This window comes from Phacochoerus africanus, chromosome 8 (genome assembly GCF_016906955.1).
Source record: "Phacochoerus africanus isolate WHEZ1 chromosome 8, ROS_Pafr_v1, whole genome shotgun sequence".
Taxonomy (NCBI): domain Eukaryota; kingdom Metazoa; phylum Chordata; class Mammalia; order Artiodactyla; family Suidae; genus Phacochoerus; species Phacochoerus africanus.
Window position 1 is genome coordinate 62,774,939 of NC_062551.1, and position 126,409 is coordinate 62,901,347.

The following is a 126,409-nucleotide window of genomic DNA, read 5'->3' on the forward strand; positions in this document are numbered from 1 at the left end:
GATTCCGGGTATTGGTTTCGTGCAGCTGAGGCTGCTGTGTGATGTTCCGAATTGAGCTCTTCCTGCTCATCTCCCTGATTCCCTGGTGGCCAGTGGGTTAAGGATCCGGTGTTGTCATTACCGTGCCGTGGGTCACTGCTGTGGCGGTGGTTCAATCCCTGGCCTGGGACCTTCTGGCTGCACTGCTGATTCCACCAACCTGAGATAGTTCCTTGTTTCCCATCTGAGCGTGTGCTCCAGATGCAGCCTGGCTATTTCCTTGAAAAAGACCTCCCGACAAGTGGGAGTGGTGAGTTTTAGGGAGTGTGGGGTGTCTGTTCTTGTTTTTTTCCTTTTCTTTCTGTCTTAACACAAATTATTTCATAGTTCTGGATCAGGAGTCGGGCACAGCCTCATGAAGCAGAAACCCAGGGGCAGCAGGTTGTGCTGGTTCTGTCGTCTTGGGCGGGGTGGGGTCTGTAGCTCAGCTTTCCAGCGCCGGTGTCTGCCTTTGCCTAGCGAGGGCGCCCCAGCCGCTAGAAGGCCTCGCTTTCCACCCTGCGGGCTGACCCAAGAGCACTGTCTCCAGGGATGCCAGGCAGGTCCTTCCCACCCTTGCCCTGGCGACACTACGCATCTGTCTCTGCCTCAGGCCATTGGGTCCCTCCCTGGCTTCCACTGTTTTCCTTAGACGGCCCGCTGTGCACGTTCCTCAGCCCGCTCAGCCTGCGGGGCAGTTCCAGAACCTACCCCAGGGCACCACCTCCCCTTTCCATTCCTGGCTGCCTCTGGCTGAGACGGGCCAAGTGTCTCCATTCCCAGGGGCCTGGCACCCTCCGTCTCAGCTGATCACCAGACCACCCCAAGAGCCTCTGCTCTCTGCCCGGGTCTCCCCTCAGGCCCTTCTCCCTCCTTGGTCACTGCATCCGAGTCAAGCCGACCTGAGGTGACCCAGCAATTGGCAGAGGCAGAATCTGATCCAGGCCTGTCTGCCTCTGGAAGCCGCGGTGGCTGTGGCGTAAAGGTGGAAGGCGAGGCCCTGTGCCACGTGCTTAACACCGGAAACCAGGAGCGCCCCGAATGGCAAGTGCCCGTCCCCTCCTTCCACAGCTCCTGTGGGAAAGCCGCAAGTCACAGCGCCCCCTCGTCGAAGCTCGTCCCTCCAAGCCTGCAGTTAGTCCACACGCATCCTGCAGCACGGGCCACCCGGCCTCCTGCTTCCCACCTGTTCCCTGGTGCCCGTCCCCCTGCAGGGCCTGCGGTGTCTCCCAGGCTGCGACTTCATCCGCCCAGGGTCACATGCTGCATGGTCAGCCCTCCCCAGAGCCCAAGGGCCGGCCGAGTAGACGATGATGAAGATGGGGCCCCGGGGTGCAGGCTGCCCAGCATGGGAGCCACAGGCCACGGGGAAGACACCCCAGAGGTTCTGAGCGAGGCTGAGGTTGGCGTGACGCTGAAGGGGTGCCGGAAACTCAGCCGTGGAGACAAATCGTAGCTTCGTGTTCCGAAACGTAGAAATGAATGCACACGTACACGGCACTGTGGAGATGGTCACGACCTGCGCGATTTGCCGCTCACGGAGCTGCGCCTCCGGCATCACGCACGGAGGGCATTTTCTCATGCCGTCCCCAAAACGCGTGTCTGGGGAGCTCCCACTGCGGCGCAGTGGCTTAGGAATCCACCTGCAGGCTTAGGTCTCTGGAGGTGCGGGTTTGATCCCTGGCCTGGTGCAGTGGGTTAAGGATGTGCTGCTGCTGCGGTGGTGGTGGACGCAGCAGCTTTCTGCCTCCGTGGGCCCATCAGAGCTGTTTTTTGCTGCTGGATGGTATTCCCTTGTCTGCAGGTGGCACGCTTTCTTATCTGTTCCTCAGTTGTCTGGACAGCTTGGACTGTCTGCACTTTTGGCCCCGGGAGCCGTGATGCCGCAGACTCGCCTGTGCAGATGTCTGTTGTGGGCGTCAGGTCACGTTATAAGGGGAATTTCTGGTCATACGCAGCGCTCCCTCTGACCGAGTGGTGACTCTTCCAAAGCAGCTGCACCCTTTGACCTTCTCACTAGGAGGCTCCCGCTGTCTCACATCCTCTGCTGTGCTTGTTGCTGTCGTAACCATGCCACAGGGTGTGAGGTGTGCTGAAGGTCCTGTAGGCTCTCCCTTTCTAAGCCTGATCACACCAGTTTAGGAGTTCCCGTTGTGACACAGCAGAAACGAATCCAACCAGGAACCAGGAGGTTGCGGGTTCCATCCCTGGCCTTGCTCAGTGGGGTTAAGGATCTGTCGTTGCCCTGAGCTGTGGTCTCAGATGAGGCTTGGATCCTGTGTGGCTGTGGCTGTGGCTGATAGCCTGGTAACTTCCAGATGCGCCAGCTGCAGCCCTAAAAAGATAAAAAAAATCAGTGTTTTTTAATTTCTAGTTTTTGCTTTTTAGGGCCACACCCACGGCACATGGAGGTTCCCAGCCTAGGGGTTTAAGCAGAGCCACAGCTTCCAGCCTACACCACAGCCACCACAATGCCAGATCCTTAACCCACTGAGCAAGGCCAGGGATCAAACCCACAACCTCATGGTTCCTAGTCAGGTCGTTTCCCCTATGCCATGATGGGAACTACAAGAAAATCACATAAACTTAGAAATAAGATGACAAAAAGTACTGACAATTAAGATATTCTCCTGAAAACTGACCTCTACATCAAAGAGAAAATGGCTGGAAGGTTCCATTGTGGTGCAGCGGAAACGAACGTGACTGGCATCCATGAGGATGCGCTGGCCTTGCTCAGTGGGTCAGGGTTGCTGGGAGCTGTGGTGTAGTCGCAGATGCAGCTCGGATCCCACGTTGCTGTGGCTGAGGTGTAGGCCAGCAGCTGAAGCTCCAATTCGACCCCTAGCTGGGGACCTTCCATATGCTTCGGGTGTGGCCCCCCCCCCCAGAAAAAATAGAAGAAGCAAATTGACTTGCTACTGAATTGGCCAGACCAAGAGTGAAATCCCGAGTCAGACTGTGTCTTGCTGTACAGTCTTTGCTGGTTTTCTGGTTCCTGATTCCAAAAGGGAAAGAGTCTTCTGGGGGCCATAGAACTGGCTTTCCTTCTGTTGTGAAATGCGTATTGGGGCCCTCAGGCCCAGGCCCGTTTTCAGATTTGGGGGACATGGTAGTGAAACAGGGGCACAGTGAAGCAGCCTGTGCCTCCTTGCCCATGTTCCCCAACAAACCCCCTGGGGTTGAGGGCTGAGGCTGGGGCAGCGTGGCCCATCCAGGTGGGGAGGCTGCCCTGGCCGTGCCAGCTCGTCACTGCACAGGTTTACACAGGCAGGGACAGTACACAGACTTAAAAACCAGTCCAAAAGCGGAGAACAAATAAGTCCAAAATCCAGCGCCCTGAAAAGATCAATAAATGAAACAGGTTAAAACACTGAGCCTGATCAAAGAAATAAGAGCCAGCGCTGCAGTGTAGAAACCTAATGTGGAGTTCACTGTGGCACAGTGGGTTAAGAACCTGGGCTTGTCACTGCTGTGGCTCGGATTGCTGGTATGGCTCGAGTTTGATCCCTGGCCTGAGAACTTCCATATGCTGCAGGGACAGCCCCCCCCACAAAATCTAATAATGAAAAAAAGTAAAATGTAACCGCTAATGAGATTTCTATCAGAGACATAAGGAAATACAAATAGCACTTATATTATGAACAACCTCATGACAGTACATTAAAATTCCAGTAGAGGAGTTCCCATCGTGGCTCAGGGGTTAATGAAACCAATTAGGAACCCTGTGGTTGCGGGTTCGATCCCTGGCCTTGCTCAGTGGGTTAAGGATCCCACGTTGCTGTGGCTCTGGTGTAGGCCAGTGGCTACAGCTCCGATTCGACCCCTAGCCTGGGAACCTCCCTAAGCCACAGGTGTGGCTCTAAAAAGACCAAAAATAAATAAATAAATAAAATTTTAACAAAGCTGTCAATCACCTTGGAAAAAAAGGGCATGTGTTCAGGGAGGTTTACTGTGACCTGTTTAGAAGCAAGAAAAGACCCAAACCTTACAGAACGCAGCCTGAATGCCAGTCCCCTAGGAGTGCTTGTTTAAGTGGGGGGACAGCCACGTAATCGAAGGCTTTGCAGCCTAGAGAAGGAGTTGGTCTAGGAGTTTCCATGTGGCTCAGAGGCTTAAGGATCTGGGTTTGTCTCTGCAACGGTTTGGGTCGCCACTGTGGCACAATCTGGACCCCCGGCCTGGGAATTTCCCTGTGCCACAGATGCAGCAAGAGAGAGGGAGGGAGGGAGGGCGAGAGAGAGAGAAAGGAAGGAATTGGTCAAATGACCCGGAGACACTTCCTTAGGTATTAGGATGGACTGCGAACCACTTTGGGGGAAAAGCGAGTCTGTGGGTGTGTGGGTGCACCTGTGTGTGCCTGGGCGCGGGGGCAAGACGTGGCAGGACACACTCCCACTGATTTGTTGAGGAAATGGTAAAAGGATCGGAACAGGTGTACAAAGATCTGTGTGCATTTTAGATGTTTGTCACGTGGGGGAGGAGAGGAGCAGCCTCGGTGTTCAGGGACGGGCGTTCCACGCAGGCGACTTCTGTGCTTCGCGTACCGTGAAGCAGCGGGCAGCCGGCAGGGTCGGCCCCGCACGTGTCACAGCAGGGAATTGTGGACGGAGCAGGCCTCCCACTCTGGAGCTGGCTGCTGTCATGGATCAGAAGATGCAGTATTACAAATATGTCAGTCTCCCCAAGTTAACCTGTAAATTAAGGGCAACTCCAATCAAGAATCCCATAGGATCATTTTAAAAATAGATAAAATATATTGGAGTTCTCGTTGTGGTGCAGTAGAAACGAATCCGACTAGTATCCATGAGGATGTGGGTTTGATCCCTGGCCTTGCTCAGTGGGTCGGGGATCGGGCATTGTTGTGAGCTGTGGTGTAAGTTGCAGACGTGGCTCGGATCCCATGTTGCTACGGCTCTGGTGTAGGCCGGCAGCTGCAGCTCCAATTGGACCCCTAGCCTGGGAACCTCCATGTGCCACAGGTGCGGCCATAAAATAAAATATGTAAAATAGGAGTTCCCATCGTGGTTCAGTTGAAACAATCTGACTAGCATCCATGAGGACCCAGGTTCGATCCTTGGCCTTGCTCAGTGGGTTAAGGATCCTGCATTGCTGTGGCTGTGGTATAGGCCAGCAGTTGCAGCTCTGATTGGACCACTAGCCTGGGAACCTCTGTATGCCACAGACATGGCCCTAAAAAGCAAAAACAAACAAACAACCAACCAAACAGATGCAAATTGAAACAATATGATGAATTGCTCAATCTGCAAAACAGCTGTCACTTTAAAAAAAAATGCACAACCTGAAAGTTGAGAGTTAAGTTTTATTTGGGGCAAAATTAGGACTTAAGCCTGGGAGACAGCATCTCAGTAGCCCTGAGAAACTGTGCCGAGGAAGGGAGAGGGGAGCTGGCGACAGAGGCAGAGACAAAAGTTTACAGAAAACTGATGCTGGAATCCGGGTTCTCGTTCACGGCAGTCGAAGAATCAACTCTGCGAACACACAGGCCACAAGCACAGGAAGAATCAACCCCTCTCTCCACTGTCCGTAGGGGCTTTGATCCCATAAAGATGTGGGGGTTCCAAGGTGGGGTCCAGAAAGATGTGGGTTTCTCCCACTGCCCTTACGCAGTTACCTGCGTCAGTCCTTGGCCAGTAGGGGTCTAGGGGTGGAAACATCCAGAAGTTTCATGGTTCCTCTGTCCTCCTCTTCCCCTGGGTCGTCCCCCTTCCTCTCGTTCCTTTTCCGTCAGTTGAGGAGGGGGCGGGAGGCGCGTCTCCCACAGTAAGCGAGGCCTGTGCGGAGTGGATCTCTGGGGCCCTCAAGGCGCACGTGTTCCCCAGTGGCCATCACTGAGAGGGCGTCGTACCCCAGGCGCCCCCGACTCCCTGAGTGTCAGAACCCGGTATCTCAAGTCAAAGAATTCGGCGTGTCGCTCTGGGAAGAGGCAGAGGTCTGGGCGCACGGGACTCACTCCTTTGACCGGCAGCGCAGCCGGGGGCCCGTCTCCTCTGTTCCCTCCTGAGTTCCCTCAGGGCTTCCCAGCTCACCCTTGGGACCGGCTGTTCTCACAGGTGACCGTGACATCTTTTTTGCTTCTTTTTAAAAGAACAGCCCAGGTAGGATCCATGAGGATGTGGGTTCGATCCCTGGCCTCACTCAGTGGGTTAAGGATCTGGCATTGCCATGAGCCATGGTGTAGGTCGCGGACACAGCTTGGATCTGGCGTGGCTGTGGCTCTGGTGTAGGCCAGCAGCTGTAGCTCCGATTAGACCCCTCCATGTGCCGCGGGTGCAGCTCTAAGAAGAGCTCCCCCTGTTCTGAATCGCGTGCACTCCTGCAGAGCACCGTGCGCCTCTGCCTCCGGGTCGGCCACTGCAGGGCAAACCCACCAGCAGCAACGCGGACACACAAACCGAGGAGGGGGGTGCCGTGCAGCTCTGAGTGCACAGCAAGGGACCGCCACGCACCCCAGCACCGCGGAATCTCAGCGCCCACGCCGTGTTCACGTGAAGGTCACATGGTCAGAGTCATGTTTCCCTGTGGGGGTGCTGGGGGGGGGCAGGGCACCTGGTCGAGGGCTGGGAGTGGGCTCTGTGCAGTTCAGGGCTGGGACCAGGGTGATGAGGTGGGGCTGCTGGGACGGGTGATGGCAGGAGGCGGCTGCTGGGACGGGAGGTATTGGGGGTGTGGATAGCCTTTGGGGAGACACTGTCCTGGCCCGAAGGGAGGGCAGACTCTGAGTCTGAGTTTGCTTCCATCTCTGTCTCTTTCTTTTTGTCTTTTTGCCTTTTTGCCATTTCTTGGGCCGCTCCCTCGGCACATGGAAGTTCCCAGGCTAGGGATTGAATCAGAGCTGTAGCCGCCGGCCTACACCACAGCCACAGCAACGCAGGATCCGAGCTGCGTCTGCAACCTACACCACAGCTCACGGCAACGCTGGATCCCCTACCCACTGGGTGAGGCCAGGATTCGAACCCGCAACCTCATGGTTCCTAGTCGGATTCATTAACTCCTGCACCACGACGGGAACTCCCTCCATCTCTGCCTCTTGATTGCTCTTGGAACAGGCGAGCCTGCCCTTTGTACGTTTATTTCTGGTAAACTAGACCTGATCCGCCCGGGGTCAGTGTGCCGTGAGCCCCAGGCACGCGGCCCACACACGTGCTGGCTTTCTGGTTGTACGGCAGCTCTCTCTACTTTCCCCTCTGCCTTTGCCTTGTGTTGCGCTTCCTACTCTGTGTCTGGATTTCCCCCGTGGTAATCTGAAAGAGTCCCCGGGGTCTCAGATGGGGAGTGGATGCTGAGGTCAGCGGGTCCCCCTGTGCCTCCAAGGCCACGCTCAGGCTGCACGGTTCGCTGGAAGGGGTCACAGGACTCAAAAGCTCTGAGACACCGAGATAGGGTTTATCACCAACACGAGGCGTACATCGGGTCAGCAGAGGGAGCGGCGTTTGGACAAGCCCTCCCCTCTGAGGGAGTCCTGCCGAGAGCCCTGGGTCCCCCAGCCCTGGAGTATGACGACCACCACGTGCTGCCAGCCGGGGAAGATGCCGGAGCCTGTTCCAGGCTCTGTCGGCGCTTGGAGCCCCACATGGCCGACCCTAGCTACTGGGTTCCAGCTCCTGTGCCCAAGAGGCCAAACCGAGGTAGCCCAAGGCCTCGGGCGCAGAAGCACTCTTAGCGGGTCACCCAGGAGAGTGGTCGGGAGGCAGGTGGGAGGAACAGCACCTGCAAAGGGTCAGAGGCAGGTGGTGGTGCTTCAATCCTGGAGCCTGGGGCACGTGCCCCAGGGTGGCCAGGTCAGTGTAGCACTTCTGTCCTTCATCCTGGGCACCCAGGAGCCCACAGAGCCCCCTGACCTGCAGGGCCAGCTGCTCAGGTCCCTCCTGGTTGGGAGATCAGGGAACAGGTGGCCGCTGCACCATCGGGTACAGAGTCTCCCCGAAGGCCTGTCAGGGAGAGGCCGCACAGACACTCACAAGAGCGGATGCTTGACCCGAGCGAGGCGGCCCTGCAGCCCCTGAGGGGGCAGGGACTTTCCACCACGAAAGGGGTCCCCCACACACAACTGGGACTCCAGCCTCACGCCACCACCCTGCAGATCTGGCAGCAAAGGCAAAGTGAGGTGGCCCTTGTGTGGAGCCCGGGGCACTGCCTGCCTTCATGACGTCAGAAAAGGAGTTTTCCTGAACAGACGGGACACGAAGCAAAAAGGGAAGGCCGACTCGAGGTAGGATCCGTCCATCAGCTTTTCTGCAAAGAGCGGGGAGAAGAGGCCAGCGCCCAGCACCCAGAATAAACCATAATTTCTACCAACCGCGAGTAAAGCAGGCCCTCGAAAGAACACTCGCAGTCACTCAAGTGAGCAGACACACACCTCGTGTGGTTGCACAGCAAACTCAACAAATGAGGCTGAACAAACAGGGAAGGTGGAGAACAAAGCGCAGTATTTATGCAAAGTTCAGAAAGAAGTAGACATGACCTACGTGATTTCTATTGCGTTTCTTTCTTTTTTTTGTCTTTTTGCCTTTTCTGGGGCTGCTTCCCGCGGCATATGGAGGGTCCCAGGCTAGGGGTCGAATCGGACTATAGCTGCTGGCCTATACCACAGCTATAGCAGCGCAGGATCCGAGCCGCATCTGCAACCTACACCACAGCTCACGGCAACGCTGGATCCTCAACCCACTGAGCGAGGCCAGTGATCGAACCAGCAACCTCATGGTTCCTAGTCAGACTCATTAACCACTGTGCCGCAGCAGGAACTCCAAGGAGAATATCACTACTGTGTGTCTGTGAGGGTGTCTCAGATGGGAGTAGTGTTTGAACTGGTGGCGTCAGCTGTGGAGCAAACTGGTGCGGGTGGCACCATCCAGTCCATGAGGCCAAATAGAACACGTCCTGGCAGGGAAGCAATGCCCTTTTCTTCCTGCCTCACTGCTGGAGCTGGCACGCCTCACTTCCTGGCCTTGGACCTGACTGCCACGGATGGCTCCCCTGGTTGTCAGGCTTTCAGGCTGGGACTGAGTTGAGCCCTTGGCGTCCAGGGCCTCCAGCTGGCCGACGGGAGGCAGGGGCACTTGTCCACCTCCACGGTCTCATGGGCAGATCGCTCAGCATAATCTCCCTTTGTATGTCCCCTGGCCGCACTGGGAAACGTCACAAGGACCTGCCGGCGCGATTCATTCCTGAGGCCAACCCCAGGCGTCATCGGTGGGGCCGCGGGTCCCCCGCAAGGAGCATCACCACTCTCTGCCAGGATCCCTGCCCCAGCCACCTGCCCCGCAGGGGCAGCGTGGGCACGCCTCCTCCTGACCCCCTGACACACCGCTAGAGCTTTGGTCTCAATGGTCGTGCCCCACCCCCACTCACATCCCCTGTGTGGTGTCTGGCGATGGGCCTTTGGGAGGCCACTAGGTCTGAGGGCCTCCCGATGAGACCGGTGGTCTAGGCGGAGGCCTGAGAGCGCCCTTTGTCTTCCCTAGCCCCCAGGGAAGGACCCAGTGCGAAGACGGCCGGCCGCCTATGAGCCTGGACGTGGGCTGTCCCCGGACAGCACATGGGCCCGCGCCTCCGTCTTGGAATCCACAGGCTCCAGAGCGGTGAGAAATAGGTTTGTGTCATTCGTAAGCCACCCGGTGGATGGTATTGGGTTAGAGGAGCCCAAACAGAAGCCAGGTGAGGATGTTTTGAAATGCAAGAGGAAGAATTCTTTATCAGATATTAAAACTTATTACGGGGCAGTGCTCATTAGAGGAGTGGAGAACAAGAAAAAGCAGAAAGATCAACTGCATGAAATAAGACAATACCTGTGATGTATTGAATAAATAATAATTCACCTAATTTCTAGTCCGGGGGATAATAAAAGTAAGCAATTATGGTTTTGGTAGTTTCCTCTGTGGTGGCATCTTGGGGCACTGGGGCGCAGGTTCGGTCCCTGGCCCGGCCCAGTGGGTTGAGGATCCGGCCTTGCAGCTGCAGCTCGGATCTGATCCCTGGGCTGGGGACTCCATGTGCCTCTGGGCAGCCAAAAAAAAAAATACCCCAAAACAATGTGGGTTTTTTTTTGTTTGGCCATTGACCTGTGGCATGTGGGGTTCCCAGTCCAGGGATCAGATCTGAGCTGCAACTTTGGCAATGCTGGATCCTTAACCTGCCAAGCGAGGGATTGAACCCTTATCCTCATGGATACTGGTCAGATTTTTTTTTTTTTTTTTGCTTTTTTAGGGCCAACACCTGTGGCATATGGAGGTTCCCAGGCTAGAGATTGAATTGGAGCTACAGCTGCCTGCCTACACCACAGCCACAGCAACTTGGTATCCGAGCCGCGTCTGTGAACTACACCGCAGCTCATGGCAACACTGGATCCCAGACCCACTGAGTGAGACCAGGGATCGAACCTGCAACCCCATGGTTCCTAGTCGGATTTGTTTCCGCTGTGCCACTACAGGAACACCCCTAGTCAGGTTCTTAACCTGCTGAGCCATGATGGGAACTCCTAAACAATTATGTTTTAATCCTCACAAAATTATTATTTTTTGTCTTCTGTCTTTTTAGAGCCACACCCGAGGCATAGGGAGGTTCCCAGGCTGGGGGTCTAATCAGAGCTGCAGCTGCCGGCCTACACCCCAGCCACAGCAACACCAGATCCGAGCCGCGTCTGCAACCTACACCACAGCTCATGGCAACACTGGATCCCAGACCCACTGAGTGAGGCCAGGGATTCATTTCTGCTGTGCCACGCCAGGAACTCCAAATCCTCACAAGGTTATAGCCAAGTGTGTGCCTGCCCAAAGCCGGCTGGGGCTTGGGGCGGGTGGAGGTGAAAACCTTTGGAGCCGCAGCGAGGTCTTTCTTCATAACATCCCCGCAGTGAGGATGCACTTGCCACCTGCGCCGACGGGGCTGGTTGAATAGCGGGGGGCCGGCGCACCCCTCTCAGCCGGGCTCCTCGACTGTGAAGGGGAAACGTTCCTGCCCACGCTGTGCCGGGAGGGGGGGTGAGAGACTCCAGTAAGACGCGCTGGCATCGCCGGGGCTTCTGGGGAGCCCTCGAGGGTCCTGAGGTAGCGTTTCATTCCTGCCGTTGCTCACCCCGGTCCCTCCCGATGCCCCTGCTGGTGACAGCCGAGCCAGGACGCCAGCCTCAGGGACAGCAGGTCCCTGCGCTTTCACCCTTTTGAACGCCCACAAACGTCTTCCGGGGTCGTCATCGTCTCCGCGGTCATCAGTCCCATTTTACAACGAAGGGAACCGGCGTGTGGGGAGCATGTGGTTCTCGGGTTGTCCGGCCACACAGCCTGCATGTGGCCCGCGCTGGGACCCACAGACCCTGGCTAGTGTCCAGCGTGTGTCCCTGGGGCCCTCTCTCCGTGCCTCCCCGCACTCGATACTGTGTTGGTCAAGTGCATCTCCTTGCCCGCAGCCTGGCTGGCAGCCCTTCCTGTTAAGGAAAGTGCAGCAACACAGCCTCACAGGTCGGGGCCCCCTGAGCTGGACGCAGAAATGCAGTATTCCTGGTCAGGGGGATGGCACCGCCTGACCCCCCACCTCATGGTTCACAGAGAAGTGGCTATATCGGCTACAGCTGGCACCAGGCACTGTGCAGCTTGGCACAGGAGCCCAGGGAAGCCTGGAGAGCGGGGCCTGCAGGTCTTAAGATCTGGTCACAAGACATGGCAGGAGCAATGGGTCCTAGTGGCTGTCCGTCCATACACCCCAGGCTCCCTTCCAGGCGGTTTCTGGTCCCAGAGAACACACAGGCCTTGGGGTAATGGAGCAGGAGGATGGGCCTCAAGGGGCCCCAGCCCAGCCTCTGCCGCTGGGTCCCAGCTGTCAAATGGTACTAGATGTCCTGTGGGCACCAGGACGAAGTAGGCCTGGGACAAAGCAGGGGCAGCCGGCCTGGGCCTCTCCTGCTATGTTCACACAGTGCCAGCTTCCTTCCTATCCAGGTAGTCCCTGGAGGGACCAGGCCTGAAAAATGAACCTGACAACCTACTGTGCAGGGAGGCAGGCTGCACCTGAGTCCAGCTGTGGGCACCAGTGCCTGGAGGGGCTCTGTTTCTGTGGGGGGCACATGGGGCTTCCTCGGCCCCAAAGGGCAGAGAAAACAGTCCGTGCCAGTGGGCACAGCCACATCCTGGAAGATAGCCACAGCGCCTGCCTGCTGCGCTCAGGCTGCACACAGGGCCCGGCCGCCACCACCAAAGAGAAGATTCTCTTAGTGGACCCCCCCCCCCGAATCCCCAGGTAGCATGGGCCGTGACACTGCCACACCTGCTGCTCACACCTCCCTGTCTACTGCTCCCACAATGCCCTGGAGGTCACTTCTGGCCCCTAGGACACTGAGGACACCACCGTCCAGAAGCCTCTGCATCTGCTCCCCCAGACCCACTCCTCTCGCAGTCATGCTCACCCTTCTTGCCTCCGTCCAGCGCCCCCTGGCCCTTGGCCGACTGCCCACCATGGCGCTTCTCCCCACATCCTGCAGAGCACACTCGCATCCGTGCGCTGGGCCTGGCCCCCACTCCACGAGAGGCCACAGATGACCCCCATATAGAATCAGTGGTCATCTGTCCTGCAGTGGCTGCAGGGTTGCCAGCTTCGCCCCCACCCCAGCCTTGGCCAGTCAGCACCACTCCTCAAAGTAAGGTGTCTGCAGCAGACTGGCCCTGCCCTCCTTGCTTGTGTCCCCATCCATGCGAACATCTGTGTGCACATCCGAGTTTATTCTCCATCTGCCGAGGGCTCAGGGTTGGCTCACACTGAGCAGCTGGGGATAAGGCCAGGCCGGGGCTCCTGGGGACCATACACGTGGGGGATGGTCCTGCCGCCTTGGGCCCAGCGCCTCTGGATGTCCTGTGGGCTGACTAGACTCTCAGAGTCGCCAGGTGCCCTCACACACCGCCTGGTATATGTCTGGTGTCAGGGGCTGGAAGGCGCGGGCCTGGTGGTCCAGCACGAACAGGGGGTCGGCAACAATGCCCACGTTGAAGCCTTCGCGCACCAGCCGGGACTTCACCAGTTTGAACGTGCTTGTGGTCTCCAAGGCGTCCTGCAGGGACAGTGACCATAGCCCCGACTGCGACTGCCCCCCCGAGGTCGCCCACCCACCCACCCACTACTGCAGCAATCCTGGGCTCACCTGGATACGAATGAAATGGGGGGCAGCATAGGCAGGGAGCCAGTTGCGCACGTGCTCGTATAGCCTTCTCCCGTCGAAGGTCTGGCCGGGGGCCAGCTGCACGGCAGCCATGCCCACCTTGCCCTCACACCCTGCAGGGCAGAGCCATCACTGGGCGACCCCCCCCCCACAACGGTGTCCGCGGCTGGCCCTCTCGCGTGGGTCCCAGCAGCTCCCTCACGGGTAAGGAAGCTCCGCCACCTCCCACAGCGCTGCTGCTGGCGGTTTAGAATGAACCGAACCCCGCACCTGGCACAGCCACACCGTAGACGTTCACCTCCTGCAGGAAGTCCAAGAGTGACAGCACGCTCTCCACCTCTCGCGTGGACACGTTCTCTCCCTTCCACCTGCGGGGTGGGAGGCAGTGCTGGGACCCCCGCGGGGGCAAGGACCCCCGCCCACCCCGCCCCAGCCCTTGACCAAGCCCCGCCTCCTGCCACAAGCCCCGCCCACCGCAGCCAAGCCACGCCCTGGAGGGCAGAGGCCCCGCCTCCCGCCCAGCAAGCCCCGCCCGGATGTCCCCAAATCCTGCCCCGAGACACCCCGCGGGACCGGAAGGTGTCGCCCAGGCGGTCGCGGAAGTAGAGAAAGCCTTCGCGGTCCATGGCCAGCACGTCCCCGGTGTTGTAGTAAACGTCGTTTGGGCGCCGCACGTTGTACACCAACTTCTTTTCCGTCTGCTCGCGGGGCCCGCGGTAGCCCACGAAAGGCTGGCGGGCCAGCACCTGGGTTAGCAGGAGCCCTGGCTCCCCTGGGGGTAGAAGCGGGCCTTAGCCGTGGACAGAACCTCCGGGACTCTCGAGAGAAGAGCCAGACACGGATCCAGAGACAGACAAAAAAGGAGAGGCCGGAGAGAGCAGGTGGCACCAGGGAGCCCACCAGAGATAGGAAGAGGCTGACAAGGATGGCGGAGGTAGAGACAGAAGGTGGTGGGGAGAGAGAGATTCAGCCCGAACCTTGCAACGCCCCAGGAGAGAAGACCCAAGAAGTTCAGGACAAGAGAATGAGGCTCGGGAGGATGGGACTTCCACCGAAAGCACGAGCGAGCAACTCAGACGGACACCCAGAGGCCCAGCCAAAGAGCTGGATGGAGCTGAGGGGCAGAGGGTCCCAGACTGTGGTCAGACAGGCCTGGGAATCGGGGCCTGGGGAAGGGCTGCAGACACCAGCCCTGGGCACCAACCTCGAGGCTTTGGGTGGCTTGTTCCAGCCATGGAAGAGGCAGAGGGTCTCCAGCCTTCCCACACCCGGGAAGGGTTCCCCCACCTCCGTACCTGGCCCCACAGGGATGCAGAAGCCCTGCTTGTCCCTCACAGGCTCCTCCGTCTCCATGCTGAACTGCACGAGCTCGAAGGGGGACATCATCTGAGGAGAGGACGGGAGGTGTCGGCAGAGGTCCTGAGAGCTCAGCCTCAGTCAGGGCCACCGTGACCCGACGCACTCACTCGGAGGAAGCAGTTTGACTTGCCCTGGGCCCCACAGCGCCCTGGGTAGTTGACAAAGCCGACATTGCCTTCCGTGGCGCCGTAGGCTTCCCAGATCTGAATGGGGCCGAAGCGCTGCTGGAAGGTCTCCCACACTTCTGCCCGGAGCCCACTTCCAATCGCCAGGCGGACTGAATGTGACCGGTCCTCAGGCCGCTGCAGGGACATCCCGTAAAGGGGAGGGGGAGGTGCGGCGAGCATGCCCAGAAACCCTTCCCTGGGAGGGATCTTGCACCCTTTCCTGAGGAGCTGCCTGGGGGTCTCCCGAGTGCTTCCTTTAGAGTCCTTACCGGGAGTTTGTACCCGCAGAGGTACTTGTAAGGGTTGCCTGCAGAGGTTACCTGGGACCTGTCCCTGAAGCGACAAGGAGGGGTGGCTGGAGGCCTCATCTGGCGACTTACCTAGGGAAAGACCTGGGGTCTTACATAGGGGTAGTTACCTGAAACGTACCTGGAACGGGGTGGTTACCTGGAGGCCTCAGCAGGACGAGTTACCTGGGGGCCTTTACCTGAAGGTAACTTGGGGCAGTTATCCGGGGCCTTGCTTCAGGGTAGTGACCTGGAGACTCCTTGGGAGGATGTCTGGGGACCTTGGCTCAGAGGCACTTGCCTGAGGTCCGTACCTCACTAATCCTCAAGGCTGAGGCTGCCTCGCACCTCTGAGATGCCCCTGAGCCAACTCTGTGCCAGGCACTTTACATGTTGACGTCTCACGTACCCCCTTAAGGTGTTATCCCCATTTTCCAAGGGAGGACACTGAGGCTGAGGGACCGGAGGTCACGGGCCCAAGACAACACAGCTGATCAGCAGAGGAGCCAGGCCTGGCAATCTCGTGTGTGACTCATGACCACAGCTCTTGCCTGGGGGGTTTACCTGGGGGACCATGCTTGAGTCCTCTACCTGGGACAACTGCGGGTTCACCTTGGAGCCCCAATCTTAGCACCTCACCTGGGGAGTGTTGCACAGGTACCGCAGGACCTCGCCCACGTACTGGATCACAGTCACGCCGTGCTGCCGGCAGTCGTCCCAGAAGCGGGAGGCAGAGAACTTGGGGGCCAGGACACAGGTCACGCCTGGGAGAGCGGAGAGGAAGCGGTTCTGGGTGGTGCTGCCCAGCCACTGGGAGAAACCGCCTTCATCAGCGGACCATGGCCCGGAGGCCCAGCATGACATCAGCCTCATCTCAGGTAGCTGGCCGGGCCAGGGCTGCTCCCACGAGAGGAGCACAGCCAGGCCTGGCTTCGAATCTCGCCTGCAGCATGTGTGGAAAGCCGGATGCCCAGTACAAGACGGACCCTGCCAAGTAAGGCAGCGAGCGGGAACCACGCTATTGGGACTAAGGCCTTAGGTGCGTCTGGTGGGGAGATGTCTCCGCGGGGGGCGAGGCGGTGGAAGGACGGGTTGCGACGGACGGGTGGGTCGGTGGATGGACACAGGACGTTTGAAGGGAGGACCCATGGATCAGCCCCTTTCAGGGGCCACTGCCTTCACGCCAGGAAACGACGCCCTCCTTTTCTGATAACCTCCGCAGCCGCCTCTGGTCGGCGCTCTCCCACCTTCAGCCTCGATCCCCCACAAACCCTGCAAGCGAAACATCGAAGGCCAAGGGACCACTGCCCTGTGCTTGCGGAGGTGGCGGGCGTGTGTCGTCTTTTTTTTTTTTTTTTTTAAAGGCTGCAGGTGGAGTTCTCGTCGTGGTGCAGCAGAAACGAATCCGACTAGGAACCATGAGGTTTTGGGTTCGATCCTTGGCCTTGCTCAGTGGGTTAAGGATCCGGTGTTGTGTTGAGCTGAGGTGTAGGTCGCAGATGTGGCTCGGATCTGGTGTGGCTGTGGTGTAGGCAGGCAGCTGCAGCTCTGATTTGACCCCAGCCTACGCACTTCCATATGCCACAGGTGCGACTCTAAAAAGCAAAAATAAATGAATAAATAAAATGTGAGAGTAAAGAAGAGGGTGGGTAACGGGAAGGTGATAAACAGAACACAGACGATAAGCTACCGATGGTGGCTGAGACTGGGTGCTGAGTACCTGAGCATTCACACAGAAAATTTAGTTTTTGTTGTTTTTGTTCATTTCTTTTTTTGGTCACCCTGCGGCAGATGGAGTTTCCAGACCAGGGATCAGATTCAAGCTGCACTTGTGACCTGCACTAAAGCGACAGCAGCACTGGATCCTTTAACCCACTGTGCCAGGCCGGGGATCAAACCCACCTCCTGGTGCCGCAGCGATGCTGCTGATCCCATTGAGCCACAGCACAATCTCCCAGAAAAGTTTAGTTTTTATATTTCAGTATTTTCCATGTTAAAATTTTAGGGGAAAAACAGACAAGAGAGGTCCCAATCTGAATTCACGGTCAGGTGTCCAGGGAGACAAGCCAATGCATGGCTCTGGGTGGGTTTCCCCACTGGCTTCGCCTGGGATGAGAGCTGCTATATACACTCAGCTCTTGTCACCTGATGCCCATAGCACAGCCATTAGGGACTACGGGGTGTCCACGCCTCCGTCCAGGGAGCCCTGGCGCTCCCTGCTCTGCGTTCCTCGTCAAAGGTAAGAACCTGAGGTGCTGGGTAACCTGCAGGGCCTTGTCGCCCTGACCTCCAGGCTGGCAGTCCTGTGGATGGGGGGGTCCTTGGAGAAGGGCTTACCCAGTTCCAGGCAGCTAAGGACCCCAAGGACGAGTCCCATCGTGTGGTACAGAGGCAGGACCGAGTAGACCACGTCATCAGCCGTGACCCCGCACAGGGTCAGCATCCCACTTATCTGCAGCACCCGCTCGTACGTGAGGATGGCTGGCTTCGGGAGCCCTGGGGACAGAGCAGTGGGAAGAGTCGGGAGGTGCCGTGGTGGGGTCCGCACAGCCCGGGCTTTGAGGCTCTCGGAGGCGGCCAAGTTTGGGGCCTGTGGGAGGGGGTGCGGAGGACAAGCTGATTAGGATTCGGAGGCTGAACTCCAAAGCTCAGGGTTTCGGCGGCTGTTTACTGGGCTCGGCGCTCAGGCCGGTGTCACAATCAAAGGGCGAGGCGGGTCTCAGGGGTCAGGTGTGAGGCCCAGGTCAGGCTGGGGGTCGGGTCCGCAGCAGAGTTCAGAGGTTGGGGTTAGGACTGCTGGGCGCCCTCACCCGTGGTCCCTGAGGTGTAGATGAACAGGGCGGGGCTCCGCAGCTTGATCTCAGCACGCAGGTCAGCGGGCACGGGGTCTGAGGGCGCAGCATCCAGGGCAGCTCCCAGAGCCCCCACCCCCGGGGTGGGGGAGGAGTGGCCCAGGTAGAAGCAGCGGATGTTCTCTGCCTGCAGCTTGGGAAGGATCTCCTCCAGGTTCTCCTGGAGGCCTGCAGGGATGGGGCAGAGGTGGAGGTCACGGGAGGCCCACCTTGGAGGTGGGGGAGGGAGCCCCCCGCCAGCCACAGAGGAAGCCTCGGCAGAGAAGGGTGTCTGCCTCATCCGTAGAGAACCCTGCCATTAGCATTTGGGGCGAAAGATTGAAATAGCCATGGTGAAGAAAAAACAACACGCACCCCTGGAGCCCTCAGAATTGCTTTCCGGCAACTGAGTTCTGGCCCTAATTGCCCACAAGGGTGAGTAGGGTGCATGAGGCTCTTGCCCAGCCCCCACCAGGACCCTGCCCCTGTCCCCACCCGCTCCGTCCTCACTGGACTCTGAGGTCCTCACCTGGGTCCACCACCAGCACCCGAGCCCCAGAGCTCAGCACCGCGTGCACCAGGGGCGCCCCCCGGCCGTGCGGATTGATCCAGGCAACCGGACAGCCCAGCTTGGCCAGCCCCAGCCACAGGCCCAGGGCAGGAACAGTCTGCGAGGGCAGCATCAGCAGGGCAGTGGGCTCCCTCTCGTGCGGGCCCAGGGCGCCTCCCAGCTCGGCCTTCATGACCCAAGCTGCCCGGCAGGCCCTGGCGTCCAGCTCCCCGAAGGTGACCGCCTGGCTCCCCGGCCCGGTCCACACCAAGATCTGGCGCCCCGGCTGCACTCGCGCTCGCCGCTCAAAGGAATCGATGAAGGTGTCAGGCGGCCGGCGCCTCAAGCGTGCCTGGATGTTCAGGCCCAGGCGCAGGGTCCCGAAGAGGTAGCCCAGGTCAGCGGGCAGCCAGCGCAGCCCTGGGGGTGGCCGCGCAGGCAGCAGAGCCAGCGTGAGGGCCACAGCTGCCAAACTCAGCCAGTGGGGCATCCAGGGGCCCAGCCAAGGCCACGCCAGCACAGCCAGGCCCAGCAGCACACAGCAGGCGGAGTCTCCCAGGAGCCAGCGCAGTGTCAGGGCCACTGCCGCAGGCCACGCGGGCCACCCCAGGCATCGCAGCAGCAACAGCAGTAGCACCAAAAAGGCCAGTCGCCCCTGGATGCCCATGGCACCTGCTCCTGCCTCAGCTAAGTGTCCAGGAGCGCGCTCCTCTGCCCCGGCCGAAAGCCCGTCAGCCCCACCCCCTGGCGGCCACCCAGGCACTGTTGACCAGGGTGCTGGCTTCAGGACTCTGCCCCCAGGCCTTCTTAACCCCACCTGTTTGCTTCCTTCTGCCAGGTCTTCTGCTTGGCTCCAGACCCCCTGCCTGGGGTAAGAGGCAGGAAAATCCCTGCTCTCAGGGAACTAAACCTCCAGTCCGGCCAAATGCAGAATCGGCAGGACAGCAAGGCAACTCTGGCTGCGCACACTGCCTATCCACCCGCAAACCTCACCGAGAGTGTCTCCTGTGGCACCAACTTAATCTGAATCCATGGGGAGAAGGGACCGGGCCTGGATGAGCCCCCAGCCTCTTGCCAGGTACCCAGCAGGTGCTCAGTAAGCACTTGAACAAGCCCAGCTCTGATCTCCAAACCATGTGCTCCACTCTCTGCCACATTCTTGGCATCAGCGGGGACCATGCTCAGGGCTCAGGAGGCTGAACTCTGCCTGTAATGTGGGTCTGGTGGTCTGTGCACGGCTGGACCTGGAAAGCCGTAGCCCCTCAGCTCTGGGAGGCAGTCACCGGGGTAGCACAGAGAAATGTTACCGTTGGCCCCGGCACAGCAAGCTGGGTAAGGCGCTGCGGCAGCCGCCCCCTCACCGGCTCCAAATACCAGAGGACTGGGGCCACAGGCGGACTCTGTGATGGAAGCACGAAAGAGAGCCTGAAACTGACATCGCCTGGCCATCTTCAGTAGCCCAGTGGGCAACCCGAGGGCCCTGGCTGCCGCTTTCTGCCCAGCCTCCCAGCCCCAGCCATGCCTGCCATTCCAGAACTTTCCAGCTAGGGCAGGTATCCTGGAACTGAGATTCCCTAATGGCAACCTGACCGCAGAGACCCTCTGGACACCCCACCCCCACCCCCCGCCCCGCTCCAAAGGGAGGTACTCAACCCTCAACGCCCGTCAGGATGGGGACGGAAAGTCCGAAGGCCAGAGGTCTGGTTGCCATATCTGGGGGGCGGGGCCTCCCACCCCGCATCTTGGGCGGCAGCAGCTGGGACCGAGGGCAGGGACTTCCCACAGTGGCCTCCCTCTCGGAGACCCACCTCAGGCGGGCTGGCCTGTACCCCTCCCACAGGACCCAGGGCTCTGGGAGTCAAAGGCCAGTTATATGTGTGCCCCACTCCCGCTCAGAGAACAGCGGCCCGAGATGACACAGCCTACCGTCCTGGCCCAGCCCACAGGGGCGCAGGGAGCCGCAGGGGTGCTGCCCAGGGACAGGGCAATGCCCCGCAGCAACGCCACAGACAGCTTGTGAGGGCAAGGAACACGCGGGTCTGAGAGCTCACGCTTCCAGGTTTGGGCCCCACGGCCCCCAGTTCTTTATTACCAAGCAGGGCTCCCAAGACCAGGCCTCCGTCCATGATGCGTCTATATCTGAGACGCCCTAGACGCCAGAGCAGGGAGGGGTAGCTCGGGTGGGGGCCGGGGCTCCTCGGGCAGCCTGACACGGGGGCAGAGGAGCGGCCCTAGACCCCACTCCACTCAAGGGGGGGCAGGGGCGTGAACGAGAGACGGAGCCGGGGGTCCTGGGCCCCACACCAAGGGTGAGCCCAGGTCAGGCTGGATGGAGATGATCCGGTTCTCAGAGGCGGTCGGGGCCACGCCCATCCCCAGCCCGCCTCCACCTGGAGGGCCGGGTACGTGGGAGGAGGGGACGAAGGCGGCTGGAGAAAAGGGTGGAGACGGGAGGAGGGCCTTTGCTCCGGAGAGAGCGTCGTCTGGAGGCGGGAACTGGGCGAAGGCGACGCTGCAGCAGTGACCTCGGAGCCGGCTGGGGCGGGAGGGAGCCAGAGCACGGCCACCACGGGCGTGGCCAGGCCCCAGGCCCGGCTCAGGGCGCAGGGTGCGCGGCCAGGTGGCGCTCCAGCAGCGCGCGGTGCGAGAAGACCTTGCCGCAGGCCGGGCAGGGCGCGCGCTCGGGTCGGTGGGTGCGCATGTGCACGTTGAGCGAGCTCTTCTGCGTGAAGCGCTTGGCGCAGACGGCGCACTGGAAGGCGCGCACGCCCGTGTGCGTGACCATGTGCTTGAGCAGGTAGTCGCGCAGCGAGAAAGAGCGCCAGCACACGGCGCACTGGTGGGGCTTCTCCCCTGCGGGCGACAGGGAGGGCAGCACACGCAAGTCAGCTGAGAAGCCGCCCCGCGGCGCCCTTGCTGGGCAGGGACACTCCGCCCCACCTGGAGCAACCCTCAACCCGGAACCCCCCAGCCCGGCCCGGACGCCGCTCGCCCAGACCCTGAGGGTCATACCGCGATGTCGCTGCCTGTCAGCACCCACAACCCCGACAGGCAGCCTCCCAGCAGGGAATCCCGCAGGTCAGACTCCAGTTGCCCAAGGATAGATAAACCCCTCACCTTCAGGGACCTCCTTGCCCCCAAGCCGCACCGCGCCTGGCACAGGGCCGGGCTTCCTCTCCCCCTCCCCGCCACGCCCCTAGAGCATTCCGGGCCCTGGTCGCGGGCCACGGCTCTGGGGGCCGTCTGGCAAGGCCCAGCACCTTCAGTCCAGGAGAGACCCAGGCATACCTGCCCCCTCCCTCCTGGCTGCTTTCATGCCCTGGGGGTGACAGAGTAGGCTGCCCCCTCGCCCTGAATCAGAGAAGGGAAAGCAAGCCGTGTAGACCTCCAGAATCCTAAGTGCTAACACTCCATCTCCAAGGATCGGGGGACTCCGAGACCCACCCCGGCTCACCCGAGTGGATGAACATGTGCTTGGTGTAGTTTTTCCGAGAGCTGAACGTCTTGTGGCAGTGACTGCACTCGTAGGCCGGCGGGTCGGCCCCCGGGGCGCGCGCAGGAGTGGTCGAGGAGGCTGCGGTGGGAGCGGCCGGTGGGGCCGGGGCCTCCCCTAGAGGCGCGCTAGGCGCTGCATCGGGCGGGAGCCCAGAGTAGAAGGCGGGCGGGGGCGCAGGGGCGGGCCCGGAGGGAGCAGGAGGGGGTTGCGCCGGCGGCCCCGGGGCGCCCAGATGAAAGGGAAAGAGCGCGACCGGCGGCCCCGGGGTCTTCACGCCAGGTGGGCGGGGTCCGGGCAGGACGCAGTCGGGCGGGGCGACGGTCTCGGCGGGACAGCCTTCGGGGGCAGAGTGATCTCCGTCTTGCCAAGCGGAGACGTAGCTGTCGGGGAACACGTCCTCTGCGGCCGACGTCCCCCGGAGGAAGTCCCTCCCGGCGCCGCCGTAATCAGAGAGGCCAGCGGGCGCAGGCGGCTCCTCGCGCGCGCTATCGGCGGCCGCGGGGAGGAAGCCGGCGGCGCAGTCGGGGAAAGAAGGGGGCGCCTGGCCCTCGCCCGAGCCGCCGCCTTCGCCATCCTCGCCGTCGGTCTCGTCGTCGGTTTCGTCGTCGTCGTCGTCACCGCCGTCGTCTGGGGCCGCGGTCAGGGCCGGGTCGGCATCCGACCCCTCCGCCTTGGCCGGCGCGGGGGACGCCGGCAGCTGCAGGCGCGCGGGCTGGCGCTGCTTGCGGCTGTGCGCCGCACCGGGGTGGCTCGGGGGGCGCGCGGCCAGCAAGTGGCGCAGGCGGTGGCGCAGCTGCGCGGGCGCGAGCGGCGGGGGCACGGGCGTGGGCAGGGGCGCGGGCGCGGGGGTGCCCGGGGCAGGCGCGCGCGCGCGGGCGATGATCTGTGTGCACTCGTCTATGACCGTCTGGATGCGCAGCACGGACGCGGCTGTGAGCACCTGCAGCGCTTCGCCCTGCGCCACCACCAGCGAGCCGCTGTAGAGGAACTCGACCAGCTGGCGCACCGTTTGCGCGGGCACCACGGGGGGCACGCGGATCTCCGAGTGGCCGAGCAGCAACTTGTCCTGGAAGAAGGGCGAGCCGGCGGCCAACACGCAGCGGTGTGCGCGCAGTGAAGCCTCGCGGATGCGCACAGTCACGTCACAGAAGTGCCCACCCAGCCGCTGCCCGTTGAGGGTCTCAAGCAGAGAGCGAGAGAAGTTCTGCAGGTGAATGTGGTGCACTGCCTCCGCCGCCGCCATCTGCACCAGACGAGGGGGCGTGAGCAAGAGAAAGTCAGCTCGCGGACCCACCCACCCGCAGCGTACCCATCCCTTCAGGGGGACAGGGCCCAAGGGTGAACCAAACTGCTAGGCTTTATGAACCCTCTCCAACGCCTCTGTCCCTCCAAGACCTGGTGCGCAACAAACACAACACAGCAGGACTACCTGCCCCCCGCTCGAGGACTCCTGAAGCCCCCAGCACACGGATGGCAGAGGGCTGGGGACACCAAAATTTTGCCCCCCTCCTGGCTTGCTTACTGCCAGGGTGGGGAGGTCCAGGGCTTGCTTCCCCTACCTTGCCCCACCCACCCTTCCTAACTCCAATATCCAAAAACAATTCCCCTAAGGGGCAGCGCTGTGGAAGAGTCCGGGAACCCCTGTCTAGAGCAGGCTGCCCAGTCTCACCTATGCCCCACCTTGCTGGCTGTGGCTTCCCGCACTAGCGGCTTCTTTTGGATTTCCCCCACAGAGCACGGCGCTGTGCTGCCTCAGAACTGGTGACACTGACTAGTGTATACAGAGGCCTTCGCAGGGGGCGACTGGCATGCCTGCCTCTGGGACTAGGTGATTTAGGGTGTGCACAGGGTGTGCATAGAGTAGGTTGGGCATTAGCCTGACAGGCGCCCTACTGGAGGAAACGACGTGGTCTCTGGCAGACTTCAGCACAGGGGCAGGAGATGCCTCCTGTAGCCTCCTGTAGCATGCATAAGTTCCCAGGCCGAGGATCGAACCCTCATGACAGAGGCGACCGAGCCATTGCAGTGACAATGCTGGATCCTTAACCCAAGGAACCACATGCGAACTTCACTTCCTGGAATCTTGCTGGGGTTTGTGGACTGCACAGGGGTGTGTAATTGGTTGAGTGCAAGTGGAGCAGCAGAGGCCTCAAGATCAACATGGCTGAGCAATTTTTTTGTGTGTGGCTTTTTAGGGCTGCACCCTCGGCATATGGAAGTTCCCAGCTAGGGGTCGAATCAGAGCTGTAACTGCTGCTCTACACCATGGCTCATGGCAACGCCGGATCCTTAACCCACTGAGCAAGGCCAGGGATGGAACCCAAATCCTTGTGGATATTAGTTGGGTTCGTTACCACTGAGCTACAACAGGAACTCCTGGCGGAGCAATTTGGATACTTCTTGTCAAACTGTGGCCTCAAAATCCCAGCATTACCCACCCTCAGGCACTGCAAGAGGAGGGGACTCCCCCCCCCCCCGGATAATTCTGGGAATCCGAGAACCTCTGCTACTTCACCATGCTTTCTTAGCCTCAGTTTCTCCTGTCACACTAGGATGAGATACTTGGCTTACCTGAATCCAGGCCACACACACTTCCAGTCTAGGGGAGAAGGGTCAGTGGGGCACAGGATACACCCTGGGACCCGCCCACTCTGCGCCAGCCTGGCCCCAGAGTCAGGCCTCTTGTCACCCTCCGGGTCTACCGGGGTCTTGCACTCACCCCTTCTGGCTCTTTGTGCCCAAACAGCTTTCCTCCGCTGGGGGCATGCATGCTCCACAGTGACCCCTCAGACCAGCCTGCACACCTCCATTGCCCCAGTAACTGCCTTACGACCCCCCACTCCGGGTCTATTCCCCACACCACAGCCGGAGGGAACCTGTTCGGACCTAATAGGTCAGGACCCTCCTTAGCTCAGAGCTTTCCATGGCAATTCCTTAAACAAGCCTATCTTTGCGCAGGCCTCTGCCATAAGCACCCTTCACCGTCTTTATTCACCTGGCATCTAAAGACTTCAAATTTGTGCCTGGACGAGGGGGTCAGAAACCTGTGCCTCAGTCCGAAGGGACTGGACCCTTCCTCTTTCGACCCACCCCCGCCCTTCTCTTTGGAAGGGTCTGACTACAGTGCAGGTGCAGCAGAATCTTTTGGGCGCCTCGGAACAAAGGCCCACCTTGACGCGCCGCACCCAGGCATCCTGGCCACCACGCCTTGACCCATGCCATGCACTTTGCTCCGAGCACCCTGTCCTGTTCTCTGCGCCATTGCTCGCGCCTCACCCTGAGCCCAGCATCCCATCTCTGATCTGCTCTGGCTGCACCCGCTCCAACCTGGGCGAACCCGGGTTTCCCGCCTCCGCGCTCCTGCCGGCCCGGTGCCCCCGTCCTGCAGCGCCCCCTCACGTCTGCGAGGCGAGCTTCAAGCTTAGCGCGGGCGCCCCTCCCCTCACACGCCCCGACCTCCCCGCCGGCCCTGCGGCAGGGGGATGCCCGCCTGACCCCACCTCCGGCTCCTCCTCAGGCACCAGGCCGGGCGGTGGCCGCCTCAAGCTCAGCACCTCCAAGGCCGCACTTCCGGGCCGCAACGCCGGCGGAACCAAAGTCCGCAGCCGCTGCGGCGCGTGGAGACGCTAGGTCAGAGCACGTTTCCGGCGTTTCCATGGAGATCAGCCGCCGCCGCCAGGACGCACTTCCGGCCCTCCTCCGAGTCGGAACCGACGTCGCGGGAGCTGGGGCAACCGGGCAACGTCGCCTCAGAAACGGGATGGGGGCGGGGCCATCAATCTGCGAGCCACGCCCCTGCACGTGTGCTGCGGGGCCGGAGCGAGGGTGGGTGAGTGGTCTGCCCCAAGTTTTGGGCAGGTCCAGGCAGGCTTGAAGCCCAGTGCACCCCGGCTCTGTACCCATGGCAGCAGCAGTAGGACTCGTCTCTGGTGTCAATCTCCAGCCTCTCGTGGGCCGTGGAGGCTGCGAGTGGGATGTGGGCGCTGACGCCACGCCCATTTGGCCCAGAGCCTGGGTCCCAGGTAGAAGGTGAAGGTGCCCTGCACACCAGGTCCACCTGCCCCTGGGCGAGTAGGGAGCAAGTCAATGTTCACCGAATGCTTTCTGCATGCCACACTCTGGGCCGCGACTCAGAAAAGAAAGCGAGTGCGGGGATGAGATGAGTGGTACCTCTGCCAGGAGCGTGTGGAGCAGCCATACTCCCCAAACCGTAAGGCACTTTAGGGGACAAAATCTGGGAAGAGCTCCCTGGGCAGAGGAACGGCCTGGGTGCCAGGGCCTTGAGATGGGGTGGCTGTCCAAGACAACCAAGAACCAGTCCCGTTAGACGGTGAGGTTGCACGGGTGGGTTGGCTGGGTCTTATGCCCTGCTCATGGGGACTAAAGCAGGGGCAGCACGGAACCTCAGCGGACCCTATTTTTTGTGCAGCAGGGGCGGAATCCAGCGTCGAGCCAGCATAGGGACAAGGTCACAGTGCCTGTGTCTCGCGTCAGGCAGCTGCTGAACAGCTGTATTGTAGATGTGTTGAAGGGAGGGGGCATGCCAGGAGGGAAACCACTGTCCCCAGCAGCACCCTTGCCCTGAGGAACCTCATTAAAATCTGGGTCTCATGGCCTCGTTGTCCTTGTACAGAAAGCAAGTCCCTCGGGATGGCCTACCCAGGTCATTGTTTCTCCTCCATCCACCTCTCCTGCTCATTCCTCTCTGGCTTCTACAGACTCCTTACTGTGCCCACCTCCACTGTGAGGCCAGAGGTTCATCTGTGTCCTTCACCTTGACAGACAGCTGCTGCCAGTATAACCCACACAGGTGTATAGGTTCCAAAGCTGCTTTACTCTGCCCTGGGCCCAATCCTCTATGATTGTGGGCATTAAGTGACAGTCCTAAAAATGACCCAAGATTCCGTGTCCAGCTCCCCAGAACCTGAATAGTATATATATACATATGCGTGTGTGTGTGTGTGTGTGTGTGTATTTTAAGGCCCGCAGGTGCAGCATTCGGAAGTTCCCAGGCTAGGGGTTGAATCGAATCAAATCGGAGCTATGGCTGCCGGCCTGCACCACAGCCACAGCAACACCGGATCCAAACCGTGCCTGTGACCTACACCACAGTTCACGGAAACACTGGATCCTTAACCCACTGAGAGAGGCCAGGGATCGAACCTACCTCCTCATGGATGCGGGTCGGGTTCCTTACCACTGAGCCACAATGGGAACTCCCATAGTAGACATAATTAAGGTTATTACTAATCAACTGAGTTTAAGTAAGGAGAAGGCCCTGGATTGTGTGGATGGGCCCAAGGGAATCACTAGGGTCCTTAAAGGCAGAAGCAGAAAAGGACTTGAAGTAGGAGAAGGGACTCCAGGGTTTGGAAGGTGGGGGGGCCACGTGACAAGGAATATGGGGCTGGTGGTGGGGTCTAGGGTCTGAGAAGAGCCGTGGAGCTAGCCAGCAAGAAAATAAGGACCTCAGTCCTACTGAGGCACCGGGTTCTGCTAACAGACTAACTGAGCTGGGAGGAGACGCTTCCCCAGAGCTCCCAGATAGGAGCCCAGCCCTGCCCACGGCTTGATGGTGGCCTTTGTGAGACCCAAGCAGAGGATGCTACCTGGGCTTCTGATCTACAGAACAGTGAGCTAATGAATGATGTTTTAAGCCACTGGGTTTGTAGTAATATGTTAAGCAACAACAACACAAATACAACTGCCAGAGACTCAGGGCCTCCACACGGGGAGTGTCTGATAAACACCACTGTCTTTCCATCTAATGAAGACCTTCCCATTGCCTGTCTCTTGCTAAATATTTTATTTCTGCCTTACCAGCGTTTATTAGGTAGGTCTCATCCACCCATCCCACCAGCAGAGGGACTTGGTGGGCAGGGAGGGGTGAGAGGGGGAACCAACCACCCAGACACATGACGGGAACAACACTAGGGCAGGTGGAAGGGCATGTGTGAGGGCTCTGAGGAGGGAGGGTGGCCCTCCCTTGGGTGAGGGGGTTGAGACCCACTGTCGGGGGTGGGGGTAGGGGAGAGGGAGGACCACACTCCCATCTGCCTGTCTAAAGGACCCTGGGGAGGACAGTGGACTAGAGGGGCAGCAGACACTGCCAGGAGGAGACAGATTTAGAAAGGAGAGGACAGGGGTGGCTTCAGGAAAGCTCTTAGCAGATGAGGGTGAGATGACGACCTGGCCAGAAGGAACGCGGAAGGCAGGAGGAAAAACCACACTCCCCCCCTCGGGTGGCCAAGGAGGTAGGAGCTGTGGCCTCCAGCGACACAGCCTGGAGAAAATATCTATTTTGCTTTTCTCTCCAAAGACTCTCCAGAGGTTGTGGGGGCATCTCGAGGAATAAATAGCATGACTGAGGACCCAGGTTGGATAAGCCAGGGAGGGCCCTCCACCCTGGCTGACCGTCAGGGGAAGGGGCCGGGCCCACAGCGACCACAGGCACATGAAAGGGGCAGGAGGAACTGAGCCAAGGCAGGGAAGGCCCCCAACACACACAGCTTCTGGCAGGAGTCAGACTCAGCCCCCGCACCCAGCTCAACCAGGGTCCCCGGCCTCCCTCCAGCCTCCTCTGTGGCAGGCACTGTGCGAGGGTGAAGCCTGGCGCTGTCCTAGTGGGTCTGGGCTGTGCCAGGTGTGGGATGCAGGTCCCAGACCTCAGGCACACACCTCAGTCTGCCGGGAGTGTCCCCCGGCCCAGGGGATAGACATTAAACGTATGCCCAGAAGAATGCCTTCCGTGCCCGGCCGACACGGTGGGACGGAGGGAGGTCCCTGGCAAGGCAGAGACCAGCATGGAGGGTTCAGTGCTCCAGACGGTTCTGAGAGGAAGTGGGGAGCCCTTTGAAGTGGGGGAGGGGCAATGGCAGGACCTCTAATACCCAGAAAGGCCCCGGAGGGAGGGGGCTGGGGGGGAGCCGGGACCCAGGCCCCGCTGGAGTTCAGGGAGGCAGCAGGGACAACGAGTGGGACCAAGCAAGGTGCCTTCAGGACTTACTTGGACAGAAACATCCAGACAAGCTTCAAAGACGGTCGTCGAGGGGGTTGGGGTGGCACGAGGAATAATTGCGATTTTGAGTTGCTTTCGCATATAAAAGACAAAGAACCTCCTGCCAGCCTTGCGGCCTGAGGAAACTGTGGGGAGGAGGAGGGACCTGAAGTGAACGAATCATCCTAACGATACAACTGCCTCAGCTCCGGGGTCCCTGCATTAATTTGCAAAACTTAAAAAACTTAAAAAACCCAAGAAACACAGAAGACAGTATAGCATACACTGAAGCGCTCACATTCCCAAGCAGCAAATATTCTTTTTTTGGGGGTCCTGTTTTTAGTACACTTAAAAAATTAAGGGAGTTCCTGGCATGCTCAGTGGGTTCAGACCCCGACTAGGATCCATGAGGATGTGAGTTGGATCCCTGACCTCGCTCAGTGGGGTAAGGATCCGGCGTTGCCTTGAGCTATGGTACAGGTCGCGGATGCGGCTTGGATCTGGCATGGCTGTGGCTGTGGTGTCGGCTGAGAGCTGTAGCTCTGATTTGACCCCTAGGCCAGGAACTTCCATATGCAACACGTGCAGCTCTCAAAAGCCCCCCAAAAAGGTAAAGCTTGTAGGTGAAGGGGAGAGCCCTTGGGGTGGCACGCCGGGCAGTTCTGTCCTTACAGCCTCTTCTTCCCTCCCCACCTTGATGCGCTGGAGCCAGATTAACCTGTGTTTTCATCCAAGGTCCTCAATCCTTTGCTCCTGGGTGCCTCAGGGCTGGTGTTCCTGGCACCCCAGTGCAGGGCCCACTGCAGCCTTCCCTCCCTCTGACTGCCAGCTCTCTCCTGGAATTCTCTAGCTCAAGGGCACATGTGATCCAATCATTTGTAGTGAGTTTACCATTTAGGGCCACACCTGAACCTGCGGCCTATGGAAGTTCCCAGGCTAGGGTTCAAATTGGAGCTGCGAACGCAGGCCCAAGCCACAGTCACAGCAACGCCAGACCCGAGCAGCGCCCGTGGCTACACCACAGTTCACGGCAATGACGAATCCTTAACCCTTTGACTGGGGCCGGGGATTGAACTGTGTCCTCATGGATATTAGTGGGGTTTGTAACCTGGCAAGCCACACCGGGAACTCCAAGGCCAACGTCTTCAAACCTCTCTTTGTTCCAGTGGGATCAGCGGTTCCTCACAGCCACTGGGACTCAGGTTCGATCCCTGGCCTGGCACAGTGGGTTATAGATCCAGTGTTGCCACAGCTATGGGTGGCGTAGGTCCCAACTCTGGCTGGGATTTGATCCCTGGTCCTGGACCTCCACATGCTGAGGGGTGGCCAAAAAAGGGAAAAAGAAACCCCCCTCACCAGCCAAAAACAAGTCTTTGGAAGCTTCCTTACTCCCTAGCGTGTCTATTTCACATCCCCAAGTCCCAGCTGTCCACAGACAGGCCCTGCTGGCTGGTTTGTGTGCCCTGGTTTCACTCAGGATTGCTCAGGGCCTTTGCTTCCAGTTGATCTGGAAGTCTCACTTCTCCTTTTAATTAAGGTGATTCAAATAATACATAAATCAACCATTTTAGGAGTTCCCTGGAGGCCTGGCAGTTAAGGATCCAGTGTTGCCACTGCAGTGGCTCAGGTTTGATCCCTGGCCTGGGAACTTCTGTAGACCTCGGGCAAGGCAAAAAAAAAAGGGGAGTTCCCATCATGGTGAGGCCGACTAGGAACCATGAGGTTGTAGGTTCGATCTCTGGCCTTGCTCAGTGGGTTACGGATCTGGCGTTGCCATGAGCTGTGATGTAGGTTGCAGACGCGGCTCGGATCCCGAGTTGCTGTGGCTGTGGTGTAGGTCGGCAGCCGTAGCGCTGTAGCTCCGATTGGACCCCCCAGCCCGGGAACCTCCGTATGCCATGGGTGCGGCCCTAAAAAGAAAAAAAGGAATAAGGAAAAATTAACCATTTTAAAATGAACAATTCAGGGGACATTAGTATGGTCGCAATGTTGTGAAACCACCACCTTTATTTAGTCCCAAAACCTTTTCCTCACTCCCATAACTCATCTTCCCCTCCCTGCAGCCCCTAGCGACAGCTAATCTCTATGTCTTTCTGAATTTGCATATTCAATATTTCATATAAGTGGAATGATACAATATCTGGTCTTTTTGTATCTGATTTTTTTCACTTGCATAATTTTGTGGGTTTTTTTGGTCTTTTTGTCTTTCTTACGGCCACACCTGAGGCACATGGAGGTTCCCAGGCTAGGGGCTGAATCCAAGCTGCAGCTGCTGGCCTACACCAGAGCCACAGCATCGCGGAATACGTGCCTGCTGAGTCTGTGACCTACACCACAGGTCATGGCAATGCTGGATCCTTAACCCACTGAGCAAGGCCAGGGATTGAACCCGAGTCCTCGTGGATGCTAGTCGGGTTCGCCAACCGCGGAGCCAAGAATTCTGACTTGCATACTGTTTTTAAGATTCATGTATATGATAGCAAATACTAGTGGTTTGTTCCTTTTTATGGCTAAGACTGAACTGTATGGAAATATCACACGTTTTTAGCCATTCATCGATTGGTGGACATTTGGGTTGTTTCTGCCTTTGGCTGTTGTGAATAGTGTTGCTGCGAACAGTCCCGTACAAGGATCTGGCTGAACACCTTTTTTCCTTCTTTTCAGTATACACCCAGGAGTGAATTGCTGGATCAAAGAGTTAAATCTATGTTCAGCTATTTGAGCAGCTGCCAAGCTTTTTTCCCGAGTGGCTGCATTGGTTTCCATTCTCACCAGCAATGTAGGAGGTTCCCATGTCTCTGTGTCCCTGCCAACACTTGTTATTCTCATTTTTAAAAAAAGCCGTCCTAGGTGTTCCTGCTGTGATGCAGCAGGTCGGCTCCAACATGGTCTCTGGGTTCAGTCCCCTGCCATCACAGCGGTGGCTCCGATTCGATCCCTGGCCCAGGAACTTCCATATGCCATGGGTGCCGTCAGAAAAAAAAAAAAAAAAAAGCTGTCCTGGGCAGATGTGAAGCAGTATTTCGCAGTGGCTTGGTTCTCGTTTCCCTAGTGACTGACAATGCGGGCTGTCTGTTGATGTGCTTGTTGTCCATTCGTTTGCCTTCGTCGGCCCGCTCCTCCTCTTCCAACAGTTAAATTGCACTATAGTGAGCAGTATAATGCATTTTCCTTTTTTTCTTTTTTTTCGACGGCCCCCTCAGTGAGGCCTGGTGGAGGACAGGGGCCCTGGTTTCTAGCAGGACGTGCCCGCTCCAGATGGACACATGCCGGCTGCTTCTCTCCTTCCCTCCAATGCCCCTTGAGTTCCCACGGGTGGAGAATTCCTTCTAAAGACTTGTTGTGCTTCAGGCCCGATCTCGTCGGCTTGAAGCCCTCACAGGGGGTGTTTGGCACCATTGCCTCCCATGCAGGACCTCCCAGGGGAGCAGGGACCGCCTGGCTCTGCCCACTCCCAGGTGGCTCCTCTGATCCCCCCTCCATCACTGCAGAATGTGTACAACAGAATCCTGACCTGCTCAGGAATCTCAGGACAGCTTGGGAAATGTTTTCCGAACTCCAGCATTTAATTATCTCGGCAAAGACCGGGACCATGTGTTCCCCTGAAACACGGTTCCCTTTGGGAAGGCAGACTCAGTGCTGCGGTCTCTGGGTGAGGGGCTGCCTGAAAAGCGGCATCATATGGTGACAGATGGGCTTATTTTTCGGATTCTGTTCTTTTTTGAGAACTCAGCTCATGGACAGGGTGGATTCACTGCGTGTCAGTCAGTGACAATCACTGTGTTTTCTGATGCTTGAGTTGTACCGTCGGGTTTGGCTTCTGCATCCTGTTAACACTTTTCGGTCAGGCTTTGGGTCCTGACTCTGGGCGGAAGCAGGTGTTCCAGGCTCACCTGGGGCTTTTCCTACGTGGTTCTGGAATCCTTTCTCCTGAGACCCTTGGTTCCCGTCTGCAGGGCAAGGGATGAAAATCTGGACTCTGGATGTTTCCTGGCCTTTCCCTCCCTGCCTTTCCTGGGGGCCAGAGATCACGTTGGGAAGGCAGATGGAGGGTGTGAGGGTACCCCCAGCCCAGGACTGGGTTGAACTCTCTAGGGAGTAGAGAGTTTGTTACCTGTGAAATGAGGAGTGCAGTAGGCAGACAGATGGCCCCGAAGTGACAGACATCCTAACCCTGGGGACCTGGGCAAGAGGCTCTTACTCTTTCCTGATCTCTTCAGGGAAGAGGATCCCTGCAATTGTGAGTAAGGACCCGGAAATGGGGAAATTGTTCCGTGTTATCTGAGCAGGCTCTAAATGTCAATTCTCATGGAGCTTTACAGGACTGAGGCAGAGGGAAACGTGTCAACTGTCTTAGTTGGCTCTGGCTGCCCACACCGAAACTCGAGAGCCTGGGTGGCTCAAAGGGCCAAAATTTACTTCTTCCAGGCTTGGGGGCTGGCAAGTCCAAGATCGAGATGGCTGCCAGGTCGGTTTCATTCCGAGGCCCCTCCTCTTGGCTTCTAGGAGCTGCCAAGGTGCTGTGTGCTCCTGCAGCCTCTTCTTTGTGGTCACAGAAATCTCTCTGGTATCTTTTTTTTCTGTGGCTGCTCCCGTTCCTGGGTCACAGGACTGACAAAGTGGAATCCTTAACCGCCAAGCCACCAGGGAACTTTTTAATAAGACAGTCATTGCATTCTGAGAGCCCCTGCCTCACGACCCTAATTACCTCTCAAAGGCTCCATTACCGAATACTATCACATTGGCAGAGCTTCAATACAGGTATTATGAGATGGGCAAAATTCAGCCTATATAGCAAGGCGCCCAGAGGAAAAGGCAATTCAAAGGTGAGAGGTTTGAAGGTGATGGCCTTGGCGTTCTCGTTGTGGTTCAGTGGTAACAAACCTGACTAGTATCCATGAGGATGTGGGTTCGGTCCCTGCCTTGCTCAGTGAATTAAAGGATCCGGCACTGCCATGAGCTGTTGTGTAGGTCGCAGACGCAGGTCAGATCTGTTGTTGCTGCGGCTGTGGTGTAGGGAGGCAGCTGCAGCTGCAGCTGCAGCTCCGATTCAACCCCTACCCTGGGAACTTCCATATGCTGCAAGTGCAGCCCTAAAAAGTGGGGGAAAAAAAAAAAAAAAAAAGGACATGCTGCAGCCACAAGGCTAGGAAGCCCTGGAGCCATCGGCAGCTGGAAGAGGCAAGGAAGGACTCACCCCCAGAGGCATCAAAGGGAATGAAGCCCTGTCCACAGTGTGGGTTTTTGTATTGTTTTGTTTTTTTTGCCATGCCCACAGCCTGTGGGAGTTCCTGGTCATGGGACAGAACCCTCAGCACAGCAGGACCTGAGCTGCTGTAACAATAATGTTGGAGCCTTAACCTGCTCTGCCACAAGGAAACTCCCCTGCCAATATTTATATTTCAGAATTTCGGCTTTCAGAACTGTGAACTACATTTTTGTTTTAAGCTGTCAAGTTTATGGTAACGTGTTACAGTAGGCACAGGAAACTAATGGAGGAACCATGGTTATTTTATTTTTTGTCTTTTTGCCTTTTCCAGGGCCGCTCCCGCAGCATATGGAGGTTCCCAGGCTAGGGGTCTAATCGGAGCCGTAGCCGCCGGCCTACACCAGAGCCACAGCAGCGCAGGATCCAAGCCACGTCTTCAGCCTACACCACAGCTCAGGGCAACGCCGGATCCTTAACCCACCGAAGAAGGCCAGGGATCGAACCTGAAACCTCATGGTTCCTAGTTGGATTCATTTCTGCTGCACCATGACGGGAACTCCAACGCTGTGAATTTTACCACAACTAAAAAAAGGCTTAAAAAGTAATAGAACCCAGACCTCAGCTTGTTTTCTACATATACCTGTCAGAGTATTTATTTTACATGCTGCGTGCCCACTGTGGAGCAGGCCCTGGGCAAGGCATGGCAGGTGCAGCCGTGACCATAAACACTCTGGAGGTCCTGTCCTTGTGAGTCTCTCTAGCTGAAATGTGAGCGTAGAGAAGGAGCCCGGCTGAAAGAGAGGCAGGGAAGAACGTTCTGGGCAGAGGGAACACCCAGTGCAAAGGCTGTGAGGTGGGAACAGGTTGGCCTGTGTGGTAGAAGCTGAGTGGTGAGGTCAGAGATCAAAAGGGACAGACTCATCAAAATGTGATTTTTCTGTGTGTGGTAAAATACACATAAAATTGCCATTTCAGCTCTTTTCAAGTATACAATTAAGTGGCATTAGGTACATTCCTGAGGCTGTGCAGCTATCACAGTGGCCTTGTTCCCAAATGAAATCTGTGAAGATGGAGAGGTTGAAGTGATGTAGCCACAAGACTTCCCCAAGAAATGGCTTTGGGGGTGTTGCCTGAAGGTTGGGGGTAGAGTCTGCGCAAGGGTGGAGTTTGGGAAATGAAGAGAGAGTGAGAATGGCTGTCTGCAGGTGGCCGCCCAAAAGGGGCAGTGGAATGGCTGGCCCCTCCGACGTATTGTTTCACTCATTGAGTCCTGTCTGCACAACAGTGGCCGGTGGTCCAGGACTGGAAAGGGGCTATGCTGGAGAGGGTGGACAGGGAGCGCAGGGTGGGAGTACAAAGTGACACTGGGGGCGGAGCCAGATGTACCCATGTCCTTCCATGCACCTCTGGGCAGGCTGGCTCCCCAGAGAGGCCCTGTTGGGGGAGGGTTCTGGCCTGGCTTGGCCAGTCCTAGGGTGCCCCCTTGTGTTTCTCTGAGTTTGCCTGAGCCTGGTTTCCAGGTGATGCTCTCTTTGCCGGTACTGTTCTGGAACAGTGGCCAGAGTCGAGTGACGTGACCATACCAGGGAATAGGTGTCCAGCAACCTCTAGGCACCTCCCACGCCTCCTCCTGTCCGCCTCAGGGCCTCTGCCCTTGTTTCTGCAGGAACTGCTTTCCCCCAGGTGTTTGGGGGCCGCCTCTAGGGAAATGCACTCCTATACCTTATCCACGGCCGCGTATTTTAACTGTCTGGCCCCTGACCGCCGCGTGGCGGCCTGCTAGGTGGGGCCAGGGGGTGGGAAGAGGACAGGATGGGTACGGCTCCATCGCGGCCACCCAACCCGGGCATGTGGGGCCCAGCTCAGAGGGCAGGTGGGGTCGTGGAAAGTGCTCAGCAAGTACTGCTGGAGGCCTCCACGCCTCAACCTGCGCGCGGCCAGCCACCAACTTTGTTCCCCAGCTCCCGGCGGAAGGAAGCCGAGGTCCGCGGCCCCGGCGGCCCAGGCGGCCCGGGCGGCCGCGGGGGGCGTGGTTGCGGGGGGCGGGCCGGCGGGCGGGGCGGGCCTGGGGGGCGGGCCTTGGGGGGGCGGGCTGCGGCCGCGACAAAGGCGGGCGCCAGACAAAGCCCCCAGGCCCCGCCGCGAACAAAAGCCACCCCAGGCCCGGCTGCGCTGGACGCACTTCCACAGCCGCCGCCAGTGGGCGCCTGGGGAGCGGGGTGCGCGAGGCTGCCCCACGCTCCTCCTGCAGCTTTCGCGAGATCCAGCCCCGAGAGGGGCACAGTGGGGTCTCTGGGCTGGCGGTGCGGGCCCTGGGGGGTCTTTGCATCCTCTCCAAGCTGCCACCGCTGCCTCCTGGACTTGGAGCCCTCAGGACAGAGGAGCCCAGCCCAGGGGCGAAGGCCCGACCCTGGGAGCAGCTCCAAGGTCTCAAGGTGTCTCCGGGCCAGTGACACCAGACAGGATCCCCTCCCACGGGCCTGATCCCACCTCAGACAGGATCCCCTCCCACTGACCTCGCTCCCTCCTGAGACAGGATCCCCTCCCACGGGCCCTCACTTCCACCAAGATCGCCTCCCACAGACCCCACGGCCCACTTGCACACAATCCCATCCCTCTGACCTTGTTGTTCTGACTTCAGACAAGATGTCTTCCCCCTGCTCTTGCTTCCCTCATAGTCAGGACCCCTCCCTCAGCTCCGGCTTTCCCTACCTCCCAACTCAGGCAGGACTTCTCTCTCCCCCCGCAGACCCTGCCCCACCCTCAGCATTCTCACAGATCCTGTTTCTCCTGCAAGTGGGATTCCCACCAAAGGCCATGTTTCAAAGAGCATTCCTCCTCCAGGCCTAGCTTCTCCCATCTGACAGGATTCTCCCCAAACACGGTACTTCCTATCTCAGATCCTGCTCCCTACTGAGGCAGGCTTCCCTTTCCTGCAGATCCTGCTTCTGCCTTCACATGGAATTGCCACAGACCCCCGCTTCCCTCCTCAGTAGTCTGCTGTTGAAGTTCACCCACTTTTTTTGGGCGAGGCCCGCAGGTATGGCATATGCAAGTTTTCAGGCTAGGGGTCCAACCAGAGCTACAGCTGTCGGCCTACTCCACAGCCCCAGCAACTCAGGATCCAAGCCGTGTCTGAGACCTACACTGCAGCCCATGGCAACCCGGGATGCTTAACCTGCTGAGCGGGGCCAGGAATCCAACCTGGATACAACTCATGGATACTAGTCGGGTACAACAGCAATTCCCAGTGGCCCGCTTGCAGAGCAGAGTGAGCATATTGGCTGGCTGAAAGATGACAAGGGCCACCTGGGGCACCAGGCGGGATTTTAGGCTCCCTGCTCAGAGCCCCATGGGACCTATTCGATTTACTCAGGTCTCCGTGTTTCTCATGTTAAGACAATAAAAAGTGTAAAACCCACAAAGTCAGCCTCCCGGCTCAGAAACGCACTTCCTCCTTGGTCCCGGGAACCCTAGCCCCTCTCCCTTGGGCTCAGCATCTCGCCTCCGCCTCGGCCCCGCCCCCTCTCTCACGCTAGTGGACTCTCCGGGGCAAAGGGGCGGGGATTGAGGTAGAGGACCCGGCTGTCCAGGCGCGTGCGCAGTAAGCGGCCTGGCGTCAGGGCGCCCAGCTGGCGGACCTGGCTGCAGGGGGGACGAAGCAAATGCCCCGCCCCTGCCGCACAAGCGGCGCGGCGGAGGGGGAGGAGGGGATGGGAGGGGCCAGCTGAGGCGCTTGCGTACTCGCGGCCTCGCCCGCGGCCCTTCGCCCGGGCCCCGCCCCCGGGCGAGGGGCGTCCAGCGCGCGTGCGCGACGGCGTCGGCGCCAGTTATTTCTGTCCCGCCCCTCGGCCGCGGCTCTTTCTGCGAGCGGGCGCGCGGGCGAGCGGTTGTGTGCGTGCCGCGTGGCGCTGGTTTTGGCCACCGCTAAGCAGGAGGCGTGGGCTTCGGCGTCCGCAGCCGACCGGGCAGCGGCCGGCCGGGCCTCGGCAGCGCCCCGCGCGCAGCGGGCGGCGGCCCAGGCGGCGCGTGGCGGCGCTCGGCCTCGCGGCGGCGGCGGCGGCCCAGCCGTTGGCGGCGAGCGCGTCTGCGCCTGCGCGGCGGGCCCCGCGCCCCTCCTCCCCCCTGGGCGCCCCCGGCGGCGTGTGAATGGCGGCTTCGGCGGCGGCAGCCTCGGCCGCGGCGGCGGCCGCCTCCGGCAGCCCGAGCCCGGGCGAGGGCTCGGCAGGCGCCGAGAAGCGCGCCGCCGCCTCCTCGGCCGCGGCCTCGGCGTCTGCCTCGGCGTCGGCGTCAGCATCGTCGCCCGCGGGGGGCGGCGGCGAGGCGCTGGAGCTGCTGGAGCACTGCGGCGTGTGCCGGGAGCGCCTGCGGCCCGAGAGGGAACCGCGCCTGCTACCCTGCCTGCACTCTGCCTGCAGCGCCTGCCTCGGGCCCGCGGCGCCAGCCGCAGCCAACAGCTCTGGGGACGGAGGCGCGGCGGGCGACGGTGCTGGTGAGTGCGGTCGGGCCGGGGGCGGCCCCTCCCCCACCTTGCAGCCTTTGATCTGGACGCGGCTCGGAGACTGGGGGTCGGTTCCCAGCGTGACGGTGGCGGGCCTCGCCTGGGCGAGAGGATCGGGTCCCGAACGGTGTTTGGCCAGACGGGTGCGGGCGGTGCGCTGAGATGGGGCGTCTGATTCAAGTCAGAGGGTTTGGTTCGTGCTCCCAGAGGAGAAACTCGGCCTGGCATGCAATGGAGGTTGGGGCCCGGCGGGGGGATGGCGTCGCAGTTCGGATGGGAACGTGCAATAGCTTGGTTTTTTTTGTTTTTCGCAGTGGTGGACTGTCCAGTGTGTAAGCAACAATGTTTCTCCAAAGACATTGTGGAGAATTATTTTATGCGCGACAGTGGCAGCAAGGCTGCCACCGACTCCCAGGATGCTAATCAGGTATATCCTGCCCCAGCAGCCCCCTGGAGGCCTCTGGCCATGGGTAGGGATCAGCATCCCAGTAGTTGGTACTAATTCCAGGTTTTACTTTCCCCACGTTTTAAGGCTTTGAGTAGCTGTTAAGGCCAAGGAAGGGCACCACTGCAGGTTGTGTCTCTTGCTTGTAAATGCAGATCTCTCTGGTGGTTTTGCTTCTTCTGACTCTGCCTTTGCCCAGCAGTGCTGCACTAGCTGTGAGGATAATGCCCCGGCCACCAGTTACTGTGTGGAGTGCTCTGAGCCGTTATGTGAGACGTGCGTGGAGGCGCACCAGCGGGTGAAGTACACCAAGGACCACACCGTGCGCTCCACTGGTACGCGACATGGAGGAGGCTGCGGGGCTGCTCTCCTGTGTGTCTTCAGCTGCTTATGATGCTGGTTGCTTTAGGGCGGAAGGGTTTGAGAGTTTCTGAGGGGCACCAACTGAAGGGCCTGAAGGCAGAACTGGAAAAGGGAATAGCTGGTGCTCCAGTGGGCAGTCTCTGCAGGTCCAGGTGCAGGGGGAGCGGTGCTAGGCAAGGAGGGAGGGGGGTGCACAGGGAACTTCGTTATGCCACAGGGGTTGTGTACAGAGGATTTGAGGAAGCTCATCCAGGAATCCCCAGGCAGGGGGTATGCCCTCATTGGTGGAGATGAGATACAGGGTGTCTGGGGACTTTTGTGAGGGGTTTCCTGATGTTCCTTGGTACCTGGTTTATGCCTGCAGGGAAAAGTGAGGCTTCTGGGTCACAGTGTTTAAGAAGCTGTGAGGAGTTCCCGTCGTGGCGCAGTGGTTAACGAATCCGAGTAGGAATCATGAGGTGACAAGTTCGGTCCTTGCCCTTGCTCAGTGGGTTAACGATCTGGCATTGCCGGGAGCTGTGGTGTAGGTTGCAGACGCAGTTTGGATCCCACGTTGCTGTGGCTCTGGTGTAGGCCAGCGGCTACAGCTCCGATTTGACCCCTAGCCTGGGAACCTCCACATGCCGCGGGAGCGGCCCAAGAAATGGCAAAAAGACCAAAAAAAAAAAAAAAGCTGTGAGGGCCTCCAGACCGTCACTCACCAGTGAGTGCTGGGAGTGTTTCTAATCGTGGGCCATGGCTGAGTTAGGTATTTCCAGTTTTCTCTGGATGTGCTTGCAGTGGTATGAAGAGGGGCTTGGGCTTGGGCTCGGGCTCGGTTTTTGGTCCAGACTCCCCACACATGGCCTTTTGGTAGTTGGGCCATATGTCTTCCAGCCCAGAGGTCAGTTTTGATGGGAAAACATGGCTGGAGGTGGTTGTTCTGGGGCGTGAGGATCCAGGAGAAAATGGCAGGGACCCCAGGGGGTCCTGGGTTCCAGGCAAAGGTCAAGGTGCAGGAGAGGGTGGCGTTGGAGGACCTGAGCCGTGGCTGACGGATGTTATTTATGTCTCAGGCTGGGTTGGTGTGATTGGGACCCAGGAGGAGAGAGAGGATTGGATGTTCTTAAGTAGTTTTCTAATGGCAACAGGCTTTGTTGGGGGGACGGGTGCTATCACTGTGGTATATTGGTCTTTTTTCTTTTTTTTGCTCTTTTTTGAGTGCTGTTCCTGCATATAGAATCACTAAGCCAGGGATCAGATCTGAGTCCTAGTCTTGATCTACGCTATGTCAACACCACATCTTTTAACCCCCTGTGCTGGCCAGGGCTCAAACCTGAGTCCTTGTGCTGTATAGATGCACAGCAGGAACTCCTGGTGTATTAGGTACTCTGAGTACTAGGACCTTTTTCTAGGGAGGGAGCCTGACACTTTCCAGGATCTTGGTCTGACATCTCATCACTTTAGCCTGAGAAGGCATTGTTAGGCATCTTGTGGGTTGATAAGAGGGTTCCTTTTGCCAGAAAAGAGACGGGTGGTCACCAAGCATGGCTTCCAAGGAAAATGTACTTGACAGTGTGTTTAGGCCCTGATTTGCTTTTTGACTGTGCCAGAAAACAAGTATTCTGTGTGTTGCGATGCCACAATAGCCAGAATCCCTTCCTGTGCTTGACAGAACCTTGTGAGCAGAGGAGAAAAGAACCCAGTGTGAGAGGAGCTCAGAGGTGGAGGAACTCCGCCTGGAGTCAGCTGGGCTGTCGTAGCTGGGACAGTGGGAGGTCTCTGGTCAAGCCCATCATCCTTACGCTTTTTTTTTTTTAGCTTTTTTTAGGGCAGCACCCGCAATATATGGAAGTCCCCAGGCTAGGGGTCGAATCAGCTGTAGCCTGCCTACGCCACAGCCACGGCAACATGGGATCTGAGCTGCGTCTGCGACCTACACCACAGCTCATGGCAACACCGGATCCTTGACCTGTAGAGCGAGGCCAGGGATTGCATCTGCATGCTCTCGGGTACTAGTCGGGTTCATTACCACGGAGCCACAACGGGAACACTCCCGCTTTTTTTTTTGTTCTTATTGGCCACACCTGAGGCATGTGGAAGTTCCCAGGCCAGGGATCAAACCCAGGCCATGGTAGTGCCACAGCGTCATTCCAGGTTGCAGCAGTGACAACACTGGTTCCTTGATCCATTGAGCCACAGAGAATTTGTCATCCTTACACTTAAAGTCGTTACTTGCAGAGGCTGCAAGGAGGAGGGTGCAGTTCGCTCTGTCAGGCTTAGGCCGGTGGGTTTTGAGAGAGAAGATCTGGGTGGGTTTTCTGTCCACTGCCACAGGCCCTCTGGGTTTTCCCACCTGCTGGTCCAGGCTTGCAGGACAGGCAGGAGGTGGGGCCTTAAGCTCCACCTGCTGCTCGGGTTGGAGGTGGCTGAGGATGAGCTCCAGCTTGATGGTTCCCTCCCCCAGGACCAGCCAAGTCGAGGGACGGTGAGCGCACGGTATACTGCAGCGTGCACAAGCACGAGCCCCTCGTGCTGTTCTGCGAGAGCTGCGACACTCTCACCTGCCGGGACTGCCAGCTCAACGCCCACAAGGACCACCAGTGAGTCCTGAGGCGTGGTGAGGGGGTGCTGCCCGTTCCTGTGCTGGGTGCCCGGCCCACCTTTGTCTGCCCTCAGGTACCAGTTCCTGGAGGATGCAGTGAGGAACCAGCGAAAGCTCCTGGCCTCACTGGTGAAGCGCCTCGGGGACAAGCATGCGACGTTGCAGAAGAACACCAAGGAGGTTCGCAGCTCGTAAGTGTGGGTGCCAGGGCTGTGGGGCAGTCCCTGGGCGAGCACCGGCCGCACTGGGCCTGACTGACCCGCTTGGCCCCCAGGATCCGCCAGGTGTCTGATGTGCAGAAGCGCGTGCAGGTGGACGTCAAGATGGCCATCCTGCAGATCATGAAGGAGCTGAATAAGCGGGGCCGCGTGCTGGTCAACGACGCCCAGGTACAGCCTGGGTGGTCCTCCTCTGCCGCCTGCTCCCCCCGCCTGTGGTGGGAGGCTGCCGCTGCCAGTCGGTGGCGGGTGGAAGTTGTGCTCTGCTCCTTCCCCGACCCCCATTCCACCTCCACCTGCAGAAGGTGACTGAGGGCCAGCAGGAGCGCCTGGAGCGCCAGCACTGGACCATGACTAAGATCCAGAAACACCAGGAACACATCCTGCGCTTTGCCTCCTGGGCTCTGGAGAGTGACAACAACACAGCCCTGCTCCTCTCCAAAAAGCTGGTGTGTGCTGTTGTTGGGTTCCAGGTGGGGGCCTCCCAGGACCGCGGGGGCTCTCTTGACTGCCCGTGTGCTCGTGTGCCCCCACTCCAGATCTACTTCCAGCTGCACCGGGCCCTCAAGATGATTGTGGACCCTGTGGAGCCACATGGCGAGATGAAGTTCCAGTGGGATCTCAACGCCTGGACCAAGAGTGCAGAGGCCTTCGGTGAGAGGTTTTGTCTTGCCCTTGTTGCTCTTGGTCACCCCAGCCAGCGGTGTCGTCTTAGGCTTGTTGTATCTCCGTAACTGCAGGCAAGATCGTGGCAGAACGTCCTGGCACCAACTCCACTGGCCCTGCACCCATGGCCCCTCCTCGGGCTCCAGGACCTTTGAGCAAGCAGACCTCTGGCAGCAGCCAGGTGAGCAGGGGAAGGGATCGGGAGAGGAGAGGGGCGTGGGGTCCTGTGTGGCGCCTGCCCGCTGAGGTTCCCTGCTTTGCCCACAGCCCATGGAGGTGCAGGAAGGCTATGGCTTCGGATCAGGTGAGTGGGTCTGTGCCCGGTGGGAGGGTGGGCTCCGCTGTTCTGTGTCCACCCCAACTTCTCCTTTTGTGTCCAAGCAGACGACCCCTACTCGAGTGCTGAGCCCCACGTGTCCGGGGTGAAGCGGTGAGTGTGGCCATCCTTTGGTGACCAGAGGGATGGAAGGGTCACAAGCACACGTGTACTCACACCAAGCCCCACCCACAGGTCCCGCTCAGGTGACGGCGAGGTGAGCGGCCTCATGCGCAAGGTGCCACGGGTGAGCCTCGAACGCCTGGACTTGGATCTCACCGCTGACAGCCAGCCGCCAGTCTTCAAGGTCTTCCCAGGCAGCACCACGGAGGACTACAACCTCATTGTCATCGAGCGAGGCGCTGCAGCTGCTGCTGCTGGACAACCTGGGACTGCAGCCCCTGGGGCTCCTGGGGCCCCGCCCCTGCCTGGCATGGCCATCGTCAAGGTGAGCCTGCCCTCCGTGTTCTTGGCTGGGGAAGGGATGCCATCAGCTGCCCAGGCTGGCACGTCGCTGAACATCCCTCATCCTTGCAGGAGGAAGAAACAGAGGCTGCCATTGGCGCTCCGCCTGCTGCCACTGAGGGCCAGGAGACCAAGCCTGTGCTGATGGCCCTGGCGGAGGGCCCTGGTGCCGAGGGCCCCCGCCTGGCCTCACCCAGTGGCAGCACCAGCTCAGGCTTGGAGGTGGTGGCTCCAGAGGGCACCTCAGCCCCAGCGGGTGGCCCAGGTGCCCTGGATGACAGTGCCACCATCTGCCGTGTCTGCCAGAAACCAGGTGACCTGGTCATGTGCAACCAGTGCGAGTTCTGCTTCCACCTGGATTGCCACCTGCCTGCCCTGCAGGATGTGCCAGGGTGCGAGGCTACGTGGGGTCTGCAGGGTGGAGGGCTGGGCTGGGTCCTCTGCAGCCCCTCATTCTCTGTTCCCCCCAGGGAGGAGTGGAGCTGCTCGCTCTGCCATGTGCTCCCTGACCTGAAGGAGGAGGATGGCAGCTTGAACCTTGATGGTGGAGACAGCACTGGCGTGGTGGCCAAGCTCTCGCCAGCCAACCAACAGGTGAGGGCGGGGGCCCACTCCCTTGGTTGGGCCAGCAGCCCCCACTCCCCCTTGATGTTCTGGTGTCCATGTAACATCCACAGAAGTGTGAGCGCGTCCTCCTGGCCCTCTTCTGCCATGAGCCCTGCAGGCCCCTTCACCAACTGGCTACCGACTCCACGTTCTCTCTGGTGAGTTTGGGACTTCGGAGGGTGAGAGGGAGGTGTGGGGGCTGCTTGGCCTCACCTTCCCCCCCCGGGGCTTCTCCCTGCAGGATCAGCCTGGCGGCACCCTGGACTTGACCCTGATCCGAGCCCGTCTCCAGGAGAAGTTGTCACCCCCCTACAGCTCCCCCCAGGAGTTTGCCCAGGACGTGGGCCGCATGTTCAAGCAGTTCAACAAGCTGACGGAGGTGAGCCGTTGGGGCAGGGACGCGTGTGGGAGAGAGGGGGCCGACGGCAGGGCGGCGGGAGGACGAGGACCCATCCGTCCACTGTCGTCTGCCTGGCAGGATAAGGCCGACGTGCAGTCCATCATTGGCCTGCAGCGCTTCTTTGAGACTCGCATGAACGAGGCCTTTGGTGACACCAAGTTCTCTGCTGTGCTGGTGGAGCCTCCGCCACTGAGCCTGCCGGGTGCTGGCCTGAGTGCCCAGGACCTGTCCAGTGGCCCCGGTGATGGCCCCTGAGGCTGGGTAGCCCCCAAGCTGGCCCAGCCTGGTTCTGTTCTCTGTCCTGTCACCCCTCTTCTCTCTCCTGTTCGTCTTACCTCCGGTGGCCTGGTCCCACTCCTTGGTGGCCCATACCCCAGCCCTTCACAATATGGTTTTTACTTCTGTGGATTTAATAAAAACTTCACCAGTTACTTAGGTTTTGGTTGGTGGGGGCAGTGGTCCTGGGGGCCTGGTCTCTATATATCCTTTCTCCCAAAGCCCTGACAAGCCAGTTAGGGGTGGGGTTCTCATTGCCAGCCATGCCACCCCTTCTAAGGGGTGGGGAAAAACCCCCTTTCCTCCTGGGCCCTTCCCAGTGTGGGGGCTGCCTTGGTGGAGAGGATGGTCCCGGGGCAGGTAGGCAGACCCAGGCTGGCCCGTGGCCCTTGCTAGTGCTTCCTTTCTCTGTCAGTGACCTGGGCTGGCTGAGACTGCTGCTGGGCTAAGCTGAGCCAGACACTATACCTGGGGTCCGGCCAGGCTTGGGTCTTAGGGTTGTGTCAGGGTATCTGCAGCGCCTCCCACCTCAGGGTGCTAGTGTTAGGCCAGGGCTTTGGAGACAGAAGGGGTGCCGGGCCACTATTCACAGCTGACCTTTACCTCCCAAGCCTTGAAAACCTGAGAGGGCTTGGCCTGTGCAGCTCCACCCAGACCAGCGGAGAACCCAGCCCACCCCTTCCCTACCCTAGGCTGCTCTGGTGCACGTGACGACGTGCCTGCCGCCCGAGGGTTCCCACTGTGGAGGCCCACATCAGGACAGTCACAAAGGCCCAGGCCTAGAGCTCAATCTCTTTTATTACAGAAGGTACAGTGAAAATGCTGGGCCATCTGCTGGTTCCCTGGGGTGGCAGAGGGAGCAGTCAGTCCCTTCGAAGGTTCTTGAGCCGCTCCTCCAGATCTGCGTCTGCATCGACTAGGGCGGAGGCTGCGGCCTCGGCCTTCTTCCCACTGGCAGCCACACTGAGGGAGCCTCCGGTGGAGGGGAGGTCTGCAGAGAGTGGGGATTAGGAAAAGAGCCCCTGCAACGGGGCGATGCTGGCAGGCGGGCAGGCAGGGCGGCACCTGTGGCTGGGCAGCGGGGAGGGTGGGACCCAAGGTTTTGAACACTCACTTGACAGCTCATCTGTCAGGCTCAACCCCAGCTCATCTAGGACCTGAGCCACGACGGCATCGCTAGGTAGGAAAAAAGCACTCTGTGAGGGCCGGGCACCTGGAGAGCCAGGCGTCCCTCCCCACCTTGCACCTGGGGGCTCCAAACCTCTCCTCCTCGTCCTCCTCGTCCCCCATGGCGTCGTCGATGGCGTCGTTCATCATCTCCTCCTTCATGTCCATGATCTCCGCCTGCCGCTCAAACTCCATCATGATCTTCTGGATCTGGGGCAGCTTGAGCTGGAAGTGGGAGGAGGGTGAGTCTGGCCCCGGGGGTCAGTGGGGGCAGGGAGTGGGGGTTGGGAGAGCCGCACCTGTCTGTTCATGGTGCCCATGGCCTTGGTGACGCCCTTCATGGCTTGTGCCATGGAGTTGTTAGACTTGAGCGTCTGGATCTTGAGGGACACGGCCTGGATGTTGGCCCGCATCAACACGAACTTGCGCACATACCGCCGGGTGCGCACCAGGTCTTTTGCCATGATGCGCACCGCATCCTGAGCAGTGGAGAAAGGCGGCAGGCAGCAAGCCTCAGGAACACGCCACGCTCCACCGTCCCCCTGCGCCCTCATGCACGGGTCTCCACCGCCCCGCAAGCTCCTATGTATGTAAGCTTTCCACCTTCTTGATCCAGAGAGGTGGGAAGAAGGTAGGGCCCGCTCTTGAGGGCTCCTTTCCCCTGCGTGTCTGCAGTCAACCCCCACTCCTGAACTTCCCTTCTGGCCAAAGGACGTGTCTCCCCTCCGCCTCACAGAGGCCCTCAGCTCTGGTATTAGCACGCCCAAAGCTCAGCTGGTGACTTCCTCCCCACCCTCCTGGCTTTGCCCATTCTGGATAATGGCACCTCGTCAACCCAGCGGCTCAGGAACAGGCTTTGCTCCCTAGTGGTTTGGGCTGCATCTGTCTCGCCAGTGTACCTCAAGTCACTTCTCTCTCGAAGTGAATCCTTCAACTCAGTAAATCCTTAGCGCGCAGCTCCCACTGTGGTCCACAACTGCAGGTGGTCTGGCCCACACCCACTCCCGGGCTGGCCTGTGCGCCCTCTGACACCTGCAGCTCAGACACACTTGATGCCTATGTCGTCACAGGCGCACTCTCTTCATTACTTGAGGTGCAGCTCCAACACCATCTCCTCAGAGGCGGTGTTTCTGGACCCTGAAACTAAGAAGGCCCCCCTCACCCCTTCACCCCCGTTTTCCTAGAAACACCCGCCTGTGGGTGTTCTGTCTGTCCCCCTTTGCTATAGTACCAGTGTGTGACCGGGGGATAGCACCTAGCTCTGTGTCCCAGCCTGTTCCTGACCGAGCTTACCATCTGGCCCTGCTTGGCCATCTTCTTGATGTCTGCAATGATCTTCTTCTCCTGGGTCTCTAGCTTCTGTCGCTCACGGTCCAGCTCTCGCATCGCACGATTCAGGGCGCGCTGGTTCTGGCGCAGCAGCTCCTCTGGCGTCTTCCGGCGCCCAAACAACAGGTCCATGGCCGCAGGAGCCCACCGGTGGGCCTGGGGCAAGTCTCGCTGCAAGGTGGAGTGGGGCCCAGAAAGGGGGCGGGGGGGGTAGGCAAAATGGAAAGAGGTGAGCAGGGTGAAGAGCGTGACTGGAAAGCAGAGTGGAGGAGCCGCAGGGACTTGGGTTAGGTCACCATAATGTGCCTACCGCAGCCCCTCCTCCATCACAGTGCCCCCAGGGAGGCGCAAGGCTTGTCTCCTCCAGACCCTGGGATAAGGTTCTGGAGTGTCCGATGGACTGAAACTGGGGATGATAGAATGAGAACGCACAGGAAGGGGGTGGGGTGGCGAGGGGGCCAACTGGGTCGCGGGGCTCAGGGACTGGACAGAAGACGGCCGCCGACGGGAGGGGGCAGAAGAGGTGGAAGCCGCGAGGGAAGCTGAGGGCGTCAGGATGGAGTTGGGACAGGGGTTCTGAGTGCCCAGGGACTCCGGGTGTGGAGAACACGGCTGGGGGACGCCGGAGACTCCCACACAGAGGATGAGAAACCGGGTGTGGGGGTGCCTTGTTTGCTCAAGAAAGTGGGGGGGTCTGGAGGACCGAAGGCAGGAGGGCACAGGCGACCCAGGGATGGGGCAGGGGCCCGGGGAGGGGCGAGGCTCTCCACACCTCGGCCAAGGCGCCCTCGTACGCCGCCGCCCACGCGCCCACCCAGGACCGGAGCCCCGGCGGGGCCACTCACCGGAGCTGGGACGGGGGTTCGCTTCCGCTTCCGGGTCACGCTCCTCTGGCTCGGCTCCCTGGAGCGCCCACCAACCACAGCCCCTCGGTTCTGTCGCCTCTGCCGTCGCCGCCGTTTCCGGATTAAACCACTTGACGTCACACGCTTCGCCGGCACCCGGAATGCTGGGAGGGGACAACAGCGCGCGTGCGCACGTACTGGGGAACGGCCGCCGCCGCCCCCCCCCGCGCATGCGCACCACCTTCCGCGTCTCCGCAGTAGGTCCGGGGTCTCAGGTTGAAGTCTGGCTTGAGGGAGCCGAGCCATGGTCGGAGTCCTGGTCCCCGCGGGGTTGGTGCACCTTCGGCGCCTTCCGCCCGGCGACCCGGAAGTCATGCATCCCACCCTGTCATCATAGGGCCCAGCTCATCTGAGGGACCCCGAATTCTGGTTCTGAAACTCAGGCACCTGCAACGCCAGGTGGGGTTCTCCTCCACCGGCCCGGCCCACCCATAGCACGGAAGGACTTAACAGAAGGTGCGGACTTTCCCCTCTGCTGGCTTACTGGATTCTGACCCTCTCTTATCCCCGAGTGGGATTTATCCTACTCAGCCGGAGGCGGGGGTCTGGTCCCCCCACCACTCCCAGGGCTGCCTCGCATACAGGGCCGAGGTGCTGCAATGTCACCCGTGACCACAACTCCCACCATTCCTGCTGCAGGAGCCCTGGTGGTATCACCTGACCCTCCCAGCCCACAAAAGGAAGAGGCAGAGGCCATGCAGTAACATTCCCCTTTAATAGCCTGGTGGGACCTCCAGTGGTGGAGGGGTGGGGTGCCGGGTTCCCGGCCATCCAGTCCCCTTGGCTACCCACCCCAGAGCCCAGTGTAGTGGGGCTGGACAGCACCCAGCGGGGGGCTAGACAAGCCAATTCATTTCCCATCGCTGAGCTGGTCGGGGGAGGCAGCGCCGACCTTAATCACATGGTGGTTTAAAAAAAAACAAACTAGGAGCGGGTGGCAGGGAGGGGTGGCAGGCCAGGGCATGGGATTCCCCCACCGGCTCTCCCATGCCCCCCCCCACCTGTGGCCCCCAATAAATATCTTTAGGGGATGCCCGGGCTAGTGACCCCGGCAGGGGTGGGTAGGCGCCAACCCTATTTCAGGCAGCGCTCGAAGTAGGTGGAGCCGATATAGCCACCCCGCATGGAGCGCTGCACGTTCTGCTCAAACAGCCTCCGGTTGTTCTGCAGGACCTCGGCGGCCTCCTTGTTCAGTGGGTCTTCAGGGTTGGGCTCCTGTGGCCAGCAGGGGTGGGGGGTCAACAAGCCCAAGGGGCAGAGGGCCAACCTTCCCCAGTCCCAGCCCCCAACTCTACTCACCAAGAAGAGATACTGCAGGCCATAAATTATGGAGTTTATCGTAAGGACTGGCTTCCAGTCCTCTCTGTGGGCAGACAGCATCATGGTCAAGGGCTGGTGAGTGGGCAGCTGCCACAGACCCTGCTGGGACTGGACAGGTCAAGCCCAGGGCATGGGACAGTGTGAATGTGAGAAGCTAGTGGGAGGGTGCAGAGGACAGGCCAGGGAGAAAGCCAAGGTCAAGCCATGAGGAGGAGATGAAGAGACAGGGACAGAGACCACAAGGGGGAGTGAAGGGGCAGAGACAGGTGCAGTGCAAGGCCATGAAGGGGGCCTGGCGGGCAGGGCTGGAGAGCAGCGGAGGGCTAGTGCCCTCACCTGAGGATGTTGAGGCAGACGTTGCCCTCGAGGTCAATGTTGGGGTGATAAACCATCGTCTCACACTTCACCTTGGGGGGGTCATGCGGGTAACCCTGGCCCACCTGGCTCCAGGAAGAGAGAGGGGAGGTGGCTAGTGCCCCAGCAGTGTCTGGCTAGAGCCTCCGCTGCTGCCTCCTCAGCCCAAGGAGCCACCCCTGTCCACCTGGAACTCACCTTAAAACTGAACACAAACTTCCCGCTCTTGTAGAAGCCCTGTGAGGGAAGAGAAGAGGAAGTAGGACTCCATCACCCCATCCTGCAGGGCCAGGCGGGTGAACCAGGTATTCCCACTTGAGGAAACGCAGTGGAGGGTGCCCTCACCTCATCAGGACAGATAACCAGCTTGAAGTTGAGGAGGTCGTCTGGATCTGAAAAACTGATGTCACACGTCTTGGGCAGATTCAGCTCGTTTATGTCTGGGTTTACACAGCAGAGAAAGGAAATAGAAAGGAAGGTGCTCAGAAAAGGGGCTGGCGTCAGCAGAGCTCCCACTGCCTCTGCCAGGGCTCGAAGGGGCCTCTCCTGGGCGGTGGGCCACATCCCCAACCCCCTCCCTGCTCTTTCTGCTCCCCAATCCCCAGGTAGGGTCTTGTGGATCTACACTGCAAACTTGCATGTTTAATCGTGGCTGTACCTGAGCTTCTTGCCCAGAGTAAGCTCCAGCGTTTCTGAGTCCACAGCCCTAAGTCCCAGGTCCCAGCACCTGGGTCCCTCCAACCCAACTCCCAAATGCCCCATCAAGCCCCTGACTACCCCACACCCAGGATCCCTGGCCATAACCTCTACTTTCTAAAGGAGTCCCCACTCAAGGAACTTATTCCTCCCCACCCCCCAAATCACTCCCTCCACCAATCCCCAGCCCCACCGTTCATCTACATCTTGCTTGTCATCCCAAACCCAAGTACCCACCTGACCCTCAGATCCATGGGTCCCCAGCCCTCCTATCCACACCACTCTGACTATAAGATTACCTGCATCTCCAGCGTGATGGTTTAAACTCAACCTTTCTCTTTCTCTAATCTCTGGCACACACTATCCCTCTCCTCCTCGTGTCACCCCAAAGCCAAACTGCCATGTGACTGCCCCCAGACCCAGGAATGCCAGGACTCAAACCTACTTCACCACGTCTGACTCTTGATTCCTAATGGCTCCAGCATAAAACACTGTCTCTCACTCCATTCCTCAATCCCGGCCCCCGCTATCTGTATCTCCTCTGCCTGTCATCCAGGTTCCCGTCTGATCCCCAGACTCTCGAATCCCTAGTCCTCCCCCTCCACTGCGTGACCCTCAGATTCCCGGTTCCTAGTATCAAACACCTGGCATTCGGAATTCCCTAAACGCCCCATCCTAGGCCTCCCATCTCTGACCCCTCCAATGACTGTATTACCCCCCAACCCCCACTCCCAGGGCCCCGATCTCCAATCCCCACATCCGCAACCCCATTTCTGACATCTCTGACCCCCCTGGCGACCACATCACCCCCACCCAGGCCCTGACCTCCGACCTCCACCCTCATCCCCCGACCTCCTACCCTTCTGGATCCGCAACTGCGCCGCCGACGCCTTCTTGCTGCTGCCCTTGGTGCCGCCCGCCGACTCCTCCTCCTTCTTCTGCTGCTTCAGCGAGAACAGCTTGATCATCCTGCCGCCGCCGCCGCTGCCGCCGCTGCGGGGCCCGGGACCCCGGCCACCCGGCCCCCCGCCGCCGCCCGCGCCGCCTCCGCCACTCGGACCCGCCGCCGCGGCCTTCTTGGCTGCTGCCGCCACCCGCCCGGCCTGCCGCGCCGCTCCGCGCCCACCGCGCGGCCCGCGTCGGCTCCCGTAGTCGGCTCCGGCCTGGCCCGGCGCCTCGGGCTCGCTCGGCAGCGCTCGGGCCCACTCGGCTGTCCTCGGGCCCGCTCGGCCCCGCCCCACCCCGCCGCTCCCTCCTCCCCTTCGCCCACTTTGGTGCCCTGAGGCCCAGCTGCTGCCGCGGACGCCGGCTTCTCTGGCTACGCCGCTGGCGCGCTCCCTCGCTCCCTCCGCGAGGGGCGTCTGCGGCTAGAGGTGGAAGGGGGGAGGCGAGGGCCTCGGGGGAGGCGGCCGCGTACGGAAGGAGGGTCGGCTTCCGCGGCAGCGGCGGCTTCGGCGCGGAGGTCTGCAACGGCCTCGGGCGCCCCACCGCTTCGGATATTTCCGCCGCCTGCCCGCCTCGGCTCTTCCCGCCCGCCCTGCTCTGTGCGCCTGCGCAGCAGCCGTCGCCGCCGCCGCCCCTCTGCCTTGCTTCTCGGTGGGACTGGGGATCGGGCTGCTTCGGCTAGGCTCGGGCATTTCCGTCCGTGCAGACCGTCCCGCGGTCACTTCCGGGGACGCCCGCGGAGCCAGGGAGGGGGCGGTGCTGCGGACGTCTTTAAGTGGGGCAGATGCGGACCGCTTCATTTGCGGTCCAGCCATTCCCATCTGCAGTCGTGCGGACGGCAGCGAAGGTGGGTCAAACAAGGTGCTTGCCCCTGCGGGTCATAGGCTGAGGCAGGGTCAGGGCCAGAGCCTGAGCAAGGCCAGGATGTTGCCTAGAGGGTGCGGGGTCCAGCACCTTCCGTGTCCCCTTGCAAACCGAAGAACCCGCTCGCAGAGACTCCGGTTTAGGTAAACTAACGAATAAAACATGTACTGTGGCAGAGAATAGCAAGCACTGCGAAAATTTACACGGGAGACGGAACATGGGGCAGGGCCTCCCAGCGCGGGTCCCCTGTTTGGCAGAGGCGCCATACGCCCTTTCGAGGTGTGCGTGCTGTGGGCGGGGCTAGCCTCCCCTCCAATCACAGTTCAACGTGCCTCGGTGGGCGGGACGGGAGGAAGTGCCGAAGGATTCACCGACTTCCGGATGTTACCACGGGTACTGTCAGGCGGTGAGCGCCGTAGAGAGGGCTGGTCCGGGCGGGCGACCCGGCTCGTGGGCCGGCCGGGGCTCTGCGCTTCAGCCTTCTCACGTCCGAATGCGGCTCCCGTCGCCTGTTCCATTCCGTCACTGCGGCCATGTGCCGCCATTACCGAGGCATTTTGTGGGAAGTAGTCCCGGCGCGGCGCTGGGGGCCGGCAGGCGCGGTCCTTGGCCTCCTCTTGTCGGGCGATCGGGCTCCGTCCTCACCCCAGGAAGTCGCTTCCATCCCTTCGGGTCTTGGTCTGGCCTCCATCCCGGGCCCAGCCTCCTCGGAGGCCCTGCCCAGGCACCCTCGGCGTCCTTGGGCTCCGTGGACTGGATCCCAGTGTTGTCTGCGCAGCCGCTTTCCCTTTCGGTCCTTCCATTCGCCTTCCACCATCCCAGAAGCTTCTTTCGGCTTTCTAGTCCTAGCCTCACAGTCCCAGTGTGGTTGACTCCCTTGAGAGCTGAGTGTTGGAGAGGCGCCAGGGTGAGGACGAGGAACCAGAAGCCTCAAACAGCTCAGGTTTTGGGGGGTTGACAAGCTTGCAATCATCCTAGCTTCAGGCTTCGGACATGGCTGGCCCTGGGACCCGGAGGCCCCCTCTGGACTCAGTTTCCATCCTCCTCTATCCCTTCCTCCGTTCTTTTCACCCACTGTGCTCTTAACTGATTGTTTTTGTACAGGACATGAGGGTTGATGACTGTCTCGCGGTTTACCAAGTCTCGGCGTAGTTTCAATTGTCCAGGTTACTTCATGTGTCCACTAGTCAGGCCAGTTGCTGGGGCCCTTCAGCTCAGGTCCCATTTGGTGATGGGGTATTGGTTCCCTGGAGAGGTGACACTGGACTAGTCAAAGCTATGATCTTGGTCTTGTGGCTTCCCATGAAACAGTAGCTAAGACTTAACCATGGAGCAAAATGCTGGGCAAAGGGGACTGTGGTGTCTGGACCAGGGAGGAGGGGATGGCCTAACTGTGGCGGGGCACTGGGTTGGAAGTGATGGAGCTAAGCTGTATGTTCCTTGTTGCCCTTGTGGCACAGGGACACAGGTGATTTGGGTAGCACATGTGCCTGTATCCCGTGGGCCTGCAGCCTCTCAGACAGCACAAAGCTTCACCCAGGCAGGTCAGGGCCAGTGCCCTGGAGTGACTGTGCAGAACGTGGCTGGTGAGTTGTGAGGGTGGACGTGCACCCAGGGTTGTTATCATGGTTTTGAGAGTTGACACCGGGAAGAAAGGGTCTGTTTTGGGAATGAGGGAGCAGGAGCAGTCTGGAAAAGGGGGCTGAAGGGCTGTGGGCCTCCAGCCTAGACATGGATGGCTACGATCAGAATGGTGATGGGAGATGGAGAGGAGTGGATAGATTCGGGAGGCTGGGGTTTGGGTGAGAATGGATGGATGTGGCATGGAGAGGCTGGGCTTGGGAGTGAACAGTGTGGGCACAGGTACAGTCAGTCCAGGACAGGCTGGGCACTGTTGTGGGTTTCTTAGATGACCAGGGCTTGGTATCCCTCTTCTGGGTTCCTCCTATGGTTCTGGCCCAGTGGGGCCAAGGGGTCATTCTTTCCCTGCCCTCAGCCCTTGGATTCTCAGCCCGCAGCCACATGATTGGATTAGTGTCCCACCAACTGCAGAAATGGCTTTTCATGGACGGTTCTTACAAAGCCGTTTGTGTTTATTTCTTAGGGCTGGTTCGGCAGGTGGGTCTTTGGACTTCTCAGGGCTTTAGGTGTGGGGCCCTGGCTGAATGGCTCCATACTTTTCATGGTCATCGTAATTTTTCCTCTGAGGAATTTTTTTTTTTTTTCCTGTCTTTTTAAAGCTGCACCCATGGCATATGGAGGTTCCCAGGCTAGGGGTCTAATCGGAGCTGTTGCTGCCGGCCTACGCCAGAGCCACAGCAACACCAGATCCAAGCTGTGTCTGCGACCTACACCACAGCTCACGGCAACACTGGATCCTTAACCCACTGAGCAAGGCCAGGGATTGAACCTGCAACTTCATGGTTCCTAGTCAGATTTATTTCTGCTGCACCAAGACGGGAACTCCAATTTCATGTTTTTATGTAGTTGTATCGAGACAGATTTCCCTTCGTGATCAACAGGAAGATGACCAAAGATGAGAGCTTTCTTGTTCTCGTTGTGTCTGATTATAAAAGTCACATAAGCTTGTAAAAAAAAAAAATCCATGTTACCGGATTTAGAAAGTTCCGGGAGCATCTCTCCAACCTGAGACCGCTAGCTCCCTCAGTGTTCGCTCCTGTGCCCTCCCTGCTCTGATTCTCTCAGCCGCTTCACACCTTCCTCTCCCCTCTGATTCTGCAGATCCCAGACCAGAAGTCCCCTTTGTGGTCAGAGAGAACAGTGGGTGCCGTCAAAGGGCTCAGGGGCTGCCCCCCACCCCAGCGCCCACGTGCTACACAGGAGTGCTCCTGCGTCGGGGAACTGCTGACTTTGCCAGATACAGTGGATGCCAGAGTGACTGGTCTGGCTGGGCCAGAGTAGTGGGGAGTGGGGAAAGGAGAGATTTAGGGGAGGAGAGGAAGCGGGGCTGAGGCAGGGAGCAAGCGTTCTCTAGCGTTTCCTTAGGAAGCTCTGGCCTAGGCTGGCTTGTCTTTCCTGATACAGGGCCCAAGTCTTGTGGGAGTCAGAGTGACCCAGAGTGGCAGGGGAAGGTCCAGATGCACTTCTAGAAGAAGCCTGGACTCAAGCGCCTAGAGATGCTGTTTCTGGAACTGCCTCGGCCGAGGGTAGGCTGGCAGCTGCCTAGAGTGCGGTTTAGGTCCCAAGCCAGATCCTGCCTCACGAAGACCCCCCTCTTTGGAACTGCCTTTCACCCCCTTGTCTCTGGCACCCACGGGTGGGTTGGGGGGCTATGTCAAGGCCTGAGCAATGGGAGCCGTGGAAGGGGAGGACAGAGCGGAAGAAGCCATGGCCCAGGAGGAGGCGGGAGGGTTCCAGAGATATCCGCCCTCAGCTCTCAGGACACAGGACTGAACTGGCAGTGTCTGTCCTCGTGTAAGCTGCTGCCAGCTGTGTCTCCTTACCTAACACAGGCCTGGTGGAGGCCTCCCAGTTTTGGGGGAGCACTGGGGAGGTTGTACACAGGGCCTGAGAGGACTGAGGAACTGGCCCCAGGGCCTGCAGGCAACTTGTTAACCAGACCGGCAGGGGTCCTGTCTCAAGAGGACCCACCCTCTGTACCTGCCGGTGGTAAATATGCAAAAACCAGGCAACGTCCAGAAGGAATGGATTCGCAGATACAACCTTGCAGCTGTTTTACCTAAGGAATGGATTCCTAAGTTTAAAGTTTCATGAACGCATCCTCAGGCCAGCTGTGGCCTGCTGGACAGCAGCTTGCTGCTTCTACACACCTGATAATCTTGACTGGCTGGGGGGACCGTGCGTACCCCACAGACCTGGGCAGGCCCTACCAGGGCCCACATCTGTAGGGGGCGTGGCTCTTACGGGAACCAGGTCGTTGGGTAGAAAGGGGTGGCTGGGTGGGGCGGGGAGGGACCCACGCGGGCGGGGAGGCAATGAGTGGGTGCAGACCCAGACGCGGGTTCCGTGTTCTGTTTATTGAGCACGTCCTGGACACCTTGCCCCAAGAGGGCCGGCTCGCACCCATGCGACCAATGGCAGGCCTCACGACAACCCCGCGAGGCAGCCGTTCTGCACCTGCCTCCGCGCCGAGGGCCGAGGTGAAGGCGGCGGGGGCGGGGGGACGGGATGCAGCGCGCACAGGCTACTCCGCACTGTGGACGTGCTGGTGCTGGATGAGTTTCGTGCTCTGGTGGAAGCGGCGGCCGCAGTCCTGGCAGGCGAAGGGCTTCTCGCGCCGGTGGGTGCGCAGGTGCTGCGTGAGCGTGGGCCGCTGGCGGAAGGCCTTGCCGCACTCGGGGCAGGAGTAGGGCCGCTCGCCCGTGTGGATGCGCCGGTGCTGCGTGAGGTTGGCGTGCTGCCGGAAGCTCTGGCCGCACTCGGGGCAGGTGAAGGGCCGCTCGCCCGTGTGGATGCGCTGGTGCTCCGTGAGCCGCGAGACCTGCGTGAAGCCCAGGCCGCACTCCTCGCAGTGGTAAGGCTTCTCGCCCGTGTGCGTCCGCTGGTGGCGAGTGAGCTTCAGCCGCTGGCTGAAGCGCTGGCCGCACTCGGGGCAGGCGAAGGGCTTCTCGCCCGTGTGCACGCGCAGGTGCTGCGTGAGCGTGGGCCGCTGGCGGAAGGCCTTGCCGCACTCGGCGCAGGCGAAGGGCCGCTCGCCCGTGTGGATGCGCCGGTGCTGCGTCAGGTTGGAGCGTTGCCGGAAGCTCTGGCCGCACTCGGCGCAGGCAAAGGGCCGCTCGCCGCTATGCACCCGGCGGTGCTGCAGAAGCACCGAGCGCCGGCCGAAGCGCTCGCCGCACTCCACGCAGCCGAAGGACTTGTCGCTGGTGTGCACCGCCTGGTGCTCCAGCAGCACGGCACGCCGTGCGAAGCTCTCACGGCACTCGCTGCACGGGAAGGGGCCTGGGGGCTCGGGCGCGTCGGGGGGAGCGGGGGGCGCGGCGCCTGGGCCCGGGGGGTCGCCGTGGATGCGCTGGTGCTGCAGCAGGTTGGAGCGCTGCCGGAAGCGCTGGCCGCACTCGGAGCAGTGGAAGGGCTGCTCGCCCGTGTGCACGCGCCGGTGCTCCTCCAGGCGCGCGCTGCGCGCGAAGCCCTGGCCACAGTCACCGCACACGAACGGGCGCTCCTCGGTGTGCGTGAGCTGGTGGCGCAGCAGGTGCGAACTGCGGCTGAAGCTGCGGCCGCACTCCCCGCACACAAACGGTCGCTCCCCAGTGTGTATTTTCTGGTGCCTCAGCAGGTTGCTGCGTTGGCTGAATACCTTCCCACACACGTCGCAGCGGCCGCCTCGTACGGCTCCGGTGCCCGCGCTGGGGCGACCTCGGCCCCGGCCCCTGGGGGTGCACCAGCGAGCAGCGGCCAGCCCCTGGCCTGCACCCTGGCAGGGATCGTCTCTGGGGTCCTGCTCACCTCCTGGGTCGCTGCGGAGCACCACCGCCTGTGAAAGGCCACCTTCGCAGGAGGGCGACTCCAGTCGGCCGGTGAGGCTGGCCATGCCGAGGTCCCAGGGGATGTGGAGGTGGGGGCTCACTGTGCCTTGGCCAACAGAGACACTGCCCATCCGAAGTGTAAACCCTGCATTGCACAAGGGATCCGCTAATTCACGACAGAGAAGCCACTTGTGCCTGGAGCCACTCTCGTCCTAGGGTGTGAACTAGAGCTGCCTGAAATGGACCCAGGGGGCAGGCAAAAGTGACATGGGCGCGGCAAGGGTTCTATCTCGGTAGGCTTCCCTCAGGAGGTGACAGCAGGACACAATTAGCCAGGAGGGGGGGAGACCCAAAAGCTAGGGACAAGCTTTCCAGGTTTGACTTAAGTGTGTAAAAAAGTTGCCTTTCTAGAGTTCCCACTATAGCTCAATGGTAAGGAACCCGACTAGTATCCATGAGGATGCAGGTTTGATCCCTGGCCTCACTCAGTGGGTTAAGGAGCTTTTTTTGCTGCCAGCTGTGGTGTAGGTTGAAGACACGGCTCCCGTGTTGCTGTAGCTGTGGTGTGGGCCTGCAGCCACAGCTCCAGATTGACTGCTAGCTTGGGAACCTCCATATGCTGCGGGTGTGGCCTTAAAAAATTGAAAAAAAGAAAAAAGCTGCCTTTCTGGGAGAGCTGTAGGGCAAAGCTGGGGCAGGTAGCCCTTGCACTAGCCGGATGGGTCATGGGGGCTTCCACAAATGCAGAGAAGTGGGTGGGCCTGGGGAAGTGAAGCCAGCAGGCAGGGAACGCAGGCGCCAGGACTTCTGTCTGCTGTGCCCGGCTTGCGATGCTCCCAGGACCCCAGAGGGACTGGGACTAAATGCAGGCTGTGGGGCACAGGAGTCGGGCCCAGTCTGCAGGGAAGTGTGAACATGGGTGCTGAGCATATACTCGGCACATGGAGCCCTGGGCTTGCTTGTCATCAGACAGGGCTGGGTGTCTAAGGAGAAAAGGAGCAGGTCCCAGCCATGCTGTGAGCGCGCCATCCTCAGATGCTGGCTGAGCAGAGGCCGCGGAGGAGGAGGAAGCCTGGAGGAAGTTAAATCATGCAGACTGAGGGTAGCAAGGGCTTCATGGTGACATAAAACCTATATAAGCTGTCGAAGAAACTCCGATAAATTATTCTGCATCAGAGGAAGAAATCTGCACGGCAAAAACCTCAGAGTCAAAAAACGAATGACACTTTCCAGAGGCAAAGGGCTAATTGAACAAAGGGCACCAACCTATCAACCAGACCAACGACCTGACACCCACGCACAAAGGAGAGGGAAAGGAAAGGAGATCTAACTGATGCCTAAATCCCGTCAAACGGCTTGGTCCCCTCTTACTAAGAAGACTGCCATGACAGCTGTACCCATCTACCAGTTCCAAACCTTGCTCCAGGAACCCAGGCCCTGGTGTGCATTGCTGGGGAGCAGAGGCAGAAGCCAGTTCGGCAAAACATAGCAACGTAACAAATTTCCGACCCTTTGATCCAACAGTTCTTCGTCAGTTGTGTGTCCCCTCTGTGTGAGGTGACCTGTGTAGGTTTTTCAGTTCTCAGTGAAAAATGACCCAAAGGGATGTCAGGAGGATCCGGGACGGATAAAGAGTGTGTCCGCGGTGAGCCCCACGGGGCTTGCAGATGTCCAAGGGGAGGAGGCCTGCTGTTGCGTGTTGAAGTGGGAAGAGGCACAGAACATGTCGGGGTGGAATGGGGGTGAAGGTTAAGCATCCACGTGTGTTTTAAAGACAGGCACTGAGCATGCGTCTGAATTTGTTTGCTCTCCTGTGCACAGAATCCTTCTGGAAGGACACGCAGAGAGCTAGTCGTACTGTGCTTTTCGAATTTTCTAACACAAGAAGGTAGCAGCTGTTCAGTATGTTCTCATGATTAGAACATGGGTGCACAGACATGGTTCAGCTGAGGGCAAGGGGAGCAGCCAGGAGCCCTGTGGGGGGAGACCAAGCTGGGTGGGAGCTGTGCTTGTCTGGGAGGGCAGCCTGGGGAAAGGATGGGGCTGCAGAGGAAGAACCTGCCCAGGAGCCCGAGATGGAACTGCCTGGAGAGTGGTCGGCCACACAGCAGGAGCCAAGCCTGCCAGCCGGCTGAAGACTGAAACGGCAGGAGGGGCCCGTCCCAGCTCCTCCTCCTTCAGCTTCAACACGGGGGAATGACAGAACACAAGAAAAGGACTTTAGAAATACCTTGGGCAGCTGCAAAGAAAGAAAGAAAGGGATTAGGTTCTGGAATCCAGAGGCTGGGACCCTGTGCTCCAACCCTCTTTGGCTGTGGAGACTGGGGGCTAAAGCCAGGCTCCGTCCCACAGGGGACGGCGGAGAACACGAGCTGGGGGCACCCACCCCACCTGCAGACGGTTTAGTCTTGGCGAGGCTGCAGAGGTCTCTCCATTGAGTGGCTGGGGGCCCAGCGAATCCTTCCACTCCAGAGCTGTGGGGGACCCTGAAGCAGCCCCCTCGCCCAGGAGGACGCTCAGGGCAGCGACAGACAAGAAGTTCCCAGAGCCGTGAAGGGCAGGCTGTCAAGAGTGCAGCCGTGGGAGCTCGCACACCCAGGGAAACCAAGCTAACGAACAAATCTGGAAAGAACATACACAATTTCCACATTCTCAAAGGATGGAGCAGCATCCACAAAATGAGGACATTATGACAAAAGGATGAGTTCAGACCCTTAGAGAGAAAGAACAGCAAATCGGTGCTTCTGGGTAACAGTCCATCGGTTTAAATTTGCTTCCTCTTGGAACAGCATTAAAGACAGCAGTGAGGTTTGTTTTGTTTTGTTTGTTTTTCTCAAGGCATAACATCTACAAAGATGAAAAGAAGAGGGAAGGAAACAGAGTCCTGGTGTTTCCCACTGTGGGAAGCAGTACAGACGGCCCATGGGGACAGGGCAGGAGCCCAGAGAAGGTGGACAGCAAGCCAGCCATGGGGAAAGATGAAAAAAGTTAACCTGTTTCACCCCAAAGCCTTGAAAAGTCCAGAGTTGGAGGTACTAGGTGCCTCTGGCTGGGCAGGGGCACCGAGCAGGCTGGGGAAGCTGTTTCAGACGCTGAAGCCGGAACAGCCCTGGGCTCTGCTGCAGAGAAGTCTAAGGAAACGTGGGCACTGCTGCAGCTCTGCCTTCTGGATCTCTTCTGCCATCCGGGCACCGGGCTGGGCTGAAGGTGGGACACGATGCCAAGGGCGTAACTGAAGTCCCAGTGGGCTGAGCTGCCAGCCTCTCTCCTGGGATGCGGGCAAGAGGCCAGAAGTGCCTTCGCGGAGCACTCAGAAGAAAGAACTGAAGACACAGCAAAAGTGGCTCCAGGCAGCCCAGCCAGACCGCCCTAGGGAGCCTTCAGGGGCAGCACTCAGGCGCCGTCCACCAGCGCATGTCCCTCCAGAAGTGGGGCTCCTTGGGAAGTGACCCCTCACACCCCCCCGGCCCTGGTTTGTGGTCCTGGCCCAAGAGGCCCTCACACATCTGCTCGGAGCCGCCAGGTTTGTGGTCCCCTGTCTTTACACATAAGCAGACAACTTGGAGGGATCCGAGACCACATGGAGAGGAAAGCTTAAAAAACAAGCTGTTATCCTCAGAGAAAAAAGGAAGGATGTTACAACGGAGAACGGAAAGTGGTTTAGACACTGAACACTCAGGGAATGAAAACACGCTTGGAAATGAGACCTGTGTTGGCAGATACCAAAATCTCAAAGAAGGGTCTGGAGAATGTAATTGGAGAAAATTTCTGGAAATAGAGAAGAAAAGGACGGGAAATCACAGTGAAGAGAACCTTGGAGGATCTGTCCTAGAGGCCAGGAAGCAAGTAACAGGCATTCCAGAAAGAAGAGAACAGAGCATGGAGGGGACGGCCACTCGGTGTGGCTGGCTGCGCAATCCAGGTTCCCGCAGTGGAGACATGAGAACTGCAGACGAAAGGGCTCACCGAGCGGGAGGTGACAAAGGTCCGAGACTGAGTTCACGGCAAGAATTCCTCAGCCAGCAGAACCCCGTGAAACGTGGTGCGTTAGACAAGTGTGTTTCAGGTGGGTGACGCATCTCAGAACGTCACCTTGCTCGCCGGGGTCACAGCAAGGTCCCCCAGAACGAAGGAGTGAGCCAGGGCAGCTGAGGGTCCAGGGGACAGGGAGCCTGGGGCTGGTCACCTGGCCTGAGCTGCTTGGACAACTGGGCAGGATGCGGCTTTGTCTTGTCCAGTCCCCACCCCTGCCAAGGTCCCTTCTGCCCCCCAACTCTGTCTACTAACCTGCTGTCCTCGCTAGACCCTCCCTCCCTGCTCTGCCACCCAATCAGTGGGGTGCAAGCCTAAAACCTGGGGACCACCCAGGACGTGAGGGCTGGGAAGGGCTCGGGTGCGGGGAACAGAAGTCCAGCTTTCAGTGGGGAGCAGCAGCTGGAGGGGCCGTGAGGTTTGTGGAAAGTCTGGCTTTTTTTTTTTTTTTTTTTTTTGTCTCTTTAGGGCTGCACTCGGGGCATGTGGAGGCTCCCAGGGCAGGAGTCCAATCAGAGCTGTAGCTGCTGACCTACACCAGAGCCACAGCAACGCCAGATCTGAGCCCCGTCTGTGAGCTACACCACAGCTCATGGCAACACCGGATCCTTAACCCACTGAGCGAGGCCAGGGATCAAACCTGCGTCCTCATGGATGCTAGTCGGCTTTGTTAACCACTGAGCCACAACGGGAACTCCGAGAGGGTGGGAGATGCTAAAGCAGGCTGAACAGGACAGGGGACGCCCAGGGATGGAGAAGTGTAGGGGGGACTTGAGCAGGGCCAGGAGTGGGATGGGCAGATGTGGTGCTGCCCGTGCACAGGGCCTGGTATGACTCACCTGGGGAGAAGATGCGTCCGGCTTCCTCCTGCCACAGGGCCCTGGGGTGCTCCCTCCATGAGGGCCCCTCAGGCCCAGTCTCACTTTGGGGAGAAGCCTGGTCCGGTGCCATGTCATGGCCCTGAAACCACAGTGGTCCCTGCTCTTCCATGTCTGGCCAGGCCCGGGGAGGGACTTACCCAGCCCCCACCCACTGAGGCTCCTGGAGCAGGGGCTCACCTGGGCCTCCTCGGGTAGGAACGTGGAGGTGGCCTCCTGGGGCTTGGCTAGAGTCCCAGAATCCAGAAGCTCTGGAGAGGAAGGGTGAGGTCAGACAGCCCCAGGGCACCCTGGCCGGCTGCCTTCCTCAGTAGTGTGCCGGGTGCTGGGATCCACGTAGGGCGGCGAGACCTTGGCTGAGACTTGGGGCCGGGTGTGGCCGGGTGGCCCTCTAAGGAGCCACGAAGGCATGGCAGTGTGGGGTCAGGTCTGGCACCAGCCTGGGAGGTGCACAGGAGGGGCCGTGCCCCCAGCACTTCGGGGTCCTCCCTCAGCTCTACCCACCCACACTCCAGCCTGCCGTCTGCTCCCCAGGACTAGCCTGTTGTCCCCCAACAGATCTCCTCGGGAGTGAACCTTACACGCCTCCCACACGTGAACCCCCATCAGCCACCTCCGTGCCGTAGAGCAAGGGAAAGGAACCACTGCTGTGATGAGCTTGGCGTGCAAGGGGTACGGATGGCCACGGGCTGGGCAGGACATAGGGGCTACCAGTGCGTGGGAGGAGTGCCACTGCGCAGGTGACTGGCCCCTTGGGCCTCAGCCAGGCCCCCCAGGCCCTCCAATCAGACCTTGGGCCCTCCCCACCGTGCCTGCCCTTACCTGGGTCCTCTGTGACCTCAGGCTCCTCCTTCACCCGAAGGCCCAGCAGTGACTCCGGTGTGGCCCTAGGGGGCATCTCAAGCCCAGGGTCTGGAGTTGGAGGCGTGGTCTGAGGGAGGGGCTGGAAGTCGGAGGGCTCCACCTTCTCCGATAGCACCTCCTGGCCTTGCACCTGGACTGTGACCTGGGGAGGTGCCCCCACCATCAGGGCTCGGGGGGTGGGGGGGGAGTTGGGCCAAGCGTGAGCCTCGGGCTCGTGGGCATCCGCCCTGTCTTGGGGCCTCAGCTGTCCTGGCTGCCTAGTCTCCAAAGGACCCACGCCCACCAGGGGCTGAGCAAGCAGGGAAGGGTCCACCTGCCATTGCTGTCCTGCTGGCGACACCCAAGGCTGCCCGGTGCTCTCCCTCTGTCCCCATCCTGCATCCCTCCCACATCCATGACTGGGTGATGCAGGGATGGGCCCGTGAGGCTGGCCCTGGAAGCCTGTCCACTCTCGGGCAGGGTCTGCAGCAGGTTAGCACTTTAAAGCCACGGGGGACCAGTGTCTGGCTGAGCCTGGCACCCGCAGGATGAGGAAGAGATGGATACTCTTCCAGCCCCGACCCCAGGGCCACTGACTCACCCATCTCCGGGGCCCTCCTGGCTCCCGGCGCAGCCCCTCCACCAGGGCAGCGGCCTCCTCAGGGCTGCCTGGCTGCTGTCTCTGCACGCGGGCCTGGATCTCAGGTGGCAGCGCGCCCAGGAACTGCTCCAGCACCAGCAGCTCCAGCATCTGCTCCTTGGAGTGCACCTCGGGCCGTAGCCACCGGCGGCACAGCTCCCGCAGCCGGGCCAGGGCCTCGCAGGGCCCCACTGCCTCCTCGTAGCGGAAGTGCCGGAAGTGCCGTCGTGCAGCCTCTGGGCCGGGATCCCATGGAGCGGCCTCGCCCTCCTCCTCAGAGTCCTCCAGCTTCACTGTGACAGGTCCCTCATCCTCTGGGGACACGTGGCCTGGGGAGCCCAGGGCTGCGGGCCTCATCGCAGAGTCCAGGCTGGGGCTCTGAGGCCGGTGTCTACCCTGCAGGAGGAATGGGATGAGGCTGCTGTGACTGTAAGAGAGCAGCCGGGAGTGAGCAAGCTTAGCGGTCCTGCTCAGCCACCGGCCAGCCCTGTCCTGAGCTAGTGAGTAACCGTCGGCCCCTCCCTCCCCCTTTCTCTGTATAAAAGGAGCCTGAGTTCTGATGATGGAAGATGGCTTTTTGAGACACTAGTCTGCCACCTTCTCGGTCTGCTGGCTTTCCGATTAAAGCCGTCATTCCTTGCCTCAACAACTTGTTTCCGAATTTACTGGCCTCTTGTGCAGTCGGCAAAGCGAATTTGGGTTTGGTATCACGATGAGGACAAACGGTGGTGGTGGATATGCTTATGGAGAGCCTCCCACGCGCTGTGCTGTTCCTGTGGTGGCAGGCGGGTGAGGAAACTGAGGCACAGGGAGGCGGTCACAGGCCAAGGACCCGCGGGGCTGGGGAGCCCTCTGTGAGTCCCAGTGTGGCCTCTCTAGCTGGGCTTGGGCAGTCTCTAGCAGCTTCTTGCTCCAAACACAGGCTGCTGCTTAGGCCTAGACAGCACCTCCTCTCTCCCTAAATCCCACCCTTCCACATACACCAGCTAACCCCTGCCCTGCCGCCCTCTCGCTGGCAGGTGAATGACACCTCCAGCACCCACTGCCTGGGCATCTGCACCACTACTACCCCTCCCAAAGTAGTGCCAAAGAGCAGCCTCCCTCCACCTGTCCCAGCCGTATCTGTGCAAGGTCACCTGCATGGCCCAGCCCCCAGAAAGCATCCCCCCCATTCATCCCCATTCTCACAACTTACCACAACACTAAATGCCCCATTATCTCCTCAGTTTCCCTATTTAGGCGGGGCTAAGAGGTAATGGGGGTTTGTGCGTGGGTGGGGGTTGGCTACAAAGGCTTAGAGACTCCTGGACTCATAGCCTGCAAGCAAAGTCGGAGAGTCCTAACCTTGGCACGTCGCTGTGTCTCTGGGAACCTCAGTTTCCCCATCTGCAAAGGGGGACGGTCCCCCAACTCCCCCTCCACTCGCGCTGCTCCTTCTGCAGCAGGAGGTAAAGTGCAAGATTTGTGAAGAAATCTGAGTTTATTGATGGTGTGAATTCGGGTTCGAAGGCCGTCTGATCCTGGGAGTCTATCCTTCACTCCTCAAGATTCCAAGTCAACCGAAACCCCAGGAGAAAGCTGGGCCTTAGCGATCGAGCCGGCCCTTCGGAGCTCGATAAACTACATTTACCAGAAGTCTTGGCGGGCCATGTCTGCTTTAGGAAGCCAGGGCAGGTCCGGGTGCCGCCATGGCAACTGGGGGCGGGGTTTCCAGATTCCGTCGCCGTGGCAACGGCCAGGGATTGGCGAGCCTCGCACCACAGCACTGAGCCGGTCCACAGGGAGCTCCCAGGCCCCTGCTCCGCGCTCCTGGTCCCGCTGGGCCGGCCGCCGCCCGGGTCCCTGTCCGCACCTTCCCGGTCGAGGGGCGCCCGCCCTCACCTCCGCACTCAGCGAGCCGCTCCGTGCTCCTGAGCATGCGCGCTCCCGACTTCCCCCGCCCCGACGGACTTTGTCTCCCAGAATGCTCCACGCACCAGCCCGGGCGCCGCCTCGCCCTTCCCGCAAGCTCGTCTCAGTTTCCGCCCTCCTCCCGCTGTCCCCCGGGGCAGCGTCGTTCGCCACGATCGGATCACACTCCGGGCCGCGCCTTCCTGCGCTCCCAGCCTCACATCCAGGCGTCAGGGGCCCGTCGACGCGCGCAAGCTTCCCAGGGGGCAACAGGAGGCAGCACCGCCTGCCCAACAGCGCATGCCCTCCACAACGTCTTCCTCCATTCTCTACGCGGCTCCTAGGGATTAGCAGGACCCTGCACCAATCACGGCCCTCGCTTGGATTCCGTCAGCCCCTTTCTCCATGGCAACCCCTTGCAGAGACTGGGCCACTCGTGCAGTCGCCCACAGGACCGCAAGCGAGCCTCTCGCGCTTTCGCCCCGGAGAAGGGCTTAGCCCAGCCGTTTCTGGGAGGCGTGGCGGCCGGCCCTCTGCGCGCGTGCGCGCAACGCGACGATGCTCTTTTGTGCCAGCGGACCGTAGGCGGCCTTGGCGTCTCCATGGTAACCGCGCGGGTGGTGCCGGCGCTTTCCAGGGCAACCATGGGTACCCGCAGGCGTCTGCAGGAGGATGGGAGAGATGGGAGGAGGTGATGCCGAGCGAGAGAGACTGCGAGGACTGACAGACAGACACTGAGGAGCGGGGGCGGGGCAGGCTGTGACTAGAGACAGTGAACAGCCCCTGGGACAGAGACACGGGCAGGACAGAAAGAACGAAGATTTCTGCTCTCAGAGTCCTAAACTGTGCGATAAGAAGACAGGGAGGCAGGGCTGGGTAGACTTGTGTCAGGACCGTTAACAAGAGGGAGAGAGATCGGGGCGGGATGGAGAGGAAAGGAGAGACAGGAGAGGGAGAATACGTTTACGGCGACAAGACGTGCAGATCGAGTTTCAAGGGATAGAGATCAGGAGTACAGAAGCAAGAGGCGAGAAAGGGACAGAAATTAGAGGTACAGTAAAATAGATCGAGAGTTTCAAAGACTCGGGGAAAGGTGACAGCAAGAAGAGAGACGGAGCGGGAGGGACGCTTGTGAAGAAAACTTACACGAAACTTGACAATAAGACAAGAAAGATGTCTGGAAGCCTTCGCACCATCTCTGCCAAGTCTCCTTCAGGTCATCTGATTTCCTAACCAGAGCAACGACTTCTCACTTCACTGCTTTTGATCAGAGTCCAGATACTGTGAAGTTAGATGCTAACTTGTAGAAGGTTGATAGACTGTAGTGCTTTCTGTTCAGTAGAAAAGGGTACCCCAAGTTTTTTGTTTTTATCACACTGTAGGACACTAAGCACGATACTAAGTGCCGGGCCTCTCCACTGCCTTGTGAAGCGCTACTAATCCCACTTTGCGCTTTTCTTTCTTTGCTTTTTAGAGCCGCACCCGCGGCAACATGGAGGTTCCCAGGCTAGGGGTGGAATCAGAGCTTCAGCCGCTGGCCTACACCACAGCTCACGGCAACGCGGGATCTTTAACCCGCTGAGCAAGGCCAGGGATCGAACCCGCATCCTCATGGGTCCTAGTCGGGTTCGTTAACCGCTGAGCCACGAAGGGAGCTCCCACACTTTTATTTCATTATTCCTTCTTTCTTCTTTCACCCCCTCTGCTGTTCCTTCTCTCTCGTATTCCCAGAACCACCTGTGTCACCTTGCTAGTTCCCACCGAGGTAGATAAGTCTTTGACGCGTATGTTTTTTGCTGTTTCGAAATTATGTTTTGACAGTCTGAAAGGACACAGTTCCCCGGAATGAGGAAACAGTGAGACACCGCCGGGAAGGGAGGGAGATTAGGGAGGACGATGGAGAGAGAGAGAGACTGAAAGTAGAACTCGGGGAAGAGGAGAGGTCTTAATGGGCGAGAAAGCCAGCCTTGGGCAGAGGTGGCCTCCGGCGCCCCAGCCTGGACCCCGCGCTCGGCCACCTCGTCGCCGAACTACGTTTCCCATATCCCGGCGGGCCCGGGGGACCGCGCAGCGCCGGAGCGCCGTCGGGCGGGCCCCAAGCGGCCCCCTCCAATCCCGGCCGTCGCCTGGCAACCTCCGCTTCCGCCGACAAGATGGAGGCTGGGATCGGCGGCCACCGGGAAGCGGTGCCTGGGGCAGGAGATGGGTTGGGGCCGCAGCCCCGCCGGCCTAGTTGAGGCAGCCGGCCCGCGTCGTGGTCCGGAGATGAGGGCGGTCGGCCGCGGGGGACCCGGGGGCTCGGGCCAAGGGGCTTAGGCGCCGGTACTCTCGGTTCCGGTGGGGGGAAGGGAACGGAGGCCTCGAGCCGGCCAATCGGAGCCTTCGGCGGCCCCGCGGCCTTCTGGGAAATGTAGTCTCACGCCTCCCCTGGAGGCGGGCTTGGGGACTTTATAGAGTGGGAGGGAGAGGATGAAGGATCGAGTGAATTTAACTGAAGTTTTGGGGAGTTCCTGCTGTGGTGCAGCGGGTTGCCGCAGCCACGGCTTGGATTCGATTCCTGGCCCGGGAACTTCATATGCCACGGGTGCGTCCAAGAAAGAAAGAAAAGGAGTTCCCTTCGTGGCTCAGCGGTCAACCTACCCGACTACGATCCATGAGGCTGCGGGTTCGATCCCGGCCTCGCTCAGCGGCTTAAGGACACGGCGTTGCCGTGACCTGTGGTGTGGGTCGCAGTCGCGGCTCAGATCTGGCGTGGCTGTGGCTGTGGTGTAGGCCGGCAGTTGTAGCTCTGTTTTGACCCCTAGCCTGGGAATCTCCATATGCCACAGATGCTGCAGCCCTAAAAAGCAAACAAAGGAAAAAAAAAAAAAGAAAATTGGAAAATTAGAAAATCATGGGCGAGCAAGCGAAGGCATGAATGTGGAGATGGCGGAATGGGAGCGTGAGCGGTTTGGAATTCAGGGCCCCCACTCGGGGCAGGAAGCCTTTTCTAGACCTGCTTAGACTTTAAGCAAGGCGCAGCCTGTTTCCCTGAAGGTACTCCCCCATACCATAGCCATTCCCCAAATACAGATTTGTGAGGCATTTGTCCCTGTTTTTCACCCACATTCCTTCAAGAAATTTTCACTGTTTTTATCAAATACTACTTTCACATGATTTGCAGTGCAGAAGGGACAAAGTGAGAAGCCTGCCTCCCACCACTATTTTTTTTTTTTGTCTTTTTGCCTTCTTCTCGGGCCACACCCGTGGCATATGAAGGTTCCCAGGCTAGGGGTCTACTCAGAGCTGTAGCCGCCGGCCTACGCCAGAGCCATAGCACACGGCAACACCAGATCCTTAACCCTGAGCAAGGCCAGGGATCGAACCCGCAACCTCATGGTTCCTAGTTGGATTCATCAACAACTGAGCCACGACAGGAACTCCTCCACTATTTTTGATTTAGTGACTTAGTCGGCAAATGACTACTGGATGCCTCCAAAGTGCCAGGCTCTCTTCCTGGGCCTGGGGACCCAACAGAGTGCTCAGCAGGTACAAGTCCTGCCTTCAAGGTGTGACACAATGCACAATAAAATATAAGTGAAGAGGCTGTTTTGGTCAGGTTACCTCTTTTTTTTCCTTTTTAGGGCCGTACCCGCAGCATATGGAGGTTCCCAGGCTAGGGGTCAAATCAGAGCTACAGCCATTGGCCCACTCCACAGCAATGCAGGATCTGAGTCGCGTCTTTGAGCTACACCACAGCTCGTGGCAATGCTGGATCCTTAACCCACCTAGCAAGGCCTGGGATCAAACCCTCAACCTCATGGTTCCTAGTTGGATTTGTTTCCCGCTGTGCCACGATGGGAACTTTTTTTTTTGGGGGGGAGGCTGTGTTTGCAGCATGTAGAAGATCTCAGGCCAGGGATCAAACCTGTGTTACAGCAGCAACCCAAGCTGCTGCAGTGACAAAACGCTGGATCCTTAATCCACTGCGCCGCAAGGGAACTCCTGATTGGGTTACATTTGAGCAGAGACCTGCAAAAGAGGGAATAAGCCATGCAGGTTACGGGGAAAGGCCCCCGACTATGCACCTGAGCAGCCAGAAAGCAAAGGTCCTGGGTTGGGAGAGCCTTTAGTCTGGCCGAAGATGTGTTCGGGGGTAAGCAGGTGAGGACGGTGGCTTTTACTCAGAGAGAGGTGGAGGCCTGAGAGGGTTCTAAGCAGAGGAGACTGGATCTGGTTTGGTTCTTCCTGAATCATTCTGGCTGCTGTGAAGAGAGCCACCTCCCCCCGCCCCCCGGTATTCCACGGGACTGGCATGAAATAAGGAGGTTCCTTTCTGTGTTAGCTTCCTGTGACTGCTGTAATGTATCACTACAGACTTAGAGCGCTAAAACCACACAAACTTATCGTCTTAGAGTCTTGGAGGTCAGAAATCTGAAATGGGCCTTCCGAGCTTAAAATCAAGGTATTGGCAGGGCTGGTTCCTTCTGGAGGTTCTAGGCTTCATTGGTGACGTTGCCTTCTGAGTGAAATCTTTTCCTTCCTCTTACAGGGACCTCTCTGATTCCGTTTAGGGCCTTCCCAGACGAGCTCTGCTTCTCATGAGCGTTACCACAGTCACGGCTGCAGTGTCCCTTTGCTGTGTAAGGTGATTGATTCATAAGCTCCTGGGATTAGGATGCGGATGTGATTGGGAGCCATTATTCAGTCTCTGACACTGATACTTGATGTCTCTGAGTGAGAAGCATGGTGATGCTTCTGTTCATCCGTGTCTGGGATGGGTCAGGATTTCTAGAGGCTCTTGGCGTCCCCTTGTGGTTGCGAGAACTTTGCTGGGGGAGGAGCAGTCTCCCAGAAGACTTTCTTTTGATCGCATGAGCTAAAACTAAGCGAAATGCTCCTCTAGATGCAAAGAATGCTCGGAAGTGTGCACGCAGAATTTCAGTCTAGGGGGAGAAGGGACTGGGCATGCCTCTGAGCAGTGGTCGGCAGGGCCGGGTGCTTGAGGTCAGAGCCTGGCAAGGCCAGGCGTTGGTCCAGACTCCCATGTACTCCCACAGTAATGCCCATGTGTTCCCCTTTTCAGGCAGAGGCGGGCATGACAGGAGAGGCCAAGAGGCTGCCAGTGTGGGCACAGCGGTAGCTCCTGGGGCCGGGCAGTGGGGAGAGAGCTTCTTGAGGGGCATGGCTCGGCGCGTCGGCATGAAGACAACCCCCCACCGGGAGGCGTTGGGGAAGGCGCCCCTCGGGCTTGGCCTTCGCCCCGGTGCCAAGCGGGACCGGAAGTCTATCACCCTGCACGTGAAGCTGGAGGTGCTTCGGAGGTTTGAGGAGGGCGAGAAGCTGACCCAGATTGCCCGCGCCCTGGGGCTGGCGACCTCCACTGTCGCCTCGATCCGTGTCAACAAGGACAAGATCCGGGCCAGTTCCCAGGCAGCCACGCCGGTGAGCGCCACGCAGCTGACCCGCTGCCGGGGTGTGTTGATGGGCCACATGGAACGCCTGCTGAGCCTGTGGATAGAGGAGCAGAGGCGGCAGAACCTGCCGGTCAGCACGCTGCGCATCCAGGACAAGGCGCACCGGCTCTTTGCGCAGCTGCAGCACGAGCAGGGCGGCGGCACCCGGGCTGCGAGCTTCGGGGCCAGCAACGGCTGGTTTGCCCGGTTCAAGGCGCGCCACAACGTGCTGTTGACGGCGGAGCCCGCGGTGGCGGACGCTCCGGCAGCCGCCCGCTACACCCCCGTGCTGCGCGCCCTCCTGGAGGCGGGCCGCTACTCCGCACGCCAGGTCTTCAACGTGGATGAGACGGGCCTGTTCTGGAAGCGGCTGCCGGAGCGCATGCTCCTGGCGCTGGAGGGCACAGCGGGGCCTGGGCCCAAGGCCTCCAAGGACCACCTGACGCTGCTGCTCGGAGGCAATGCCGCTGGGGACTTTAAGCTGAAACCTCTGCTGGTCTACCCCTCGGAGAACCCACGCGCCCTCAGGGGCTGCTGCGAGGCCAGCCTGCCTGTGGTCTGGCGCTCCAACCGCAATGACTGGGTGACACCCAGCATCTTCCAGGAGTGGTTTACAGGCTGCTTCTGCCCAGCCGTGGAGAGCTACTGCACCAGCCATGGCCTCCCGCACCGCGCCCTGCTGCTGCTGGACAGGGCGCCCTGCCACCCCGCCCACTTGGCAGGCCTCTCAGCCCATGTGCGTGTGGAGTTCCTGCCGAAGAACACATCCGCCCTGATCCAGCCCATGAACCAGGGCATCATCGCCACCTTCAAGGCCCATTATCTGCGCCGCACGCTCGGGCAGCTGGTCCAGGAGACGGCTGGTGCAGACCCGCCCTCTGTGAGGGCGTTCTGGCGCCGCTACACAGTCGTGACTGCCGTGGACAACATCGCCGAGGCCTGGGCAGACCTGCAGCCTGCCACCATGAACAGCGCCTGGCGGAAGCTCTGGCCCGAGTGCGTGCCTGCTGGTGCTCCCGAGCCCGGCACCGCACCCAAGCTCTACCGCAGCATTGTGGTGCTAGCCAGTCATGCAGGCCTTGGGGACGTGGCCAAGGCCGATGTCCATCTGCTGCAGGCCCAGGGGGAGACCTCGGCCCAGAGTTCCCCCCAGGATGTGGAGGATGGGGACGTCCGTGGCTCGGGACTGTCCTGGGAAGCAGGGAAAGGCCTGGCCTCCAGGAGACCAGAGTCAGGTCTCTCGGAGGCCAAGGTGGGTATGGAGACCAGAGGAGCCGCTGTGGGTGCACTGAACCCTGAGCACCTGGCCCAGGTCCTGTCCCACTTTGCTGCGGGACTGAGGGTCCTCATGGAGAACGACCCCAACCGCGAACACAGCCTGCAGGTGTCCCGGTGTGTCCACTGTGTCCTCGCCCGCCTCCGGGAGCTGCACTGGGAGAGGAGGCGACAGGCTCGGGCAGCTGCATCCTCAAGGGTCCCCACAATGGTGGCAACAAGGGAGTTGGCAAGGAGCATGCTCTCGCCTCAGATGGGTCCCACAGAGGGTGGGCAAGTGGCTCAGGGCACAGACCCTGAAGGACAGACCTCTTTGGCTGTTCCATGTGATTTGGGGCTTGGGCCCAACCTCTCATGAGCTTTGTCGGATGCCGTTTTGTTTCTGGAGGGTGGACACTGCCACTTCTCCCTGACGGCTCTCATATGTCTTGCACTGCCACCTTTGATCCAGTGACACATAGAGCACCGAGCTTGGGGAACAAAAAGGTGGTGATCTCTGATTGGCAGATAAGCTGTGGGCCCCAAAACTGCCCATCATGTCAGAGATGCACCCTGTAGCACCGTAGCTGCCAAACACATCCCACCAGGTGGTGAGGGGCCAGATTGAGGCACGTCTCTCCTATTTGCCAACCTGACGTCTCCCTGGGCCACTGGGACCCTTCCTAGCCAACTCTGGATGAGGGTTCCCTACTCTCCTTCCTCCCTTTCTGTGTCATCCTCTGCCCTTCTGGCTTCCGTGGCCTCTGCCGTCCCAGGTCTCCGGTACCCTCCCCGGGCATGTGTGGGTTTTGATACCAGGGCCCATCCCTTGCTTTGGAGATGTTTCCTTCACTGGGTTCCTGGGCCATGGTTGTCTTGGCTTCCCTCCAGCCTCTGAGGCTGAGGCTTTTGTCACTTTGATGCCCTCCCAGGTCTAGTGCTCTTCGGAAAATCTCAGCAACTCTTGAGGGCTCAGTGGCCACCTCAGGGTCACTTCCCAGCACACTGGCTGCAGCCCAGCCTTCGCCTGGGTAACCTATAGCTCTGATTCTGATGGACTGACCTGGACCGTCTTAGCATCTTCCCTCGTTCCAGCTTGTTCTGTTTCCCCAGACTGTAGCAAGCACCCTGAGGTGTGCGCTGGAGTCTGCAGACGCACCATATGGGCCACCAAACCACAGGGAGTCAGCAAGGGAAGGTGGTGGTGGTGGTTTTTTTGGCTGCACCAGTGGCAAGCAAAAGTTCTTGGGCCAGGGACTGAACCAGGGAACTCCTAGGATGTTCCTGTGTCCCAGCTAGACCCCCCTCCTGCCTGGTATGCCAGGAATAAAGTTGGGAGGAAGGATTTCTGCCATCTGTTCCACCTAACACTTGTAGTGATGTGCCTGCTGTCAACACATAATGGGTTGGAGGCTGGAGAGGGGCTGGAGGGTCCAGCCTTACAGGGAGACAGGTCAGATGAGGCCCCTTGCTAGCTTTCCTGGTAGGACTGGCACAGGGGATGGCAAGGGGAAGGGAAGAAGCTTTTCTTAGGAGCCTGGTGACTGAATGGATTAATAAATTGCACAAATTATGAGAACTTGTAATGTGCTAGGTGTTGGGAGACCATGGTGGGAAAGACTGCCTTCTAGAATTGCCAGTCCAGGGAGTTCCCAGTGTGGCGCAGCAGAAACGAAATCTGAATAGGAACCATGAGGTTGCAGGTTCTATCCGTGGCCTTGCTCAGTGAGTTAAGGATCTGGTGTTGCCATGAGCTGTGGTAGAGGTCGCAGACTCGGCTCGGATCTGGCGTTGCTGTGGCTCTGGCATAGGGGCGGCAGCTGTAGCTCCGATTGGACCCCTAGCCTGGGAACCTCCATATGCCGCGGGTGTGGCCCTTAAAAAAAAAAAAAAAAAAGAATTACCAGTTCAGGAATTCCCGTTATGGCCCAGAGGTTAAGGAACCCGACTAACATCCATGAGGACGCAGGTTAGATCCCTGGCCTTGCTCAGTGGGTTAAAGGATCTGGTTTTGCGGTGAACTCTGGTGAAGGTCGCAGAGTTGGCTGGGATCCAGCGTTGCTGTGGCTCTGGCATAGGCTGGTTACAGCTTTGATTGGACCCCTAGCCTGGGAACCTCCATGTGCTGCGTGTGCGGTCCTAAAAAGACAAAAAAAAAAAAAAAAAAAGAATTGCCAGTCCAGAAGTTGTTACATTCTTTGTGACAATGGTTATATTAACGACTTGTGAGGGACCCAAACCTAGTGGGGGGGCGGGGTGTGTGTGTGTGTGTTGAGGGGGTGAGGATATGGAGGGCTTTCTGGGGAGGTGATGCCCTGGCTTTGGGGGACGTTGCCAACAAAAAAAGAAGCTGGCCGTGCGGCCCAGCATGCTGTATTTAGTGAAGGCCTGAGGAGGGAGAGGCAGGAACAGTCCCGTTGGAGGCCAAGTGCGGTGCAGCAGCTCAAGAAGGCAGGTAACCAGGTGGGAGGAGTAGCGGCGGCTGAAAGGCAACTTGGCACAGTACAGCGCGGGAAAGCCACAGGTCTGCGGTCTCGCCGCGCGCGCGGGCTCGTCTGGCTCCAGGGCTCGTTTCCTTGAAGTCGGGGACACCGCTAACGCCCCCTCGTAGACCCCTGAAAAACTCCATTTCCCGGCAGCTCCGCGCGCTAGTGCCCGCCGCCTCCTGGGAAAGGCACTGTCCACAGCTCGACGGTCTGGCCTCACAGTCCAGGGACTACATTTCCCAGAGAGCCTTGCGGACACAGCCGGTCTCGCGCACCTTTCATTTCCGGACGCGGAAGGTTGTCGTGGAAACGCAGACGCTGCCGCGACCTCTTTCTTACCTTCTTGCGCGTGAGCATGCACTATTGTAAGGAGGGGGGGTGGGGGTGGGGACAAGGAACGGGAAGTAATCCTTGGGCAACCGGAGGCTCCCGGGTCAGGGTCCCAGGGGTAGTTGCTTTTGGTTCCTGCGTGGCGTTGTTCCGCGCTGGCCCGCGTGGCTCCCGGAGGCGGTGAGTCCGGGCGCAACGCGGCAGAGGCGTCGGAAATGCCGGGGGTAGGGTGTGCTGCTGGCCAGAGGACGGCAGGAGAGGTGGGGCGGAGCAGCACCGCCCCTTTCGGCCGAGCCCGGACGAATTCGCGGGGAACGTGGCGCGGGTGCTGCTGGGCCTTGGGAGTCCGCGGGACTCTGGCCATGCCTCCGGGGGTGTGGCCACGGACCCGCACTGGTCCCTTCCGCGGTGGGGTTTCTGCGCCTGTCGCTGGCGGTTCCCAGTTCTGTGCAGACTCGCCGTCTTTTCCACCCAGCTCCCCTAAACCATTTTCACTTGCCCTGGGAAATCTTTGAGGATTTCCGCAGCTGAGGCCTCCTCTTTGCCCGCTCTGTACCTTCGCTCTCCTCTCCCGAAAGTGGGAGTGTGGACGCACCCGGGGATAAAATCAGATCCTTAACTCTTCCAAAGGCTCTGCAAGATCGCCCTGGCCACACAGCCTTCGCATTTGCCGATTCCGCTGCCTAGACTGCCCTCCCCTCTAAGTATCATCTCAGAGCACCTGGGGGTGAGAAGCACAGCGGTGGGGGCTGTTCGATGGGGCAGCCTGGTTCTGGAGAGCCCTGATCAACCCTTTGAAGACATGCTTTGGCGTTGAAAACGCAATGATAGCAAATGAAAACGCCATTGGGGGAAAAAAATTCAGCAGTATGCAGACCTTACAAAAGAAAAAGGAGACGTCCTCCACCTCCAGTTCTTTTCCCCAGAATTGCCAGCCTAGGGGTTGGTGGTTTTCAAGATCCTCTTCTGAACATTTGTAGCAGGGGCCCTTTTTTGTCGTTTAAATTTTTTTTTATTTTAGTATTTTTTTATTACTCAAATGCACTTATCACATCTGTAGTTGTATAATGATCATAACAATCCAGTTTCACAGGATTTCCATCCCATAGCCCAAGCACATCCCCCCACCCCCAAACTGTCTCCTCCAGAGACCATAAGTTTTTCAATGTCTGTGAGTCAGCATCTGTTCTGCAAAGAAGTTCCGTCTGTCCTTTTTTCAGATTCCACATGTCAGTGATAGCATTTGATGTTGGTGTCTCATTGTCTGACTGACTTCACTTAGCATAATTTCTAGGTCCATCCATGTTGCTGCAAATGCCGTCATTTCGTTCCTTTTAACGGCCGAGTAATATTGCATTGTGTCTATGTACCACATCTTCTGGATCCACTTCTCTGTCGATGGACATTTAGGTTGCTTCCATGTCTTGGCTATTGAAAATAGTGCTGCAGTGAACATCGGAGTACATGTGTCTTTGCGAGTCGTGGTTTTCTCTGGATAGATGCCCAGGAGTGGGATTGCTGGATCAAATGGTAGTTCTATGTTTAGCTTTCTGAGGCATCTCCATCCTGTTTTCGACAGTGGTTGCACCAATTTACAATCCCACCAACAGTGTACTAGGGCTCCTTTTTCTCCACACCCTCTCCAGCACTTATTGTTTGTAGACTTTTGGATGATGGCCATTCTGGCTGGTGTAAGGTGGTACCTCATCGTGGTTTTGATTTGCATCTCTCTAATAATGAGTGATGTTGAACATCTTTTCATGTATTTTTTGGCCTTCTGTATGTCTTCTTTGGAGAACTGTCTGTTTAGATCTTCTGCCCATTTTTTGATGGGGTTGTTTCATTTAAATTTTTTTTTTTTTTTGCTATTTCTTGGGCCGCTCCAGTGGCATATGGAGGTTCCCAGGCTAGGGGTCGAATTGGAGCTGTAGCCACCGGCCTACACCAGAGCCACAGCAACTCGGGATCCGAGCTGCGTCTGCAACCTACACCACAGCTCACAGCAATGCCCGATCTTTAACCCACTGAGCAAGGGCAGGGACCGAACCCGCAACCTCATGGTTCCTAGTCGGATTCGTTAACCACTGTGCCACGACGGGAACTCCTCATTTAAAATTTTAATGTTAGTGGGATCATGTTAGATGAGGTGGGCCACAGCTTACCTTCTTGTTTAGCGCTGTAGAGTGGCCGTTTCCCTCTGTCCGTGGTTGACCTTGACTAGCTGAGGGGAGCTGGGCGTCTCAGGCTCCACAGGAATCTTCCATGAGGGAAGACAGGCCTTGCATTGTCGGAGCAGTTCTCGCGATCCCCGAGCAGCTGCATTGCAGCTGTCCCCAGTTTCCGTCTTGGCTTCCAGTCTGTCCCCCACGTCCCTCTTGCTAGGCCCCACATACTGCATCCTTCATGTGCTCAGAGCCTCCCTGGACACCCACCTTCTGCTAGTTCCTGCCAGCACCTCTGCTTGGCTGCTGGTGAGGTCCTCTTGGTCACCGAGACCCTGGATGTGCCCATGCCCTGTCCCCAGGAGCAGTCCTCCTGCCTTGGCCCAGTCGGCCTGAGTTCCTGAAAGCTTCCCTGCAGGAAGCTCTCCATCACTGTTCCCCTAACCAGATTCCCAGTGTGAGGCATCCTTGTGAGGGCACAGGTGAGGAGGGTGTGGCTGGAGGTGTCCCCAGCCAGGTCGCCACCTGGCCAGGTTTGTGGACAGTTTCTCCTATGGCGAGTGGTCTTGCATGGCGTGAGTGGGTGGAGGGGTGTGCGTGGCCCATGGCCCTGATCGAGTTTGTATGTGTCTCAGGAAGAGGGTGCGTGTGGCCCCAGTGAGGGCAGGGGAGGCCAGCTTCCCTAGGTCTTGCCATGGCAGCGGGCCCAGCACCCATCGACCAGGAGAAGCTCGTGATCACCAAGATGGGGGAGGATGAGGCCGCCCGCTGTGACCCCAAACTGTTCTCCAATCCTCGGCCCCGAACCCTGTCGCCTGGGCTTGGTAGGGACCCCTGGCAGCGCCTCCGCAGCTTCCGCTTTGAGGAAGCAGATAGGAGTCGGCCGGGAGAGCTGGTCGACCCCGTGTCAGCTCAGACCCGGGACCGAGACGGCTGGGATAGCTGGTCGACCCAGAGGTGTGAGCCTGAGGTTGGTGTGGCTTTTCCCCTCAGGGTGCACTGGACCGTCTTTCCCTTCCTCCTTCATCTCAGGTTCTCTGAGCCCGTGCGTGTGCTGGGCCCTGGCGGGAGGGCAAGGGGAGAGGCAAGTCCTCGGCCTCTTGGAGTCCGGTCTGGTTGGAGAGTTGAGCAGAGAGACGGCCGCTCACACGAAGGGGGCCCCCCTTGCTCTGGAGCAGGTGGAGGCAGGAGGAGGGGGCACAGGTCAGCCTGGCCGGGGTGGCTTTGCGGTTCCTGCTGTGTGACATTTTCACCCTGGGCTGCGAGGGGCAGGAGGGACGGTGGTTCCAGCCATCCGTTCACGTGGGTGTGTGTTTACACCTTTCCTCACACACGGGTTTATGCCGTTCCTTCTGCCTGCTTGGCCGCTTGTATCAAGACATAGAAACCTTAGCACTTAAACAAAAGACGGCTTTATCAAGCTATAACCTACATATCAAGACATTGTCAATTGGTGGCTTTTAGTCCATCTGCAAAGTTGTACAGCCGTCACGCGTGTCTAAGACGGTCCTGTGCCCGATAAGCCCCATGCCCGTTAGCAGTCACTCCCCGTTCTTCCCTCCCCAGTCCCTTGGCAGCGCAGCCACTGATCCCACGTTCTCATTCTGAGCATTTGATTACACGGAGTCATACATATGTGGCTTCTTACACCCGGCTTCCTTCGCTGAGTGTGACGTCTTCAGCGGCCATCCGCGCTGTACGATGTCGGGATCTCACTCGTTTTGATGGTTAAATACTAATCCGTCCCGTGGGTCCCCCAACTTTCTGTTTATTTCCTTACCAGGTAATGGATATTTGGGTTGTTGGGTCCTCCTGGCTGTGGGTAGTGCTGGTGTGAATTCCGTGACTCTATCTGTGCAGGCAAATGCTTTCATGTCTCTTTGGTTACATGCTGAGGAGTGGAGTTGCTGGATCCCATGGTAAGTGATTGGCCTTAGAAACTCACAGGAGGGGCTGGGAGAAGGGGCTGCCGCGGGTGGTGCTGGGGTCCCCTGGGGCACATGAGGAGGCTGGTTCTGCACATGTTGGAAAAGTTGCAGACTGGATTCTGCTGCCCCGAGGAAAACCTTGATAACGCAGGTCTGGTTTTCACCTAGGCGTGAGCGTGAGGTGCACCCGGTCCTCCCTGGGTGCCTGGCTGTAGTGCCGGTCTCTCTTCTGAGACCGTCGCCAGTGTTTTGAGATTGGCTGTCTTCTGAACAGTGGCCAGCATTTGCCTCCTTAGAGGTCTGTTCCCTGCTGCTGGACAGATGCTTAGCTGATGCACGCTGTTAAAACAGATATTGTGTCATAGCAGCGTGGGTGTTGGAACAGCAGCCTGCTGGTCACTGAGTGGACTCAGGCCTGACGCTTCCACGGGTCCTGGGGGGCACGTGTGGTTATGTCCACGCAGCCCTGAAATCACATGGTTTCAAGTTCACCACAATTCACATTTACATGAAAACTTCCTTTACTGCGTGCCCTTACCTTCTCTCAGCCCTGTGGGTCCCTTCAAGGCCCCAGCCTGAGAGGCTAGAGGTGCAGCTGAACCCACCCTAAACCCAGGTTGGGACTCAGTCCCATGTGCCGGGACTCAAACCCAGTCTAAATCCAAGATTGGGTCTTGAACCCACAGTTTTAAATGAGGATCACTCACCAGGCGTCTGGACTCACTGAGGTTCAGGTTCTTTATGCCTCCACGCAGAAGGAATTCAGTGAGAGACAAAGTGATGGGCAAGAAATCAATTTATTAGGATAGGACACTTGTGAGAGAGGCAGGCGGGCAGGCACGGAAGCTCTGCCCCAGGATCCAGTGGGTCACAGTTTTATCCTCCAAGGGGCATGGGGGTCGGAAAAGACCGAGCCTCTTCCTCTTTCTTCGAGTAGTAGCTCCTTGGTATCTGGTCCAGGTGCTTATTTAAATCAGCAGAAGGGCGGGCTTCAAACTCCTGCCCTTGGTCTGAAGCTGAATGCAGGCCTCATCCACCGCCCCACCCAGCAACTTGAGGCAAGTCTCGTGCCTCCACTAGTCCAGCAAGCCTGCCTTGTTCTGATGGCTTTCTGGAGCAATTATTAATCTGCGGTGATCTCCCAAAGGCTGGTCTTCTCGAGCTCTCATGGTCTTGGAGGCGACTGCCGTGGCTCTCGGGGAGTCCAGGGTGAGGTCCTGAGCTCTTCTGTGCATGCCACTGTTGCAGGGATTTGCAGGAAGGAGTCCCAGGTTTTAACAAGGCTGTTAGGCTCAAGGTTATAGTTTATTACTGTGAAAGGGTCCAGGTTAAAGTCCGCGTGGAGAAGGGGCCTCGTCTGGGAGGTACCAGCCTCGAGAGTCCAGGCGTCCTTTCCTGTGGGGGCCTCTGCGCTGCTTCCTTCCCGGCATTGACGAGCAGCGACAGGTGTGGGGTCTTCTCCAACAGGGAGGCCCCCGAAGCGAGGTCCATGACATAGGTAGGGACCGTGGCTTCCCTCAGTGACTCAGCCTCAACCCCCCCTCCCCCAGGGGTCAGGCTGATCCTGTGTGGCTCGAGGTCTTCAGCATAAGTCACATTGTCAGCAGAAACTGTCCGCTGTGACCCGAGGCCTTAGGTAAGCAAAGACTTAGGCGGAGTCTTCCAAGGGCTGGGCCATCCCCTCCCAGGAGCAGGTCAGGGGCGGGCTTTTGTTAGGAGTGTGCAGGGCGTGGGCCGTTGAGGCCTGCTGGGTCAGTCGTGCACTGCACACCCAGCTACAGCTGAAGGAAGCTTCTTTTTTTGAGGGGGGTCTTTTTAGGACCACACCCTCGGGACATGAAGGTTCCCAGGCTAGGGGTCGAATCGGAGCCATAGCTGCCGGCTTACACCACAGCCACAGCAACACCAGATCTGAGCCAACTCACTGAGCGAGGCCAGGGATCGAACTGGCATCGTCATGGATACCAGTTGGATTCGTTTCCACTGCGCCATGATGGGAACTCCCGAAATGTGCTTCTAATGGCCGTTCCCATGGCATTTCAGTGACTTGGGTTTCGGGCCTTGGGTGTGCTCTGGAGGATGTGTGTGGGGTCAGAGTGGCTGTAGGTCAAGCCATGGCAGGGTGATCTGTGTGAACCAGAGGGCAGGCCCATGTCAGCTCAGGGTCCCAGGCCAGTGTCCAGCCCGAGCAATGCTGGGGGACCTGGGCCTCGTGTTAACCTCCAGATTGATTCATTGGCCTGGGTGCCTGACCCTTTTGTCCCCAGGGTGGGGCTTCAGACACTAACACTCCCCTCCCCCTGCCCCCGGTGCTGACCCAGGCCCCTCCTGAGGACCAGCCACCTGGAGACCTGGCAGAGCTGGCCATGCCCTCCCCAGATGGAGTCAGGTGAGCCATAAGTCCCCCAAAGCCAGCGATGCCACATCCTGCTGAAGCCCCACCGCTTTGTTCACTACAGGCCTTGGAGCATCACGTTCAGCAGCTGTGGCCCCCCCCACCCCCCGCGCCCCTGCCCTGCCCCACCTTGGCCTTGGCCAGGAGCCTGCCTTGCACCCTCGCTCAGCCCCTGGGGCTGAGGGGCTGGCCCTCCCCAGGCTCCCATTCCGTGAGTGTGGAAGAGGTGGTGTCCCCAGGGCACAAACTCAGGGGCATAGGAGCAAGGCTGGGCCCGGGAGGGTGCCTGGTCTTGGCTGCTTCTGGCTGGGGACAGACAGTGCAGCTGGGAAAGGCAGAATCCAGATTTTTATTATTTATTTATTTATTTACTTTTGCTTTTTAGGGCCGCGCCAGTGGCATATGGAAGTTCCCAGGCTAGGGGTCTAATCGGAGCTGTAGATGCCAGTCTATGCCACAGCCACAGCAATGCCAGATCTTTAACCCACTGAGCAAGACCAGGGATCGAACCTGCGTCCTCATGGATACTAGTCAGATTCGTTTCTGCTGAGCCACAATGGGAACTCCAAGAAAAAAATTTTCAGTGTAATATATATGCCTTGTGAAGTAATTCAGACCTTAACAAAAGTATATAAAAGTCCAGCCCTGGAGTTCCCGTCATGGCTCAGTGGTTAACGAATCCGACTAGGAGCCATGAGGTTGCGGGTTCGAATCCTGCCCTTGCTCAGTGGGTTAGGGGTATGGTGTTGCTGTGAGCTGTGGTGTAGGTTGCAGACGCGGCTCAGGTTCCAAGTCGCTGTGGCTGTGGTGTAGGCTGGCGGCTACAGCTCCGATTCGACCCCTAGCCGGGGAAACTCCATATGCTGCAGAAGCAGCCCAAGAAAAGGCAAAAAAGACCAAAAAAAAAAAAAAAAAGTCCAGCCCCCACATGGTCTGCCTTTCTGGAGATTAACCGCTGTCCTTCCTCACCTCACAGGTACACATACACACATGTGTGTGTGTGTGTTTGCACCTCCTCTCATGTTGGGGTCCCTCCCTCTCTCCTCAGCCGCTCTGTTGGTGTCGTTTGCGCAGCACAGCTGGGGCGCTTGGGCCACTGTCCGCTTCTCTTCCCGGAACACACACCTTTGCTGGCTGCCGCCCCCTTTGCTCTTTGTCCTCTGGATCAGGGACCAAAGCTCAGCCCCGGGTCCCAGGGCACTTGCACGTGTGTGGTCCTGGCGAGGGACACGGGGCCTCCTGCCCGGCTCAGGAGGGAGGACCCCACCCTGGCCTCCCCCTCCCCGGGTCTTCCGGAGATGCTATCAGACCTGGAGCTGCGTGAGCCGGCTCAGCAGGGGAACCTCCAGGGCTGCTTTCCTGTAAGACGCCGTCACACATCCCTAGAGCAGCACTGGGCTCCGCAAAATGCTGCCCCACGGGGGGAGGCCCTGGGGCTGGGGCCCGAGGCGCGAGGCTGACCGGCTCCTGGCCTGCTTCTCCAGGAGCCCGTCGGCACAAGCGTTTCCTCCTTGCGCAGAGAAATAGAACAGAAGCCACGAGTCCTGACACCCTTGATCACATTGCCCCAAGTCTCTGCAAGCTTGGGGCGGGGTGGGTGTGGGTTGTGACTGGACAGCTTGGTCCTCTCCTCTCCCTGCTGCCAGGAAGCTCAGAGCTGAGGTTTATGCACCATCACGGCCCTTCCTGCGCCCGGCCCAGCCACGATGTGCAGCTCATTTCTGGTTTCAGTATTTAGTCTGACGCCCGTTTGCGGTGTATCGGGCTGCCCTGGGTCCTCCAGGAGGCCAGTCCGTAGGTGACTGGGGATGGTACTGCCAGCGGAGCATCCTCATAAAGTGGTGGGGGTTTCCGAGGCTTGCTGCCATCCCGAGGGTGAAGTTTATTTAGTCCCTGGGGCCAGAATTCATCCAGTGGGAAGTGAGCTTAGGCCACAGGTGACCGGGAATCTGCTACCTAAAGAGGGAGCCTAGTCAGTGATCTCTGACGGGTTTACCCGGTCCCACCGGTAAACCGTTTCCTTCCCATTTCACAGCAGGTCGGGGCTGGGGCGGCCCTGAAATCAGAACACACAGGGCAGGAACAGAAACATTCTTTTGCGGCGTCTGGAGAGAGTGATGTGGGCCCAAAGCCATCCCTGAAGAGGCCGCGGAGTGCCCGCCAGCACCCAGGTGCCAAGCAGGACGTAAGGCCATCAACCTGCAGGTGAAGCTGGAGGTGCTACGGTGCTTTGAAGCTGGAGAGATGCTCAGCAGAATCGGGAAGGCGCTGGGACTCTCCACCTCCACCGTGGCCACCATTTGTGACAAGGACAAGATCCGAGCGAGTTTCCAGGAGGCCACCCCGCAGGCGGCCACCAAGCTGACGCACAGCCGCTGCCTGGCAATGGAGAACACGGAGCGGCTGCTGAGCGTGTGGGTCGAGGACCAGAACCAGCGCAACACGCGGGGCAACGTGGTGCTTGTCCAGGAGAAGACCGCAGCCTGTTCGAGGAGCTCAGGCAGCAGCAGGGCGAGGGCGCCGAGTCGGAGACCTTCTGGCCAGCCAGGGCCGGTTCGCAGGCTTCAAGGTGCGCTTCAGGCTGCGCACCCTGGGGCTGGCCGACCAGGCGGTGCGCGCAGCCCCTGGGGCGCGCGCAGGTACTGCGGGCCGCGCAGGGTGATCCAGGAGGAGGACCTCACGGCCCGCCAGGTGTTCAGCGTGGAGGAGACCCGGCTCTTCTGGAGGCGGCTGCTGGACGGGACGGTGCCTTCCGCCCGGAGGAGCGCCCTGGGTTCACAGCCCCCGGAGATCTACTGACTCTGCTGCTGGGCGGCAACGTGGCCGGTAGCTTGAAGCTGAAGCTGCAGCTGCTGCTGGTGTACCCGGTGGAGAACCCGCGCGCCCTCAGGGGCTTCTCCAAGCCCAGCCTGCCCCTGCTTGGCCCGCCCACAAGAAGGCCTGGGTCACGGCGAGCCTCTTCCCGAGTGGTTCGTGCACTTCTTCCGCCCCGCGGTGGAGAGGTACTATGCCCTGCACGGGCTCCCGCGTAAAGCGCAGCTTGTCCCCGACAGCGCTCCTGGCCGCCCTGGAAACCTGGACGACCTCTCCGACCACGTGGGTGTGGAGTCCCTGCCCAAGGATACCACAGCCCTCATCCAGCCCATGACCCAGGACGTGGTCGCCACCTTCAAGGCCTGCCACCTGCGGAGGGTCTTCCGCCTCTTGGCCGCGAGGGCCGGGGGCACAGGCGAGCCGGGAGCGGCCCTGGACGTCTGGCGGGACTACAGCATCCTCGACACCGCCCTGTACCTCTCCGCGTCCTGGGAGGAGTCCCGCCCTCGTCGCTGAACAGTGGTTAGAGGAGGCTGTGGCCCCAGCGCCTCCAGCACAGAGTCAGCGGCCCCCAGGTGGAAACCCTCCCACAGATCCGGTGGGACATCCAGGCGCTGGCGCACCAGGTGGGTTTCAGGGAGGTGGCGGAGGCAGAGGTGGCCGAGCTGCTGCAGAGCGGTGGCTCGGACTGGTCCAAGAGGAGCTGGAGGAGCCAGAGCCGACTGCTGAGGAGGAGGGCGAGGCCAGCCCCGACGCCGCCAGTTCACAGCTGAGCACTTGGCCAGGGCCCTGGCACATTTCGATGCCTGCCTGCACATCAGCAGGGACGATGCCTCCAAGCTGGAGTGCAGCTTCCAGATCTGCCGGGGTGTGAACAACTTGATGGGCTGCTGTGGGCGCCTTTCAAGGAGAAGCAAGGCCCCAAGTAGTGGGGTGGGAGGGGTGGGGAAGGAGGGGGTGTCCTCCCTCGCCAGCTCTCACTTGGAAGTGACACTGGTCTTCGTGTTTCCATCTCATTAACTCCTCAAATGTCTTTTGTCAGCAAATAATTTATTATCTCCAGTGATCTCAAATACATGGTTTTAGAAGCCTCAACGAATGCTCAGTGGTTCTGTGGTGTCCCGAGCCCTTTGGAGGCATGCATCCTCTATTTCCTTGTGGACACCTGTGAGGAAGCCAGGCTGGCTGGGCAGCGCCCCTGGCATGCTGCTCCTGGCACCTTGCTCACTGCACTGAGCCCTCCCTGTATTCTGAGGCGGGGCTCCCAGAGCTGGGTGGACATCCAGTCCAGAGAGGAGTTGTGCTTGTTTTCTGGTCCTCTCACCCTTCCGCTGGGCTTCAGGACCCACAGAGGACAAAGGCTGACCCAGGTGAGCGCCCAGAGAGACTCGGGGGTCCCGCGAGTGGGCCTGGGTGGGAGTGTCTGGCCACCCCCCTCCCAGCTCTGTTCCTGCAGAGCCTCAGTGCCTCGTGTCACCCTATTCTGTTCTCCAAAATGATGCTGAGCCCTTGCGGTCGGGCCAGGGGAGGGAGGAGAGACGCCGGCTGTTTCGGGTGAGCTGGTGAGGCAGCGCGCCCCCCAGCTCCTTGCCGCCAGCGTGGGGCGTCTGCACAGCTGCAGGCACCTGGGGCCAGTTCTTCCCCTCCTTCCCTCTCCGGCCCGCCCTCCTGCTCTCCAGTTTCTGTCTAACCCCGCCAGGACCCATTGACACTTCTTTCAGTGGACATGGGCTCCTGCAGGTCGTGGTGCCACTGGAGACAGGGCCCCGGGTCCCACTGGGAAGACTGGGGGTCACTCGATGCCCCACAGAAGGAGGCCTTCGGGGACCTGCCCATCTGGGTAAGGATGTGGGTTCCAGGCAGGCTTGGCCTGACGACCGGATGCCACGGGGCTCTGTTAGAGGAAGCCTTATCTTAGCCTGCCTTCCTTCTGCAGGAGTTGGGGCGGGGGCGGGGGGGTAGCCCAGGAGATTGGTCTGGGGCTAAACTGGGCCTGAAGCTTTTGCTGGGGAATGCAGATGCCCTCACGTCGCCCATCTGCCATCACACACACCTGTGCACACCTGGCTGAGGTCTGCCCAGACCCAACCTCAGGTCACACACACAGCTCTGGTCCTGCTGGCTGGACCTCTTGCATCTGAGCAGGTAACTTCTCCCCCAACTCTTGGGCCATCTTGGGGACCTGCAGCTCTGGGTTTTTCTGGGAGTGGGAGCACCTGCCAGGGCTGCTGGGCATCTCCTCGCATTTGCCTTCTGCCCCCGTCAGCGCAGAACCACAGCCAGAGGAGAGGCTGGCTGTGAACGCCACCTGGGTGCATCTTGCTCAGGGAAGGGAAGGGTCAGTGGACCGTTCGTGGGGGCTGCGTGGCCCATCTCCACCCAGGGGTCCATTGAGGGTCCAGCTGCCCTGCGAGGGAGACCTGGCTGAACGTTTTCAAAAGCTGATACCCCTGCGCCTGGGTTGCAGCTTCCTGCTCTTGTCACCGCTCCCAGCCACGGCCAGGAGGACCTCAGGTAGGGTGACACTTCTGTCCCTGATGGAACCTTTTACTGTGTAAAGAGAGAGGGGACAGTTCCATGTATTTCACAAGAGACACGTACAGCGAGGTAGTCAAACAAGCGAGAAACACCCGACTGGACGGGAGGAAGTCCTCCCTCTGGCTCTGTGTGTTGAAGTGAATTGATGCTTTTTGCAGCAGGAACGAGGAGGTGCTGATGGTCCCCAGTCAAAGACAACTTCGGATTTTGCTGCTGCGTCAGAAGAGGGGGGTGTCCGACATGCTGACGAGGCCCGAGGCAGCAGCGAGCTGGGGGAAGCCCATGACTTCGGCAGAGCCAAGGGCAAAGCACGAGAACGTGACTCAGGAACCTCTGCAGAGGAAGGTGTGGTGAAGCCCGTGGTGTTTTCAGGGACCAGGGGCCCCTGGTGCCAGGGTGGCCTGGTTTACTGCTGATGGGGCAGTTCAGATTCGTCCTGGGCCGCCAGGCTCACAGTACCAGGTCTGTCCAGTGGAGGCCTCTGACCTGCAGAGGCGCCGTGCTTGCGGCCCGGCGTCCCTTCCATTGTCCACACTGGGGCAGCAGAGGTACTGGTGAGGTGAGGGGGGCACTGAAAGCATGTGGGGTGGCCAAGCGATCGAGACCGGGAAGCAGTGCCTGAGCCAGCACCCTGGCGGTGTGGATCGGGCCCCAAGGTGTGCCCGACGCGCTTGCGCCCTGGGCTCGCCGAGGGACCCAGTGAGGGCCCAGGGGCTGCACCTTGGTGATGAACCACAGCCTGTCCCCGAGGGCACCTGGGGCTCGCACGGCCAGGCGGTGTTTGGCTTCGGAGCGGGCCTGTAGGGCTCCTCACTGCCCAGCGGGGCGGTCAGCTAGCTGGGGACGAAGAGGACCCGGAGCAGGAGGGTGGACGTGCTGGCGAGCGCTAGCAGCGGCCCCGCCACGTAGCCGGCGGGAGCCCCGCTCCACCGCCTGCTCCTGTCTGAGAGCAGAGCCTCGGCCTCCGCTCTGGACCCTGCCGGCTGCTCCCGGGAAGGTGACGTCGACTCTATCAGGCGCCCCTGGGCCTGGTGTCCGCGATGAGGTCGGGTTTCCAGAGGGGTGTGGACGGGGGAAGGCAAGCTCCGAGCCGCCCAGGGGTCTTGGCCTGGGCGCAGGCTGGGAGCAACTGGCCTCTTCTCCCTCAGTCAGTTCACACCGAGGCGGAGGGACGCAGGGCCCCACACAGAGGGTCACGAAAGGTTATCGGTACCAAGCCAGGGGCGCATTTCCTCGACGTCCAGTGGACTGAAACAGCGGCCCCCAGCTCTCCGTTTCTCTGGGTTGGGCACCGAGGAGAGCTTGCCGGGGTGGTCCTGGCCGGGGTCTCTCACAGAGCTGCGGTGACGGTGGGCAGCTGGGGCTGCGTCGGCGGAGGGAGTTCCTGGGGCTGGGGGGTGGGTTGGGGAGTGGAGGGTGGGGGGGTGGGGGAGCGGAGGGTGGGGGGGGTGGGAGGGGAAGCATGGTGAGAAAGCGTCTCCTGTGGCCGCGAGACTCAGTGAGGTGCTGAAGGTAGTCGGCGGAGCCTGACCCAGCCTCGGGCTCAGCTGGTGCCCAGGGCCCTGGCTTCTAGCCCCAAACCCCGGACAGGGAGTCAGGCTGCTTGCCGAGCTCGTGGGCTGATGCCCAGACTTCCACGTCTCCCCGCCTGGGCCCTGGTCCAAGTCCCTTGTCCGCCTCTCTGGCCGGAGCTCCAGGGAACCCCCAGTTGCAGTTGCAGTCCTCCTTGCCCCCTGCCCTCCCCTGCAGCTTCCTCCTTCCCCGTCGGGCTCTAACTGGAACTAAGGGGAACCGAGTGGTGCATAGACGCTGCTCTCGGATCAGCCCTTCAGTATTGGTGGTTTTCTCCACTGTGGGGCCTGCCAGGCGCCGATTAAGTGTGAGATGCACAAAGGGGCTGTTCGAGGGCCGGGAGCAGTACTGGTGGCAGCTCCTTCAGCGGGCCTTCAAAGAGCCTGTTCTGAGCACGCCCACATCCAGGATTTTGTGGTCAAACATGTTTACAGTGAATTTTGAGGTGAAACGAGGTGACTGTATGTGTAATCTGTCAAGGATTCGGGAAATAGTTGGCAGTGGGGATCCGCAAGTGAACTTACCCTGACCTCTGACGTCCAGTGTGTGTACCTGCCAGCCTGCGATTTCTCGCCTCCCTGCCGTTGGGTGGATCGCCCATACCTTCCGTCTGGATCATGCTACAGCTTTTTCATGACATCATTTCTTTTCTTTTCTGTCTGTCTGTCTTTTTAGGGCTGCACCCACAGCATATGGAGGTTCCCAGGCTAGGGGCTGAACTGGAGCTACAGCTGCCGGCCTACACCCCAGACACAGCAACACCAGATCTGAGCCGTGTCTGCAACCTACACCACAGCTCCTGGCAATGCCAGATCCTTAACCCACTGAGTGAGGCCAGGGACGGAGCCTGAATCTTCATGAATACTAGTCGAGTCTGTTACCATGGAGCCATAGTGGGAACCCCATGAAATCATTTCTTTCTTTCTTTCTTTTTTTTTTTTTTTGTCTTTTTAGGGCCGCACCCATGGCACATGGAGGTTCCCAGGCTAGGGGTCCAATCAGAGCTATGGCTGCCGGCCTATGCCACAGCCATAGCGACACCAGATCCTTCACCCACCCAGGGAGGCTAGGGATCAAACCTGTGTCTGCATGGATGCTAGTCAGATTTGTTTCCACTGAGCCACTACAGGAACTCTGAAATCATTTCTTGAAATGTGTCATTTCCAAAAATGTTGAGTTTCTACGAGGTACAGTTTTCAGAAAATCCAGGCATTAGGGGGCCTCCTCATGCATTGCTGACTGAGGGTGTTGGCACACATGCCTGCTTCTTGGTCCCACCTGTCTCATCACTGTGCCAGGTCCCACAGGAGCTCAGAGGAGCCCGGGGACAGTGGAGGGCAGGCAGACCTGGGACTTCCCCTCTCCTGGGCGCTCGTGGCCAGTGCCATTTCTCTGTCCTGGGAGCACCCGAAGCCGGGGTTTCTGCTGTGGATCTTCAGACTCAGGTCACCCCACCTCCACCTGCTGGATGAAGTCCTGTAGCTTCCAACACCCTGGAAGAAATCGTCCCTCTATGATCCTAACGCTCCTCCTTCTCCTACATCCTGCAATCCTCCGGCTTGTCTATAAACACGGGCTGGTGTCCTCCTCACCTGCCACCTGGCTTTGGGTGTGAAACCATATGGGACCGAAAGCACTGTCAGATTCCATCACCGTTCTAGTTATTGGGAAGCAAGGTAAATACATTCTAACTACTGCACGCAGTGAGTATGAGATCAACTAAAACAAACTGACATAAAATTTGAGTTTTAGGGAGTTCCCGTCGTGGCGCAGTGGTTAACGAATCCGACTAGGAACCATGGGGGGCGGGTTCAGTCCCTGCCCTTGCTCAGTGGGTTAGGGATCTGGCGTTGCCATGAGCTGTGGTGTAGGTCGCAGATGTGGCTCGGATCCCGCATTGCTGTGGCTGTGGTGTAGGCCGGCGGCTACAGCTCCGATTCGACCCCTAGCCTGGGAACCTCCATATGCCTCGGGAGCGGCCCTAGAAAAGACAAAAAGACGAAAAAAAATTTTGTTTTAAATAAAATCAGCAGTTTACTTATTTAAAATAAATTTTATTGGCATATAGATGACTTACAATGTTGTGTTAGTTTCAGGTATACAGCCGAGGGATTTAGTTATACCTATGCTATATTTACTCCTCTTCAGATCCTTTTCCCATGTAGGTTTTCACCGAATGTTGAGTCGATTTCCTTGTGCTGAACAGTAGGTCCTCCCTAGTTGTGGATTTTATGCGAAGTTGTGCGTAGGTATCCATCCCGCCCTCCCGACCTCTCCCTCTCCACCAGGGGTGCCCTTTGGTAACCGTAAGTTTGATTTTGAAGTCTGAGATTCTTTTTTTTTATTTTTTTAATTTTTTTTAGAGATTCCATTGCTTTTACATAACAAAGATATCTGCACAACTACTTAATGCCAAAATTGATACTCCTTTTAAAATACATAATGTAGTTCACAGGTTATTCTTACCAAATGTCATCATATCCGCCAAGCCGTGAAACCTTAGCAAAGCTTCCTGCTAACTTTGTTCGCACCAGTCAACCTCTGTTGCTCCCGCCAGGAGGTCATCATCCAGCGCCCAGGGTCATCTTCCACTGCCGGACCCTTGGGAGGGTTTTGCCGCCTCCACACGTGTTTATACAGAGTGCGTTCATTCATTCTCCTCTTCGTAGCCATTTCCAGGTCTTTCCTTTTGGGTTCCGCCAAGGGTAAACTTGACCACACCTTCTGGAACATGTTTAGGACTCTTCAGTGTGTGCCTAGAAATGCAATTTATGAGATATTACTCAGTTTGATCATTTTTATTTTTTAATTTATTTTTATTTTTATTGTCCTTTTGCTATTTCTTTGGGCCGCTCCCTCGGCATATGGAGGTTCCCAGGCTAGGGGTTGAATCGGAGCTGTAGCCACCGGCCTACGCCAGAGCCACAGCAACGTGGGATCCGAGCTGCATCTGCAACCTACACCACAGCTCACGGCAACGCCGGATCGTTAACCCACTGAGCAAGGGCAGGGACCGAACCCACAACCTCATGGTTCCTGGTCGGATTCGTTAACCACCGCGCCACGACGGGAACTCCCAGTTTGATCATTTTTAGAGCAAATACTGGACTAGAAGGAAACCTCCAGTTGTCCCCTAACAGCACATGACCTCCCTGATACCTTCCCCATGGCCTCCTAACCAACCGGCTGGTTTCCATAGGAATAAGTTACTTTGTTTTTAGGCTTTATTATCCCCACTTTATTTAATTTTTCTTTTAAACGATTTTTATTTTTTCCGTTATAGTTGGTTTACCGTATCTGTCCATGTTCTACTGTACAGCAGAGTGACCCAGGCATACACACATGCACACGTCCTTTTTCTCACGTTATCTGCCATTGCGCTGCAGCGCAAGTGCCTAGTGCATGAGTCTCGGTTAGGACTCTCGCAGTGGCAGGTCTTTTCCAAGGTCAGGCTCTCAGCTGCTTCAGCCCCATCCAGTCCCTACAGATCTGCAGGCACAAGCGCTGCTCCCACACTGCCCACGACCTCCACTCTCGCTTTATCAAATCCCAGTCCTGGCCTTGCCTCCAGTTCTTATGGATCTAAATGGCTGCTCTTGGAACCTCCTAGGGGTAGGTTCACACTTAGCAGCCAGGCTCCCCTGTTTCCGCAGGACCCCCCACCCCACACGGCGCACAGCACGTAAGGAAAGGCCCCTCTGCTCACACACGGTACCGTTTGCTCAGATCGACAGCATTGTCTGGTTTCTGTGCAGACGTGGCACAAGCAGAACAGGACTTGTGTTGTCAGCTGGGAATCCTAGGACAGTCACACTCTAAGTGACACAACTCATTTCTGGTATCACGTGGTTATTGACTGGGACGTCTTGAAATCTCTGCTGCCTGGATGGGGGATGCTGCGTAATAGTTATGAACTTATCGTCTTATTCTGCACACCCAGGTTTAAATCTTGGGTCTTGAATTTGCTTTCTGAGTGAGTTAGGGATAAATGTATAAGCATGTGGTCCTTTATGTGAAAATTGTGACAATTTACCTCTAGAAGAATTGAATAAGCTAATGCTGTTATAGGGCTGGAAATAGTGCATGGCAGATAATAAGGACTGAAAAGCTACCTTTAGTACTTACCCCATTTTGGGGTCATGGGTATCAGAGACTGACCTTGGCCCACATTATGTTTTGTGAAGTCTGTGATTCTGTTTCTGTTTTGTAAATAAGTTCATTTGAGGAGTTCCTGTCTCCTGGCTCAGTGGTTAATGAATCCGACTAGGAACCATAAAGTTGAGAGTTCGATCCCTGGCCTTGCTCCGTGGGTTAAGGATCCGGCGTTGCCACGAGCTGTGGTGTAGGTTGCAGATGTGGCTCAGATCCATCGTTGCTGTGGCTCTGGCGTAGGCCAGCAGCTGTAGTTCCGATTCGACCCCGAGCCTAGGAACCTCCATATGCTGTGAGTGCAGCTCTAAAAAGACAAAACACACACACACAAGTTCATTTGTATCTTTCCTTTCTTTTCTTTTCTTTTGGCAGAACCAGCAGCCTGCAGAAGATCTGGAGCCAGGGATTGAGCCTGCACCACAGCTGCAACCCAAGCCACAGCAGTGAAAACACTGCATCTTTAACCCTCTGCACCAACAGAGAACTCCATGTATCATTCTTTATTAGATTCTACATATAAGAGATACCATATATTTACCTTTCTCTGCCTGACTTATATCAGATCATCATTAACATGATAATCTCCAGGTCCATGCATGTTGCTGCAAATGGCATTATTTCATTCTTTTTTATGGCTGAGTACTATTCCATTGTGTACATATGCACTACATCTTCTTAATCCAGTCCTCTGTCCATAAACATTTAGGTTGTTTCCATGTCTTGGCTGTTGTGAATAGTGCTGCAGTGGACATTGGGGTGCATGTGTCTTTTCGACTTACGGTTTTCTCTGAATAAATGCCCAAGAGTGGGATTGCTGGATCATTTGGCAGTTCTACTTTTAGCTTTCACAGGAACCTGCATACTGGTCTCCATAGTGGTTGTACCAACTTACATTCCCACCAACAGTGTAGGAGGGTTCCCTTTTCTCTGTACCCTCTCCAGCATTTATTGTTTGTAGACTTTTTGATGATGGTCATTTTGACTCGTGTGAGGCGATACCTTATTGTTTTGAATTGCATTTCTCTAATAATTAGTGATGTTGAGCATCTTTTTATGTGCTTTTTGGCCATCTGTCTGTCTTCTTTGGAGAAATGTCTATTTAGATCTTCTGGCTTTTTTGATTGGGTTGTTTGGTGTTTTTGATATCGAGCTGCATGAGATGTTTCTATATTTTGGAGACTAATCCCTTGTTGGTCACTTCATTTGCAAAGATTTTCTCCCTTTTTTTTTTTGGTCACACTTGAAGCATGCCGATGTTCCCTGGCCAGGGATCAAACCCACACCACAGAGCTGTAGCAGTGACAATGCTGCTTAACCCACTGAACCACAAGGGAACTCTGATTTTTTTCCCATTTTGTGGTTTCCTTTGCTGTCCAAATGCTTTTAAATTTAATTAGATCCTGGAGTTCCCATCATGGCTCAGTGGTAACAAATCTGACTAGCATCCGTGAAGATGGGGGTTTGATCCCTGGCCTCACTCAGTGGGTTAAGGATCCAGTGTTGCTGTGAGCTGTGGTGTAGGTCACAGACTCAGCTCGTATCTGGCATTGCTATTGGCTGTGGCATAGGCCAGCAGCTACAGCTCTGATTCAGCCCCTAGCCTGGGAACTTCCATATGCTGCAGATGTGGCCCTAAAAAGACAAAAAAAGTTTAAGTTCCATTTATTTATTGTTTTTATTTTCATTACTTTGGAAAGTGGATCTGAAAAGCTTTGCTGTGGTTTATGTCAGAGAGCGTATTGCCTGTGTTTTCCTCTAGAAGTTTTATAGTTATCTGGTCTTACATTTAGGTCTTTAATCCATTTTGAGTTCATTTTTATTATTATTATTATTATTATTATTTTTTGGTCTTTTCTAGGGTCACTCTCGTGGCATGTGGAGTTTCCCAGGCTAGGGGTCTAACTGGAGCTGTAGCCACCGGCCTACTCCAGAGCCACAGCAACACGGGATCCTGCAACCTACACCACAGCTCACGACAGCACCAGATCCTTAACCCACTGAGCAAGGCCAGGGATCGAATCCACAACCTCATGGTTCCTAGTTGAATTTGTTAACCACTGCACCACAACGGGAACTCCTTGAGTTTATTTTTGTGTGTGGTGTTAGAAAATGTTCTAATTTTATTCTTTTGTGTGTGTGACTCTGTCCAGTTTCCCTAGCACCACTTATTGAAGAGACTATCTTTTCTCCACTGTATATTCTTGCCTGCTTTGTCGTAGATCAATGAACCAGAGGTGCATGGGTTTATCTCTGGGCTTTCTATGCTATTGCACTGATCTATGTTTCTGTTTTTGTGTTAGTACCATACTGTTTTGATGATTGTAGCTTTATAGTATAGCCTGAAGTCAGGAAGCCTGATTCTTCCAGCTCTGTTTTTCTTTCACAGGATTAGTTTGGCTATTGGGGTCTTTTGTGTTTACATACAAATTAAAAATTTTTTTTGTTCTAGTTCTGTGAATAGTTCCATTGGTATTTTCATAGCAATCGCTCTAAATTTGTAGATTGCCTTGGGAAGTATAGTCATTTTGGCATTGTTGATTCTTCCAGTCCAAGAAAATTTGAGTTTAAAGTGCTAAGAAACTTATTTACATTTTTCAGTGTGATTGCTCAAAAAAGGGGCTTGAGGAGTTCCCACTGTGCCTTAGTGGTTAATGAATCCGACTAGGAACCATGAGGTTGCAGGTTTGATCCCTGGCCTTCCTCAATGGGTTAAGGATATGGCATTGCCATGAACTGTGGTGTAGGTTGCAGACACGGCTCAGATCTGGTGTTGCTGTGGCTCTGGCGTAGGCCCGTGGCTACAGCTGTGATTAGACCCCTAGCCTGGGAACCTCCGTATGCCACGGGAATGGCCCAAGAAATGGCAAAAAGACAAAAAAAAAAAGGTGTGTGTGTGTGAGGGATTCTTTTTTTTTTTTTTTTTTTGGTATTTCTTGGGCCGCTCCCGCAGCATATGGAGGTTCCCAGGCTAGGGGTCCAATCGGAGCTGTAGCCACTGGCCTACGCCAGAGCCACAGCAACGCTGGATCCGAGCCACGTCTGCAACCTACACCACAGCTCACGGCAACGCCGGATCATTAACCCACTGAGCAAGGGCAGGGACCGAACCTGCAACCTCATGGTTCCTAGTCGGATTCGTTAACCACTGCGCCACCACGGGAACTCCAGGGATTCTTATATTACAGCTATTTTTAGGCAATAGGCCAAGTCTCTAAGTATCGGCCTTGTATTTCTGGTAGACTCCATATTGAAGCCACACGTGGTCATTTTATTTCCCCAGTGTGCAAATGTTTACGTGTCCTGATTCCTTGCTCATGTGCTTTTTATGCTCATCTCAGTGGATTTCCTCCTGCTGGTCTCCTTTTCATTCTCAGATAGATGACTCTGGACCACTATACGCCCTCTAGAAGTTTGCACATGTCTTAGTCTGAGAATTTTAATTTTACTGTAATTATGCGTTAATGAGTTTGTCCCTCTAAAATCAGAAAGGGGAGTTCCTTTTGTGGTGCAGTGGCTAAGGATCTGCTATTGCTGCAGCTGTGGCATAGGTCACCTCTGTGGTTTGGATTCAGCCCCCAGCCAGGGGACTTCCATGTACTGCTAGTGCAGCCATGAAAATCAATAAATAAAAATAAAATGAAATCCAAAATGAAGTCTGATCTGCAATCACTGAGTTGAGAATAAGCAGGCATTCAATACAGTGAGTGAATGAGGAGAAAGCTTGAGTCTTGGTGAGCAGAAGCCACCCACATGCCCTGCTCCGGGTGGGCAGGTGTGGAGGTGTTAACCACCGTGGTCCCAGGTGGGCTGGTTGGTTTCTCAGGTGTGGCGATGCTCTCCCAGGCCTTCGGATTCCCTTCCTGGTCAGTGCAGATGGTGAAGTTCAAGGGCCTGTTAATTCCTGGGCTCACTGGGGCAGCTGCAGCCCAAGCACAGCCGTGCTGATTTTCACATTTTCCAGAAGACCGTCTGGATGCCGCGGCCACAGGCTTCCGCGGACACGGCACTAACGACAGCGGGTGTACTGGGCTGAAGGCTGGGCCCCTGTTCTGGGTGGGAGCTGGTGTTACGGGAAAGCGCCCTCCTCTGCATCTGCAGCTCCTCATTTCTCTTTGGGTGCAGGCTGAAGCCCCCAGACTTGGTTCTGTCCAACGTGGCCGCGGCCGCCCCTTTTGTTCTTCTCTCCAAGGGGACCCCCGAGTGGTGGAAGCTGTGGGACTTCCAGGTGCCCTGGAGGATGTAGCACCACCTGTTGCTGGCCCAGGTTCCTCTCTCCGTACCACCTGCTTGCCGAGTTGCCTCCAGGCTGTCCCTCAGACCCAGGAGCGGGTGCGGGCAGCCCTCCGAGACGAGGTCAGAGAATATAGGCTCCGGCTGCTTCCCCTGCTGGCTCAGTCGGACAGTCAGCGCCTTCTTTCCCCTGCAAATAAGTGTCTCCTGGACCACGGCAGTGTTTCCAGAAGACTGTCCTCTTTTGCCAGTGCAGGTTCTCCCTGTGTGGAATAGCTGCCATCCCACTGTCCTTGGTGGGAGCCGTGCAAACAGCCTTTGTGGTCTTAGCATCTGTGCAGTCACCGCCGGGGCGCGGGGCATGTCCACCACCCCAGCCTTACCCCCAGGACGCCTCCTGAGATGAGGGCCACTCACCCATCCTGCTGTGGGCAGCCTCATCCCCTCTTCTTTTCTCAATCCCATCTCTGTACTTGAGTCTTTTCGCTCCTGCCTGTGGCTGCAGCTCACCCTCTGGGCTCTTGCCTCACGGCTTCCCTCCCTCAGCCCCAGAGCGCCGTTGCTTCAGAAGAACGCCAGGGCCCTGGGATTTTGCTTTTAGGCCTCTCCTCTCTCTTGCCTGCACGCCTTCCTAACCTTCCTTCCTTCCCAGACTTTGTGTGTGTGTGTGTGTTTCTTTTTAGGCCGCACATGTGGCATATGGAGTTTCCCAGGCTAGGGGTTGAATCAGAGCTGTAGCCAGCAGCCTATGCCAGAGCCACAGCCACAGCTGTGATCCAAGATGTGTCTGTGACCTACACCACAGCTCATGGCAACTCTGGATCCTTAGCCCACTGAGTGAGGCCAGGGATCGAACCTGCGTCCTTGTGGATACTAGTCAGATTCGTTTTCACTGAGCCACAATGGGAACGCTTCTCCTCCATGTTTTTCCTTCTCTTCTATGTAATGGGGGCAAAGGTGGAGGTGGTCGGGCAGAATACTATTGGGATCTTAATAAATGTCATTTTTTTTTTTTTTGCCATTTCTTGGGCCTCTCCCGCGGCATATGGAGGTTCCCAGGCTAGGGGTCTAATCAGAGCTGTAGCCACCAGCCTATGCCAGAGCCACAGCAATGCGGGATCCGAGCCGTGTCTGCGACCCACACCACATCTCATGGCAACGCCGGATCGTTAACCCACGGAGCAAGGCCAGGGATCGAACCTGCAACCTCATGGCTCCTAGTCGGATTCATTCACCACTGCGCCTCAATGGGAACTCCAATAAATGTCATTGTTGTAACAGGAAATTGAGTGACATAAAGTAAGAGCATAGCATTGGCATTTATCAGGTATATTTTTTGGATCATAACACTTTAAGCCTGTGTGATTTTATTTTATTTTATTATTAATTTTTGGGGGGCCATGCCCTCAGCATGTGGAAGATCCCAGGCCAGAGACTGAACCCACACCACAGCAGGAACACTGCCAGATCCTTAACCCACTGAACCACAGAGGAATTCCAAGGCTGTATGATTTTTAGACATACCACTTAACCATTCCGAGTTTCAGTATATTTAACGTCGTAGAACTATAGTAAAGATAAATGTGACACTGTATTAAAATCCTGCCTTGGGGAGTTCCCGTCGTGGCGCAGTGGTTAACGAATCCGACTAGGAACCATGAGCTTGTGGGTTCGGTCCCTGCCCTTGCTCAGTGGGTTAATGATCCGGCGTTGCCGTGAGCTGTGGTGTAGGTTGCAGACGCGGCTGGGATCCCGTGTTGCTGTGGCTCTGGCGTAGGCCAGTGGCTACAGCTCCGATTCAACCCCTAGCCTGGGAACCCCCATATGCCGCGGGAGCGGCCCAAGAAATAGCAACAACAACAACAACAACAACAACAACAAAAATCTATGTCTTGGCATCAGTATCTACTGCTTTATGTCTTTTTATTTACTATAATGAGCAACATATTTAACAAACTACATGAGCCGTGTTTCATTGATCGCATATTCGGAGATTCTATGTGCAGTATTATCATTAGCATGACTCTTTAGTGTGTATAATACCGTTATTGTTATTTTCCATGTGGATTATGCCAGTCCGGTATCATCCCCTGATTAGCCCCGGGTCATAAAGCAAAGGAGGACAGAATTCCAGAGCCCTGGGGTTTTGAGTAGGTTATTGGCCAGCACTTGGATTCTTTCCATAACTCAGTGTTGCACAAACCTATCAGCAAAGAGCATTAGCTGGGAACTCCAAGAAAACAGGCAAGAGTCCATCGCCTCACTCAGCGTGGAGTAATACGCCACTCAGAGAGGCAGGAGATGTGATGTTTGGGAATTCCTGTCACTCCGCCCAGCGTATGTTCAATGCACAGAGATTTTCCCATTCCCCCCTCAAGGAGGAGGAGCCCGCAGAAAGGCTTTCCTGCCCACACCGGGGGGAATCAAAAGGCTTTCCTGCCCACACCGGGGGGAATCAGATGCTCGTCAGTGTGTGTAGAGGCATAAAGCTCAGATAAGCTCACGTTGAAGGTTACAATGTAGAGATGGGGGGTGACCCCATTCACAGGCACGGTCTCTCTCACTGCACTGGGGCCTCAAGCAACTCTAGACTGATGCCCGCTCAGTGTCCATTCTTTTGGGAGAAGTCTCTCCTCTTGTGTTTTATGAAAAGTCATGGCTTTATTTATTTACTTACTTATTTTTTTTTTTTTGCTCTTTAGGGCAGCACCCTATGGCATATGGAGGTTCCCAGGCTGGGGGCTGAATTGGAGCTACAGCTGCTGGGCTACGCCACAGCCGCAGCAATGCTGGATCCCCAAGCCACTGAGCGAGGCCAGGGATGGAAACCCCCGCATCCTCATGGACACTAGTTGGATTCGCTTCCTCTGTACCACAAGGGAATTTCCAAGGCACGGCTTTAAGTGCCTTTGGCCCGGCTTGGGTCACGTTCTCATCCTTGAAGCCATCAGAGCAAGCAGAGGATGAAAAATGGGGTTGGCCAGATGTGGATCATACGCCCATCTTTGAGGTGGAGGGAACGTTGGGTCAGCCCTCTGGAACTGTTTGGGCTGGAAGCAGGTGAGATGTGGTTCCTAAAGGAAAGCTGAGGACAGATGCTGGGTGAGGGGAAGCTTCCAGATCACCGACAGCCCGCTGCTCAGCCCAGACTCTGAAGCCTGGGACGGAGGGCGCTCGCTCCATTAGGATCAGGGACTGCAGTCACCCATCCAGGGCCCTTGCCGGACTCCCATGACAACAGCGGTTTTGTCGGTGATGGTAGACTCAAGGCCTGGGCATCAGGTCCTTGCATCTCAGAGATGAGCCCTGAGTTGCCCGTGTGCCCATGGAAGACACACAATCCTCATTCCTGTCCCTGGAAAGTGGGAGCCCAAGAGACACATGTGTCCCTTGGCCACATGAACCACCCATCCATGGAGAACAGATTCCTTCATTTTTAGGTCTCTCCTTTCTTCTTTACAAAGAGAAGAGACCAAATGCTAGGAAGTCAGAGAAGATGCAGGGGACTAAAGCCTTTTTCTACAAACAAGAAACAGAGGACATGGAGGGGACTTTGTCCTCAGGAGGGCCCCATAGGGTCCTGCTCAGTTTAAATCCCCCCTTTTCTTTGGTACTCCTCAGTCCTGATGTGAACAGGGGGTGGGACAAGAAAGAAAATTTTGGATAGAAAGGTTAGTCATAACCTCATCAGGGGAAATCCATTTTAGACCCTAACCCTAGAATAACCTGTAAACTGTCTACTCACCAGATCCCTACCCTAAAACAACTCTTGATTCCTTAGGACAAATATTTTCCAACTCCCATCAGAACTAAGCACAATTATTGTCAGGCAACTTTCAACGACCTCATTTTTTTGGTTTTATTTTTTGGCTGCACTTGTGACATATGGAAGTTCCGGGATCAGGGATCAAACCTGTGCCACAGCAGCGACCTGAGGGGCAGCAGTGACAATGCCAGTCCTTAACCCACTGCACCGCCAGGGAACTCCTATTTTTTTTCTTTTGTAAATAGGCTTTTGGTGTTGTGTGTTAAAAATCATCATCAGAGCCAAGGCCATGAAACTTTTTTTCTGTTTTCTTCTGGAATTTTGATAGTTTCGCAGATTAAATTGGTCTACAGACAGTTGTGCGTGATTTTTTGGTATCGGTTGTAAAGTTTGTGCCCGCGTTCATTTCGAATGGTTTGCAATTAATTGCGCCTTAGCTATTTTTTGAGACAACACCCCAGTGGGATGGTCAGCTCTACTTTGGTTTGATTTTCCACCATGCAGTGCAGGCAGCAGACCTGCTCCCGGGAGGGGCGGCCGGAGGGGGTGTGCCCTTGCCCCACCGCCGCAGGGGGCGCTCGGACACCCGCCGCTCCCCAGACGCCTGCGAGTTGCGCCCCCTTCAGTCTGCGCACCGCCGAGCGGACGGTGGCTCCCAGGAGACGTGCGGGCGACGCCTTCTGCGCCCCTGAGCGGAGTTGCGCCTCCGCCTCCGGGGCTTCGGGGGCCGCGCGGCGGCGTCCCTGCCGCCCGAGCTCAGTCTCCTGCGGCCCCGCAGGGGTTCCGGCTTCCGGACGACTCCGGGCTGCGTCCACGCGGACAGGAGCCCGGCTCCCTGCCCAACAGACGACGCGGGAGCAGACGGTGAGGAGACGAGAGGAGGTGAGGAGACCTGGGAGGAAGGTGGGGAGACCTGAGAGGAGGTGAGGTGAGGAGAGGAGGTGAGGAGACGAGAAGTGAGGAGACGTGAGAGGAAGGTGGGGAGACCTGAGAGGAGGGTGAGGAGAGGAGAGGAGGTGAGACGAGAGGAGACGGTGAGGAGACGTGAGAGGAAGGTGAGGAGACCTGAGAGGAAGGTGGGGAGACGTGGGGCGAAGCATCCTGCTTGCTGCTGAGGGGGGAAGGGGCGGTCTTCGGGGGCGCAGGAAAGGCTCGATGTGGAAAAGTGGGTTTTGGTCAGTTTTGTGTGCGGCGTAGACAGTGTCAAGGGTTTTTGGCGTGTGGCAGCGCCGTTTCTTGTGGGGACTGTCCTTCCGGGTGGTGCGTCCTTGGCCCCTTCGGCCCAAGTTAACTGAGCCCATCGTGTGTGTTCAGCTCCGGGCTGTCTGTCTGGTCCCTCTGGTCCCGGCGCCTGTTTTTGAGTCAATCCCACACTGTTTTGGTGTCGGAATCTTTGTGATATGGTGTGAAGTCAGGGTGGAGACGCCTCCAGCCTGTGTGTGCGTGTTTTTTTTTTTAGGTTTAACATTTATTTTTATTTTTATTAAAGTATAGTTGATTTACACTGTTGTGCCAATTTCTGCTGTACAGCATGTGACCCAGTCATATATCTATGTATCTATCTATCTATCTATATCTATATATATATATATATTCTTTTTCTCATGTTATCTTCCATCCTGGTCTATCCCAAGAGATTGGATATAGTTCCCTGTGCTGTACAGTAGGATCTCTTTGCTAATCCATTCTTTTTTTAATCAAAATTTTTTTCATTTTATGATGTTTATTTTTTCCATTATAGCTGGTTTACAGTGATCTGTCAATTTGTTGTTGTTGTTGTTGTTGTTGTTGTTGTTATTGTTGTTATTGTTGTTGTTGCTATTTCTTGGGCCGCTCCCTCGGCATATGGAGATTCCCAGGCTAGGGGTCTAATCGGAGCTATAGCCACCGGCCTACGCCAGAGCCACAGCAACGCAGGATCCGAGCCGCGTCTGCAACCTACACCACAGCTCACGGCAACGCCGGATCGTTAACCCACTGAGCAAGGGCAGGGACCGAACCCACAAGCTCATGGTTCCTAGTCGGATTCGTTAACCACTGCGCCACGACGGGAACTCCTGTGTCTGTAATTTCTTCATCAATGTCTTAAAGTTTTTAGTGTGCAGGTCTTTCAAGCCCTTGGTTAAATTTATTCCGAGGTATTTTGTTCTTATGTAATTGTAAATGGGATTGTTTTCTTTCTCTTTCTGTTTTTGCTTTTGCTTTTTTTTTTTTTTGCCAAACCCATGGCCTATGGATGTTCCTGGGCCAGGGATCGAACCTGTGCTGCTGCAGTGACAATGCTGGATTCTTAACCCACTGTGCCACCAGGGAACTCCTCTGATGGTTCGTTATTGCTATTTAGAAATGCAATTGGTTTTCATGTATTGATTTTGTAACTTTACTGAATTCGTTAGTTATAATAGTCTTTTGGTAGAATGATGTGGAAAATTGGAATTAGGAGTTCCCATCATGGTGCAGTGGAAATAAATCCGACCAGAATTCATGAGGTTGTGGGTTTGATCCCTGGCTTTGCTCAGTGGGTTAAGCATCTAGTGATGCCGCAAGCTGTGGTATAGGTTGCAGATGTGGCTTGGATCTGATGTTGCTGTGGCTGCAGTATAGGCTGGCAGCTGCAGTTCCAATTGGACCCCTAGCCTGGGAACCTCCATATGCCACAGATGCAATCCCAAAAAGCAAAAACAAAACAAAACAAAACAAGAAAATTGGAATTAAAAAATCCCACTGTTTGAAGTTTGGGAGATTGCTAAACTTGGTTGTAAAGGAAACTTCTTTAAGCTGAAGGCAGAGCTTGGGAGCTGAACTCCAGTCCAGCTCCCAGGGCCACAGTCACGGCATATGGAGGTTCCAAGGCTAGGGGTCAAATTGAAGTTACAGCTGCCAGCCTACGCCACAGCCGCAGCAATGCGGAATCTGAGCCACATCTCTGATCTACACCACAGCTCATGGCAACACCGGATCCTTAACCCATTGATCAAGGCCAGGGATAGAACCCGTGTCCTCATGGATCATAGTTGGGTTTGTTAACCCCTGAGCCATGACAGGAACTCCCTCCAGGAATCTTTTAAAGAGGCTGCCCCGAAGCACCACAGGCTGTGGTTTGAGAAAAGTGTGATGAAATGAAGCTTTCCTTTCTGTTGCTGAAGGGGAGGGTTTTGTAAGGCACTTCAGTTTTTAGGGCAGAGGTTTGTTGAACAAAGTGCTCCCCCCAGATGGGCTGAGGCTCAGGATGTCTCTGTCCCCTTCCTGGGAGAGTCCAGGGCAGGGGGGTGTCGGGTCCCAGGCTCTGTCCCCCTTGTTTCTCCTCCCTGCTTCCGGGTGGAGGACTCCAACCAGGAGGGGGTGGGGGGCCCACGTGGGCACCATTCCCTGCATCCTAGGACACAGGCTAGCCAAGGCCCTCACCACCTCTTCCCCTCAGTATCAGGAGACGCTGTGCCCCAGCAGCAGAGGCAGGCAGGCGGGGAGGGGCAGGGCACCATGAGCAGGTAAAGGATCACCGGTCGTGGTGGGCCCTGGGCGGCTCTGCTGCAGCAGGGTCACCAGGACGCTAGCGCACGTCTCTGGGCCCTGTGAAATGTGACGACATGTGGGCACGAGCTCTCTGACCTGGAAGTACCTGCCTTGAATCTTGGACATAGAGTTTTCTAGAATCAGGCTGGCATGGTGTTTGGCTTCTGGGCATGAATGCAGTGTGTCAATGTGGTGGTCTTTTGGGGGGTGGGTCCTGTGCTCATCCTTGTGCCCTTTCTCTTGAGAGTTCTCTCCAAAAACCCTTCTTCTTCCACCTGGGCTGCTTCCTTCTGTCCTTGACCCCTCCTGGGGGAACCTGATCTAAAGCCAAATCACGTGAATTAAGGGGGCTGATTAATTTAAAGCCAGTCTTGTGACATAGAGTGTTTGACTCAAAATAGCGGGGTCAGTAAGGAGGAGTGCGTGCCATGGGAAACACTGAGAAAAAATACCCCCTCTATATGGCATTGCACTGTGTTTAGTAGGAGAGGAGGAACGAAGTAAGGCTGGCAGGTACCCAGGGTCCCTCATTTCAGCCCCTTGGGGGAGGCAGGAGGAAGGGCTGAGAGTTGTTGTTAGAGCGGATGGCCACTAGAGGGTGTCGCAGCACCAGCAGGGCCCACCTACTGCTTTCTGGAGGCCCCTCCAGGCTCAGAACTGCGGATGTCAGGGGATGGGCAGAATCCCAAGGGTGTGCCCCAAGAAAAGGGTTTGGTACCCTCTGGCCCAAATTGTCTCACCTCAGAGAGGGGACATAGTTCTGCCTTCAAATATGTGGGTGACTTCCAGCCTGGTCTGGTGGCCCTTTGGCCAGACAATTGGACAGGCCGTCTGGGGTCTGACTGACCTCTGGTTGTCCAGAGGCAGAACTCTGGACCCAGACATACCTGGCTTGAATCCTGGGTGTGCTGTTTTCTAGAATCAGGCTTGCAAGGAGTTTGGCATCAGGAAAGCTGGGCTGGTGGTCGTGAATGGAGGGCGTGAAAGGGGTGCTATTTTGGTGGGGAGCTATGCTTCTCCCTGTGCCCTTTCTCTTGAAATTGATCCCCAGCTTCCTTTCTCCCTTCCATCTGAAATCCTCCTCCTCTGCCCAACTCCTCTTAGGGCGGAAATACCTAAAACCTGGTGACGTGAGGAAAGCGTGTGAGGATATTGATTTAAAGCTGGGTCCCAGAGCTGAAGGGCCCACATGGATTTAAAGTCTGCTCACGTGAATTAAAAAGCAGGGCGGCTGCGTGGTGTCAGGCTGTGGGGTGAGTGCCCTGGCGGACCGAGAAAGCCGGGCCCCCGTCGGCAGGGCCTTTCATTGTGCTTATGTTAGAGCACCATCGACTGAACCGCTACAATACTTCCATTCCAGCTCAGCCTCTTCCTCCGTTGCCAGACTTGTTGCAAGGAAGCTTCCTAAAACCAAGTAATGGGAAGAGAGGCTGGGTGGTCCTTGGTTACAAGCCGGGTCCCATGGCTGAATGATGCCGATCGAATCTGAGTCTGCTCACATGACTTACAAAGTGGGGTCCTTGATTTGAGGATGCGGGGGAGATGTCGTGTGGGGTGAGAGTCCTGGCCGACTGTGAGAGAGTCATGCCCTGACCCGCAGTGTATCTCAGTGCGCCCGAGAGGGGGAGGAGCAAGGACATCAGCCTGGTAAGTGGCCCACGCCAGTGCAGACCAGGCTTCTGCTGAGGGAGGCAGAGGCAGGGCTGAGAGGTGCTGTTAGAGCACATGTCCGCCAGAGGGCGCCAGCGCACAGCAGGGCCCTTGCAGCTCCCTGTTAGCATCTCCAGGCTCAGAAGGGGAGGGGAGATGGACCCAGCGAAGCTCAAGGAGGTGCAGGAGCCTGGTGTGTTTGTGTTCTTGGTACCTCTGACCCTGTGGCCCAATTCGCCTCACCTCAGTGAGGAGCAGAGTCTGCCGTCACATGGCTAATTCAATTCCTCCCCCAAATGAGGGAGATGGGCAGGCTGTCTGTGGTCTGAGTGTCCTTTGCTTGTTTGCAGGCAGAACTCTGGACCCAGAAACACCTGGCGTGAATGTTGGATGTTCAGTTTTCTAGAATCAGCCTGGTGCGGAGTTTGGCTTCTGGAACGCTGGGACAGGCTAGGGCCTCAGTGCCAGGCCATTTCCTTACCAGTAAAAGGCCGATCTGTAGTTAGCAATAGTGTAGAAGTGTCGGTAGTCACGGTGCGGGCCGTGGTTCACCACAGCGCGCGGAGCCCTATCTATGGAGCATGTAGGGGCCTCAGTGAGGGACCATCGAGCAATATTTGGGGACAGTTCAAGGCCTTAGTTAGCTTCAGCAAAGGGACACAGTTAGGCACTCGTAGTGTGCTTTAGGGACAGTGCAGGGCTTCGGTTAGCAGTTGTGTAGACCCTCAGATAGGCACAGTGCAGGGCCTTGGGGACAGTTTAGATCTTTACTCGTTATAGTGCAGAACCTTAATAATAGAAATTGCGAGGCCTTAGTTTGGGAGCGTGCAGGGCCTTAGGGAAGGTGTGGAACCATAGTTAGGACTTTGCGGGGCCCTTGTTAGGGACAGTGCAGGGTTTTAGTTAGGGACAGTTCAGGGCCTGTGTTAAAAACAGTTGAGGGCCTTAGTTAGAGATAGCGCAGGGCTTTAGTTAGTCCCAGTGAAGGGGCTTAGGAATAGTGCCTCGTCTGAGTTAGGGAGAGTGCAGGGCCTTAGTTAGGATCAGCCCATGCCACAGTTAGGGAGAGTGCATATCTTTGGTTAGAAATAGTGCACAACCTCAGATAGTGACCGTGCAAGGCCTTAGTTAGGGCCAGTGCAGTGTCTTTGTTCGCTTCAGTGCAGGGATATAGTTAGGCAGAGTGCAGGGCTACTTAGTGACAGTGTAGGGACTTAGGGACATTGCAGGGCCCTGAATAAGAACACTTCAGGGGTTAAGTTAGGGGCAGTTCAGGGCCTTAGTTCATGAGAGTGAGGTACTTAGGGACAGTGCAGAACCATAGTTAGGAATTTCCTGGGCCCTATTTAGGGACAGTGCAGCATTTATTTAGGCCTTAGTGAAGGACAGTGCAGGCCCTTTGTTAAAAACAGTTCAGGGCCTTAGGGATAGTGCAGGGCCTGAATTAGGGAGAGTCTATGACCTTAATTAGGGGCAATGCAGAGCTTTAGGGACAGTGCATGGCCATAGTTAGGCTCAGTGCAGGGCCTTAGGTATATTGCAGGGCCTGAGTTAGCGACAGTTCACATCTTAGTTTGCAATAATGCATAACCACACATAGTGACAGCATAGGGTCTTAGGGCCAGTGCGAGGCCTTAATTAGGGGACAGTTCAGGGCCTTAGCTTCAATACAGGATCATGGTTAGGCTCAGTGCAGGGACTTAGGGACAGTGCAGGGACTTAGGGACAGTGCATAACTATAGTTAGGACTGTGCAGGGCCCTAGTTAGGGACAGTTTTGGGTTTTATTTACTGACAGTGAAAGGCCATAATTAAGGGCTGTATGGAGGCTCTTTTAGGGACAGTTTAGGGCTTTACCTAGGGCCATAGCTGGGCAATGCAGACATAGGTATAGTGTAAGGTTACTCAGGACAGTGAAGGACCTTAGTTAGAAATAGTACAGGGCTGGGAGTTCCCACTGTGGTGCAGTGGAAACGAATCCAACTAGTATCCATGAGGATGTGGTTTCAATTCCTGGCTTGCTCAGTGGGTCATCGATCTGGCATTGCCATGAGCTGTGGCGTAGGTCGCAGATGTGGCTTGGATCCTGCGTGGCTGTGGCTGTGGTGTAGGCTGGCAGCTGTAGCTCTGATTTGATCCCTAGCCTGGGAACTTCCATGTGCCATGAATGTGGTCCTAAAATGCAAAAAAAAAAAAAAAAAAAAGCGGGGGGGGGGGGGGACTAGTACAGGGCCTTAGGTGTAGGGCCTTAGTTGGGCACAGTGCAGTGCTTGTTATAGCACGAGGCCTTATTAATGACAGAGTAGATCTTCAGTTGGCGATAAGGCAGAGTCATAGGTAGTCACAGTGCAGGGCCTTGGCTTCGGTACAGGGAAAGCAGCACCACGTGAGGTTACTTAGGGGCTGGGGAGGCTGTGAAGCATGGGAGCGTGAAACCACTCTGATGATGAAAGACACAGACACACTTGGGTTTGAAAGAAATGCTTTGGATGAGAAATGAAACCATGCCAAGGTTTTTACTTGACTTGAGGCTCCAGACGATTAAACATTTAAAAAGAACACACACACAGGCACCTACACAATCTTCAGTATATTGTTTGGCCATAGAGGTTTGTGAATTTCAGCCACGTGGATAATGATGAAGACACAGAATTTATTCAGAAGCAAGCCGTTGCTGGACGGATTACCTGAGTGATGTGAGGTTCTGCGTGTGTGTGTCGGGGGGGGGGGGAGCAGTAAACAGCTAAGCAGAGAGACATGGAGAGAGAATTCCGCCGCCTTCCCTCTGCATCACCGTTGTTAAAATGATGATAATCTGCTGATGATAATCTGGGTCCCTCTCTTCGTCCTTCCAGGGCTAGAACCCCTTAACGTTTCGGGGAGCGTGCCCGTCCTGGTGCACACGCTGCCTGCGAGACCGTGGGGAGCTTGAGGGCACTCCCAAAGAAGGGTTGAAAGGGGCTCAGGGCTCCCGCTCCTCCTCCTAAGCCGATGCCCCGGTGAGCTGGGGAGCAAGTCGGGCAGCTTTATTCCTCGCTGGGAGCTGCTTCCAGGTCTCCCGGGGAAGCTCTTCCTGTACATCCGCATCCCGCAGAGGCCCTGCCTCTGGCAGAATGACCGCAGCTGCCATGATTTCCTCTAGGAGGCTTGATGAGCCCTGGAAAGCCGAGGGCTGGTGCCGCTGCTGGACCAGGGGAGCGGACGTCTCTTTGCTTGAGGGTGTCTGCTGCTGGGGAGAGACAGGCAGGTCGGCCTGTGCAGGCTGCAGCATCACCCCTTGCCCGGGATGCCAGCTGGCGCCCAGCATGGGAGGTGCAGCGCTGAACTGGGTTCTCTGGCAGCAAAGGCTGCACAGGACAGGCGAAGTCAGACTAAGGGACAAGCGGGAGGCAGTCTGCTGCCTGGGTGGTGTGCAGGTTTGTTTGCTGCCTTGATCCTGCGAGGGAAAGGATTGGGGCTAGAGGATAGGGTTGGGGGTTCGGGTTCGGGCTAGCATTATGGTTAGGGTTAGGGAGTTAGGGTTTCGTTAGGGTTGGTTTTTTGGTTGTGGATTGTATCAGTTGTTGAGATGGAAATTTTGAGCCCAGCCTGTCCCGGCTTTGGGGTCCGGATCAAGTGCCTGTGGGCTGTGCACGGGAGGGGGTGCAACGGTGCGATTTTGGTGAGCAGCTGCGTGCATCCCTGTGCTCTTGCTCTCAAGAGGTCTCCTGAAATGCCGTCCTTTTCTTTCCACATGAGCCTCTGTGGGTCTCTGCATACACGTGGTGTGAAGACCTGCTCTAACGCCAGGTCCGGGGAATGAATACCGGTAGATGGATCTCAAGGAAGCTCTCACGGAGATCCCTCCTGGCTCTCTGGGTACAAGATCTGGCTTTGTCGCTGTGGTGGCTTTGGTGAGCTCTGTGGCTTGAAAACCGTCAATGGGCATAGAGCGATGCATGCTTCAGGTGGGGCCAATCAAGTAAGGAAGAAAGGGGGAAAGAGAGAGTGGAAGAAAGAAGCAAGGTTTTATTGCCCAAATGAAGGAAGAAGAGTTGGAAAATTAAGAGAAAAAAATCCATCATTACGTGCACTCACACCTTTCTTCACACACGCCTGTGTGCGGACTAGCGACAAAAGGAGGAAGGCTGTCAGGACTGGATGGGTCGGGAGCTGAGTAGGGTTCCAGACGGACGGGGTTTCCCATCGTGTGTGTGTCTCTCTCACAGACATATTTTGTTTCATACGAGAGCTTTTCTTTCCACCTCTGTGGCTGCCAATGCCACATTTTTTGCATATTTTTATGGCTGAGTCCACTTCGGTTGTGTATACAGTCATCCCAAATCTGCTTCCGAATCCAATCATCTGTCCCTGGACATAGACTGTGTTTCCGTGTCTTGCCCCTGTGAAGAGGGCTGCCTGGACAGAGCGGGGCATTAACCTTTCAGAAGAGAACAAGTTCGGGATAAATGGCCAAGAGGGGGAGGGCTGGGCCCGACGGTCATCCTGGGTTTCATTTTCGGATGCCCTGGACCCTGTGGTGTCATGGTATGCCATGAAAGCGGGGGAAGGAGACCCCAGCCGCTCATGGATGGGCCCCTGACAACGCAGCCCCGGGGACTGCCGAGCCAGAGAGAGGAAGCAAGCCTGAGAGGGGCTGTTCAGGCAGATGTCCACACGAGGGCGCCAGAGCCCCTCCTGGCCCCAGGTGCAGCTCCCAGGCTCCAACAGGTGAGAGCTGCAAGGCTCCAAGCGCGCAGGCTCAGCCTTGTGGCTGGCGGAGTGTTGAGCGGAGCCCACCCACGGTAAGCACCCAGAGGATCTGCGGGTGTTTCCTGGGCCCCAGGGACTCTCTCTACCAAGACGCCTCAAGTCAGGAAGAGGGCACAGGTGTCCCATCTGCATTTGGAGGTGGAATGGCAGCCCGGGTGGGTGGCAGTGGGGTTTGAATGCTGGAAGCATTTCCTGGGGTTCGGTGTGCCTTGGGTTCCCCTAGAGGCAGGCGCACAGACACACACAGCCTCAGGATTGGACCGCCAGCTGGCCCTGGTCAAGCCCCTCCCCGTCGGGGGTTCAGGAAGGTGAGAGGGAGGGTGGTGATGAGGAGTAAACGGGGAGGTTCAGTGGCATGAGGGCCGGCAGCTGGGCTAATGCCCGAGTTTTGATGACTCAAGAGGCTGAGGGAAATGGCCTTCGTGCCTTGGGAGGGGAGCTTCCTTTTTCAGGAGGGCGCCAGGCTAGGGAGTCGTGAGGGAAACCAGGTCTGATGCGTTCAGGACTCTTGATTGGTCTCCTCAAGCAAGCTCTCAGGGGAGTGCCCACGTGGCTGCCAAGCTCCCGAGGCTCTCCTGGTCCCTGCTGTGGCTGGGGCAAGAGCTGCACTGGGCGATTCCCCCTGTGGCTAGACCACATCTCCGTGTGGCAGGGGACACCCAAATCCATGGACAAGGAATAAGAGGCATGGAAATGAATGAGCTGAATGGATCCAGAAAGGAGTGAAGGTCCATCTGTCTTTCTCTCCCTCGTTCTCTCCCTCTTTCTCTCATTCTCCCTCCCTCCCTCTCTCCAAACACAGCCACACGCACACGCAGGCAGATAGAGTAGGAAACAATCGCTAGGACCTGGATAGACAAATCCATCCTACGTCTCTCCTGAGCCAATATCTTGGGTGGGAGTGGGTTGGAAGTGCCAGCCTGGGGATGGCCAGCCTGGGAGTGGATGCTTTGGCCGAGCAGAGTGGATCTGCATGCCACACACGGGTGCAGGAGAATACCTGGGGAAGTCAGTCCACTCCAAACGAAGCATGTCTTTATCCTCACCACTTCCTCCTCGCCAGGGAATTCGGTCGGGTCCGATGGGCTAGGCTAGGCCAGGCCATCTGGACGGAATCCACGGAGTGCTTCGGCCCGTGTCTTTTCCCGAGGGGCAGCACTCTCGAGCGTGACACCTTCTCTGGGGAGCGCTGAGACGCTCCTGTGTTGGGGCTGAATGCTCAGGACTCCTTTCGGCTGGTCGCTGCTAGAAGTGGATGCATTGCAGTTTCCCAACAAAGGGATCCCCTCTGCCATGTCTATCCATCCTGTTTGGCTCCCCTTCTCCTCCCTTGGGTTCCAGGAAGAGGGACTAGACGTCGTAGCTTCTGCTCCATGGAAGGAGGGCTCTGGCACCCCCCGCAAGGGCAAGGGTTTGGATCTCGGACCTCCCCAATTCCAGGCATTCCCACAGCCTCGCCCTCCCATTTGGCAAGCAGCATCTGGATGGCAGTGCAGGGCTTTCTTTCCTGGAAGACAGTTCCTGGGTGTCCCTGGTGAGATGGGAGAGGGAAGGGGTTTCCCATGGGCTGTGTGTCTCCCTCCCAGACCTCTTTCATTTCGTGTGAGCATTTCTCTTCGCAACACCGTGGCTGCCCATGGCAGCTTTGTCTGCGCCGTTGGATTGCTGAGTCCGCTTCTGTTGGGGAGAAGGTCAGCTGCTTGCTAAGCCAAGCCTCTGTCCATGGACATCGAATGTCTTTCCATGTGTTGCTCTTGGGAAGAGGGCTGCCTGAACCGAGTGGGGCGTTTCACGCTGAGAAGAGACCCTTTGTCTGGGTCTCTGGCCGTGAGGGGTAGTGCTGGGTGTGACGGTGGTTCCAGGGTTCTTTTGGGGATGGCCTGGATCCTGTGGTCCATCGTGGTTGACCAAACGGACGTCCACGCCCACCCGGTGTGAGGGCCCCATCTTTTGCCCAGCCTGCCCAGGGGTTGTCATTGCAAGGCGTCCTCAGGATGGCCGTGGGGACAGGGCTGAGGAGGACACTCGAGCTGGTTGGGGTTTGGACTTCTCTAGGCATGCGTGATGGTGTTCCTTTGTCTGGTGCTGGCTGCCGGCTGGCTATCTGGATTTGGCAGTGTTTCTTCAGGCCCCCTCCCCACCTGTGGCCTGGGTGGGTGGGTTTCTGTTCTGGTTCCTGGGCTCCGTGCTGGAGCTGATCAGTGTGGAAGCCCAGGGTGAGCTGGGTTTTGGGATGCGCATCAAGGGGCTGTGAGGGTTCCCCGGGTGGTGCCCAAAGGGAGAGCGAATTGGGAGAGCAGCCGTGCCAGGCGCTGGGCCTTGTCTCTCGAGAGGGCTCAGGAAGCTCCCTTTGTCTTTCCAAGGGAGGCTCTTGTCTTCTTTCTATGCACCTGGTGAGAGGATGGGAGCTCGAGCCAGGCCGGGCCTATGCAGGCCGCTCTCTTGACGGATCCAGCAAAGCTCTGCCTGAGCTTCCTTCTGGCCCCCTGGGGAGAAGGGCGGATTGGGTTGGTTTTGTGTGGTTGGGAAACTCTGTGCCTTGGGAAGCACAAATGGGGATCCAGATCAGGCACACTCCAGGTGGGGTGAAGAGAGTTTGCCAACAAAGGGAGAACGAGAGACCCGGCCAGATGAACCAAGCCAGAAGGAAAGAATCGAGGCAAGACTTAAAGGCAAGGAGTATGGAATCCCAGGGGGATGATGAAGGGGGAAAACGACTCGTTCCATCCTTCCACACCTCTCTTCCTAAGTCCATATGGGCAAGGCTCTATCCAGACGGTAGCAGGCTGGCGCACCCGGCTGGATTTGGAGCTAAGGATTTCCACGGCGAGGCATGGCCTAGGTGGGCATCGGCACGAAGAACGCCTTTGAGAGAGGGAGCTAGAGCCCAGGGGGAAGGGCCCTTCTTGGCGGGGGATGGAGCCCCCACCCTCGTCTGGGCCCCAGCCCAAGCAGCCCCGGGGACTGCTGAGCCAGAGAGAGAAGGAAAGCCTGAGAGGGGCTGTTCGAGCCTATGTCCACACGAGGGCGCCAGAGCCCCTTCCGGCCCCAGGTGCAGCTCCGAGGCTCTAAGAGGTGGGGCAAGGCTCCAAAGGCGCAGGCCCCAAGGCGGGGGCGGGGGCGGGGGCGGGGTTGGATGGAGGCTTGAGCGGGACGCACCCACAGCAGGCACCCAGAGGATGTGCGGGTGTTTCCTGGGCACCAGGGACTCTCTCCTGCGAGACCCCTCCTGTCAGGCGGAGGGCGGAGGTGTGCCTTCCGGATTTGGAGGTGGGTTCGCCGCCGGGTTGGGTGGCAGTGGGTTTGGAAGGCTTGAAACAGGTCCTGGGCTTCGGCGTGCTTGGGGTTCCTTCGAGGCAGGCGTCCAGACACACACAGCCTCAGGATTGGACCGCCAGCTGGCCCTGGTCAAGCCCTCCACATCAGGGCTTCAGGTAGGTGAGAAGGAGTGTGGTGCTGAGGAATACATGGGGGGCTTCGGGGGCAAGAGTGTTGGTAGCTGGGCTCATCCGCCTCTTTTCTCTCTCACGCTCGCTCGCTCTCTCTCTCTCTCACACACACAGACACACACAGACACACACACACAGACACACACACACACGCACACACTGAGGAGGCTGAGGGAAATGTCCTTGTGTCCTTTTGAGAAGAGCCTCTGTTGGCAGCAGGGCGCCAGCATATGGAGGCCTGATTGAAACCAGGTCTGATGCGTTCAGGACTCTTGATTGGTCTCCTCAAGCAAGCTCTCAGGGGAGTGCCCACGTGGCTGCCAAGCTCCCGAGGCTCTCCTGGTCCCTGCTGTGGCTGGGGCAAGAGCTGCACTGGGCGATTCCCCCTGTGGCTAGACCACATCTCCGTGTGGCAGGGGACACCCAAATCCATGGACAAGGAATAAGAGGCATGGAAATGAATGAGCTGAATGGATCCAGAAAGGAGTGAAGGTCCATCTGTCTTTCTCTCCCTCGTTCTCTCCCTCTTTCTCTCATTCTCCCTCCCTCCCTCTCTCCAAACACAGCCACACGCACACGCAGGCAGATAGAGTAGGAAACAATCGCTAGGACCTGGATAGACAAATCCATCCTACGTCTCTCCTGAGCCAATATCTTGGGTGGGAGTGGGTTGGAAGTGCCAGCCTGGGGATGGCCAGCCTGGGAGTGGATGCTTTGGCCGAGCAGAGTGGATCTGCATGCCACACACGGGTGCAGGAGAATACCTGGGGAAGTCAGTCCACTCCAAACGAAGCATGTCTTTATCCTCACCACTTCCTCCTCGCCAGGGAATTCGGTCGGGTCCGATGGGCTAGGCTAGGCCAGGCCATCTGGACGGAATCCACGGAGTGCTTCGGCCCGTGTCTTTTCCCGAGGGGCAGCACTCTCGAGCGTGACACCTTCTCTGGGGAGCGCTGAGACGCTCCTGTGTTGGGGCTGAATGCTCAGGACTCCTTTCGGCTGGTCGCTGCTAGAAGTGGATGCATTGCAGTTTCCCAACAAAGGGATCCCCTCTGCCATGTCTATCCATCCTGTTTGGCTCCCCTTCTCCTCCCTTGGGTTCCAGGAAGAGGGACTAGACGTCGTAGCTTCTGCTCCATGGAAGGAGGGCTCTGGCACCCCCCGCAAGGGCAAGGGTTTGGATCTCGGACCTCCCCAATTCCAGGCATTCCCACAGCCTCGCCCTCCCATTTGGCAAGCAGCATCTGGATGGCAGTGCAGGGCTTTCTTTCCTGGAAGACAGTTCCTGGGTGTCCCTGGTGAGATGGGAGAGGGAAGGGGTTTCCCATGGGCTGTGTGTCTCCCTCCCAGACCTCTTTCATTTCGTGTGAGCATTTCTCTTCGCAACACCGTGGCTGCCCATGGCAGCTTTGTCTGCGCCGTTGGATTGCTGAGTCCGCTTCTGTTGGGGAGAAGGTCAGCTGCTTGCTAAGCCAAGCCTCTGTCCATGGACATCGAATGTCTTTCCATGTGTTGCTCTTGGGAAGAGGGCTGCCTGAACCGAGTGGGGCGTTTCACGCTGAGAAGAGACCCTTTGTCTGGGTCTCTGGCCGTGAGGGGTAGTGCTGGGTGTGACGGTGGTTCCAGGGTTCTTTTGGGGATGGCCTGGATCCTGTGGTCCATCGTGGTTGACCAAACGGACGTCCACGCCCACCCGGTGTGAGGGCCCCACCTTTTGCCCAGCCTGCCCAGGGGTTGTCATTGCAAGGCGTCCTCAGGATGGCCGTGGGGACAGGGCTGAGGAGGACACTCGAGCTGGTTGGGGTTTGGACTTCTCTAGGCATGCGTGATGGTGTTCCTTTGTCTGGTGCTGGCTGCCGGCTGGCTATCTGGATTTGGCAGTGTTTCTTCAGGGCCCCCTCCCCACTGTGGCCTGGGTGGGTGGGTTTCTGTTCTGGTTCCTGGGCTCCATGCTGGAGCTATCATTGTGGAAGCCCAGGGTGAGCTGGGTTTGGGATGCGCATTCAAGGGGCTGTGAGGGTTCCCCGGGTGGTGCCCAAAGGGACGAGGCGAATTGGGAGAGCAGCCGTGCCAGGCGCTGGGCCTTGTCTCTCGAGAGGGCTCAGGAAGCTCCCTTTGTCTTTCCAAGGGAGGCTCTTGTCTTCTTTCTATGCACCTGGTGAGAGGATGGGAGCTCGAGCCAGGCCGGGCCTATGCAGGCCGCTCTCTTGACGGATCCAGCAAAGCTCTGCCTGAGCTTCCTTCTGGCCCCCTGGGGAGAAGGGCGGATTGGGTTGGTTTTGTGTGGTTGGGAAACTCTGTGCCTTGGGAAGCACAAATGGGGATCCAGATCAGGCACACTCCAGGTGGGGTGAAGAGAGTTTGCCAACAAAGGGAGAACGAGAGACCCGGCCAGATGAACCAAGCCAGAAGGAAAGAATCGAGGCAAGACTTAAAGGCAAGGAGTATGGAATCCCAGGGGGATGATGAAGGGGGAAAACGACTCGTTCCATCCTTCCACACCTCTCTTCCTAAGTCCATATGGGCAAGGCTCTATCCAGACGGTAGCAGGCTGGCGCACCCGGCTGGATTTGGAGCTAAGGATTTCCACGGCGAGGCATGGCCTAGGTGGGCATCGGCACGAAGAACGCCTTTGAGAGAGGGAGCTAGAGCCCAGGGGGAGGGCCCTTCTTGGCGGGGGATGGAGCCCCCACCCTCGTCGTGGGCCCCAGCCCAAGCAGCCCCGGGGACTGCTGAGCCAGAGAGAGAAGGAAAGCCTGAGAGGGGCTGTTCGAGCCTATGTCCACACGAGGGCGCCAGAGCCCCTTCCGGCCCCAGGTGCAGCTCCGAGGCTCTAAGAGGTGGGGCAAGGCTCCAAAGGCGCAGGCCCCAAGGCGGGGGCGGGGGCGGGGGCGGGGGCGGGGTTGGATGGAGGCTTGAGCGGGACGCACCCACAGCAGGCACCCAGAGGATGTGCGGGTGTTTCCTGGGCACCAGGGACTCTCTCCTGCGAGACCCCTCCTGTCAGGCGGAGGGCGGAGGTGTGCCTTCCGGATTTGGAGGTGGGTTCGCCGCCGGGTTGGGTGGCAGTGGGTTTGGAAGGCTTGAAACAGGTCCTGGGCTTCGGCGTGCTTGGGGTTCCTTCGAGGCAGGCGTCCAGACACACACAGCCTCAGGATTGGACCGCCAGCTGGCCCTGGTCAAGCCCTCCACATCAGGGCTTCAGGTAGGTGAGAAGGAGTGTGGTGCTGAGGAATACATGGGGGGCTTCGGGGGCCAGAGTGTTGGTAGCTGGGCTCATCCGCCTCTTTTCTCTCTCACGCTCGCTCTCTCTCTCTCTCTCTCTCTCTCACACACACAGACACACACACACACAGACACACACACACACGCACACACTGAGGAGGCTGAGGGAAATGTCCTTGTGTCCTTTTGAGAAGAGCCTCTGTTGGCAGCAGGGCGCCAGCATATGGAGGCCTGATTGAAACCAGGTCTGATGCGTTCAGGACTCTTGATTGGTCTCCTCAAGCAAGCTCTCAGGGGAGTGCCCACGTGGCTGCCAAGCTCCCGAGGCTCTCCTGGTCCCTGCTGTGGCTGGGGCAAGAGCTGCACTGGGCGATTCCCCCTGTGGCTAGACCACATCTCCGTGTGGCAGGGGACACCCAAATCCATGGACAAGGAATAAGAGGCATGGAAATGAATGAGCTGAATGGATCCAGAAAGGAGTGAAGGTCCAGCTCTCTTGCTCTCCCTCGTTCTCTCCCTCTTTCTCTCAATTCTCCCTCTCCCTCCCTCTCTCCAAACACAGCCACACGCACACGCAGGCAGATAGAGTAGGAAACAATCGCTAGGACCTGGATAGACAAATCCATCCTACGTCTCTCCTGAGCCAATATCTTGGGTGGGAGTGGGTTGGAAGTGCCAGCCTGGGGATGGCCAGCCTGGGAGTGGATGCTTTGGCCGAGCAGAGTGGATCTGCATGCCACACACGGGTGCAGGAGAATACCTGGGGAAGTCAGTCCACTCCAAACGAAGCATGTCTTTATCCTCACCACTTCCTCCTCGCCAGGGAATTCGGTCGGGTCCGATGGGCTAGGCTAGGCCAGGCCATCTGGACGGAATCCACGGAGGTGCTTCGGCCCGTGTCTTTTCCCGAGGGGCAGCACTCTCGAGCGTGACACCTTCTCTGGGGAGCGCTGAGACGCTCCTGTGTTGGGGCTGAATGCTCAGGACTCCTTTCGGCTGGTCGCTGCTAGAAGTGGATGCATTGCAGTTTCCCAACAAAGGGATCCCCTCTGCCATGTCTATCCATCCTGTTTGGCTCCCTTCTCCTCCCTTGGGTTCCAGGAAGAGGGACTAGAACGTCGGAGCTTCTGCTCCATGGAAGGAGGGCTCTGGCACCCCCCGCAAGGGCAAGGGTTTGGATCTCGGACCTCCCCAATTCCAGGCATTCCCACAGCCTCGCCCTCCATTTGGCAAGCAGCATCTGGATGGCAGTGCAGGGCTTTCTTTCCTGGAAGACAGTTCCTGGGTGTCCCTGGTGAGATGGGAGAGGGAAGGGGTTTCCCATGGGCGTTGGGTCTCCCTCCCAGACCTCTTTCATTTCGTGTGAGCATTTCTCTTTCTTCGCAACACCGTGGCTGCCCATGGCAGCTTTGTCTGCGCCGTTGGATTGCTGAGTCCGCTTCTGTTGGGGAGAAGGTCAGCTGCTTGCTAAGCCAAGCCTCTGTCCATGGACCATTGAATGTCTTTCCATGTGTTGCTCTTGGGAAGAGGGCTGCCTGAACCGAGTGGGGCGTTTCACGCTGAGAAAGAGACCCTTTGTCTGGGTCTCTGGCCGTGAGGGGTAGTGCTGGGTGTGACGGTGGTTCCAGGGTTCTTTTGGGGATGGCCTGGATCCTGTGGTCCATCGTGGTTGACCAAACGGACGTCCACGCCCACCCGGTGTGAGGGCCCCATCTTTTGCCCAGCCTGCCCAGGGGTTGTCATTGCAAGGCGTCCTCAGGATGGCCGTGGGGACAGGGCTGAGGAGGACACTCGAGCTGGTTGGGGTTTGGACTTCTCTAGGCATGCGTGATGGTGTTCCTTTGTCTGGTGGCTGGCTGCCGGCGGCTATCTGGATTTGGCAGTGTTTCTTCAGGCCCCTCCCCACCTGTGGCCTGGGTGGGTGGGTTTCTGTTCTGGTTCCTGGGCTCCGTGCTGGAGCTGATCAGTGGTGAAGCCCAGGGTGAGCTGGGTTTGGGGATGCGCATCAAGGGGCTGTGAGGGGTTCCCCGGGTGGTGCCCAAAGGGGAGAGCGAATTGGGAGAGCAGCCGTGCCAGGGCGCTGGGCCTTGTCTCTCGAGAGGGCTTCAGGAAGCTCCCTTTTGTCTTTCCAAGGGAGGCTCTTGTCTTCTTTCTATGCACCTGGTGAGAGGATGGAGCTCGAGCCAGGCCGGGCCTATGCAGGCCGCTCTCTTGACGGATCCAGCAAAGCTCTGCCTGAGCTTCCTTCTGGCCCCCTGGGGGAGAAGGGCGGATTGGGTTGGTTTTGTGTGGTTGGGAAACTCTGTGCCTGGAAGCACAATGGGGATCCAGATCAGGCACACTCCAGGGTGGGGTCAAGAAGTTTGCCAACAAAGGGAGAAACGAGAGACCCGGCCAGATGAACCAAGCCGAGAAGAAAAGTAATCGAGGCAAGACGTAAAGGCAAGGAGTATGGAAATCCCAGGGGGATGATGAAGGGGGAAAACGACTCGTTCCATCCTTCCACACCTCTCTTCCTAGATCCATATGGCAAGGCTCTAATCCAGACGGTAGCAGGCTGCGCACCCGGCTGGTTTGGAGCTAAGGATTTCCACGGCGAGGCATGGCCTAGGTGGGCATCGGCACGAAGAACGCCTTTGAGAGAGGGGAGCTAGAGCCCCAGGGGGAAGGGCCCTTCTTGGCGGGGGATGGAGCCCCACCCTCGTCTGGCCCCAGCCCAAGCAGCCCCGGGGACTGCTGAGCCAGAGAGAGAAGGAAAGCCTGAGAGGGGCTGTTCGAGCCTATGTCAACACGAGGGCGCCAGAGCCCCTTCCGGCCCCAGGTGCAGCTCCTGAGGCTCTAAGAGGTGGGGCAAGGCTCCAAAGGCGCAGGCCCCAAGGCGGGGGCGGGGGCGGGGGCGGGGGTTGGATGGAGGCTTGAGCGGGACGCACCCACATCAGGCACCAGAGGATGTGCGTGGTTTCCTGGGCACCAGGGACTCTCTCCTGCGAGACCCCTCCTGTCAGGCGGAGGGCGGAGGGTGTGCCTTCTCGGATTTGGAGGTGGGTTCGCCGCCGGGTTGTGGTGGCATGGGTTTGGAAGGCTTGAAACAAGGTCCTGGGCTTTCGGCGTGCTTGGGGTCCCTTCGAGGGCAGGCGTCCAGCACACACAGCCTCAGGATTGGACCGCCAGCTGGCCCTGGTCAAGCCCTCCACATCATGGCTTCAGGTAGGTGAGAAGGAGTGGTGAGTGCTGAGGAATACATGGGGGGGCTTCGGGGGCAAGAGGTGTTGGTAGCTGGGCTCATCCGCCTCTTTTCCTCTCTCAACGCTCGCTCGCTCTCGTCTCTCTCTCGTCTCACACACACAGACACCACACAGACACACACACACAAGACACACACACACACCGCACACACTGAGGAGGCTGTAGGGAAATGTCCTTGTGTCCTTTGAGAAGAGCCTCTGTTGGCAGCAGGGCGCCAGCATATTGGAGGCCTGATTGAAACACCAGGTCTGATGCCGTTCAGGACTCTTGATTGGTCTCCTCACAGCAAGCTCTCAGGGGAGTGCCCACGTGGCTGCCAAGCTCCCGAGGCTCTCCTGGTCCCTGCTGTGGCTGGGGCAAGAGCTGCACTGGGCGATTCCCCCTGTGGCAGACCACATCTCCGTGTGGCAGGGGACACCCAAATCCATGGACAAGGAATAAGAGGCATGGAAATGAATGAGCTGAATGGATCCCGAAAGGAGTGAAGGTCCATCTGTCTTTCTCTCCCTCGTTTCTCTCTCCTCTTTCTCTCATTCTCCCTCCCTCCCTCTCTCAAACACAGCCACACGCAGCACGCAGGCAGATAGAGTAGGAAACAATCGCTAGGACCATGATAGACAAATCCATCCTACGTCTCTCCTGAGCCAATAATCTTGGGTGGGAGTGGGTTGGACGAGTGCCAGCCTGGGGATGGCCAGCCTGGGAGTGGAGATGCTTTGGCCGAGCAGAGTGGATCTGCATGCCACACACGGGTGCGGGAGATACCTGGGGAAGTCAGTCCACTCCAAAACGAAGCATGTCTTTATCCTCACCACTTCCTCCTCGCCAGGGAATTCGGTCGGGTCCGATGGGCTAGGCTAGGCCAGGCCATCTGGACGGAATCCACGGAGTGCTCGGCCCGTGTCTTTTCCCGGGGCAGCATCTCGAGCGTGACACCTTCTCTGGGGAGCGCTGAGACGCTCCTTTTGTTTGGGGGAATGGTCAGGACTCCTTTTGGCTGGTCGCTGTAAGTGGATGCATTGCAGTTTCCCAACCAAGGATCCCATCTGCCATGTCTATCCATCCTGTTTGGCTCCCCCCTTCTCCTCCCTTGGGTTCCAGAAGAGGGACTAGACCTCGTAGCTTCTGCTCCAGGAAGGAGGGCTCTGGCACCCCCCCAGGCCAAGGGTTTGGATCCGGACCTCCCCAAGTGCCAGGCATTCCCACAGCCTCGCCCTCCCATTTGGCAAGCACATCTGGATGGCAGTGCAGGGGTTTCTTTCCTGGAACAGTTCCTGGGTGTCCCTGGTGAGATGGGAGAGGGAAGGGTTTTCCCATGGGCTGTGTGTCTCCCTCCCAGACCTCTTTGCTTTCGTGGGGCTTTCTCTTCGCAACACTGGGGCTGCCCATGGCACCTTTTCTGCGCCGTTGGATTGCTGATCCGCTTCTGTTGGGGAAGGCAGCTGCTTGCTAAGCCAAGCGTCTGTCCATGACCTCGATGTCTTTCCATGTTTTGCTCTTGGGAAGGGGCTGCCTGAAGCGAGTGGGGCGTTTCACGCTGAGAAGAGACCTTTGTCTGGGTCTTGGCCGTGAGGGGTAGTGCTGGGTTGACGTGGTTCCAGGGTTCTTTGGGGATGCCCTGGATCTGTGGTCCTCGTGGTTGACCAACGGACGTCCCGCCCCCCCCGTGTGGGGGCCCCTCCTTTTGCCACAGCCTGCCCAGGGGTTGTCTTGAAGGCGTCCTCAGGATGGCCATGGGGACGGGCTGAGGAGGACCTCGAGCTGGTTGGGGTTTGGACTTCTCTAGGCATGCGTGATGGTGTTCCTTGTCTGGTGCTGGATGCCGGCTGGCTTCTGGATTTGGCAGGTTTCTTCAGGCCCCTCCCCACCTTGGCCTGGGTGGGTGTTTGTTTCTGGTTCTTGGGTCCGTGCTGGAGCTGATCAGTGTGGAAGCCCAGGGGACCTGGGTTTTGGGATGCGCATGCAGGGGCTGTGAGGTTCCCCGGGTGGTGCCCAAAGGGAGAGCGAATGGGAGAGCAGCCGTGCCAGGCGCTGGCCTTGTCTCTCAGAGGGCTCAGGAACTCCCTTTTGTCTTTCCAAGGGAGGCTCTGTCTTCTTTCTATGCCCTGGTGAGATGATGGGAGCTCGAGCAGGCGGGGCCTCTGCAGGCCGCTCTCTTGACGGATCCACAAAGCTCTGCCTGAGCTTCCTTCGGCCCCCTGGGGAGAAGGGCTGATTGGGTTGGTTTTGTGGTGGTGGGGAACCTCTGTGCCTTGGGAAGCACAAATGGGGATCCAGATCAGGCACACTCCAGGTGGGGTCAAGAGATTTGGCAACAAGGGAGAACGAGAGACCGGCAGATGAACCAAGCCAGAAGGAAGAATCGAGGCAAGACTTAAAGGCAAGGAGTAGGAATCCCAGGGGATCCGAAGGGGAAACGACTCGTTCCATCCTTCCACACCTCTCTTCCTAACTCCATATGGGCAAGGCTCTATCCAACGGTAGCAGGCTGGCACACCCGGTGGTTTGGAGCAAGGATGTCCACGGCAGGCATGGCCTAGGTGGCATCTGCACGAAGAACGCCTTGAGAGAGGGAGCTAGAGCCCAGGTGGAAGGGCCTTCTTGGCGGGGGATGGAGCCCCCACCTCGTCTGGGCCCCAGCCCAGCAGCCCCGGGACTGCTGAGCCGAGAGAGAAGGAAAGCCTGAGAGGGCTGTTCGAGCCTATGTCCACACGAGGGCGCCAGAGCCCCTTCCGGCCCAGGTGCAGCTCCGAGGCTCTAAGAGGTGGGAGTGGCAGGCTCCAAAGGCGCAGGCCCCAGCGTCGGGGCGGCGGATGGAGGCTTGAGCGGGACGCACCCACAGCAGGCCCCAGAGGATGTGCGGGTGTTTCCTGGGCACCAGGACTCTCTCCTCCGAGACCCTCCTGTCAGGCGGAGGGCGGAGGTTGCCTTCCGGTTTGGAGGTGGGTTCGCCGCCTGGTTGGGTGGCAGTGGGTTTGGAAGGCTTGAAACAGGTCCTGGGCTTTGGCGTGCTTGGGGTTCCTTCGAGGCAGGCGCCCGACACACACAGCCTCAGGATTGGACCGCCAGCTGGCCCTGGTCAAGCCCTCCCATCAGGGCTTCAGTAGTGTGAGAAGGAGTGTGGTGCTGAGGAATCATGGGGGGCTTCGGGGCAAGAGTGTTGGAGCTGGGCTCATCCGCCTCTTTTCTCTCTCCCTCCCCTCCTCTCTCTCTCTCACACACACACACACACACACACACACACACACACCACACTGAGGAGGCTGAGGGAAATGTCCTTGTGTCCTTTTGAGAGAGCCTCTCTTGGCAGCAGGCGCCAGGCTTGGAGGCCTGATTGAAAGCAGGTCTGATGCGTTAGGACTCTGATTGGTCTCCTCAGCAAGCTCTCAGGAGTGCCCACGTGGCTGGCCAGCTTCCGAGGCTCTCCTGGTCCCTGTGTGGCTGGGGCAAGAGCTGCACTGGGCGATCCCCCTCTGGCTAGACCACATCTCCGTGTGCAGGGGCACCCAAATCCATGGCAAGGAATAGCATGGAATGAATGAGCTGAATGGATCCAGAAAGGAGTGAAGGTCCATCTTCTTTCCCTCCTCGTTTCTCTTCTCCTCCCTTTTCTCTCTCTCTCCCTCTCTCTCTCTCTCTCTCCAAACCCACCCACACGCAACGCATGCAGATAGAGTAGAAACAAAGCTAGGACCTGGAAGACAAATCCATCCTAATTCTCTCCTGAGCCAATATCTTGGGTGGGAGTGGTTGGAAGGCCAGCCTGGGGATGCCCAGCCTGGGAGTGGATGCTTTGGCCGAGCAGAGTGGACTGCATGCACACACGGTGCAGGAGAAACCTGGGGAAGTCATCCACTCCAAACGAAGCATGTCTTTATCCTCACCACTTCCTCCTCGCCAGGGAATTCGGTCGGGTCCGATGGGCTAGGCTAGGCAGCATCTGGACGGAATCCACGGAGTCCTTCGGCCCGTCCTTTTCCCGAGGGGCAGCACTCCCGAGCGGACACCTTCTCTGGGGAGCGCTGAGACGCTCATGTGTTGGGGTGAATGTCAGGACTCCTTTGGCTGGTCCGCTAGAAGTGGATGCATTGCAGTTTCCCAACAAGGGATCCCATCTGCCATGTCTATCCATCCTGTTTGGCTCCCCTTCTCCTCCCTTGGGTTCCAAGAAGGGACTAGACTCGTAGCTTCTGCTCCATGAAGGAGGGCTCTGGCACCCCCCCAGGCCAAGGGTTGGATCCGGACCTCCCCATTGCCAGGCATTCCCACAGCCTCGCCCTCCCATTTGGCAAGCCCATCTGGATGGCAGTGCAGGGTTTCTTTCCTGGAAGCAGTTCCTGGGTGTCCCTGGTGAGATGGAGAGGGAAGGGGTTTCCCCATGGGCTGTGTGTCTCCCTCCCAGACCTCTTTGCTTTCGTGGGGCTTTCTCTTCGCAACACGTGGGCTGCCCATGGCACTTTTTCTGCGCCGTTGGATGCTGAGTCCGCTTCTGTTGGGGAAGGCAGCTGCTTGCTAAGCCAACGCGTCTGTCCATGGACCTCGATGTCTTTCCATGTGTTGCTCTTGGGAAGAGGGCTGCCTGAAGCGAGTGGGGCGTTTCAGCTGAGAAGAGACCCTTTGTCTGGGTCTTGGCCGTGAGGGGTAGTGCTGGGTTGACGGTGGTTCCAGGGTTCTTTGGGGATGGCCCTGGATCTGGGGTCTCGTGGTTGACCAAACGGACGTCCACGCCCACCCGGTGGAGGGCCCCTCTTTTGCCACAGCCTGCCCAGGGGTTGTCTTGAAAGGCGTCCTCAGGATGGCCATGGGACAGGGCTGAGGAGGACCTCGAGCTGGTTGGGGTTTGGACTTCTCTAGGCATGCGTGATGGTGTTCCTTGTCGGTGCTGGATGCCGGCTGGCTTCTCTGGATTTGGCAGGTTTCTTCAGCCCCCTCCCCACCTGTGGCCTGGTGGGTGGGTTTCTGTTCTCGTTCCTGGGTCCGTGCTGGAGCTGATCAGTGTGGAAGCCCAGGGGCCTGGTTTTTTGGGATGCGCATGCAGGGGTGTGAGGCCCGGGTGGTGCCCAAAGGGAGAGCGAATTGGGAGAGCAGCCGTGCCGGGCCTGGGCCTTGTCTCTCAGAGGGCTCAGGAACCTCCCTTTGTCTTTCCAAGGGAGGCTCTGTCTTCTTTCTATGCCCTGGTGAGGATGGGAGCTCGAGCCAGGCCGGGCCTCTGCAGGCCGCTCTCTTGACGGATCCCAAAGCTCTGCCTGAGCTTCCTTCGGCCCCCTGGGGAGAAGGGCGGATC

At 57.9% G+C, this 126,409-nt stretch overlaps 8 protein-coding genes and 1 long non-coding RNA gene across 37 annotated transcripts; 4 read left to right on the forward strand and 5 right to left on the reverse strand.

The window, feature by feature from the left end:
* Positions 1-12,727: 12,727 nt before the first annotated feature.
* On the reverse strand, positions 12,728-19,270 carry SLC27A5 (solute carrier family 27 member 5). Its single transcript, XM_047790931.1, has 10 exons — positions 18,354-19,270; positions 17,804-18,013; positions 17,331-17,489; positions 15,633-15,757; positions 14,647-14,841; positions 14,476-14,566; positions 13,754-13,952; positions 13,451-13,548; positions 13,163-13,293; positions 12,728-13,072 (listed from the first exon to the last, which is right to left on the reverse strand). Exons 1-10 carry the CDS (start codon positions 19,039-19,041, stop codon positions 12,896-12,898), a joined length of 2,073 nt encoding a protein of 690 aa, XP_047646887.1. The 5' UTR covers positions 19,042-19,270; the 3' UTR covers positions 12,728-12,895.
* Positions 19,271-20,427: 1,157 nt separating this feature from the next.
* Positions 20,428-25,595, reverse strand: ZBTB45 (zinc finger and BTB domain containing 45). 5 transcript variants are annotated; one of them, XM_047790937.1, is made up of 3 exons: positions 25,371-25,595; positions 21,829-23,113; positions 20,428-21,227 (listed from the first exon to the last, which is right to left on the reverse strand). In XM_047790937.1, exons 2-3 carry the CDS (start codon positions 23,111-23,113, stop codon positions 20,971-20,973), a joined length of 1,542 nt encoding a protein of 513 aa, XP_047646893.1. In that variant the 5' UTR covers positions 25,371-25,595; the 3' UTR covers positions 20,428-20,970. The 5 variants fall into 5 exon arrangements, with proteins under 5 accessions (XP_047646893.1, XP_047646895.1, XP_047646892.1 ...); XM_047790939.1 differs by lacking the exon at positions 25,371-25,595 and adding an exon at positions 25,147-25,319; XM_047790936.1 differs by lacking the exon at positions 25,371-25,595 and adding an exon at positions 24,590-25,140.
* Positions 25,596-37,708: 12,113 nt separating this feature from the next.
* TRIM28 (tripartite motif containing 28) lies at positions 37,709-45,071 on the forward strand. 2 transcript variants are annotated; one of them, XM_047790895.1, is made up of 17 exons: positions 37,709-38,568; positions 38,892-39,004; positions 39,225-39,357; positions 41,832-41,967; positions 42,044-42,160; positions 42,244-42,358; positions 42,490-42,636; positions 42,727-42,841; positions 42,928-43,034; positions 43,121-43,157; positions 43,235-43,283; positions 43,365-43,617; positions 43,707-44,026; positions 44,105-44,228; positions 44,312-44,398; positions 44,482-44,619; positions 44,719-45,071. In XM_047790895.1, the coding sequence occupies exons 1-17, from the start codon at positions 38,226-38,228 to the stop codon at positions 44,893-44,895; spliced, it is 2,511 nt and encodes an 836-aa protein (XP_047646851.1). In that variant the 5' UTR covers positions 37,709-38,225; the 3' UTR covers positions 44,896-45,071. The 2 variants fall into 2 exon arrangements, with proteins under 2 accessions (XP_047646851.1, XP_047646852.1); XM_047790896.1 differs by having other exon boundaries at positions 38,211-38,568; positions 43,238-43,283.
* Positions 45,072-45,696: 625 nt separating this feature from the next.
* CHMP2A (charged multivesicular body protein 2A) lies at positions 45,697-48,867 on the reverse strand. 3 transcript variants are annotated; one of them, XM_047790941.1, is made up of 6 exons: positions 48,258-48,867; positions 47,377-47,583; positions 46,383-46,562; positions 46,178-46,308; positions 46,031-46,092; positions 45,697-45,907 (listed from the first exon to the last, which is right to left on the reverse strand). In XM_047790941.1, the coding sequence occupies exons 1-6, from the start codon at positions 48,630-48,632 to the stop codon at positions 45,780-45,782; spliced, it is 1,083 nt and encodes a 360-aa protein (XP_047646897.1). In that variant the 5' UTR covers positions 48,633-48,867; the 3' UTR covers positions 45,697-45,779. The 3 variants fall into 3 exon arrangements, with proteins under 3 accessions (XP_047646897.1, XP_047646900.1, XP_047646898.1); XM_047790944.1 differs by lacking the exon at positions 48,258-48,867 and adding an exon at positions 48,185-48,236; XM_047790942.1 differs by lacking the exon at positions 46,383-46,562.
* Positions 48,868-49,013: 146 nt separating this feature from the next.
* Positions 49,014-52,212, reverse strand: UBE2M (ubiquitin conjugating enzyme E2 M). The gene is made up of 6 exons (XM_047790954.1): positions 51,547-52,212; positions 50,337-50,431; positions 50,190-50,228; positions 49,974-50,077; positions 49,617-49,680; positions 49,014-49,532 (listed from the first exon to the last, which is right to left on the reverse strand). Exons 1-6 carry the CDS (start codon positions 51,653-51,655, stop codon positions 49,392-49,394), a joined length of 552 nt encoding a protein of 183 aa, XP_047646910.1. The 5' UTR covers positions 51,656-52,212; the 3' UTR covers positions 49,014-49,391.
* A 4,263-nt stretch (positions 52,213-56,475) lies between these two features.
* On the reverse strand, positions 56,476-66,444 carry MZF1 (myeloid zinc finger 1). Of its 8 annotated transcripts, none has more exons than XM_047790906.1 (6): positions 66,316-66,444; positions 64,301-64,735; positions 63,679-63,862; positions 63,037-63,107; positions 62,818-62,956; positions 56,476-58,091 (listed from the first exon to the last, which is right to left on the reverse strand). In XM_047790906.1, the coding sequence occupies exons 2-6, from the start codon at positions 64,694-64,696 to the stop codon at positions 56,662-56,664; spliced, it is 2,220 nt and encodes a 739-aa protein (XP_047646862.1). In that variant the 5' UTR covers positions 64,697-64,735; positions 66,316-66,444; the 3' UTR covers positions 56,476-56,661. The 8 variants fall into 8 exon arrangements, with proteins under 8 accessions (XP_047646862.1, XP_047646863.1, XP_047646861.1 ...); XM_047790907.1 differs by having other exon boundaries at positions 66,221-66,352; XM_047790905.1 differs by lacking the exon at positions 66,316-66,444 and adding an exon at positions 65,970-66,214.
* On the forward strand, positions 66,293-74,497 carry LOC125132972 (tigger transposable element-derived protein 1-like). 7 transcript variants are annotated; one of them, XM_047790884.1, is made up of 3 exons: positions 66,735-66,834; positions 70,761-70,856; positions 71,295-74,497. In XM_047790884.1, the coding sequence occupies exon 3, from the start codon at positions 71,393-71,395 to the stop codon at positions 73,295-73,297; it is 1,905 nt and encodes a 634-aa protein (XP_047646840.1). In that variant the 5' UTR covers positions 66,735-66,834; positions 70,761-70,856; positions 71,295-71,392; the 3' UTR covers positions 73,298-74,497. The 7 variants fall into 7 exon arrangements, with proteins under 7 accessions (XP_047646837.1, XP_047646840.1, XP_047646839.1 ...); XM_047790883.1 differs by lacking the exon at positions 66,735-66,834 and adding an exon at positions 67,365-67,445; XM_047790886.1 differs by lacking the exon at positions 66,735-66,834 and adding an exon at positions 67,870-68,415.
* Positions 74,498-75,224: 727 nt separating this feature from the next.
* LOC125132994 (tigger transposable element-derived protein 1-like) lies at positions 75,225-85,977 on the forward strand. Of its 9 annotated transcripts, XM_047790949.1 has the most exons (5): positions 75,794-75,914; positions 79,757-79,815; positions 81,375-81,460; positions 82,146-82,213; positions 84,255-85,977. In XM_047790949.1, exon 5 carries the CDS (start codon positions 84,464-84,466, stop codon positions 85,016-85,018), a length of 555 nt encoding a protein of 184 aa, XP_047646905.1. In that variant the 5' UTR covers positions 75,794-75,914; positions 79,757-79,815; positions 81,375-81,460; positions 82,146-82,213; positions 84,255-84,463; the 3' UTR covers positions 85,019-85,977. The 9 variants fall into 9 exon arrangements, 7 of the variants coding, with proteins under 7 accessions (XP_047646909.1, XP_047646905.1, XP_047646908.1 ...); XR_007136375.1 differs by lacking the exons at positions 75,794-75,914; positions 81,375-81,460 and having other exon boundaries at positions 77,813-79,815; XM_047790947.1 differs by lacking the exons at positions 75,794-75,914; positions 79,757-79,815 and having other exon boundaries at positions 80,710-81,460.
* A 1-nt stretch (position 85,978) lies between these two features.
* Positions 85,979-93,840, forward strand: LOC125133006 (uncharacterized). The gene is made up of 3 exons (XR_007136388.1): positions 85,979-87,547; positions 87,730-87,916; positions 93,668-93,840. It is a non-coding gene; the product is annotated as an uncharacterized LOC125133006 (long non-coding RNA).
* Positions 93,841-126,409: the final 32,569 nt, after the last annotated feature.

What these genes read in the sequence shown, in the direction of transcription:
- SLC27A5 (XM_047790931.1), bottom strand. Translation starts at nt 19,041, where the DNA reads ATGGGCATCCAGGGGCGACTGGCCTTTTTGGTGCTACTGCTGTTGCTG. An exon ending in GGTGCTGGTGGTGGACCCAG is followed by an intron (nt 18,014 to 18,353) that starts GTGAGGACCTCA and finishes CCATCCCTGCAG; the next exon opens with GCCTCCAGGAGAACCTGGAG. An exon ending in CGCCTGGGCGACACCTTCCG is followed by an intron (nt 13,549 to 13,753) that starts GTCCCGCGGGGT and finishes CCCACCCCGCAG; the next exon opens with GTGGAAGGGAGAGAACGTGT.
- ZBTB45 (XM_047790936.1), bottom strand. Translation starts at nt 24,640, where the DNA reads ATGCATGCCCCCAGCGGAGGAAAGCTGTTTGGGCACAAAGAGCCAGAA. An exon ending in GGCACAAAGAGCCAGAAGGG is followed by an intron (nt 23,114 to 24,589) that starts GTGAGTGCAAGA and finishes CGTCTGGTGCAG; the next exon opens with ATGGCGGCGGCGGAGGCAGT. An exon ending in GCACATGTTCATCCACTCGG is followed by an intron (nt 21,228 to 21,828) that starts GTGAGCCGGGGT and finishes TGTCGCCCGCAG; the next exon opens with GGGAGAAGCCCCACCAGTGC.
- TRIM28 (XM_047790895.1), top strand. Translation starts at nt 38,226, where the DNA reads ATGGCGGCTTCGGCGGCGGCAGCCTCGGCCGCGGCGGCGGCCGCCTCC. An exon ending in AGGCTATGGCTTCGGATCAG is followed by an intron (nt 43,158 to 43,234) that starts GTGAGTGGGTCT and finishes TTTGTGTCCAAG; the next exon opens with CAGACGACCCCTACTCGAGT. An exon ending in CTGGCATGGCCATCGTCAAG is followed by an intron (nt 43,618 to 43,706) that starts GTGAGCCTGCCC and finishes TCATCCTTGCAG; the next exon opens with GAGGAAGAAACAGAGGCTGC.
- CHMP2A (XM_047790941.1), bottom strand. Translation starts at nt 48,632, where the DNA reads ATGACTTCCGGGTCGCCGGGCGGAAGGCGCCGAAGGTGCACCAACCCC. An exon ending in GAGGAGGACGAGGAGGAGAG is followed by an intron (nt 46,093 to 46,177) that starts GTTTGGAGCCCC and finishes TTTCCTACCTAG; the next exon opens with CGATGCCGTCGTGGCTCAGG. An exon ending in CCTGACAGATGAGCTGTCAA is followed by an intron (nt 45,908 to 46,030) that starts GTGAGTGTTCAA and finishes CACTCTCTGCAG; the next exon opens with ACCTCCCCTCCACCGGAGGC.
- UBE2M (XM_047790954.1), bottom strand. Translation starts at nt 51,655, where the DNA reads ATGATCAAGCTGTTCTCGCTGAAGCAGCAGAAGAAGGAGGAGGAGTCG. An exon ending in AGTTTGTGTTCAGTTTTAAG is followed by an intron (nt 50,078 to 50,189) that starts GTGAGTTCCAGG and finishes TCCTGGAGCCAG; the next exon opens with GTGGGCCAGGGTTACCCGCA. An exon ending in GCCTGCAGTATCTCTTCTTG is followed by an intron (nt 49,533 to 49,616) that starts GTGAGTAGAGTT and finishes TGCTGGCCACAG; the next exon opens with GAGCCCAACCCTGAAGACCC.
- MZF1 (XM_047790901.1), bottom strand. Translation starts at nt 65,725, where the DNA reads ATGGGGAAACTGAGGTTCCCAGAGACACAGCGACGTGCCAAG. An exon ending in AGACACAGCGACGTGCCAAG is followed by an intron (nt 64,736 to 65,683) that starts GTTAGGACTCTC and finishes TTCCTCCTGCAG; the next exon opens with GGTAGACACCGGCCTCAGAG. An exon ending in CGGACGCATCTTCTCCCCAG is followed by an intron (nt 58,092 to 62,817) that starts GTGAGTCATACC and finishes TGTGCAATGCAG; the next exon opens with GGTTTACACTTCGGATGGGC.
- LOC125132972 (XM_047790881.1), top strand. Translation starts at nt 66,303, where the DNA reads ATGCTCCACGCACCAGCCCGGGCGCCGCCTCGCCCTTCCCGCAAGCTC. An exon ending in GCGGCCTTGGCGTCTCCATG is followed by an intron (nt 66,835 to 71,294) that starts GTAACCGCGCGG and finishes TCCCCTTTTCAG; the next exon opens with GCAGAGGCGGGCATGACAGG.
- LOC125132994 (XM_047790953.1), top strand. Translation starts at nt 84,464, where the DNA reads ATGCTCAGCAGAATCGGGAAGGCGCTGGGACTCTCCACCTCCACCGTG.